This window comes from Taurulus bubalis (assembly GCF_910589615.1).
Source record: "Taurulus bubalis genome assembly, chromosome: 7".
Classification (NCBI taxonomy): Eukaryota; Metazoa; Chordata; class Actinopteri; order Perciformes; family Cottidae; genus Taurulus; species Taurulus bubalis.
The window spans coordinates 19,558,393-19,702,571 of NC_136595.1; the positions used below are offsets into that span (position 1 = coordinate 19,558,393).

A 144,179-nucleotide genomic window follows, 5' to 3' on the forward strand; every position below is an offset into this window, starting at 1 on the left:
AAGCTCTAACCTTCTCTCAGCCGCTGTCAGGACGCCCTTGAGCAAGGCACTTACATTGATCTGATCTTCACAGCAGCAGCAAGAGGTCAAAAGCAAAAAGCAGGAAAAGAATATGAATAACAAAAAACAAACGCAAAGCTAAATGTGTATAAGTGACGGAAGCAGTATTCAGAGTTTTAAAATAACTAATTTGCAGGATATTGTAAGGATGTGCGTCAGAAACAATTTATATACAAATGCATCTGTGATAGGTGACATATTTGTGACACAAGAAAGGCTTTATGGGTAAGCAGCATTTTAATGCTGTAGTTTGTCTCGACTATTTTATACAGGTTATGTAGTTTTATGTAAAACAATAGATCTTATTTATTAGGTAATCTTATACATAACATTGAATGTTTGTGGAATATATAATATAACCAGTAGCTATCAAACTAATGTAGTGGATTAAAAGTATAAAGTAGCATAAAATGGAAATACTAACGTACCTCAAAGTCGTACACAGGACTTTCAACGTACAACTTTTTTTACTTACAACGAAGTGATAATTAGTCTTATGGTCGTATATCTGGAATGTGAAAGCATTTTCTGGCGGCCCGCCTCCATAGTTAAAAAGCACAAGACGACACATATTCTCCAATAATTTTATTCATAATTTTAATATAAACAGTTAATTGTTGAATAATTTACACACAGCAAGATTTTTATTTTCATATCATTGCAACGTTTTCTGTACATGTCACTACTTGGCTCTCCTTTGAAAACATAGAAAAAATAAATTGTCAAGCGTTCATTTAGTCATGGCACATTTTTGATCCTGTACAATATGCATGTATTTCTGTCTGTGTGCGTGTGTGTGTGTGTGTGTGTGTATGTGTATGCGTGTGTTCAATATGTTGATATCTGTGATACATAAAGATAATGGCACATTTGGATCCAGTGTGAGGGATGAAGCAATCTCTGTGGGTTTGGGTTTTTTTGGACTGTACATACACACATATTCCTGCTGTCTGCATACGCACCGATGTCTCAACATAACGTATACACAACATATCCCAAAATTAATACATCAGCATATTCATCGGCAATAAATGACATTGATAAAGAGGTATCCTGCAAGACTACACACAGCAGTCTGGGGACCACCTATGTGCACTGAGGAGAGAAAGACTTGAAGGACACAGAGGAGAGGAGCGGGAGGAGCAGCGATCAAAGACAAAGAAAGACGTGGTAAAGACTTCAACAGAGGACAACACGGACAGAAATCCATTGATTCAAACAACGCACAGCACAGGAAACAGGATAGAGATAAATATAAGGTATTGGTGTATAAACTGGAGCAGACCACTGGACCGACAGATGACTCTTAAAAAGAAGAAGCTGCTTTTCCTCAGATTTGTCACCACAGCGGTAACGCCCCCCACTGTCGACCATTACACAACAGCGGATCTCTCCCTGATCAATAACACAAATATGAACAGTTCATTACAACGCTACTGTCAGACAGTACTTAATGCATTCATAGCTGAAGGTGCTTTACCCTTTATGCTGAGCCTCTTTAAAAGGGAAAGTTGGATATTTTGGTTCCCTTACTGCCAGAGAGCCAGATTCTCTTACGTCCGTCCCTCACAAAGAGGCCACCGCTAGTTAGCTGGTTAGCTTAGCATAGCACAGAGGGGATCAGCTAGTCTGACTCTGGTTAATTCATTCATTAATGCATTATGTGTTAATTCGGAAAAGGAATAAAGTTTAAAATTGTCATTTTCAAGGTGGTTTACGATTCAAGGAATAATTCCTTTGTCAGGAAATTCACTAAATTGACGTTTTTATGCTTCAGTGTTTGTACAGTGTTTGGATCTTGTTACTGTTGGACTAATTTCATATTTCCCAAAATGTCAAAGTATTTCTTTAATACCTCCAGCTTTACAGTCTAAACTTAACGATGTATGCATGTTGAACGATCAGTTTTCATTTTTTTTCCTCCTTTTCTCTTATATAGCTTATTCAGGATTGTATCACTCATTTTTCCTCTTCTTCAAAAGGATGTGCAGTGGTCTTTTCCAGTTTTTCACATACAAAAAAAACAAAAAACCAACACATTAGCAAACTAAACACACATTTTGTCAGAAACAATTTCATACAACAACATCTGTGATAGGTGACATATTTGTGACACAAGAAAGGCTTTATGGGTGACATGCTACGGTGGCTGGGTGGGGTGGTTGAAATGCATGACAACATTCAGAACATGCATCGGATTAAGAGCGGGGTTCATCGCCAAACGTCTGAGGCCACGTACTGTTTATGTCTGTTACACAGGGGAAAGCCCTCAGACTGGAGTTGTGCTGCTCCCGTTAAATACATCAGCAGACTTGACTCTGCTGTTCTGTGTAGTGGGTTTGTGTCATGAAAAGAAAAAGAAAAATCTTTTTAAATTTAGAAAAAAAGTTATATACACATTGATAACCATGTTAAATTCATAATGTACAAGAGTAGTAAAAGTTTACAGTCAGAAAAAGTAATTGTATTTGCCCTCCATACTTTGGCTAAAAAAAAATAGAAATCAACATCTCTAAAATGTAATACTTTTTTCTTTTTCTTTAAAACAAAACAATAATACATACAATGCTTTGTTCTCACCCTGCGCTGTGTTACTAGCATGCTCTGTCAAACCGCTTTTTGGGTCACCAGAGTTCAACAAAACAAACCTAAACTTCCCTAAAAATAAAGTACTTTTGTCTTTAGGGGGGCCAAGGGGATTTGCTGCTTTTTACATTTGGGAGCTTATTAATCTGTTCGTTTTAAAAACATTTTTTATTGTGGAACAACAAATTGCATTTAAAAAGGAAATCTCCAAATTGTAACGCAATCACTTGTTGCTAATCATTGGTTTTTGCATGTTGTTTGGGGCCGTGCTGTCAAAACAGACTGATGACAAGAAGCAAAATCCTTAAAGAATCGTCTATATCCGATAACTTGATCCTTTTCTATGCATAAAGCATAAAATCCAAATTACAGCATTTTCCCACAATGTTTTTTCATTTCATGTTTGGGGTGGAAAATCCTCTTTAGTGATATCGGTGGAGATGTTTCTGCTCTGAGGGGAGTGGAAGGGTCAGGTGGGCCGTTAGTCTGAGCAAGGCACTATGGGTCGGGGCCCTATTTGCTTTGCCAGCCCTGACCTGCAATGTTCCCATCCAACCGCTAGAGGGCAGTCCAAACCACATCCCATCAGAGAGAGAGCGAGAGGATTCCTAACTATCTGCAAACGGGGCAGAAGGTTTTCAGATTCATGAAAAGGGTGTTTGGGTTTTTGTTGTTGAAAACTTGTCCTTGGAGTTATCACCTCCATTTTGATTTTTGCAAGGATGTTGTGAACTTGCGCTTCAGAGTAGATAAAAGGTAGGTCGCTCGCTCTTCTTCCTCCTCGTCCTCCTTATCCTCCAACCACAAAGCATCAGGCCGCCTCCCTGAGACGAAAAGTTACAATCTAGATTTCATGTCTGTTAATAGTTCTTATGGCACACAGGATTGTCCCAGTCCAGCTCTTTTTCCTTTGCAGTGGGGGTGGGGGTGTGGGGGGGGGGGCTCGTTAAAATCTTTTAACCAGCTCAGACATCAGTGTCCCGATCAGCCAAAACAGACCCAATCCATGGCATTGACAGGAAATAAAGGTTATCTCTTGATATTCACAGTAGAAAAAATATACATACAAAACAAAAATCAGCACAGAGAAACAGACAGATAAACCGACCACGACTGGAGGAGATGTGTGATTTGAATGTGAACCGTTTTGACCACAAAGAGTCAGATCGACAGACTGAGGAAGAAGAGTAGGGCTTCATACCAGGCAACAAGGCAGACAAGATGTGACCTTAAAAAAGCATGAGGGTCCAGGGCTGAGCTTGGGTGATCACAGATATGCATTCAGAGCCTAGAGATTCAGGTTAATGTCACATCCCAAGAAACCAGTACAGCCACTACTACATACAGTCCAGAGGATTGGTGAATACGGAAAAGGCAAATATACACAATAAAGCTACACGGCTTCTTCCAGTGCCCAGGTAAGCCTCTTCTGAGTAACCTTATAAACTGTAGCAACAGTGAAAATGACTGTCCATTAAGCCAATTAACTGCCTTATGTTCCACATATAGTAAGTGCTTGGGGTGAAAAATGATAAGAAAAGTATAAAGGATAATAGTTGTATATCATCTTACTCTAAACTCCAAAATCAAGACATTTAAAAACAGAGAAGGGCCAAAACATCCCAACAATATCCACATACTGCAGGGGTCAGTGACGGCTTCCCCCGGCACACAAGAAGAGAAAAATGAGAAAACAAGGAGGGAGAGGACTTTAATACACCACAAGGGAAAGGAATTCATCTGCAGTGTTGGTAATGTACGATAAAGTCATATTATTTGAAATGATTGGATATTGAGAGACTGACGGGGATGATTTAGGCTCTTTAGACCGATTCCTCCATATGCACTGAGGTAGACTCTGGCCAAACACAAAAAGACGACGACAATTACTTACTAACTAACTAACTAGCTAACTAGCTAACAAGCACTCCTGCTGCTCACCATCAGCTACACCACCTGTACAATAACAAACTAGGTTTTTACGTCGCTCTACTCTTAAACATCGTAAAAATGCTCGACTAAAAAGCTAACTGTGTTCTTCTTATACAATGACAATGATCATAATAAAATAAATATCTGGTATTTCAAAGATATGGGCATCATCTTAATTAAAAATTGCATATGCATGTGAACACTACCACAAGATAAGCAACCTAGGTCAAGGTGGAGATGAGAGCCATGTCTCATTTCGATAGTACATACTAATTAACTGGATTTTTGAGTATGCAGTGTATACAAATATGTAATAACTGCAAACAAATATAAGAATTTAGTATTAGTATGTTGTGTGGAATTGCGACACAGCTGAGGTCCACCATTTTTCTGTCATGTACGCAAAACTGACGGGCATCAGATTTTTTTTTATATATCTTTTTTCTGCTTTTATTTCCAAACTATGTCACAAATTATTTACAAAGTACAAAAGCCCAAGACTGTAACTCCTCAGAATAATTAGCTAAAATCTACATCATAACCTCGGGCGCCTACGAGTGCACAACAGCACAGACTCTGGCCGATCCACAGTGTCACCGCTAAAGCACTCGGTGAACATTAATGTTCAGACCGTACGCTGGCAACAAGCTAAAACGAATAATACAAAATTTAAAAATAAAACTGCCCCAAAGACTTCTACTTCTCTTCCAGCAAAGAACAACGTTGTAGCTCTACGAACACAAATGTAAATGCAGCTTTGATTTCTCTGCCTCTCCTGCCTCATGAGAAGTAATGCAGCGAGAGCACAGAGGCCAGTGTATGTATGCGCGTGTGAGTGTGTGTGTGTGTGTGTGTGTGTGTGTGTGTGTGTGTGTGTGTGTGTGTGTGTGTGTGTGTGTGTGTGTGTGTGTGTGTGTGTCACTAGCCGATATAACTAGCCTGGACGTGGCTCTGGGTTTGAGAAGGCACTGGTAAAATAATGAGGCAGCGTCTCTGCTTTCTCTGACTCTGATTCTGTGGGTTCTCCTTGTTGACGGAAAGCTGCCAACACTTTGGCTATACTATAAGTGCTGAATGCTGTTCGGTTAGATTGGCAAACACACTGGTCATGTCCAGAAAAAAATAAAATAAAGTCTGCTTACTATCGCCTCCCAAATCATGGACTGCTGTGGTTATAAAGAGCGAGAGAGGAGCGATCATGGAGGATCTGCTGCGAAACGCTGACGGCCTTTGGGCTCCCAAATAAAAGGTCATAGTGAATTAATATTATTAATGAGGGATCAGCAACTAATATTTTCTGCAGCTCTGAGTAAAGGTACGGTTGACAGGAATGTTTTGGATTCCAGGCAGGCAGGAGGGACAAACTTCATCTAGTCGATTATTAAGAAGGAAAAACAAAGTCTTTCATGTGTGTGCTCTGAATCTGATGTGGTGACGGTATCGGCTTTGCCAACAGACGGGCAAAGCCGGGGGAGGGGGCACAACCAGGGAACGAGCAGTTCCAACTAAATCCTGGAATGTCAGACCTGAGTGAAATAGCTGCTGCACATCGTGTCCTGACGGCCCAACTGCATGTGATAGCAGAGAGAATAATAGGATTAACAATCACTCACACACTCCCTCCCTCTCTCTCTCGATAGAGAGACTGCCCCTCTCCACTACCTGCTGTGGACTCTGAACACAGTTGGAACTTTCCGTATTTCTCTCCAGCCCGTCGACCACAAAACGTGGAAATTTCCAATAGCCTGATTTTGAGCAGTGAGTTCAGCAGCCAATGGGAAGCCTCAGGAAGACTGAGGAGGGAGCGCGTGCAGGAGGTGCGTGTGGTGCAGAGCAAAACCGAACCACAACGAGAGGGGAATATAATGTGTGAATTTAATAGAGCCTTCCATCTAACACTGAGGTCCTGAACTGAACCCGATCTCAGGTGAGATGTGAAGGGAAAGCTACTGCTCTCCGATTTGAATAATGAGGGTGTTTAATGCTGGTCATCGAACAGACAGAAAGATTTAAAAAACTGAAGGGACTCATCGTTTTCACTTCACCTGCGTTTGGCTGAGAGCGGTTGTTAATTCCTCATCCTGCCCCTGATCCAAGCAGCACCCACACTCGTTCATTGAAAAGCCATCACTGTTACGCCAACACAAGAAAGTACAATCACCAGGCAAAGGACTAGCTCTTCACACTCTCTCACCTCACTGACAGTTAACGACGACCTGGACAACCAGCACAATAACGTGAGAGACGTAATGAACCTGTGATAACAAACACATAAAGACCTCAGCTCCAGCGTGATCTGACCAGAGAGACACAGCAGACACAGAGACAAACAAACATCAGGTGCACTTCCACCTAGAAAGACCTTAAACCCCTTTTATAAAGCTTTTTTTGGTTATTTCGTATTTTTTCCATTGCTGTAGTAAAGTTTCCTCCTCAGCTCTTAGAGGGAACAAGGTTTTAAAAAAAACCAAAATGATCTGACGATATTTCGTGGGCTTTCTCCTTTCCCATCCACGCAAACAGAGAGTAATCAAGAGGGACTGGAGGCCTAAGACACAGAGAGCACTGATGGTAGATTAGTGTGATTTCTTGGGCTATAAAAATAAGAAAAGAAAAAAACCCAGAAAGAAAAAACCTGGCAAAACAAAATACTAGCAAAGCTTCTGATGAAAATATTACAAATATGAACTATTTACAAAAACATCAATATGCCATATATTATATATGAAATACTGGTACACAAATACCAATATTCCATATATACTATATATATTATATATATTTATATATTTATATACCCACTAAAATATATCAAAGCAGCAGCTATTGGTCAGTCTGAGGAACTCTTTTGTCAAATTCTTAACTTTAAATATCCTTCAGCCATATAGTGAGGACACAGAAATAAAAACTGAGAAAGAGAAGAGGAAAAGAGAAGAGAAAACAACAATAAAAGCAAATAAATTAAAACTATTCACCAAACACCCGATGAATCTGTGTGTAGTTTGGAATTCTGCAGAACCAAGAAAATAACAAATAAAATAAGAAAACATTCCTCTAGGAATAGATGTTTGTTCTAGAATCAAGTCTTTGAAAGTCATCCCACTGTTCCAAACTGATTAAGTCATTGTTCAAAGGGAAATTAGTATAAGCGCTGATAGACACTTCTCTTTGTTTATAGGCCACATACAAAAAGGCCACTATCTGAGTAAAAAGATTTCACTTAGAGAAAAAACAAAACAAAAAACAAAGCACAGAAATGTGGAAATGCAGATTGGTAGGGAGAAAGGGAGGAACCAGTCTGGAGGAGGTTGAGCATAAGCAGCCTTCTTGGTTGTCTAAGGTTTGTCGTGTTCACAGTTTTGTTTTTTCTCTGTTTCCATCACAAGGAGTCCTGGAAACGTGGCAATAGTGAAAAACAATAGATAGGTAATATGGTAATAGAAAGTCCAATGTGTTGCTGAGGAAGTTAAAAAAGAGTTACACCATGTTTGCATTCCTTGCCTGCCTGTGTGCGGCAGCCATGAGGAAGAAAATAAAAAGTCCTGAGATCTGTTTCTTTTTTTGAAGGGCTTCTCCAAGAATACGAAAAATCATTAAAAAATGATGAGAGGAACATGAAAGATACAGAAAAAAATGGACTGGAAGAGAAAGATGATGAGGGGAAGGTTAAACAAGGTCTTTTAGGAAACAGGAAATGTTAGGAAGGGCTGGATCTGGGTAACGATAAGATTCGGCCGTTTTTCTTGCCACCGTTCATGTGTGTGTAGGGGACGTGCTCCTCATAGTTCCCCCTGAGGGCCACCGAGGGCCCGCTGTCTCTGCCTAAATTATCCTCTCTCTGAGAGTATGAAGACGGGTCCAGTGGGATGCTCTCCATGTTGTCCAGGTCCAGGTCATAGTCCTCTGTCTCGGGCACTTTGTTCTCATCGCTGTAGAAGAAGGAACACTCGTGGAAAGACGGGTGCAGTTCCTCCCGCAGCATCTCGATGATCTCTTGGAACAACGGCCGCATCTTGGGGTTGTACTGCCAACACATCTGCATTAGGCTGTGCCTGGAAGAGGGAGATAAAGGAATACAACATTTTAACGCTTTTCTCATACCCCAGGGCTATATTACACCAAATCTAATTCATTCAATTAAGCACTCAACTCCCTGGGCACACTCAAAACAGAAGTACTGTATCGGAGAAAAAATGTGTACCTTTTGATTTTGAACATTGGGGTATAAAGACGTTTGGGATATTGTTGTGTTTGTACAAGTTCAAACCCAGATTAAGGCACAGTCTTCCATGCAGTAGGAAACTACTCCAGATTTACAATTTTACACAATATTTTGGTGTACTGATGCAATTTTACATCTTCAAAGTGTGTTAAAACATGTGTAGGGATCCTCCATCTGAGATAGTGTGTCACATTATCCAGACAAGATATAGTTAAAGGATCAAGACAGCGAAGGTGTGTCTGTATTTACTCACATCCTCTCGGGGCAGTTGTCCGGCCGGTCCAGGAATCCTCCGTCCATGACGAACTTTAGAACCTGTTCGTTGGATAAACCTTGGTACGGCTGCTCTGCTAGCGTATTGATTTCCCACAGCACAACGCCAAATGACCTGCAGACACACAAACAACCACATGTGATCAAAAGGCACCAGCAAAGAAATCAGGATTGCAAAGACAGCACAGCGACTGCAGAACTGTGACTTACCAACAGTCAGAGTGGGCAGTGAAGACTCCGTCCTTCAGAGACTCTGGAGCCATCCACCTGACAGGAAGCAGGCCCTTACCTCCCTTACGGTAGTAGTCGGTCTCATAGATGTCTCGGGTCATACCAAAGTCTACGAGAGAGAGAGAGAGAGAGAGAGAGAGAGAGAGAGAGACAGAGAGAGAGATTTGTGACTCAAATCAACCACAACACACAACTAATCGAGATGAACTGCAATTGCAATATGAACGACAGGGAAAACTAAACAAACACAAGAAAAGTACCTCCAATCTTGACGGTGAAGTCTTCCGCCACCATGCAGTTTCTGGCTGCCAGGTCTCTGTGGACAAACTTCTTGGCGTTGAGGTAGGCCATGCCATCCGCAATTTCTGCAGCCATCTGGATCATCTCCTTCAGCGTAGGTGGTGAGCGGCCTGTGGGGTTGTGCTACAAAAACACACAAAAACAAAGTCAGTCAGTGATGTGTTTGAATATGAGAATTAAGCATCCTTCAGTTGCATCGATCTCCACCTGAAGAGATGGGATTACTGTGTTGCATACCTCAGAGTCCGGCCTGAGACCACGCAGGTAGCTCTTCAGGTCCCCGTGGGTCATCAGCTCCATCACGACCAGGGTCGGCTGACCTTTGGACACCACACCTAACAAACGTACCTACACAGGGAGAAATAAAGAAAACAATATTTACCCTTTCTTAGACTGACTAGGGACACGAATAAACACTTAATATCAACCAGTCCACCTCATCTCTTTTTGAGAGGTAAAGGTATTATATATATATATTGAACCCATCAAAATCCAAAGAGTTTTGTTCATCCAGATATGAAGAGCTACATCTGAAAATGACAATTCCCACACTTAAAACGTAAAAACGACGTAAAAACCCTCAAACTATACTATAGGTACAAGTTTGTATTTGAGCATTTCAGTACTTCACTTCAGTGTGGGTAAGCTGTCCTCAATTATTTTAAACATTCCTGCTGTTAACCCGGCAGACAAGATTAATACATGTATAAGATGTTATAATGCTATAATGCCAACTCGCTCTTCGCCTGTGGGTAAAAAATAAAAAATGGCCCCCATACATCCCAACATGATTTTTTTACAGCTGACAGCACAACATATGGCAATTTAATTGGTGCTTAGGAGGCTATTAAATGAAAATATATTGGTAGGCACAATTGCTTACCAAGTGTGAACAGTCAAACTGTGTGTCAATATGGCAGCACCAACACAACAAGCGAGTCATGATAGTATGAGTCATACATGTTCACGCTGGTTCCAACCACAGGATGGAAAGCTGTAATATACTGTCATTCACAAGCGTATGCATAGCCGCTCCAGTGTGCCCATTGGTCAGTGATTAGACGGTGAGAGGAACAGTTTGAAAAGCACTCTGAAGTGTCGTACCACGTGGTGGCAGTTGAAAGCCTTCATGACGGAGGCTTCGTTGAGGAACTCGATCCTCTCGCGCAGGCTGGCCGATTCATTGACCGTCTTGACGGCTACTTGTGTGTCCGGGTCTCCTTTGATGATGTCCTTGGCGATTCCCTCGTACACCATGCCGAAGGAACCCTGACCCAGCTCTCTGAGCACCGTGATCTTGTCCCGGGGCACCTCCCACTCGTCGGGAACATACACTACACAAAACAAGACACACATCGCCGTTTAGATGAGGTAACCATTCACAAATCATCATGTTGTGTTCTTTTGAAGACAGGAAAAAGCAAAACATGTTGTTCTTCACAATCTTAGCAGTTGTGGAATGCTATTCTTACCATCGTTGGTGCTGATGTACTCTGGGTTTGAGGAGGCGATAAGAGGTCCTGTCGGGCCTTCTGTTTGCCTGTAACACGACAACAGAAAGCATCTGAGACGCTGAAAACTGTGATACAACGTAAACTTCCTCCAGTATGTTCGGCCCTTCTTGCAGAATCTGTCTAGTGTATCTGTTGTGTCACGTACTCCTGATGGCTACTGGGCTCAAGCTATTCAAGTTGAACACCCTCTTCAAGTCTCACTCTAGGTTTAAAACCGGAATAAGCACCATTCCTTTTTTGATGTCATAAAGTCTGTCGTAGTCTGCTTAGTTTATATATCCAGCAGGTAGGTTCATCCAGACAGGCAGCATGCCAGTCAAAGATCTTACCTCTTTTTGAGGACCACAAAGACTCCACCTCCCACGAACAGCAGCAGGATGAAGCAGATAACTGGACCCATCACAATCCAAATTAAACCTTGATCCGCTGTAATAAACACAGACGTCATTGGTCAGTTTACTGGGAAGAGTATGAAAGACAGATCTGTATTATAGATTATGAATGTGTGGAACAGATGGTATAGGCATTGGTTATTAAATATCTTATGATATTTTTAAACAATTATATATACAGTTTATGAACTTCAAGATTCGTGTGAATGCATGACATGCGAGTTGAGTTAAATCAGACATATAGCTTCCGGTCTTACAATTGGGCATGAAGAAGTGAGTGGTTTCTGTAAAAGAACCATTTCCTGCCAAGGAAGTGGCTCGGACCCTCACGCTGTAGTTTCCAGGATGCACAAGCGAAAGCTTTGTGCCACCTGACTTGAGGTAGGCCGGTCGTGACACACAAGCTGTGTGAACCTGGGGGAAAAAAATTGAAAAAAACACTTCAGCCCGAGATATCACATGCAATAATGACAGGGAGCACAGATTGTTCTAAAGATTTACCCAAATCCCAAACTATTTTCTATCAAAGAAAGAAAACTGCGAAGTATGACGTATGTAAAGAGATAAGTTCTAGATGGAGTCTTGCCTTTAGTTAACACTGAAAGAGATTAACTTTGATTCAACGTAATAATGAGTGATTTTAGATTTGGTGTCCTGACTCGAGACAACACGAGGAGTCTGGGTCCACCACATGCACTCACTCTGGGGAGGATGTCACCCATAGCGCATTTGTCTGTGTAAAAAGTGGAAACACCGTGGACCCAATTAACTTCAATAAAAATGCAGAAACACACATAAATGAGACGTCTGTGCATCTGCTGTCCTGGTGCATGCTGGGAGGTATCCCTACATGCCGACCAAAGGACGATATAGCATTAATACATAATAACTATTCATCTTAGGTTGACACCAATAATAATCTTTAATAATGCTACTCCACCACTTGATCAATTTAATTTAATCCAAAGAAGAAGTAACACTTAAAATTAAGAATATTCACAATTTTTAGCCTGTAGGACAGTCAATACAACCAGTTAAACCAGTCGGTCTGAGGCCTGCATAAAAACCATGGGTTTCGTCTTGCCGTATGCCACCACGATGCAATAAACCAAATAATTAATTTGGACCTCTGACAGCCTGATCAGTTTGTCTCAGCTGCTCAGTATGTTTGTGAGTGAGTGGTGTGTTTGCAGTGCAGTGCAGGAGATGTTGTCTGAGATGCCAGTCCATCCCTGCCACTGCATTGGAGTCTTCCTTCCTGCCTCTGTCACTATGGTAACAGAGCTGCTACTGGCTCCTAGGGTCAGGCAGTGCCGCAATGAATAGCAATGAGAGATGAATTCTCACATTTACAGCAAGTAAACAACAACAACAACAACAACCCACACTGGAACAGAAACACACTGGCAGAGACGAGCACAAACGCACAGGTATACCAATACGCAAACACACACACACACACACACACACACACACACACACACACACACACACACACACACACAGTGGGAGCATGAGGAGTTTGTCAACAAATATATCTTTTCAGAGTCTACCTAGATAACTCCTGGTTCTCTCTGCATTTTCATTCATGTTTTCTTTACACCAGCCTCTTGCCTCCTGACCCTGCTTTCCCACTCTCTCAAAAGGTCGGAGGTGGTTGGTACTGACCTCTGAGTCTCCGACCTTCCTGTAGAACACCTCATACAGGATGATGAGGCCGTTAGGGGAGCGAGGGGAGTTCCATTTGATCAACACATGAGGAGGCTCGCCTGCCACTATCTCATGGGTCACAGGGCCCGGGATGTCGTCTGCTTTCTCTGTAGGTACCGGACATTAAAAGACAGGCACTGAGCATGTGTATAAAGCACTACAATTTCACATTGTTCTAGTTGGCAACTTTTGTCCCAGATTGCCTCCAGAACATTTATTTTCGGTGCACATGTCACATGCATGCATATTTAAACAGTTTTGAGTTTATTCTGATCACCTGCAGCCCTTTCTGTGCGTCATACAAAGGTAAATGTGTAAGGTCATGTCAGGGTGTGTGTTCTTGTAAATCTGTTAAAAGCACATATACTCTGTTGCCAAAATGACCATACAGTTGAATCAACTCCTCTCTAAAGACTTTTAACAAAAGGTAATTTTGACCTTGATTAAGTTCAGATTTCCTGTGTGAGATGTGTACTGGTTCTTACCCTCTGGCATAGTTCGAGCACTGACATAAGTAGCCATGCTGCAGCGTTTGATGTCTGTCGCATGGTTGCAGGCCATGATCTCGATCTTATAACTGGTAAAGTGGTGCAGGTTGGAGATGACTGTCGACTCCTTTAAGGAAAACTTTAGCTCCACCTGAGCACAAATGACAAGAGAGATGTTATTAGTGTCAGTGTTTTCATGGAGAATAGCATCTTCCTGTGCCATTCTGAGGCTGAACAAAACAAAAACATTTTCTTTTGCTTTCTCTCCGGTAGTGACAAAAACATAAATATGTCATATGCTTTCAATGATTCAGTAAAGTACATTAAAGGCTCACAAAGTAAAATGAATAGAATAGGAATTTTGTTTTCACTTTTCAACATGTAAAGGGGATCAGTATTGATTTTCTTAGTGTACATGTGCGTCTTTAAACTGGAAATCTGGGATGGGGAACAGAACAACGATCAGCACATACATTGGCAGGAGAACGACAAATCTGTATGGTATAAACATCTAAACTGTGTGAGACCTTGGATGCCTCCTCGTCCTCGTCCTCGTCCTCAGGGGTGGGTGTGGTGGAGCCGAAAGCCAGACTTGGGGCTGCGGTGAGGAAGAAAGAGGGCAGGGTGGCGTTGGCAACTCCCACTGAGCGCCGGCGACGAGATGGCCTGGACAAACAGAGCAACAGGTAAAGTTATATAAAATGCTTCTGAAAACCTGAAGGAAGCAGTGCTATGTTCTAGAGCCTCTACACAAAGTCCTCTCACATGAATGGCTGCCAGAAAAGTCAGAAGCATTTCATGTGAGTTAGTTCCTGGCAGATGGAGCAGTAGTGTGCAGGCGGCCAGTGATGACCTCTGCCCACACTAACCTTTACAATGAGTAGCAAGTTTGACTGCATGACATTTATCCACAAATACCATGTAATGCCCTGCTGAAAAGGCTACCAACCCTCACCACTGAGTGGTGCCAATGAGCAGGTCCACGTTACTCTCCCTGGTCCGTGTGTAGGCTCATCACAAAGGCCATGAACCTAAACCAACTAAGACACATACCTGCAGTGCACCTCTGTGTGAGGACAGGTAGAATCAATGTCAAATGATGAGAAGACAAACTTCCTTTTCATCCAAAATCACCACCATTAAGTGTCCTTGAGTAGCACACTTCCCCCCAAGCTGCTGTGGTGAAGCCTCTATCCTTCACTGTACAGGGAAGCGTAGTTAATGCTGAACCGACACGTGCTCACGTAGAAGAAAAACATTGAGCTTCCTGCATCCATTTGCGTGATGGAAAAAGAGAGCACGAGGAGTTCTTTGTGTACTACGGCGTATGGAGCTGACCTTGGCCGATTCAACAGCATGGGTTCAAAATCCAGCTGAGGTGTGTGTGTGAGTTTGAGTGTTTGTGTGCGTTCAAATGGCGGTCTGCATGACTGAGCCCCTGACTGGCATGAATGATAATGGGCACAGTAATTACAGCGGAGGGAGAGACTTTGTGTGTGTGTGTGAGTGTGTGTGTGTGTGTGTGTGTGTGTGTGTGTGTCAGGGGAGAGGGTAGGGGCACCGCGGCCTAGACAATCAACACCTCCCACCCTGAGCCCCCCACTGTAGTGCCCAGTACAAAAACAAGGGTCTACATAAACCACACACACACACACACACACACACACACACACACACACACACACACACACACACACACACACACACACACACACACACACACACACACACACACACGAATGGACAAGACAGAGTTGGCACAGAGCTGTTTTGAGACGCACATCATGGTGGCTGGCACAAAAGAGGAGTGATTTAGTCTGGCTGGAGAGAGGGGCTCCAAACAGCAACTAACAAAGCCAGAAGCTCCTGTGGTGCTACATTTGGTATGATGCTAAATGTACAGAATGTACAGAATGTTTAATGGATGCCAGCTTTGTAAACAAGCATAGAGTTGTGCGTGACTTTGGTGTGACAAGAAAGCTGCTTCAGCGTAAATTTGGCCTAATTATTGATCGCTTACTCCAACCCGTTTCAGTCTGTATTGAAACATTAATCAAGTTAAGATACATTTTTGGTGCTAGCGTGGATTAGCACAACTTTCTGAGTCTTGTCGCAGCAATGCTCGGAAATAAAACATTTAAAAAATGAAGCTGCTAAGATTTGTTGGTCATGAATTTTAACAATACAATCCGGGGTGCGGACCTGCTCTCGAAGACTTCATTGTGGAGGTAGTTCTCGAAGGTCTTGCGATACTCGATCTCCTCCTGCTCCTTCTTTAGCTGGTTGTCAGTCTTTGGGCAGGCGCAGCACCTTCCCCCTGAGGTTGGCTCGTCTGTGTGGTTCCACTTCTGCTCATCTTCACTGTCCAGGTGGGTCGGGGTACGAGACGGCAGCTTCATTCCTAGGCAGGAGATACAGGCGTTAGGGAAAGCCAGGCAAACACATGTCAAGTGACAGCAGTGGATTTGTCACTTGGGCAGATTTGAATGGATCAACCTGCAGATCCTGACCTTGTAGGCAGTAGTCAAACTTGTAGAGGTCGCTGTCCTCAGCCTGCTTGCGACAGATGACGCGGTAGTGGGTGATGTTGCCATTAGGACTGGTGGGAGGCTTCCACTTCAGGATGATCTGAGAGGATGAGTTGGAGGAGGAGATGGGGTCCAGAGGCACAGAGGGTTCTGAGGGGGATGGAGGAAGACAACAGTTAGGACTGTACTGCTGAGGTATGACCGCAGGCAGATCGACTTTGGTCCTTTGTGAAAGAAATGCATTCAGTCGTTCATTTATGGAGAAACTTCCGCGTTCGCCAATTTTATCGTTGTTTGGAATTGTACAATGGTACAAGTGCAATTTAAGAGTGATCCAGACCTGTTGTAAGAGTCATGTTCAATTAGTCCAAGCTCAAGTTTTTCCCTAATGGATTGTATATGTTATTACTTTGAAGCCGTTTGGAGTTTGACAACCCTGTATAAATTACACTACATAATTACGTTGACATTACCTTGTTTGACTCTGCAATTCAAATTATAGGCTAATATAATTCCAAATGTATTCATATAGCCTAAGATACTGTAACCCCACAACTAAAACAGATGCAATTGTATAACATTACAATAGCAATATGAACATCTACAGCTGCAAAAGGAATTACATTATTTGTCCCCTTCTCTTTGCAGTGTGTGGCGAGACGTTTTTCAAATTGAACAGTTTCTTCTTTATTTCAGTGACAGTACAACTCTTAGGTGACATGTCATTAATTTCTTGGCTTGAGCAGGGTCCTGAATTTCAATGCAGATACTGTTAAAATAATAGACTTTCCTTCATGTATCTCTGAAAGCAAGTCTTCAATGTAGGACACATGGGGTTGTAGGATGTGTAGCCTTGAAGTATCATCGGGGTGTTAATTATGCTGATTTACAATTCTCATGAACGTATGCTAAATCATGCACAGGTTGCATTCATCACGTTGACACAGTTATCTGAAGTTATGAGTGTTGAATGCTGAATCTAACCGTACAGGGAAAAATAATTGAAAACCAAGATAAGAAAACATAATTGTGTTCAGGTGAGACAAAATGTAAACCTAACTGTGTTTGTTTACAAGAAAACAACTCCACAGAGTACTTTTAACACAAGACCAGAAATTGTGAGTTTATTTATCATCTTAATTGGGAAGTCAGATATTTTCTGAACATTAGAACATTTCTTTTCTGTGAACATTTCCATCAAATCCAACACCCAAGTACAAAGTTACTAAAAACACATTTTCCTAAACCTAACCAAATTTATGTGCCTGTGTTTTTAAGTGGCGTGACTCACTGGTGGCATTGGTGCGGATGTAGATGATCTCGCTCTTGGCTCCATGAACTTTGTGCTCGTCAGATGCAGATAGTTGGGTTTTGACCATAATGGCGTACTGGGTCCAGGGCTTCAACGGTCGGATCAGGTGCCCCGGATCTTCCGCCTTCTTGGTGTCCGTGGAACGGTGTGGAGGATCGACATCAGCAATCGCCCAGCTGTTAGAGCCACATGCGTCCTGTCCATCAAACTCTGTCACATTCCTGTATGGCCTGGAGCAGATGGAAAGACAGAGATCAGCGAATATGGATCAACAGCTTCAAACCAACAGTGAGAAGTATCGATGGAGCGCATTTGGCAAGTTAAGGCAATACATTTTTTATAAAACGGGCACATTTTAATACAGCTAATATGGGGAGCCAAACAATTCAGTGCTTTAAAGACTATAACTAGCATTTTGACTGATTCTGTATTTTACTGGCAGATATTGAAGTGATTTAATTACTGGAGTAATGTGTAAGGTTGAGTCACGCTGACTGCAGCAATCTGAACTAGCTTGAGTCTTCCTAATGTTTGTTCGAGTAGCAAAGAGAGTCAAATTGAGATTAAAATTATATATGTTTAAATATATTTTCATGTGAGCCGAAGCCATACTGGTTAAGTTTCTGACAAATAATTATGTGTTCTCTGAACTCCAGAGACAGTGATTCTAGGTGTGAATATAGTTCCTGACACTTTTGAAAATACTAGTAACTCAGTCTCGTCTTGAATCAGCTGTAACAGAGTTTATGACATTCAGTAGTTGATATTGATGCAGTTTACAAGCTTGCTTATAGGACTACGACCATCAGCTGTGTGTCTTCTGCATGTGACTGATATGTTTGTACAAACTAAAACGCAAAGATCCAAGAATTGAAACCCTAGTTTCAGCTAAGCTACAGAAAAACATAGGATGTCCTATCATTAATGTCGGAGGAAAGCCATTTAAAACAGGACCCTTTGGACCAACTGAATCTTGTTTCTGGATTTAAATAACATTGACAGTATCAAAGGCAGCAGCGAGATGTGACATGGAATGGGAAAATCCAGGGGTTTTGTCAGATACTTACGCTTCTTTGTAGAGAACCATAAAGCCCAGCAAGTCTCTGAAGTCTAAAGGCCAAAATGGCTCCCACTTCAACATAATCATATTTGATGTGGTCTTGATCACGGTGAACTTCAGCGGCTCGGTGTCACCTAAGGGATGGAACAGACAATGCTCAGCACATGCCTTTGGTAAAAGAGCAAACGAACAGTAGAACGTAAAACACCCCACTGCTTCTGCTTGAGGTATAGACAATCGCGCCTTTATGGTTAGAAGCAAAGACATAAACAGCATTGCACAACATAAAGATTAGACCTGCAAAATGCATGTTGAGTATGGATGTGTTTTTCCTGCAGGAAGGATGTCTATACAGTATTATATTTCATCCAACACTTGGTTATTATGATTTGTTCAAGCTGCTCTGCAGTTCATCCACTGACGACACTATGCATGGGGAGTATGTTACAGTGAAATAGTATAATTCAATACATCAGCAAATAGATGAGTGACATGCTCTCAGCCTAAAGACCCTAAAAGGAGCAATCTTGAGGTAGTGAAAATAAAGTATTAAGAAAATCGTTTTCTATTAGATTTAAATTGTCTTTTAATTTACGTTGATAATGCGAGCACAAATAAATCCGGAGCAGATTAAGAGCATTAAAACAAATGTTATCAGTCAGGTGGTGAACATCAGATGACAATCTCAAGTCTGACGTTCTGGTTATCTTACAGGAGGCTTGGTCCCCGTTGTTGCGTACAGCGATGTCATTCTTTTGGTTGCGCTCCTTGGTTCCAGTCACCTCCTCCATCTTCCTGATTTCAGACATGCAAAGCTTGGAGTTGTAGTGGAAGAACGTACGACCACGATGGATAGTCAGGTTGTGCTTTTTCCAATCCCACAGCTCACGCAGGTTCTGGTTGTCCAGCGCATAGAAGGCAAAGACACTAAGAGAGACAGAGGGAAGACAGATGAAGAAATTAAACACTATGATTATCTGAGAGGAGAGGAGAGGAGATGAAAGGAGAGGAGAGGAGACTTACTCTCCCTCAAGATTTTCCCCCCTAATAATCTGTAGTTTGCGGAGGAAGGACAAGGAGACCAGGGCGTAGGCTCTGCGAACAGTCAAGAAGCCTGTGATTTCCTCAAGCTGGCCCAAACTAGCCTCCAGTTCAGCTGCAATGTTATCTGCAAGGAGATGGACATTTGGTCATACTAGTAGGTGATTGCAGAAAACATACAGATGGTCATACAGTCAGACAAACACCACATTTGAATTCTACAGGTGGATATGTATGGTTAGAAGTCCGGATAAAGAGAGCAACATTGACTGAGAAACCTGAGCGATGGAGGGGGGAGGACACAGACAGTGTGAGAACCAGAGCCTCTCCTGGAAGCCCAGCACATGGTGCGGTGAAGTAGTACTCACTTCCTCCTCGAATCTTGATGATCATGCTGCCGTGCAGAACAGTGCAGCCTCTCAAAGCCTGGGCTGAAGTTACTGAGTCAATCGTCTTATTTCCCATGCACAGTTTAGGACACAGTCCTGCACATGGCGAACAGGTCAACCTACAGAGAGAGAGAGAAAAGAAAACTTGGATATCAATGCAGTAAATACTCGCCGATATGCTGGGCAGAGAGCCTTATTGAAGCAGATCAAAACAGACAATCAAGAACATTATTGGCATTTAAACAAAATGGGATTATTGTCTCCAAAGCCACACAACTACAGAGGTTGCAATGTTTCTGTGTGCGGATATCAGAAGTGGAATGACGCATCATTGAATGGTATGAGGCAGGAATGCTCCGTGACGTACTGGTGTGTGATGTGAACTGGGACCGGAGATGACATGGCATTTACAAACAACAAGGGTGAATCTGTTCAGTGAAATTAAACTGACATACATTTATTCTAGTTCCTACAATCTATTCTGAATTTGATATGCAGGCAGCCATCTGGCTTCATGTGCAAGTTTGTGTTCCGCTTATTCTTTTTTTAAATCTCTCGATCCTAATGTCCTCTTACTTCCATATGAAGCTAATGTAACAAATATGCTCATTAAAAGCACATTCTTTATTTGACTTCACTAAATATCAATAATTCTGAACCTAAGTTTTCTCAAACTCATCATCTCAAATGAGAGATAATCAAACAGAGACCTTGCAATTCAATGAATGAGATGATGTATTCAGAGGTGAATCTGTATAATTCTCTCAATTAATTTGATAAGCCTCATAATGAATCCATAGGCTTTTAGCAGTGGAATTAGATTACGCAATCTCTCATCCACATCTGAGCCTCCTTCATTTTTATTAGCACTGGGGGATACAGGAAAGAGCTTTATCATCCTCTGCTTCAATTGCTTCTGCCACACATACAACACACACAAAGGCACAATCATAAACAACAAAATCAACATGACTGAAACACCAGCTGCAGCTCCCAACAGGCATTCCCCTCTCTCAGCTCTCTGAGTGTCGTTCTCTGCCTGCAAACATGTGCTTGTGCACGTAAGAGACACACACACACACACACACACACACACACACACACACACACACACACACACACACACACACACACAGCAATGAGGCCTTGACGGTGCTGCCTTTCAGCAAATTCATTCACAAAAGGCAGGCCTTGTCTAGTGAGCCGGGTACACTCCACACGGAGAGAAGGGATCCGATGCTTCATTCACAAATGAACACTTTTTTTTCTGCAGCTCTCTCGAAAAGAACATAATCTCTCTCTTTAATTCCACTTTCAGCCTTGACACCCCTAACCACAAAGGTCGGCCTTAGACGTAAACTAAAACGCTGCTTTTTGGTTGGTCTCCTCCAAAGACCTTAATATATCGCTCCAAACATCACTGAATGATAGCTTCCCCCGCCCAATGGATTTTTAAGGTTGATGTGCAACAGAAACAACAAACGTGGGTCAAAATGATCTGTTTTCTTGAAAAATACCTCTACAAATCAGCGGAGGGGTGGAGGTGACACCAGGTCACTAGGATGGATTTTGAAGCCGTTCAATCAGGGTTTCAAAACTCCAAGTAGAGGAGACAATGACATCAAACAGCAGCCTTAACAGGCACCTTTTCAAAGCAGCCCCTGTGCCCGGGGAACAGCTAACAAAGGATGCTGTTGTTCGCTGCGGGGACCATGCAAACTCTGCATGCACTGCCATTTGTAAGCTCACCCTGAGTTAATTCTATGTTTATGCAACTCTTATTATAATCCCTCTTTCCAGGAAGCACACACACACACACACACACACACACACACACACACACACACACACACACACACACACACACACACACACACACACACACACACACACACCTTTTAGAGTGCTATACAAATAAAATGTATTATTATTCCCTATGGTGACATGAAACACTGAGTCCCAGGGGCGTGGTTTTGGTCCTTGTCTGGCTTTTCCTATCCACACATAGCCGAATGACCCATTACACACCTGCCTTCTCCTAACTTCCATTTTATCAAGCTCTTAATAATAATAATAATAAGTCAATCAGAGGCCAAATAATTGTTTCCCCTTTAAGACTTCTGGGTGAGTGGAAAAACACTGTAATGATCTCTCAAAACAACAGTGAGGGGAAAAAAAGATAATTTGTGTCTCATCATTTCGCCCACATAGAAAATCGTATATTCAAATTCTCAAAAGTAATGCTCTAGTTGCAGTGTAGAAAGAAAGAATGTTTTGGGCCGCTGTACTGAAAAACACAGACACACAGGCAGACAGGCTGGGTCCGATGGCAGCTCTTAAAGAGACAGTGTTTATCTGTCCGGCTGAACTCCATGACTCGGGCTCCAGGGTCTGCTAGAACCATCTGCAACAGAGGCCGCAGCTGACGCTCGGGTTTGGTTTTGGGCCGAGGCCTAGCGGAACCAGACCAAGTGCACGCGCATGCACACACACACACACACACACACACACACACACACACACACACACACACACACACACACACACACACACACACACACACACACACACACACTCCAGGAAAGATGAGCAAACTCTATTCAGTAGATTTTATGGACGACTGGAGAGACAGACAGCCACAAGATTCAAAGAGGTGCTTTCAGTTCAAATTCAGTTTAAAAAACTAAAAAAACATTCATTTAAAATATATTTTTAATTTACTGGACAAAATCATAGTGTTCGTCAACTAAGAATGTATTTGGTTGAGGAAAGCCCTAATGCATAATAAACATCCAGATATACATTACAGACACTTAAATGTGCATTATACTATTGACAGGCAGCAAAGGGCAGGTAGTATTTTACCATTTATTGGCATTACGGAAAAATCCTGACGGCAACCTCCGTGTCAGTCCTCATAGTGTGTGTGTGTGTGTGTGTGTGTGTGTGTGTGTGTGTGTGTGTGTGTGTGTGTGTGTGTGTGTGTGTGTCTGTCTGGGTGTAGCTTCTGCCAGGATAAGCCGCTGTGATGATGACGCTTGTTCTTGCTATAACCAAACCATAGCAGCAAAACAGACACACAGAGGCCCCCTGATGTCGCAACTGCGTCAGAATGCCAATGAAAAGAAATAGTTTTGTTTATCACGTAATGTTTGCACACACACATTACGTGATGCACACAAACAAACACACACAGAGGATGCCATTCTGCCTTAGGGTGTATGACTGAGACTTAAAGCAATGTTCTTTTCTGTCTAAGCACCTGATAATCCCTTTGGGCTGGCAACGTGCAAGGGAAAGTCAATCTCTCTCTTACACACAAGATACATTTTGGAAAAAGGCAAATGTTCTTCCCATTTCCGCTGGGTTTAATAAAGCTCTGTGTACATGTGCACGTGTGTGTTATTTACCTAATAAATATATCTCCCTCTATATATAAACCTCTCTCCATCTGGATGCAGTGGACATTTCCCCCAGTCTGCACCTGGAAAAAGTAACCCGGCCAAACGCTTTACTAGGAACGAGCTAATGTAGTCACAAACACGCTCGGCACACACAAACTGCATGTACGCTCATGCGCATACACATGTATAGGCAAAAAAAATTGCATATCCACAGATACACCAGAAACACCATCAATCATCCAGCCACCTACGGCTTCAAGCGATGCAGAACACAACCTTCTCTTATTAGAACCACCTCAGAGAAATACACCTCTCAGTGCTTCTTTTTCACCCAATCTCCAACTTACTTTCTTCTCCACACTCCATTAATGTGTCACTCTATCGGTCTTCACACCAACAGAAAAGTGGTCTTGTACTCAGTAAAGTCTTTTGTCACCGCTTAAATAGTCCACCACTTCTTGGTATGCGACTTGGCATATGATTTTTTTGTAACTCCTGTGAGAGCTGTTTTGTCAGAATTGCCTCGGCAAAAACCAACACGTTTCTGCTGAAAAAAGGTTTTATCCTCAATGCACACATCGGTGTATGTGTTTTGAAAGCATGAAAACAGGAGCGGTCTCAAAACACATACTTGGCCTCAAAACAAATACGTGTCCTCCTCGTTTAGCAACAGCGACGGGCGCTAAATGAGGAAGCCAGTGATGCTCCTCGACCCCCGTTTACTTCAAGTAAGAATGCTAAATAAGGTCGTGCCCTTGCTTGTTGCACACGCAGACAAGGCTGTGAGCTAAACAGGACCAGATGAGGTCCAGACAGTTTTTTTTTTTTACATTGCTTTTACATTCACGGCACCAGGCTGACACTTTTATCCATTGGGAATTCATAATAAGATAAGAGGTTGAGTGTGCTTAAAGATAACAGGGATTTGAACCGCTGATCTTTCACCTCAGTACTTTTAACCGTAACCGTTTTAACAGTAAACACTGAGCTATACTACTACTACTACTACTATTACTACTACTACTACTACTACTACTACTACTACTACTACTACTACTGCGACTACTACTACAACTACAGACCTGTATGCCCAGCTATGAATGTCAGTGTGCATACTTGTTACCGTAACTGGGTTTAAACACCAAGTCCTGACTATCAACCAGCGATCATTATTATTTGCTATTATTTCACATGAAATAATCTCATGTGAATCACTCAACCATACTAAGTAAACAGGTCCCAGACAGACTGTAAAGTTGAGCTCGGGTTTTGAACACTGAATAATCCCTTCAATAGGAAAATAATTGGCTATTAGGTGCATAAAGACCTGGGCACATTATTTCACCCCAGTGCACTGTTTCCAAAATAATCAGCACTTCAGCATGATTAGAAACGTCGCTCCAAGCTGCTAAAATAAATAAATATATATATATTTGTGTATGCAACACAACCCAGATTTAGTAAATCAAGTTGATGGATTTATTCTGCATATGAAAGGTGCAAAAAAAACAAGATATGCGTTGTGGACAACTATTTGTTCTTTTATGTCAGCTTGGGAAAGATTTGACTTGATGCAGCTGTGTAATCATTGAGAACAGAATGTGATGGAGGCTGTGAAAACACTATGGACTCATTTACAGCAATTGAGATTAGAGGACTTATTTGCATTGTACGTTCTGTAGTCTCATGCATATATAGCAACTTTGTATTTCATGCAACTGATTAACTTATCAAACCAACTTTAACTGACCATCAGCCATCAGCTTTTGTTTTGTCATATGGTGTCCGCATTATGAGAATGTGGTCTTTTTCACTGACACTGCACTTGCTCGTAAATCATCAACCTGCATGCTTAAACAGCTAAACAACCCTGTTTACGTTTAATAACGAGACAAACAGAGTTGCAGGCGATGTTTTGCACATCTACAATGTCTCGACGTAATTTGTCTTCAGCAGACCAGCTGCTTTTTCCACAGGGGAGACTTTCCATAGTGGAAAAATACTCCAGCCCTTTCTGTTTAATCAACTTCCAAACACAATTATCTCTTGTGTGCAAAGGTTATTGAGTGTGTTGAGTGACCACAACCCACTGTCAAGAGGGATGATTTGTTGTAGGTTGACAGTTACATCTCCAATCGTGTAATGATGGCCACCATCAATAACACAGCAGTGTTTATGGTGGCATTAAAGGTGTGTGTTTGTGTGTGTGTGTGTGTGTGTGTGTGTGTGTGTGTGTGTGTGTGTGTGTGTGTGTGTGTGTGTGTGTGTGTGTGTGTGTGTGTGTGTGTGTGTGCGCGCTAGACGTACATAGTGGAGTTGATAGTGGTGTATCCAGAGGGACACTCTGGAATACAGGCCCCATTGTGGATGACATATTCGTGGCAGCCCAGCTCTCGGTCCTGGATCACCTTCTTCGTCTGCTTACACTGGTTGTGGAGCTCCTGGATTTAAAAACAACAAAAACACAAATGCTTACACCCACGTATGTAGTTTACTGGGTTCACATTTGAGCTAAACATTATACGAGTTAACCTAAAGAAGTTTAGTTGTTACCAACCTGGCAAAAGGAGAAGCTGACACAGCGCCAGCCTCTGAAGACATAGTATCCGGGAGGACACTTTTCCAAACAGGTGTTCTCATGCTGGAGGTTCCTGCAGGCCACACAGCTACTTGCATTACCTGGCCCAGCACAGCCGCCCAGGCACTGGTCATGGCAGCACTGGCCCTGGAGGCTACACGCACTATGCTTACAGTTGTCCAAGCACACTGAGGAAAAGCAGAAGGAGAGGAGAAAAAGTAAGGAGGTGGTTAACATAAGGTATGGTACACATGGACTCAGTTATTTTGTCCCCAATTAGTATCACCATGAAGATTGTGTTTGTAACCACGAGTGAGAGAGCAGTGTGACTAAGCCAAAGTTCACAAATACACATAAATACCCTGCAGAAGCAAAGAAAAATGAAAACAAAATACCAAAATAAAAAAAGCACGGACTCGCATGAAGGCATGGATATGTCTCTGTCTAACGTTCTAACAGCTCACAAAACGTTCAAACAAGAAGGGGCGGAGAAACCCTGTGGTCAAAATGGTCACCAAGTGGTGGTTTGCTCTGATCTGTGAGCAGCGAAGGAACCGCATGCATGTTTGCTGTGGAAGTACACACACATGAACGTGGCTCCAGGAACTATAAACAGGTGTTCCCAGCGAGGCCTTGTGGTTCCTTGTTGCCTTTTTAATGTTGTTGCTGCGGCTGCTCAAAGAGAAAACTGGAACATTTGACCCTCGCAGAGAAAGAAATCGAACAAAATTCACAAAACACATAGCACAGAATTATCCGTGATTTCCTCGCTGGGTGAATGGTTGCTGACCTTGATGTTTACGTCACTAAACTTGAGACAAACAAATAGCCCAAATTAACCCCCACAGTAATGCAACGCATCTATCCAGCCGCAGCTATTGAATTAGGTTAGCAATGCTGTATCAACAAGTTGAATAAAGGCTACAATTGCATGACCTCCATTTTGTATTCTGTGGCTATGCTTTACTAAAAACATGTAGTTCGAAACCTTTCCACTCAATTTGCACAAAAGCGAACTATTAGAAAAACGCTATTTAGCATTCAAGAACACAATCAGACAAACTCCGTTACTGCATGCAGACATGTAATTGGACAATTACGGATTGCAACCCTAGCATCCATGAAGAGCTAGTGTCCACAATTCACGCCTAATGACCAAACGCAATAGTCTGCCGCACCGTGGAAACAACCTTAATTGCTATTAGGTTTAACATTATAGGTCATTGGCTCATGTCAGGTTTCATTTGACCTACTGAGAAACAGCATTTGGTGAAAGAGCTTAAGTGTCAATTGTGATTGGATTAGCAGTAAGGTTTGACCTGTTCCCTGTAATGATCTAATAAACTAGCTGTTATTGCCTCATCTGATGGCCAGTAAAGATTCATTACATCTCACCTTATACCAGCCACGGGGGCCAAGAGGATAGGAAATCACCATAATAAATGGGTTAGTTAATGTCAGCTTTGATATCATGTGTTAACTGACCCAGAGAGCAGAAGGGCAAGATGCAGATCGAGGTCAAATAAAAGGCAACAAACACTAATACGATTATTTAACCCTACTTTTTAATTAGGAAAATATATACCGCATCAAGAAAAGGAAGATTCTGTATTCGGGAGTATTTTGATTAACTTTTAATAATCAAGTTATTCTTATTATAAACAAGCCTAAAATAAAAAAGATGGACTTTTGTCTTGGTTCCATGGCAGCTACTAAATTGGGAAAACATTTTATAGAGAAGTGCATCAAACTTAAAAGTGAAAAGGGTGCACTGTATGCCAGCCTTCGTGGGATGCTATCTCAGTGAGCTCTCACTGCCAAGGATACAGCCAGAAACCCCCCCCCCCTGCACAGGAGGGCTGCCCATTGTGCTGCCTGAGTAAAAGCAGAGAGGACAGACGGGGTTGTGGCAGGGGGAGCTGAGGGGTGGGATATTGAGGTTAAAGAAAAGAACAATGACGAAAGGGACAGAGGGTCGAAACCGCGAAAAAGGGGGAATGACTAATGTAGAAAAAACAATTTTCAACCTTCCGGGCTGGTTCATGCCGGGGTCGCTCCACTGCATTTTCTTTACTGCGAGGTAGTAAACCCAACACTGCACACAGTCGTCTCTGACCCACAGAGAAAAATGCACAGCTCTTCTCCAGCCCTCCCCCTCCGGTCTGTCTGCTGTGTGTGTGTACATGCTGTGACCACGGCATCACATAACAGGAGGAGGGAGGGCTGAGACTGCTCGCAGATCCAGCTCCAGCCGAAGAATCCATGCCTGAGTGCCGCTCCAACCCCAGATCCACCCTCAGCTTCAGCCAATGTGTTTGCTGACTGGGGGAGGCAGCCATTCAATGGCCTTCCATGTTGGGGAGGAGAGAGACGCCCAGGGTTAACCCTGGCCTTGCTGGGGCAGACAGGGGGCAGACGCAGCCAAGTAGCCAGCATGCCAGGTTAGACTGCTGCTTTGGGTGAATTACAACGAGCTTAAGACTGGAGCTGGGCCGAAACAGAGATAGATAATTCCACTCATTATAGCGTCATGAAGAACAGTTGTTTACATCCCCCTGTTATAATAATAGACGCGTATGATGCACTACCGTGGTATTTTATTTTTTAATCTTTTTTGTTGTTATTATTTTGTATTAATCCAAGGTATATTTACCCTTTTTCTCTCATGTATATATCTGATCCCAGCACAGCCGTCTCAGTGGGGAGTACTATAGAGGCATAACACCACTACTGCAGCAGCATTATTCTCCATTCTGCTCACGCTAGCGCCGGGATACACAAGCTAGCTGCTATACCAAACATGCTCCAGTCAGCTCACTCATTCATTCATTCATCCATCCCCTCTTCCTCCTCCTCCTCCTCCCTATCCCTTCTATCTGCCACCGCCTCACCCTGCACCACTATCTATCTATCTATCTATCTATCTGCCTGCCTGCCTTTCTAGGCCACTCAACCCCTCCCACTTTCATTCATACAACGCCTTGTTTTGTTTTCATGCTGGCTGGATGGGGGGGATGGATGAAGGAGGCATGGATGGAGGGATGATTTCCCTCGTGCATCAACAACAAGAGGAGGAGGAGGAGGAGGCAGCATCCTGGAGAGCTAATCTCTCATTAAGCCGAATACACACACAGGCAAACCTCACTGTGTCATTCAATAATTTGCTTGCCGCTTCCTTACACACAAACACACACATAGTTCCAGTAAGGGTTTTAAAAGGCAAAGGTGTGTTGTGTTTACCTTTCATTTGGCTGTGGCAGTAAAGAGCCCTGGCTGTACAGTCCCCAGGGAAAGAACATGGGAAAAGCTGGCAGCCAATCGCATGCAGCCACACACAGCAACACTTCCTGCTCTTAACACATAAAACCTCCCCTTTAATTAGCAGTGTTGTCTATAGGCGATGTGCTGGGAACAATAACAAACACGTTTTTACCCCAGAGCCATTTACTTAGGAGAACACACACGCACACACACACGCACACACACACACACACACACACACACACACACACACACACACACACACACACACACACACACACACACACACACACACACACACACACACACGCGCGCACACACGCACGCACGCTGGATTCACGTTTACTATATTTGGCCACGGTGGGAGTCCTAAGCTTCAAAAGCTCAGCTATAAATGCTGAGTGATCTGATGTAAGACAGTCGCCCTGAGAGAGTCGAGGAGAGAGACGGGAGGAGGAGAAAGAGTGTAAACAAAAACACACTGATTGCCGGGAGGGAGAGAGTGATACTGTCATAAGAAGCGTCAATAGCAAGCGCACTAATAGACAAATACGAATCCGCTACGGCAAAGGTCTGTTTCTGTTCACAGTTATGGCCAAAAGGAGAGTAACAGGGGAGGGAGAGCAGAGGGGAATACGATAAACTGATGAGCAGGGCGACTGACGATATTGCTTTGTGAAAAACAATGACATGCAAAATCATCGTCCAAAAAAAAAAGAAGCTGAACTGAGAATGGCAAATGGATATAAATATGTATGGCCTCGAGACGTTTATGTTGAAATAGCCATGAAATGGCCACAAAATGGCCTAACTGTAGAGGTAACCTCTATTCTACACAAGGGCATGCTGAGATAAATACATTGTAGAGCAACGGTTTGTTTATCTTTTACATTCAAAGATATATAAAAAAATAAAAAAGAGAGAGAGAGAGAGAGAGAGAGAGAGAGAGAGAGAGAGAGAGAGAGAGAGAGAGGACTACTGCATTCAATGTTTAGAGAGAGGTACACACCTGAAAGATCCGATAATGTTTTCAAAGAGATGAAAATTCTTATATTTGAAGTTTCTATGTGGAACGGTGTTGTGTATAGGTACATGCCAAAAAACAAGGAAAAAGAAAAATAACACCAGAATGATTTGTCATTTTCATGTGTTTTTGGAGAGATACTTTTTTTTTCATTTATATTATGCACTTCTGAATATGCGCAAAAAGGATGAATGGAAAAGTAAACAGGCATACCCGTCCTTTTCCGCTGTAACAGCCACTCCCTCTCAGGGTTATTGACACACAGATAAAGAGCCGCCATTATGCAAGCTACTTACCAAACACAGGGAACTGAGAGGTGTCTATGTGGTTGCTCAAGTGTACTTGTGAAAGTGAAGATGTTTCACTCTGGTTGCAATGCTGTGTTGGGCAATGGGCAGTTGATCTGGACAGACACACAAAGCATGCACGTGCAGTATGTGCAGTGGGCTGGAAATGACCAAATTTAAGGAATTCTTGTTTATGTTGTGTGTGTGTGTAGTCAAACCAGACGTCAGCTATTGGATTATTATTGGATGTCGAACATATCTAGTCACGCTTTAAAGCTTGAAGTTAGGATTGCGTGAATGGAAGAGTTCACCGTGATTCACCGTGAAGACCCATTGATCAGCAGCTCATTGCTATGCCTCAACATTCAGGACCATTGACCATTTATGGTAGAATGTGGGCGTGTAGAGGGCGGGACTTTGCTGTGTACATGTACAGGTTGATTTGGGATTAGTCAAAGGAAATTGCGCACTGGCAGGCGTACACAAGGTTGTATAAATCAAATTGTTTTGGCGTACCTGCATTTCCTCCTTTGAACGTATATGCAAACATTTATCGTGCACCCTCCTGTATAATGAATGAGACCTCCGGGCCATTTTTCGAATTGAGAAGTGTCGATACTACTTGGTAGTGGCTTATTTGTTCGATTTCTCTTTTCTTTTCTTTTTTTCAAAAGGTAATCGAGTACCGATACCTAGCCCTACTCATCACTCAGTAATGAGATTGGGTGGTTTACCTTGCCTAGACACTGGGTCACAGCCACTACACTGTATATTGCAGGTGGCAACACCGACATGAAGGCCATTTTATGTGTGTGTGTGTGTGTGTGTGTCCTATTCACTAAATGACCCAGACTAAATTGGGTTACTAAAGGTTGGAACTGGCTGAAAAAGAACAGGGCTCGTCACACACACACACACACACACACACACACACACACACACACACACACACACACACACACACACACACACACACACACACACACACACACAATTTACAAAAATGTGAAAAACAACAAAAATGAAATAGTGCGAATAATCTTGCCGATTTCTGTTTTGTTTACAGGTTTTATGAGTTACCAATTACATTAGAATTCAGCAAGATATCGAAGAACAGTTTTTTTTACTCTGTCACACATGCACACAATCACTCCCCTTCTACATATCTGCATACCTGCCTCAACATGTCGAGTTGTTCACATACATAAACCACTCGCTCTATATCCGCATATCAAAGAAAGATGGCCTGTTAATGCTGGTAACAAGGCTCTTAAATGTACACCGTCTAAAACGAAATCCAATAACATCTTCTTCATTCCTGCCAACAGTCATTAAAATGACAAGACTTCAGCACTTTGCCACTAAAAAAGCTTGATCAAATCAATTAGAGGTTTCTTGCTTTGCTCAAGGACAATCCAACAGTATTTGCTGAGAGAGCAGAAACTTGCCGACGTAACTGCCGCAAGATCCATACATCTGATCACAAACAACCTTCCCTGATCTCCAGCCTGCTGCAAACCTGTTAAGTCAAAATCGGTATGTACAAGAGCAATAAAACGTATTTTATGTTATGTGACATCTAATACGTGTTTTTCACAGCTGCCCTAGCAACAAATACTTAAGGTCGGGTCGGCGGGCGAGCATGAACTGACACACACACACAGACACACACACACACACACACACACACACACACACACACACACACACACACACACACACACACACACACAAACGCACGCAGACATGCAGACCAACAAAGTGAAAGAGTGAATCTGGCTGAATGAGCATGGTTTTGCTTCCTGCTTTGTCTGTCTGCTCATTGATTTCCTCGTATGTGTCTTCCTGTGCGCTGGCCAGCCCTGCTGCCCCATCTTGTTACCATGGAGATGAGTCCAGACAGAGACTGTCTGCAGTAATTAGCTGCATGCTCCCAACAGGCGTTTTCTTAGATTCCCCTCTAGTCATCATTTGTGTCTTGTCTTTTCATCGTAAAGCTACACACTCCCTCTGTCCCTTTAAGGTTTGCACTCTTCTCTCCCCCTCTCTCTCGTCTCCTCCTCTTGACCCTTCTCTGCCAGTTCCCTTTCTCCACCTGTCCCGCCCAGCCATGGTGTCTAGCCCCCAGGTGACAAATTTGCTCCTCCAAAAAGCCACAGCCACTAGATCTCATTACAGACGCTCGAGATGGAGCTACAATCAATACGTCCCACTGACGACGGCCCTCTTCGCCACTCCCTTATTCTTCTCTCCTCCAACAGATCAGTCGTAACTACCCTCCGCACTCACCCTCCCTCATCCCTCCTTCTCTCCCCTCCCAGTGCCACATCTTTAATTTTGTCACACTGCCACCAGCTGCAGCATTTGCTGCCGGCTGCATTTTTTTTCTGACATCTAGATGCAAACATGAAAAACACACACACAAACAAAGACAAGCTGGGACCACACACACACACATATATATATAAACATGCAATTCTCTCACACACACACACACACACACACACACACACACACACACACACACACACACACACACACACACACACACACACACACACACACGGTTTTGCTGACCAGACAGTTTGGTGACAGTGGGAAGGTGATGGAGAGATGCAGCGGATGTGAATATCCATCTAGAGAGCAAGACACCTGCATCACCGGCCTCATGATTTTCCTTCACATCACCACGAGTGAGAATCACTCATATACGCATGCATGCATGCACGCACACACGACAGCAGAGGCAGGAATCTCTTCATCACATTACTCCAGTCAGCCAGTGTACAAAAGGCTGGTACCAGTCTGCTGTCAGATCCAGTGGTCACTCTTTCTGGTCTTCTGTGAAGACTCTGAGAGCCTGTGATTCATTGACGAGCCCGTGGCGTCCATTGAGAGACATGCATCAAACAATGTGGACGAGATTGGGAGGCAATCAGAGTCAAACATTTCAGAGCGGTTCCAGGTTGACTCGTATGGTGTTTGATGGGGAATTGTGATTTATGCTCACTAGCTGCGGCCTTTTGACCAAAAAGTATAGTAAGTCATATTAGAACCAGTAAATCCACTGGAAAGTCCACATTCACCTTACACTAAGACTGGTTCAAGAAAATACTACTCATCATCCAGACTGGTAGACGAAAAAGTCTGGCTACTCAAAACTGTTCTACAGTTCCAACTCTTACCATGTCAGAGGGAATTTAATGACTGAAATAAACAACACTAAACACTATTTTCTATTCTAGCTCTACACAAAAAAACGAAACAAAAAGATCTGCAGACAGTGATTACAAATCTTTAACTGAACACTCCTAAGTGCAGTTAGATAAATACTCCTTCATCTGGGTAATTTAATCAGTGGCGCTGAGTGGCAGCCCAGTCATGACTAAGGTGTTTTTAAGCCTTCCCTTTCTGCCTCAATGGCCCATTATCTCCTCATATTAGCCACAGAAAGAGAGATGGAGAGAAAGGTAAATCTCTCTCTCTCTCTGTCTGTCCTCAGTTGACACAGGAAAAATGTGTATCAAAAGGCTGATTGTCAGATTCTCTCTCTTTCTACTCACCTATCACCTCTTCCCTACCTCTGGTTCTTTCTCTCTCTCCTGACTTTCTTGTGTTTCAGGGGCCTTGAGTTCAGCTCGCCCTTTTGGTTTTTGCATTTTTGGTGCTTGCCCGTGACCAGGATTCCATAATTAGTCAATAACCAATTAGTCCACTAATAGAACATGAACTGGCAACTATTTTTATTTTATTTTTCATTGAAAAACACACCAAAACATGGTTGTGAACAATGTTGCTCTTCTTTGTTTTGTATGATGGTTAGCTGAATATATTTCAACTGAAGGGCATTTTTCAATATATGTTGGCATTTTATAGACCATTAAATAATCAAGGAAGCTAATCAGCAGATAATTTAAGCATACATTATAGATAACACGTTTGGGATGCTTTCACTGCACTTGTGTAACTTCCATAAAGATAGAAGAGGCTAACAATACAGATGCACAGGGACAGATAGAGACGTAGCAACAAGCATACGGGCAAAAGACAAACTTGCATGCACAGACAGAAGAAACAAATCCCGTACAGGTAAACACAAACAGAGTCTCTCAGAAATAAAAAAATCTGGAGAAACGAGGAGATGAACGAACACAAACAAAGACGCAGACACAAGTAAAGTTTATATCTTCGGCACAAACAGACACACAAGTGACATGCTCCTGTGTTTCTGCCGGCCAGCTGCACTGAGGCACAGTGTGGGGGCTTGGGCGGGATGGCTGCAGTGCAGATGCTAGCTGCCCTATTTCATATTCACAGCATCGCACGAAGCAGAGCTACAGAACGCAGGCGAGCACACACAAGCACACATACGCATGCATTCATGCACAAGGAGCAGAGCAACTGATGGTTAGAGAAAGGAACAAACACCTCACACTATAACATTACTGCATGTGTCAATTCTGAAGTCTCAGAAGATGATATATCCTTCAAATGTTGATGATATATCCTTCAAACGTTGATGATATATCCTTCAAACGTTGATGATATATGCTTCAAACGTTGGAACATTATAAAAAGGCACAAATACATTTTTTACAGAAAATAAAATAAAATCAGAGACATTACTTTTGTTCTGAGTCACTGAGTTAAGAAAACAAGGCTTTTTCACAGTATTAAGTGCCCTCACTGCTCTTAGTATCAGACAAATCTGAGCACCTCATCCCGCCAGTCTCCTCCCTCCATTCATTTGTATCCCACAAGGCCTCAGGAAGACTATTTATTCTGGGACAAGGAGGGAAACTCTCCATCATTACTGGGAGGAACAGGCTTGTCACAAGGGGTCACATACACACATTCCCTCATCTTATGTCAAAAACATAGCAAAAATACTGCACACAGGTCACGTACCGCACACACGTGAAGTTCTAGTATCTTTCTTTTGTTCATAGCAACCCTCCCTTCATGACCCCTGACCCAAGACCCGAGACATGGGAACACCATTACAGTTGCCGGCCCTGACTCGTACTGTATTCAATGATTATTATGTGCTTGAAATATTCACATGTATGGAATACATTTCAATAAAGTGTCTTATATATCGTCTTACTAAGACTGTCTCTCCTTTCTTACTTCCATTCTTTTTTTTTTTTTTTTTTTTTTTTACAATGCAGCAAAACAAACATGTCTGCTCCTTCAAGCTGATTAAATGAGACACTGCCAAATGTTTGCAAATCGATGAAACACAGATCTGGTTGAAACAATTATGTCCTTAAAAATATTGGATATTGACAAAAATGGTTGAATTGTCCAACACATTAGGGCCAGTGGTCATGAAAATCGAAAAACATGGTGGTCATAATGTCCTTGCCCACAAATAGTGATGGAACTGTGGTCACCAATGCACAGTCATCCCTCATAGCCTCACTTCAAGTTGCTGAAGCCTCAGTTTGACCTCAATGAGACTCATCTTTCCATCAGCAGAGTGAGAGGCCAAGGAAAACAGCCGAGAAGACCGACCAGGGGTCTCCTGGGCCGGTGTGCAGGGACAGATTATGGAGCGTGTTAGTCATAAGAACAACAGTGTGAACTCAAATTCAGGCTCAAATGCGTCATAGGAATCTTGGGAAAATTGGGAGATCTCCTGCTTCTGTTTGCTCAAATTTACGGTCATCCATCTGTCTGAACACCTCCCCCTGTTCCTTTTGACCCCGACAAGAAATCTTATGTGAAGTGTGTGGGAAATATGAAGACTGGAACCAATATTGGGTTCTGCTGGTTTCAGGGAGAACAGGTCTACACTTCTTGGGATCAAGAAAAACAGTAAAGATATGCAATACAAAAATGTCCAAATCACTGTCACTTTGTTTTGAAGGTAACAAAAACACCATCCTATTTTATTGGTATTTGTGAACAACAGACCTAGAAACCAGGTGGTTAACCAGAACAAATCTGTAACTTCTAAAATAAACTGTTAAGGCTTCACAGCCAACATGATATGATATGGATCACTTAGGAGCTGGAGACGAAAGCAGCGGACAGATATGGACGTTTTCAGGTCGTTTCTATTTTAGATCAAATTCTAATCAAAACTCATTCGTCAGGTGCTGACATGATTCAATCAATCATCCTGACACCTTGCGTCAACAATAGGACGAATTTCTGGTGCGTGCGTGTGCAAGTGTGTGTGTGTGTGTGAGATTGGGTACTTAAAAAGAAGGACTACTATAATGTTCCACTACATATGAATAGGAAGTGAGACTCCCAAAACTCCCCCCCAAAAATTACTTTATAAAAAATCAAATTAAAACATTGCCTTCCTGTCTCGATTAGCAGAAATAGGAGGCATACTATATGGTTTACACGGCCAGTCTCTGTGCTCCTCACTAGACAGGATTGATATGTTTGCTGCTGCTAGTTAGGGTGATGGCTTGCTGTCTGCCTGCCAGTCCACCCATCAGACGTGCCCCTGTTGTAATGCTAATGCAGCGCGTGCCACTCTAAAACCTCCCCTAATTAAAATCCTAGTTCCAATAACCGCCAGTCTAAATAGAATTCCCATAAGCACACAATATTAACTGCCGAGGCAGAGAATGAAGCGAGATTACGTGCGTGTGTCCCTGTGTGTGCATGTGCGTGCCAATGACAAGCATTACATATGATTGCATGGGTGTAGACTATTTCACGCCACAACAAAAAAAACACAAAAATCTAGCATACAAGCAGATTTCACGCCTCCATGTAGTAGCATCTACAGTGAGCTGGACGGGCCATAAACAGATGCTTCCACCACCCTATTTGAGCTGACCTGCCCTCAGCCAATAAAAGGAGGGAGGAATGGAGGCTAGGGCCGATGCAGCATGTGAAAACAGAGCATGGTACGCAACCGAATGCATTGATACAGACGCACAATTGAAGTGAGCGGTGGATGGAGGAAGGGGGCCAGGCAGGAGGACGAAGCTCAAGGGTATAAGGGAAGGAGCTGCCAGGGAGAGCCAGATAAAAGCCTTGTAGCGAGGGACGGCACATTAAGGACAGAGACGGGGAGGAGGATGCATACATGGGACCACCACGAGGGAAATGATTAGCAAAGAACCACACAAGCAAACGGCATGGATTTAAAGGTCCGGGGTAAAGAGCTCTCCGTTTCGGTCCTCCTATCCCTCACTCACTCGGTCTGATCAGTTGGCTTTGACAAACACCCCTCCCCCAGGCTTGTTTTTCTCTCCTGGTACAGGAATTCGCGGGGCGTCACCTCAAAAACAAGATTAAACCCTGGACACGTCCGTTACCTAAGGAGGGCCATCAGGGATAGGAGTTATATTCAGTGATGGTTCACATTTCTAAAATGTTTCTATCGCATGATTTATATTCCTTAATGTTATATTAATTTATATTTTAAAAGCTGCTTTTAAGTATGATTATTTTTAAGATCTTATGTATCATCTTGACTTAAAAAAGTACAACTGAAAACGGTGAAACTTAACATTTTGAATGTGACAATAATTTAGTAGAAGACAATGGAGTAAAAGTGTTGCTGGGTCTTTGTGGAAATCACAAACAGGTGCTCTTTCTGTGCTTCATTAATCTTATAAAGGGATCACTGCATTGGCTGGAATATGGTCTCGACATTGTATAAATTGCACGTCTCTTTAAAAAAGGCGCAAAATAAAAAGCCTTTATTCTACATGGCCAAATATATTTAAAGTGGTTGACGCCTTGCGACCGACATAGGTCTTCATCATGGAGCAACTCCTTTAATACGAAGGGGGTGGGTCTGGGAATTTGACTGGATAGAAATTCAAACAAGTTTACGAAGTGACTTTATGTTATCAAGTTTATGTTCATGTTTATTAAACCTTTAGGAAGCCACAGAAAAGGGCAAGTGAGCGACTTGAATGGAACCGCTGCTCCATTCTGATGCGTGTAGTTCAAATTTGATAGTACCATGAAAAGCAAATAAACAAACAAAAGAAGAAAAAAAACAATACGCTGTAGGTTCCACTATCTGCAACAAGTTTGGAAGTGCTCTTACCTATGTTTGATACCCACTTACACCCATTACGTCTCTGGCTACGGGCACTGCAGTGGAGGAGGTGCCTTTTATTCTGAAACCATTCATACTATTAAGGCTGCAGCTCAGGCATAATGTGAACATTCGAGGCAGAACAGAGAGAAGCTGGGTCCTCAGCCAGCCTCAGCTACATGCCAAGCTCAGGCACACGGCGTCCCTTTAGGGGCCTGACTGAAGAAGAAAAAAACAACTGAAGGATTTGCACAGCGGGATGACTGCTGGAGAGGAAGGGTCCAACCAAAAAGGAGTACCCGCTTGTATCATGTGGCCATATGCGTGTGAGTGTGTGCACATACATAATACATGTACACTAGAGTATAGGACAAAGAGTAAGGAACACAACACATACATTAGGAAGGAGAAAGGGGTGCCAAGGGACTAAAGAGGCCCCTGCTTATCCTTGGGGGTGCAGGTGTTGTCAACAGAGGTCCCTCTAGCAGGCAGGAGGCCTGAGTGAGTGGGTGGGTGGCACACAAAGAGAAAAGCCTTCCACTGAAACACAGCAGCCAGGGGGAAACAGAGACACGAGGACACTACCTGGGCCTCACAGAGAGCTTTGACTCTGTTGCTGCGAATAAAACAGGAATAAACAACAAAGACAACTTGAACAAAATCACTTTTTTCAAAGAAATTCCCCATTGCAATTTCAATATCTTGATGTTCTGTCTCTGTAACAAACACTGACCGGTGTGCTTACCAAAGCTACATTCAAAATGACATTAAAAAAGAAAAAACAACCCAGGAGAAAGCGGTGTTTACCGGCGGCGTGAATGGGTCGATGGAGAACATCGGGCTGAGATCCCCCACCCCGCTCGCACAGTGTCATGTATCCCCAAAGGTGCTGTGGGCAAAGCCTTCGGCTTTAGTGCAGACCATCTACTTTTTTTAATTCAGAGATCCCTTAAAGGTGCCTCTCAGCGGCTCCTAGCTCATTTTGACAATGACAAACAACAAGTTACCCTTAATCTGTTTCCCTTTGTTTTAGCAAAGAGAACATTGATGTGGAACATCATACACATGAAGGTTATTGACATTTAACAGGGCACATGTGCTCACTAAGGATGGGAAACATGTCATCACTTCCATTGTTTTTAAACCTGCCGGAATCACTCAATAACAAACAAAGGCCAAACAAACTGCTGAATGAGTTTTTAGTTTAGTTTCTATGGTCAGCTTCTAAACATGATATTTGCTTCAACACCACTGCATAACAGATGTAATTCTCTGCCACAGAACATTGAACAGGCAGAGTCACACAGCTGTGTGTCTGTGTGTCTTTTTAATACGATTTAAAAGAGTAGAATGAGGGCTAAATTAAATCAGTGCAGAGGGGAGAGCCTGGGCAGTCAAGGGAACAGCGGTTAACAGGAGATGGTAAACAGGTATTGGTGATTGATGCTATCAGCAGCTGTAGCCAGCGTTCACTGAAAGACCTGTTGACTGTGTGTGTGTGTGTGTGTGTGTGTGTGTGTGTGTGTGTGTGTGTGTGTGTGTGTGTGTGTGTGTGTGTGTGTGTGTCAAATATTACGACACACAAAAGGAGGAAATCAAGCTACTACTTTTTACTGGAGATGTATAAATAATGTACCAACTTTACCTATGTTAACATATTTTGTTTTGATCAAACTCTTAACCGTAATTAATTGATATTTGATTATCCTTTCCCTCATAATTTTAGTTTATGAATTCAACTATAAAAGTTTGAATTAACGAAGCAAATAAATGTAAGCATATTTGGAAAGCTCATACGCTCATCCGATCAGCTATAGCACGGGTTCAGAGCGCCATACATCATCACGGCTATTTTCCTGCAGTCCAGAAAAGTACTATTGGCACATTTATCTCTGTCAGCAGTACACATGAGACGAAGAGACTGGAGCATCTGTCTCTATCTACACATACACATACTGTCCACAGTATGGAGTTATGGAGCGCCAGACAGTCCCTCCTACAGACATACGCCCCGTCAAACAGAACTGGGGGCCGGGTTTGTCATCCAAGCTGTTCTCTGCATCCATCCCTCCATCACTGCTAACCAACCCTCAGAGGGGTCACACACACACACACACACACACACACACACACACACACACACACACACAAGGGCAATCATGGACACACATACACATACACACACACAGCAGAGTGCTGACTTTGAACTGCATTAACAGAACCATTAAAGACAGGCCGTGTTGTTTAAAAGTGTACTGCTGGACACTCGGGCTTCGGTTCAATCCTCCACTTCCACACAATTACTGATCAATTAATTTACACATCGATCCATTAAACTCTATGGTCATTGACTCTGCCTAGATGAGGGTGTAAAGATGTAAACACCTTTCAATATAAACCTCTGAAATGACCAATCACATGATCGAAAAAATAAATTATGATGAGCCTCATAAACGTGTGGTATTGGATCCATTTGGATTAGCTTTGTGTGGCAATTTGGTGTAGATAGCAATTTCTAAATGTATCCAATTGTGTTTTTTGTCTTCCTGTTTCTTTGTTTGTTTGTTCAAAGTGATGTTGAACCTTTCTAGTGATTCAACAGATCCCATTATAAAGAGATGTAATTATAATATGTGCACAGTTTTAACTGGAACCAACAACAAATATCTAAAAGTAAATGTGTTTTTCCACTAATAGGAGCCACACCCAGTTCCTTCCTTGGTGTTCCCATTCCTGCACTGGGAGGAACTGAGGGATAAACACACAAACACACTAAATAGGCCCCAACTCTGGCCTGCCTCCATGCACACACATACACAAACAGATATTCACCTCTGCTCCCAGACCCCCTTCTACCCACAAGCCCTTGCGACCAATTAGTTTAGTGGAATTGGCCAGAGGGACACCACTCTGGCTGGATCGGTCGAGGCAAGCGGCAGGAAGAGAGATGGTGGGCGATAAGGGGGACATACACCAGCATTCCTCCTGGGGGCTTACATTTTATCTGGGTGACAAGCAAAGTCATTTGTTTTCACGTGTGTCCGAAACCTCAGTTCCCCACTCAATCTTTTAATTCCATCCATCCATCCATCCATTTTCAACCGCTTATCCGGGGTCGGGTCGCGGTGGCAGCAGGTTCAGCAGGCCGACCCAGGCTTCTCTCTCACCCGCAACACTTTCCAGCTCATTCTGGGGGATCCCGAGGCGTTCCAAGGCCAGCCGGGAGATATAATCCCTCCAGCGTGTCCTTGGTCTTCTACCAGTTGGGGGGCGTCCAGGAGGCATCCTGACTAGATGCCCGAACCACCTCAGCTGACTCCTTTTGAAATGAAGGAGCAGCGGCTCGACTCCAAGCTCCCTCCTGATGTCCGAGCTCCTTACCTATCTCTAAGGCTGAACCCGGCCACCCTACGGAGGAAGCTCCTTCCGGCCGCTTGTATCCGAGATCTCGTTCTTTCGGTCACGACCCAGAGTTCGTGACCATAGGTGAGGGTTGGAACGTAGACCGACCAGTAAATGGAGAGCTTTGCCTTCCGGCTCAGCTCCCTCTTCACCAAGACAGACCGGTACAGCCCCTGTTTTACAGCTGCAGCCGCACCGATCCGCCTGTCGATCTCCCGCTCCACCTTACCCTCACTCGTGAACAAGACCCCGAAATACTTGAACTCCTTCGCTTGGGGTAGGCAGTTTGTCCCCACCTGGAGGGAGCAATCCACCGGTTTCCGGCAGAGCACCATGGCCTCAGATTTGGAGGTGCTAACTCTCATCCCTGCCGCTTCACACTCGGCTGCAAAACGCCCCAGTGAATGCTGGAGGTCACGGTCCGAGGAGGCAAACAGGACCACATCATCCGCGAACAGCAGAGAGGCGATCCCGAGACTCCCGAACCGGATCCTCTCAGCCCCTTGGCTGCGCCTAGATATCCTGTCCATGAAAGTCACGAACAGGACCGGTGATAAAGGGCAGCCCTGGCGGAGGCCAACACCCACCGGGAACGTGTCTGACTTATTACCGAGGATACGAACACAGCTCCTACTGCAGGCGTACAGAGACCGGATGGCCCGCGCCAAAGGGTCCGGCACCCCATACTCCCGCAGCACCCCCCACAAAAACCCCCGAGGTACCCGGTCGAAAGCCTTCTCCAGGTCTACAAAGCACATGTAGACTGGTTGGGCGAACTCCCAGGACCCCTGCAGTAGTCTTGCAAGGGTAAAGAGCTGGTCCACTGTTCCACGGCCGGGACGGAATCCGTGCTGCTCGTCTTGAATCTGAGGTTCGACAATCGGTTGTAGCCTCCTTTCCAGCACCCTGGCATAAGCTTTTCCCGGGAGGCTGAGCAGTGTGATACCACGATACTTCGAGCACACTCTCCGGTCCCCCTTCTTAAAGATGGGAACCACCACCCCGGTCTGCCAGTCCATGGGCACCGTTCCCGACCCCCATGCGACACTGCAAAGGCAGTGTCGCATGGGGGTCACTGCAAAGGCAATCTTTTAATTCCACCGTATACAAAAAGCTAAATCAACTGAAAAAAGAAGAAGAATTCACTTGGGTGTGTTTGTCCCCTTAGTTTTTTTTATTTGAGAAGAGGCAGCTCCAGAATGGTCGTTTGTGTACTGGGTCAGTTAGCTAGATGGACTGGTGTTGCCGGTCAGATGTTGGTACAGTACAGCACACACAGGCAAACTAAAAGAGGAAGACCGGCAGCACATGACGGCAACATTCCTCATGGGAGAAAAAATAAGTAACTCATTCCACTTCATCTCTGTCAAGATACCAATGGCAGGAGGAGTAGTCAGATGATATATGGGGAGACAGAGTTGCGCACACAAGCGCAGGTGCACCACAGTTCATCCAAAACACCAGCAAAACATAGCTGCGACTCATCTGTGTCATGTGTTTGTGAGCGTGTGTGAAACAGACAGCAGAGTGCAGTATGTCTGGCTGACAGATGGCGAGCAGAGCACCAGAGCAGAACCTTATTTAGCTGCAACAAAGCCATCACAAGGCCCAGAGCAGCAGACACTGGAGAGAGGAGGCGGCAGCCGAGGCATGCTAAATATTAGCCGGGCCGGACGTCATCCTGCCCGGTGATACACACAAACACATGCGTCGTAAGAGACTGGCGCACTAGCTCATAGTCTAAATTAAGGACAAGCTATGGGTGTTACTCCGTGTCATCTTCAATATACTTGTATTAGGAGGCGCACGTAATAGAAGCGGACATTTGGATTGGAGTGCAGTTTCTTCGTATTGGCTGAGTTCCATATGAAGCACCAAAACTATTATAAAATGAGGTGGCATTAGGGCTGCAACTAATGATTATTTTAATAATCAATTAATCGATTGATTATTTTTTTCGATTAATCGATTAATCGATGAATCAGATAAAAAAAAACAAATAAACATTCATTTCCAACCCTTTATTCAAAAACAGAACTGACAGTGCAAAACATCTTCAGAAAGTGCACAAACAGGTTGCTCCTTGAACATCCCTGAGCTGTTAATTAAAAAGACTAACACAAAAAACATACACATGTATGCTTTACATTTGTCAAATGTGAGCCCTTCTTACTGTAATTAATCTCCTTGGAGCAGGGGCTGCATTTAGCATACCCTGCTTTATCAATATGTATGAAATACTGGGACAGTGGGAAGCTGTACTGCTCCTTTCACGTCTGTTTTGACCTGAAGCCCTGCATCAAGCTGCGCTACATATAGAGCTTAAACTATTTAATTCACATCATCTTATCAATATCTGGGCCTCTTATGACCACGACATCACATTGTTGGCTAAGCCCAACTACGTGATTTGATTCATTCTACTTTGAGTAAAAAGAGCTGCAGCTATGACCATGAAGCAAATCTTGTATGACTGACTATTGATTTTCCATATTTACCATTTAAGACTACATTTTTACTTATTAAAAATGGCAGCACATATATGCCATGATAAAACACATTGGACTGTCATTATGTGAATGATTAGATGATTCAAGCATCTGCTCAGTCAGACTTTATTAAAAATACGTTTTTAAAAATTAAAGTATAGTTTTTTTGTGAGTCTCTCGTTGCTCAGCAAAAAACATGATCCATATATATGCCTACTAAGAATCATCTTTGCATTGTTCATGATTTCTCTCCTTTACATAAAAATGCTAAATATTCCCTAGTCCTGGTTTCTAAGTTCTGAGTATTTGTTGCATTTATTTTTCTTATGCGATAAAACTGAATATCTTTGGAGTTTGGACAGATGAAACTAAACACTTTGAAAAAGTCACATTGGGCAATATTATTTTATAAAATTGTATGGATCAAACTATCAGTTGATTTATGAGGAAAGAAATTTGGAGATTAATCAAAAAGGTCGCTGCCAGACTTTGAGCTGGTGTCTCCGTTTCCAAGCGACACGCCCTTCATTTACACACAAAAACAAAGAAGACACAAACGCAGCAGCTTGCAATAACACACGCGTCTCTGCAGCCAAAACTGTGCAGGAGGGAAAACAGAGAGGAAGAATTATAGTCACTAAGCAGTCACAAATTACACATGAAAATTGTGCCTTATACAAACAAAAAGCTGAAATTCACACCTTTGCCAAAAAAGCACAAGAACTTTGTCACAACCAATCACACGGGGAGCAACTCCAACCTGCACCAATCGCAAGCACACACACTGCCGGGGCGGCCATCTTTAGTAACAGGAGCCAGGGCTGACAAGTTGGGTCTATCATTTTGAGGCCCAGAAATTCCTGCATGTCTGCATGCCACAGTGAAAGGGGAAGTAAGAGGGAGGGGGGGTGGAAGAGAGAGAGAGAGAACAAAGTTGAGGAACAGAGGGACAGAAAGGAAAAAGGGAGGAGGAAGTGCAGTGGGAGAATCTGTCACATAAGGTGGAGCAACAGGGATGAGAATTGGAGGGAGAAAAAGGAAAAAGACTGGGAAAGACCATTTATTCTCCCTTTCATCACCCCGTTTTGGCGGCGTCTGATGCTTTTTGCAGGTTTTTCTACACATGATCAGACGACTAGACATCCCGACCACGTTGGTAAAATTATTAACTGCATTCCCTCCTCATGAGGGCAGCTGTACTAGCCAAATGCAGCGAGGAGAGGAAGAGAGATGGTGCAGAGATGCATACTATGAGCATAAATGCAGTCTCCACCTGTGCTACAATGTTGTAATACCGTTCAATAAAGATGCTCTACTGCGAGAGAGATAGCAGCAGCCATTTTTACTGCAGTCCTATAACTCTGTCACCACTCGGTTATCATCATGGGATGCATTTAGGCGAGGAGAGAAAGATTATAATAGCATTTTATATCTGTCTTGCAAATATATATGACCACTCAGGCCATCAGGAGGAAAGTGGAGATGACAGAGGCTGCCAAGAGACTTATAGGCCTGAATGTTGTTACAGCATCACTTTTATACTCCAGGACCGTTCAGGCATTATCGGGACGGACCAGTGGCCTCTAATAAACAAATGCTTCATGACACCATTTCCTGACTGGGATGAGATATTTTATTTCTTTATGAGATATCCTACTTCAACATCTAATGCCAATGCTCACTCCAGCTGGGGGGGGGGACGCAAAAGAGACGCAATATTTACACTCATCAAAACCTCATTACAGACTATTGACTTAAAGGACGCTTTAAGTCAGAGCTGGCAGATAGTTGAATCAGATATGAAATTATGCTTTTGTGTCTAGATGTTAGCAGTAGAGCAGGTTATGAAGAGGAGGAAAAATAAACGTGCATCTCACTGTGTGCCCCTGCTGCTAGGCAAAAACACTATGAACACACACACCTGTCCATGTTCCACATTGACACTTCCCATCCTCCTGGAATGTGTGTGTGTGTGTGTGTGTGTGTGTGTGTGTGTGTGTGTGTGTGTGTGTGTGTGTGTGTGTGTGTGTGTGTGTGTGTGTGTGTGTGTGTGTGTGTGTGTGTGTGTGTGTGTGTGTGTGTGTGTGTCCTGTCAAACCCTATAGTTATGGCTTACAAATGGCCCACTGGCCCTGACTCCCCCCATCATCCTCTACTTGCTCATCTCTGACCTGGGTGGGTCAACTCAGGGTCACATTCTCCCAATAATACGCCACTGCGTCTGTCCACCACCTCCGCCCACAGAGCCCCCGAGCTCAGCGTCACAAGTATTGCCTTAAATAGACAGAGTTTCTCTGGACTGCACCATTAAAGCCAGCACAGGGGTGGTGGTCCCCCTCAAAGCCCATTTAAGAATTATGCTCCGTTCCCAAACACTTAACACAGTCTGGGTAGGGCCCGATTCCCTGGTGGGTGCTGTGTATTTTCTTCTTCCTTTTTGCTAAGAAACCTGTTAAGGTTCAAGGAAAAGAGACATTTATTGGAAGCCAAGGACATGACATCCAGCTAAGTGAGCTGGGTCTGGACAGAACTACGTGGAAATAGTTGGGTTTGGAAGCAGCATCAAGGATGGGAATGTCATATGAGGATTAATTAGTTCAATACAGGAAGAAAAAAAAAAGAGTTTAAAAACACAAAGCTGATTTCCAGCTCTTTCCTTTAGTACACGCATGTTTTTTAGATGTATGTACAAATGTTTTGACTTGCTGGCTCAAACTAGGTTTGTACACATGGTGGAAACCAAAATAAATAATAAATGGGAAAGCATACAAATAATTTCCATGTGTTAGGTGTCAGATAAGCATGAACTCCACATCCCGCACACAACCAAAATGCATTTCCAACCAGTGTTCTCTGCTTTCCCAAGGAGGTGATGTAAAATTCTGGAAAATGTCAAATGTTCAAACATCTCTCCCAACCCTGTCAGCTGAGCCGGCGTACCACCTCAAAGCCACCCATGAAATTCCAAGTATTTGATGGCGCATAAGCATCACATATTCCAAATACAGCACATACTAGTAGTTGTGGTTAAAGGCTAAGCTGTGCCTCTACATTCTGAAACCATGTGTGCATGAACATACACAGCGCTTCCTTGCTCCAATGAAGCAGCTATACATTGAGATAATGGTGTACAGGTAAAGACTGTACGTGCTTTGACTGAGTTACAAAACATCTGTTAACTCTGGGCCGATTATGTGTTTATAGAGGGACTGTTATAATAAACACAATATCAAACGCTTTTCATTGGATTATTTCCTTTGAAAATCGCTTTTGGCAACTGTCAAAATGTTTATTTTAGTCATCAAAATTTCTTGAAAGCATGTGTTTTCTCAAATAAGGGCAGTGAAACTACCACAATATGCTGTATATAATATAATACTGTGCGTGTGCGTCCACATATGACTTCAGTGAGTTTGATGACCGTGGCAGCGATACATTATTGACTCTATTATGGGTTTGGTCACCACAAAGGAGGAGGTGGGGGACAATTTTCATCCACTTGTTGTAATAATGAAACAAAATGTTCCTTGTGTGCACCGTCCATTTTGATACAAATTCATGATGAAAGTAGTATAACATTTATCAAAGAGAAGAAGACTTTGTGGTGAAGATTTGAATAAGCTGTTTCACAGTAATATGAATAACCATATTCGAGGCGAAGTTGAACAAAACCCAATTATGGCACCTTCAAAATCGTCTGTGCGCGCGCGTGCGTGCGTGCGTGCGTGTGTGTTGATGTCATCTGATCTGGCCCAAACACCTGAAAACAATCCCCTTCCCTCGACCAGAGGGCGGCTAGTGTTCTTTTCCTCCCTCACACACAAACACTTCATGCAATCCTTACAGCTCGCCTCTCGTCTCGGCAAGCTGTCTTCTAATTTCTGACAAACTGATTTACAACCTGGGGTTTGCGTTTGCTGGAGGCTTGCGAAGCGATTAATGAAATAAACATTTGCAGCAGTGTCAGAGCTTAGCATTTCTGTTAAGGGTTTGCAGATCAGGAGAGCTGTGATCCATTGATTTAACTTTCCTTTCCTTTCATTTTCCCTCCCATGTAAATAAAACCCAGTTGTACAGCTCGGCAGTAGGAAGCGTTTTGGACAAAGGCAGGAAGTAATGAGGAAGTCCTTTCAGACAGCTCTGGCTGTAACAACCGCTTGCCTGTCAACAGGCCTTCCTCCACGGTTCACACACATCAAACCACTCGTGCACAGAAGGAGTCAAACCATTACCGTGATTAGGAAAGTATGTCAGCCTCTTTCTTAACATCCCCTTTTCCTATCTGAACATGAGTAGCGTGAACTCTTAAGAAATGCAAAAGAAATATTAGTACTATGAGACAAGGAATGACGCTCTCCTTCTTGATACTTAAAACCAAACAAAAAAAAACAGTGCAGCAACACTAGCCGCACATCTTGTTCCAGCATGTTGGTATCCTCAGAAACCCCCATCCCCTCTACACTTATAGGCTACTTGCATTTAGCCAATCCCCTGTTAGAATACTGGGCAGCAGTGTCAGCGTGCTCCACTTAGCCTAGTGTGTCTGTTTGTGCTCCACTTGGCCCTGTGTGCAAGTGTGCAATTTCTTGTATGTGTCTATCTGAAAGTGTACCGTTACAATTCTGTACACGCATGTGTACTTTGTGTACGTGTGTGTGCGGAGCAGGATGTGGGAGTGCCCGTCCATTGATGAGCTGGAGGAGAGAGGAGAGACTTTTCCAGATCCCCTGGGGCACTCGGCTAGCACTGCCTGCCTGCTACTGCACTCACTGCACAAATGGAGCGGGGAGAGGGAAATGCACGCACACATGCACGTACACAACTGATGCCAGCTTATCAAAGTTAATTTGGATTTGTTAACAAGGATGCAAGCTGCCAGGAAGGAAAACACAAGAGCACAATTACTAAATCTCCCTCTCCATCTGTCTGTTTCTCTCCTTCCTTCCCTCTTCTCCTCCCCTCTCTTTCAGTTTGTGTCTCTCCCCCTCACTCCTTGTCCCTTATAAGACACCAATGGTAATTCAAACTCCAGTGAGAGTGAGAGTGTGTGTGTGTGTGTGTGTGTGTGTGTGTTGATCTGAGGCAAGCCACCACGGAGAAGCTATCACAAATGGACAGCATCAAAGAGGAGCTTGTCTGTGTCTATAGCAATAAATGAGAGAGAGATGAGAGCAGATGTTCGCATCTCTCTTCTGTGTGTAAGAGTTTATTACTATCAGTACCACATCACTTGTAATTCACTTTACTCAGGACTTGGAACAAAGAAGGATATTGGAAACAATTCAAACACCATCATTCAAGTGTTTGCTCTCTACTTTTTCCTGAAATGTTTTCCTTTTTTTCTCTTCTGAAATCAAGAATTTTGAATAACTGGATTAAAGAAATGGATGATAAAAGCCAGACAATCATTTTGGCTCTTATAACATAGCCCCAACCCTAATGCTGCCAGACTCTCTCAGGTCCTACACCTCACTATATGTTCCTGAAAAGGCACATGATATAGGAATATATAGTATGAACACTTCTTTATGTGCAGCCGGTTCAAGTTTTTTATTTGGTTTTCCTCTTTAACTGTAAAACAAGCTTCCACTTCCAGGCAGCAGAGTTAACTCCAGTGAGGGAGAAGACAGCAAAGACAGCATTTCTAACTTGGTCGCGTCTCACTGGAAAAGCATCCGTGTCAAAGTTCACACGGCCTCAGGGCTCCAGGATGCGATTATTTGCTTGTCTTTTATGAAAATGTTAGATATTCAAATGTGTTATATGCTCGAAAGGAATTACTGTACGTGTTTTAACTATGTCTTCGTAGCATAGCCCTCGTAACTGTTAAGAGAGTTAGTGCGTTTGTGCCAGTGTGATTTGGCGTGTGGCAGGAAAACAAGCCTTCACCTCCAGATGGAGGCGCATGAGTCGAGAGCAGCGGCTCAATACATTCACACGGTTGTTGCTTCACGCATCAAATTTAATGAAGCGTTTGAATGATGTGCACAAAGCCAATTCAAACTCTTGTGACAGTTTTTGCATACACATGTGGACGTTTATAGTTTACAATATGTACACTGTATTTATGATCCGAATATTATTATGACAGGCCAGTACTATCTGCTCTATCTTATGGCCGCAGGTAGTACCGGTTGGGTGTTATCAGCCCTTTTATAATTATGGCTGGATTTTAAAACTAAATGTTGTCTAAATGTATTTCTCAAAGTCATTTCTCATAATGAAAAACATTATTGTTTTGGAATCGGTACCAAAACTCAGGTATTCTCAGCATTTGTATCAAATGATGTCAAGTGATACAGAGTCCTGCTCAACAAAGACACAAAGATCAAAATACAATGAAGTTATTCAAAAGTAAAGTAATCTCTAATGTCCCTCTAAAGTAATGCTAATTTAGTAATGCGTCATCTTTGATTGTAAATGAGCCCTAACGTGTTACAGTCCGTAACATCGACTCACACAAACCTGCAGGAATCATGCCGTGTTTCTTCACCATTAAGACACAGGGACGGTCTGTTCCTTTATGTGCGTGTGTCACTGAGCACTAAATGTCTAATTAAGAACAGCAACTTCGGGAAAACTATTTCATTTACTTTTTATTAGAAATAAGTGCAGAAACTGATCAAGGAAAAGAAGAGGAGATCGAATGAGAAGTGAGTGGAAGCAGCCTGAGCGGAGACACTTTTACGTCCCAATTAAGAGGCGGGGCTAAGTGTTTTTGTTTGGCCCGCGGCACACTTTATTTAGCGCCTCCATTCTTAATACTGTCCTTCTTTTTCTCTGTGTGTTTTGTTTAGTGTGTGTCTGTACCTGGGAGCCACACTTGAAACTTGACTCGTTTGTTTTGCTCTGTATATTTTGCTTTGCCCGGCCCCTTCTCTTCCCCTCCTCTTCCTCATCTTATCCACATCGACGGTCCAGTTTCTTTTGCCAGCACGAGAAATAAAACTGATGACAATTTACGTTACCACAGCAATCGTGAACACCAGCAGAGTATCATGTTAGGATTAACAGTATAGTGATGCCGTTTAATATCAAAATATATGAATATAAAAAGGAATAGGTGTTTTTCTTGGCTGGGTCCTTTGAGATTTTTAAGTCTTTAAAATATTTGTTTTTTGACAGACTTTGTTCCCAGTCTGAGGACATGTTTTTGGAATTGTCATGTAGATCTGTTGCCGGGACACAAATAAACCTACACACGACAGGAACAAAGACAACCACTCGATTTGACTGCTTCAGCGTCCAATAGCTCTCTAAAGATAAATGTGGGCGAATATCGTTTTTTTGACAGACAAAAAAAAACCTATTATTTAATAATCTTTGGTAAAAATACAAAGTCTTCTGAACATGCGTTCAACCTGCTTTTGTTATGCTATTATAAACTGCCGGCACAGGTTTATCACCTCACAGATTACGACTGTAGTTCCATGGAAATGAAGTTCCAGTAACTGAGAATTACATACAGAACTGTAAACACCATAAAGTTTTGTTTTCAATTCTCCTCACGCTCTCTTGCTCAACCTCTCTACTGTAGTCTCGGCCTCCCTCCTTGCTTGTCAAAAAAGCTTGGAAGTTAGTTTAGTTGAATCTCTTTTAAACGTCCATGTGACAAAATGTCACATGTAGCAATCACTCTTCTCTACCGGGGGTGGGAATTACCCCCGGTAGAGAAGCCTGATTGTAGCTGGGCAGTCCGACCCGAGTGCAACTCTGGTCAGAAGGAAGGTCACAGAGTCACGCCGAATGACGCACGCTGACCCATTTAGATCGACCACCAGTGCAGGTTCAACCTGTTTGACTGGTCTGAAAGTGGTGCGTGTAACGGAGAGAGGGCATTTCCCCTTCGATGGCTTTTGACACTGGAAGGTGAAGCCGTCTTTGCGTGTGCCTGGAAACAATCGCCGCAAACAACAAAGCACGTAGCCGCAGTGAACTTTGACCTGAAAAGCGTTCTCTTCTCCTGCGTGTTTTCGTGTGCGTCAGTTGTGCAAGCACAGTGCTGGCTGGTGTCTGGGAGGCTGAACACCGTGTGCCAGGCCTCGGCAACAGACAGAGTCTTATCTAAACAGGAGATCGACTGTTTGCTCTCATTCCCTCTTTCTCTCATCGGTGACTATTACCTTTACTTCCTTTCTTTATGTACTTTCTCTCCCCCTCTACCTCTCATTTGTTAATCTAGTCCTCGGTCTTGTGCGCTTGCAATCTGCCTTTGTATTTGTCTACTATGCTTCCGCCTCTCTTCTGTAAATATACGTTCAGTCTAATTCTCTTTTCTTAACCAACTCGCATTGAAAATATTTGTAATTTTAACACCATTTAAAAAAAACATTTTAACACTACATTAAAATGCCAACATTTTCAATATCAAAGAATGACAGCACCAACATTAATTTGGGTCATTTTACTCATCCCGGATGCATCATGTGCATACATGTGGGTGCAGAAGTTGTATAGCACATGTCTACACATCCTGCCTGTCTCATTTGAAGCAGATGCCAGTCATCCATGCACATCACTGATCTCAGACCTGACAACCTTCCCTTCTCTTACGGAAGTGTTCTTTTCCTTGCCAATCTGGTATTTCTACTCCAAAAGCAAACATGTTATGTATAAATAAGAAATAATTCTCGGGTCAGCTGCAGAAAGGCGCGTGTGCGACTGGTAAGAATTCACCGCTCAGACACATTTCCACAGATCCAGTCAATAGAAATGTCCACAAACTATCCTGTGATTGAAGGGTTTCAATATAATGATGCTTTTTGGAAGGCGTGATGCCCTGCTCTACAACAAGACAGCCTGAATAAAACAGACTACCATCGCTGATCGAAATGCACTCTACTGTTTTCCACAGGAAAAACAAGAAACCGCCAACATTCAATCAGGCAACAAAGCCACAGTGACTGGTGACAGCTTGTAAAAGCTGTGGAAATTACAGCCTGAATGCACTTGACAAAACCCACTACTGGGCTGACCTCGACATCCAAGCAGCTACCTGCACAATGTTGTAAATATACAGGAGGCACATGCACATAAAATACATGTGTGCGTCAGATAAACACACATACAAGACAGAGAAAATAGCACTGGGCCATGAATGTCAGATCTCAGACACTCTCCAGGCTGTTTATATTGCCAACAAGTTACTTAAGGGCCCTGCACAGTTAAACATGACTTGTCTTGGTTCACACACTCACACACACACACAGGTTTTCCTGCTTGTAAGGAGCATGTGTAGGATCAGAGGAATGCAGGCTCACCCTTGGCTCTTACCTAAGGCAACTGGAACCCTGTAAAAACACAACAAAAACAACCCCACAGTTTCCACTCACACATTAACTGCTCCTCCAGCCTGCACACACACACAGACACAGACACACACACACACACACACACACACACACACATGCATGTGTGCATCTAAGTTTGTAAACTGTGAGTTTTCATTGACAGAAGCTCTAATTAAAGATCCTACAGCTTCCTCATGCCACCACCCAGCGCGTAATTCATTGTATGTCACTGCACAAGCAGGCAGACTACACACACCTCTTTCTTTATGGCAGTAAGCGTATTAAACTGTTTCTAAACTCACTGCTAATGAAACTGTAACACTGTTAAGTGCTAATACACTAGTTGTACTTTTACATTATTCTAAAGTAGAACAACACTAATTTGAGACAAGCATTTAAAGTTGCGGCTGGAGGCCAAAAGGTGTGTGGAACTGTGGCTCTCACCTGAAGTGGGGACACACACTCAAGCACGCACATATGAAACTCACAGTTTGCATACTGTTCACATATCTGTACGCTCACATTGCCCCGCCGCAGGGGCAAACAGCCGTTGCGTCATGTTCTAGAAATGGCACCGTCTTTGAAACACAGCTCTTAACTAAACTGGAGCCGGTCACATGACGCAGAGCACAGCGTCATACCGGCTCCCCCGGCCTATCCAACGCAGAGGAGACATGAACGCACATGCACAACAGGTTGTTTGCCGTACGTAGCACCCACTTCTGTTATTCAATCCACAGTCTTCTTTTTTTAATGGTTTAAAAGAGTCTGTGAAATCCAGTTCAGTAGTTCAGTTATCAAACATCTCAGAATAACACTCACTTAACATAGAAGCAAAAACTAATCTTTGAGGAGAATTTATCACGTTGACTGGAGCAGAGAGCGACTACGTGGTGTAACCTCCTATCAAATGTTCAAATCAAAGGCAAATAATGGGCTAAAATTACCACCACTTCTGAATGAAACATATCGCCTCAGCTAAAGCATAACTCATGATGACCAACGATGTTTTTGTACATTCACCTCTGTCTGCGCTGCAATCATCTCAAATCTACTTGAAGCTCTCTTGAATTTATGTATTTTTCATTCATGAAAGAAGTTTTGATGGTAGTTTATATTCTAAAGTTTGCAAGCAGAAGTAAAAGTGGGGGATTTCAACTTTTAGCTTTCCCTTCGGTCCAAAACATTTTCTTTGATAAATACAGGCCCAGGCCTTCACAAACAACAACGGCTTTTTTCATTTTGTATCAATTGTATCAAATTTTCCAACACCTGGAGTCCGAGACGACACAATCCTACATGTCATTGCTCCTCCTCTGTAATGCTAAACATGGTAAATGGACTGTACTTGTCACACTGAGCCACAGTCGCCCACTGGTTGTTACAACCTCGCCGTTTGGACCTACTGAATGCTGTACAGCTTGTTGAAGTCAAAACTCTAAGGCGATGTGTGTGTGTATGTGTAGAGATAGAGACACAAAGAGAGACATAACCTGTATTACTTTTCCAACAGTGAGACCTGGCAGAAAATCGAGGAGCCAACATTACATGCCGGCTGCAACTGGCGATGTTAAAGTATAAACACGGCCGAGGTCATTATGCTTTTGAATGCTGGCCTTTCTGTCAGACACAGAGACAGCAGAGAAAAAAACAACACAAGCTATAATCGCCTTCGAAAAATAATAATCATTCTCTCTGTGTGTCTCACAATAGAAGCCTTTCTCTGTGTTTGTGGTAGGAGAGGAAAGGCCGACTGACCGACTGGCCGACCGACTGGCAGCTGGCTGCAGCACCGAGCAAACCCGCAGCTCTCGTCTATCAAAAGGAGAGAAAATCTGTACAATTCTTAACAAACAAGTGTACGCTGCTGTTTATTCCTGTCCATCAGCTCTCTCGCTCTCGCCCGCTTTCTTTACGCCGCAATGCCTACCTTTGAGCTAGCAGTTCCCCGACTCAACAATGCAGTTGAGTCATTCCACACATCAAGCAGATCCCGAGCCTATAATTACAGAACACTTGCCCACAACGCTCCAGTCATTGAATGCTAATCAGAGAGAGTCCACGACCCCTGGCTGCTGATATTAGGAGCAACCCTCCGCATCATAGAAATCATTACATAAACCATTTGCAATAAAAACATCAGTCGTCTCAATTGATTTCTGGGAGGAAAAAATCTCCAGTGCGTATTATCATTATGTGTCTCAATGGACCACTTTACAATGAGCAGCGTGATGGATTCTGGAAAGGTGCTACACTATCAAGTCTGCACAAACCAGTCCGTCAATATGGAGATTTTTCCCACTGCTTCCGACATAAACGTTTTTTGTTTTTTTTCCATCTATTTGGTGATTATCCGGCTGGTTTAAACACCTGACATAACAATGCCATGGAGTCGTAGTAGTTAGCTGTGGGCAAATTTGCCTCAGAGGGCTTTACAATCTGTACACATACGACATCTCTGTCCCAGGACCTCACATCGGATCTATGGATGTACAGACAACCGTCACTGGGTTGTGTACTGAAGAAAACGTAAAAACATGAGGATTCCCAGGCAAGTACTGGAGTTATAAGGAGCATCTTTTTACTATGACTTCTAGATGAAGATTTTTGGACATCAGCGATAATGATATCCTCGTTAAGTGTGAGTCACACTGAATGCAGATATACAGTATGAGGGAAGAAAAAACACGAAAGCGCTCCACTGTTAAAAGTACATTAAGGTACATGTACACTTACTTCTCTGGCAGTGGTTCTGCGACCAGCATCGTCCCCTGAAGTGTCCGTTGATGGTGTTCTGTGAGCAAATGGTCTGACCTTGGGCCGTGCCGGGACACACATCTCCACATTCTCTTTCATTCTTATTGGCCACGATGAAGTTGTCCTCCACCGAGTCCAGGATCTTGGACCAGTCCAGGGTGGCCAAGTAGCACAGGTCTGGATTCTTCTCAATCCTCACAGCGCCCCGGGTGATATTCATGAGGCTGTGGAGGCCCACCTCCTTCAGCTGCAGCATCTCGTAAATCACAAGAGCGTAGTTGAAGAAGAGGTTGTTTCCACGGATCACCGTCAGGTTGGGGAAGATCTCGCTGAGGATCTCCAGGCCGTAGACCCGGAACAGCAGCACATAGTCGGTCACCACTCGCAGCTTTGGGTAGCTGAGGCCCCGGAAGTCCTCAGTCTTGGTCTTAAACATTAGCAGAATCTTCAGGTGGCCCTCGATGATGGTACAGTTCTCCAACGACTGGAGGTTGGTCACATTGTTCCGGATGTCCTTACTCTGGCAGACTAAAAGGATTAAGAGGGAGGGAAAGGTGAGAAACAATTATTAGCTATAAAACTCAGTCTTTGAAATAATTCATTGTTAATATCTACTATGCCTCTCAATATGTATTAGTTGTTATTAGGAACACCTCCCAAGAACTAATGCAATGTAATACAACAGCCATGAAGCCCTTCATGAAACTAAATAAGGGCCAGGTTTTAGTAAAAGTGTTTTAGAGAAGAATACATTCAACTTTGTGATGCATTTTCAACTCAATTGTTTAGTAAATCAAATGTTAGAGAATAGTGAAAATGTCCAACACAATTTCCTAAAGCTCAGATGTGTGAAATAGTGGAAATGGGTGGTTATTTTCCTATTGATTGACCGATTAATTAATCGACTTATTATTCAACATTATATAAATAAGAGCACATCACAGGATACATGTAGAGACATGTCGTTGACTTACAGTAACAAGCCAAACCATAGACTGTATATATAGATCTTTATATGAAGGCAGGAGTGGTCTTCGATTTGCCCACGGTATCAAAACAACCGGATATGAACATCAATCTTTCTTTTCCCATTAAAGCCATGAAACCACGAGTGATCTGCATTAAGTAGAGCAGAGCCATTCATGAAGCAGGCTCACTGAAGCCCCCTCTCCAATCTGCCTGGCCGCAAGCGCTCTCCTCCCACTCCCCCACCCCCCTTTCTTTCTTTCTCACACACACACACACACACACACACACACACACACACACACACACACACACACACACACACACACACACCTGATTGGCTCCAGCATTATTTCTCCAGAGAGGAAATTACTGTATGGCACTGTCTGATCTGAATGGAGCAGACATGAAGGGGTTAACAGAAATGAAGCCTGGAAGCTAAATGCTTATCCATGCTCATTCATACTCTTTAGCTGCTGAACACTGGCACACACACACACACACACAAGCCCCACATTTGGTCCAGCAAATGCATGTACACACACTTATTTACTCGTGGGCACACACACACACACACACACACACACACACACACACACACACACACACACACACACACACACACACACACACACACAGAGAGTTACTTAAAGAGATGTACAGAAAGAAAAGGCATGCTGTTGTTGCTTGCTACAAATAATAAGATGTATGTATTCCTCTGAAGTTATAGACAATCTCTAAAGTGGGAGTCAAGAATACCTCATAGTTTAAATGGGTATTACAGTAAAAACATTATTTCTGTTTAAAACCCATTTTATGGTTCTATTAAAAACAGGATTACAGACGGAGCGTTGTAGGATCTGATGTCAACGCTGTGCGACCATTTTTCTCCAAACAAACGTCCGAAACAAAAAACGCCATAATGGTCTTACAGGTGTGAATGTCCGTGACCAAAGCAAGTGTCCGTTCATGTGACCAGACTTGCTGTTTAAAGTGGACGCGTTGTGATTGACAGCTTGATGCTCGGATGATGTTGAAACAAGTTGTTTGAAGTGAGTGGGACATTTGCGTAAATTCAGCGTTGTCAACAGACCCATTTTCACTCAGGGAACACACTCATTACCCACAATGGTAGTAGGAAGACATGACTTAAGCATGCATGTACCGTATCAACCATACTACCAGCCATTACGGCCCAGAACAGATGGTTATGGTCAATAACCAACATGCGAAAAAATTAGATTTAAATGCAATCTGTTACTGAAACGTTAAATGTGTTTCCACCACGTGTAACAAACAGACTTCTCTCTACTTCTCTCATTTATTTGACTACAATTTCAATACTGAGAGCAGGAAAATACTGGCTTGTAGGAAAATAAGCATGTTCAACAGAAAACCCGGTTTGATTTGTAAAAACCAAAACATTGAAAAGGTGCCTGAGCTTTATCACAGAAGCGATCGAATGGTCTCCATTTAGTCTGCTGCTTTCAAATCAATGATGCAGACACACACACACCTACTGATCTCACACAGTGAGCGTCTTCCATGCATCTTGGTGGTGTGAAACCCCATCTGCTCGCCACCTTTTTGTTATGTCCCCCATGTATTATGCCCAATCCTTCGCTACCACTTTGCACACACACACACACACACACACATATAAAATAATCAATGCCACTACAGCATCTTGAAATAGAAAAAAGTCCAAAGTGATTGCAGTGGACTACTTGGTTCCATTGAGTTGTTATTGACTGTCCTCATTTCCCAGGTGTAAGCTACCTATTAACTTCTCATTCTGTTAAAGGTTAGCGAGACAAACATGTCCAAGTACAAACTCTGACCAGCAGCACATCAATGGAGTTTGAGGGACTTCTTATAAAGGGATAGGAGCCAATAAAGGCTGTAATCACTACACTGCCAAATAAAACCGTGTTGTTTGCCTCAACTGCATGTTGGCAGTCGGGCTGAGTTAAGCAGGCGTGGACTGTGTCAGAGTGTAAAAAGTTAAACTAACGGTCAGTTAGGTGTTTTGTGAAGCGTCAACTGGAAGCCACTAGTGTGTTCCCTAGGGGGGGAAAGGCTGGATCAGAAAAAAATGACTAATTTAAATATCCACGCAAAGTATCAATGTTTTAAATTACTTAAAACTTGAGTGTGTGAAAATTAGTTTCTGTCTTTTCCTGTGAATGTGTCTGAAACAGTAAAATAGAAACAGCTTCTCGGTGGACTACTACGTTTCATCCCAAAAACACTTTAAACTGTTATGTTAGCAGCAGTGCACACAAACTTCACCAAGATTTTCTAAACTAAAAAAGGAAAGTGTATCAGAATATTGACAAAGAGGGTGAAATTGTCCCAAATACATCAGATAGAAGTGATCCAGGATCAGTGCCCCAGATTGCATGAAAACGTCCCCAAAACCACGTCGTTCACCGAGTACAAAAATGACTTGTATCGACTGAAAACAGTTGTTTGGATGTTTTGAGCACTCAAATGTACCCACATGGTTGTGGACGTGGCCGATGCCAGCTCAACTTTGCACATTTCCGACTGCGGCCAGCATTACCAGCAGCCAAAAACAACTCATAAAATAAGACAATAAATCAATTAGGGCTGTTAAGAATCTCATCAGATAAGCCAAGAGTTTGAAACAACAGCTACTCATTCACACAATCGAGCAACGTTGCACTGACCGCACCCTCTTTATTAGACACATACTGTATCAGAAACCAAAACACAAAAAGCCACTTCTTCCTCCAGTGTGTGTCAGTTGGTGTTATTCCCAGTGATAAGAGCAACCTTACACCTCTCTGCCCCTCCTGCCTTATCTCCGGGACACATCAAACAGGCCTCCAGGCCACCCACTCGCTGTCAGCCTGCAGAACCAACCGGATACCTTATTGTGCAACACGGCAGCATAACAAACTAGATTACGCAACACCAACAGGGCCAGGGTGCAACTCACCTCTGCCCACAATGATCTTCAAGAAAACACCAAGAGGACACAAACATGACCTTTTCATATCACAGGATTTTTACCTCTGCACGGAAGAAATGTGTTACTGGAAAGGAGGTCTTTCCCTCATACAGCGTGCTTACGGGCTCGCACACACAGTATGTCACGTCCCCTGTTGGAGAAGCTTTATTGACACAAAGAAATGTTAGTGGACCATGAGGGGAAGCTGTACGTGGTGCTGCTGGGAGCTCCCTCCGCAAAATGGAGTCTTGTTTTCGACTGACAGAAGTGAGGGGGGGGGGGGGGGGGGGGGGGGGTTTGCGTGTGTGTGTGTGGTGTGTGTGTGGTGTGTGTGTGTGTGTGTGTGTGGGGGGGGGGGGGGGTCATCGGGGGCAGATGGGGAAAAGTGGAGGAGAAGGAGAGGGAGGAAGGGTTGTTGTGTAGTCTGGGATTGGCTTGCGGGAGCCACTGTGTCTTTAAAATAATGAGCTATCTCCTCCCTCTCTCCTCCCAGGTTTAGGAGCAGGGGGACACAGGAGAAGCAAAGAGCGCGAATAGGGAGATTGAGTCAGAGGGAAAAGGGGTCGTGGGCAAAAATAAATGTGGGGGGGAGGAGGGGTTAAGGGAGGGCAGAGAAGTTATGGGAGGGGCGTGAGCGGGGTGAAAGTGTAACCTGAGCCCAGGCAGGAACGCAGGGTGACGTAAGGGACCTACAGGACGGTTGGTGATCACATGCATGAATGGAGGGCCGCTATGGACCACTGTTACATGACAAGCGACACACCCACACCTACACACACACACACACACACACACACACACACACACACACACACACACACACACACACACACACACACACACACACACACACACACACACACACACACACACACACACACCCTGAGAGAGGAGAGTTTGCTACCTAATGGCCATAATAACAACAATGTTCACCTCCAGCACCCACTCAACACACACTGAACTGACTGAACTGACTGCCTGCGTCTATGGAGGAGGAACATGAGGCAGAGAAACATCTAGGAAGAGGGAGACACCTGCAGCACAATTTTTCATATTTTGTCATCTGAAGAATGAAATTGTAAAACAAAAGGCTTTGACACAAAGACTATTGTGTGAGCTGCTGTTTGAAATTGCATTTTGACATAAACAGAGCTTCATATAAAAAATACAAAAAAATAGTGCACATTGTGTGGGCGGGGGTCTTGGTGGACAATGACTGTGACCCCTGTGAAGCCCACCCTCCCACCGAGGACCACCCATAAGCAGACAGCCTGGTGCTCTCACTGGCTGTACAGGAGCTCTTAATTACAATAACAACCCAATCAGACACTAATGAGCCCGGGGGAGGGGGGGAGAGGGGGCGAGGCCTGTATCGAAGCAGAGAATGGAATAACAGAGCACAGACTGGAACGTACTGTACTATACTGCAGATCTCTATAGGAGAAATGTGGGCCATCCACCCGCCTTCCCTGTCTGTTTGACACTTAATTTGGCAGCAGGAATGAGAAGAGGAGGAGGAGGAGGTGGTATAGTGGGGTGTCAGACAAACAGAAACAGCGGAGGAAAAAAGTTGGGACATGGAGTGAGGTGAATGAGTTTAAGTCCTCAATAGATTTAGGAAAGAAAAAAATCCTTTTTAAAATGTTACGTGAACATTTTGAGGAACTGCATATTCAGAAATGTCCCTTCCCTCGATAAACACGTCGAAAAAAGATACCGTCTAGACATTTGTTCCTCCATGCTGCTTGAATAATTACTCTTCACACATTCGCACTGGAACAGTGACTGAATAAATTGCCCAAACTGTTCTAGTGAAGCCTGTAGCTTCTGTTGCTCACACAAGTAATGCCTACATGTTATTTTAATATGATGTGACCATTTAAACACCATTATCAATGCTGGTTCATCCTCCATGCACAGACAATAGAGCATAATGCAACACGCCAGGGCGGGATGGGGCTTAACAATACTGAGGGAAAAAACAACATGGTAATTGATATTACTGCCAGGTTTTCCCCCCACTGACAATTCTTGTTTTAGTATTTCATCATTTTCGAACATTAAAAGTTAGATTCTACATAAGACCCTCAGTCAGCTGAGAGAATGACTGAGGGTCAGAATGGCTGATGTCCATGAAAATGCACTTTTGGTCATGAAAATAATTTTGACGAGTTAGGGCTAACTGTTTAGCCCTAAAACTAAACTTCAGCAGTATTGTTGCCACAACTTGTGTAGTCCTGATGCTGTGATGGTCACTGACTACGATGTTGTGGCATAAGCTCCTTCTTCACAAGCTACCTATTAAGAACAATAATAGTATGTGTGAAAACGCCCATCAAATACTGAGTGTTTAGATTATGTATGATCTATTCAGCCCTTCTGCTTTCTGCGACGTGTCATTTGAAGATCTCAAAATATTCTAGTACTTGGCAGGTTATGGCAACAGGGCAGATTTGGATTAAAAATGCCATTCTGGAAAACAGATGACCAGCCACAGTGTGAAGAAGCTGTGTGGTGGCAACTGAGAAAAGCATGATGGTGATGATTTAGATTTTACTACAAAGCAAATCAGGGCTCTGTGGAATGGAAGACTGTGTGCTTGCAACATTGTGATCATCCGTGTAACGTCTCTCCTTTTACTTCCTTTTCCTTGCGGATATCGCTTTATAGGAATATCAGTCAGGGCGGCTTGAAATCTTAAGCAGTCTATTGGCTGTTTGTGTTAGTTTTTTCCCAATTTGCACCAATTCTTAGTCAATCTAAAGACATTTGCTAAACGACAGTATACGTTGGCAAATTTCACTTTAGCTCCCAGACATTTTAGCACGTCGTCATCCGTCTCCGTCACATCTTACTCCCTCTCGCTTGTCAAATATGAAGCCGAATTAGCTCACAGAATAAGCTCTTCATAATTACAGCTCAAGAATTACTTGAGCATGACCGGTGCAACTGAGGTCATACCGATGTGAGGACCATCTCTGACAGAAACTGCCATCTCCACTATTCAGTGAGCACCCACAGCTGCAGCCTCCGTTATAGTGTAGCTACAATTTCAGACAGATTCTTCTCTTATTTTTAGAGTTGCGCTCCCTGCAGAGAATTTAATATGCATCAACTAACCGTAGCTGGCTGGCTGGCAGTGAGAAAGTGGATCACACTGGCAGTTTTAGAAGGTGAGAGTGGAGCCCTATGTGGCCCGGGTCTCTGCCTTTCACTGTAGCAGAGGGCAGCCTCCCGTTAGCTTAGCGTGAAACCGGACCCGTCCGGCATGAAATCAGGTGGCAGCTAACTCTGGACTGTGAGAAGTTTCCTCTCGCTGTCAGGTTATAGATGCGCGTTGCCCCTGATGAGGTGATCTGCTGATTATAGATTTGTCAACTGATCAGTTGCTGAACAAACCCCAGGAGAGAGAATATGCGGCCGCGGTGCCAAGTGGACTGCCAGTGGAAAAATGCATTTGTTTGTTGATATAGCTGTGGAAAGTCCTGAGAAGTAAAGCCAGCTCCCTGTTCGCCCACTGCCAAGCTGTGGCTTTTACAGTGAAAAATGAGGCTAAGAAATTGCATGAGAGGCATTTTGATTAACATGTACCAACTTGTACCTCCAAAACAAAGAGAGTTGAGGACCAAAATAACAGAACGGGAGCCAAAGACAGAGAGGGGTGGCAGTTTTTGAAGAGTGGAAATAATCTCCGCGTGCCATTAAATTAAACCACACGGAGAAATGTTTTTAAGACGACGTCTTCTGTTAACAACAAGAAGGGACACGACAAGCGAGGGTAGCGAACACGCGCACCGTGACCGACCTGTACTTCCACATTTGAGGGCATCAGATAAAGGTGGGGGGGGCATGGGAAGGGAGAAGGAGGGGGGGGGGGGGAGAGAGAGAGAGAGAGAGAGTGTGGGTTGGAGCACCTGTTCCTCTATTGCCTCAGCTTCCCATTGAGGAGCATGGCAAGGGGAGCTGGCCTAGCCTATTTATACACAACGCTGGGTCCCGTTACAGCTGTGGCACAGGGCCAGGCTGTGGCAGATTGGAGCGGGTAGAAAAGAGCAACATGCAGGCCCTGCGCTGTCAGATGGCTGGCCAAGAAAAGAGAGGCCTAAATCAGATCACACCGGTGACTTTGGCTCACCTCCTTCCATCTACCTTCCGGCACTGGCAAAGGAGAGAGAAAGGGAGGGACGGAGGGGGAAGGATAGGTGCAGATAGAGGGAGACAAAGAGACCTGAATATAAACGGAGACAAAGAATGAGGAAGAGAAAAAGAAGTGCGGGAGGTCATTTGTTTTTGTTTTTAAACAGTGACTCACTGTTTTCTACTTCCGCCGAGCTCGGTTTGACCTTGGACTCAAAGAGAGAGGAGAGGATACGATGTAGGAGCAAAGTGGAGGAAAAGGAGGCAAAAGAAACCAGAGCAGAATGTGTGTGTACAGCCCTGTCTTCTTAGAGTGACAGAGTACCTGCTGGGAACCGATCCCTCGAGTCCATGTCCACCAACCCAAACACTAAATATCCACTGCATGCACACGCGTAGTCTGACAGACAAACACGTCTCACGTCCATCTTACGAGATGACTGACAGTCTACAGTCTTTTCAGTCGTCACATTCACACTCGAAAGCAGATCAAGGGGTTCAAATGTGGGCTTAAATTTGCACAAAACAGTTCAAATAAAGCCTGTCGATATACCTCCAGCATACTGTTGCACCGCTGCTCTGACTCCATACTCAAAACCAGCAAACAAAAGGCCAAGAATTTAAAACCCTCAGCCCCGATGGCGAGCAGATAAGATGTTCATTGTCTTTGGATCTGAGGCTTTTCCTTATTGCCCAGTTACTCATTCCATTTCCCTCTCTCTCTCTCTCTCTCCCTCTCCCTCTCCCTCTCTCCCTCTCTCCCTCTCTCCCTCTCTCCCTCTCTTCCTCTCTCCCTCTCCCTCTGCAGCGCAGACCTTTTTGCAGACCTTTCTGAAAAGAAAAGTCACATGAAAGAATTTAAAACGGTGACCGCTGATGCAAACTGCATCTGCAAGTACATGGAACCCAACATGTTTGCTATGACAGACACACATTATCGCACAGATCTAATCAAATCAGTCTTAATGCTCAATTCCATGACCGATTATAAACGACGCGTTCCCCGTTTAGAAAATAGTTGGCCAGCTGGCAATACACAAAACAAGAAAAGAAAAATCTGAAGAATTCTGGCCACGCCTGACAAAACAGCAAAACCAGGTGGTGCTCCAAACAAATAAAAAGCATGTTGGAGGGGGAGCATTCCTGACATACTCAAAGCGTTTGGAAACAGACAGAGGACTCTGAAACAAGAGCAGGTAATCAAATGCAGGCCGGACTGTGCCGAAGATATAGTGCAAGACAGACAGACAACACACACACACACACTGAGAGAGAGCGAGTGAGTAATACAAGAAACATCTGATGTTCCTTTTCATCTTCCCACGTTAGCGAGTGGCGCGCAAGAGCAGCTGAGCAGCGTCTTGGTGTGGTGAGCCTCGGCCTGAGAGGGAGGCAGCCGGGGCTCGGTTCCTCTGCTTGACTTGCAGCCGCACGGCAGCAGCTGCAGAGCCCGGCCCCACCAACACTCTGACCCACAAACCATATCTACACATGAGGCTGGACGAGCTACGCCTGCCTGGTGGCCGTGCCAGATCGGCTTCTTCAATCCCATATGGCTTTCGTTCTTCCTCAAAATCAGCCCGTCTGCCTGCGCTAGTCCTCTACGTTTGAGCAATGGCTGTGAAGCTACATTTCCAAATACTATCCTGCTTCCTACGGTACTGTAGTGTGTGCTTTAGCCACTCGGCAATCAAGAGGAAGAGAGGATTCAGACAACAAAGGGAGAGTACGAGAGCGGTGATGGGACAGCTACCCAAGCTGTAGTGCAACATGCTAACTCTTTCTTTTGACAGAGTAGTTTTTACCTCCAGCTAAAACAGTTTAAAGGTTTAGTGAAGGTATTCCCTGTGTGGTGAATGGACGAGTGAGCTCATCCCAAGCGTGGCAAATCCTATTGATTTGGATTGCTGCAAGGCTGCCAACTCTGAGCTGCAGCGGAATCCAAAATTTGATGCAAACGATGAAAAACACCCAGAGAGGAGGAAATAATTGGACTCTAACTGCCTTGAAATGAGACTGCAAGTGTGTGTGTGTGTGTGTGTGTGTGTGTGTGTGTGTGTGTGTGTGTGTGTGTGTGTGTGTGTGTGTGTGTGTGTGCCAGATACTAAAGAAGAGAGGAGATAAGTTAACAAGCACAGGAAAAAAGAAAGAAAGAAAGAAAGAAAGAAAGAAAAAGAGGCAGAACTTGAGCGATGGAGAAGGCAAAGAGGTACAGGGGCAAACAGAGAGACGGGGGGAGTTGACAAACTAAAAGAAAAGAGGGAGAAGCAGAAGGGACGCTGGAGGGATGGAAAGCAGAGGGGTCAGGTCAGTTTAATGGCCCGTTTGTCTGCACTGTTAGACCACCAGCTCTCAGTGGCTGTTGCAGGAAAACCACACACACACACACACACGCTTCCTTTTTTTCCATATCTCTCCCTACCTTTACTTTGCTCAGGCCTGTAACCCACAGCATTGGGATTGTCTCCTTAAATTTTAAGTCAAACTGTCTTTTTGTCCGTTTCTGCATAAATATCTGCTCTGTAAAGCACTTGATCTCCTTTGAAAAAAGAAATCAAACGAGAGAAATATTGCAATATTTTTGTTTTAAAATGACTCCGCATAGGTTGGCATTAATAAGATATCCATCTCCGTAGATGATATGATTTTGAATCAATAAAATGAGTTATACATTTTTTGCAGTAATTTGTTTTCAGATCTTCCACTTCTTACAGACTCGTCATCATTACCCATGACGCAGCAAAGTTCTGTCAATATGTTATCCATGAACATTTAGCTGTAGGATTGCAATTGTGAGTAAATATCCTCTCCGCCGGCTGTTTGTTTTTCCCCTTTGCAGAATTCCCAAAGACTTTAGATCACTGCCCTTCTCTGTTAGTGGTCAAGTACAGGATATCCATGAGCATGCTAGGTATGGCATGGATGGAATACTGACGTCATGTTAACGCACAAAAGGCCCCCCAAGTCAACAAATCACTCCCTGTTACCTCGCCTCTGACAAACAAGTCCCTGGAGGGGAGGGCCTGTGGCCACAGCGGTATTGTAAAATGACTTCCATTTATTATGCTGTCATTTAACAGCAAGGCATGATTCAATATGGGCCCTCTTTAACTGTAAGTGAATTAGGCATGCTTGATGCAGGCTCATAAACTAGGAACAAGCTCTTCATCTCTCAGTCCCTTTTCACTCCGTCTTGGCAGGAGTCCCTCCGGTGTTTTCTCCCAGACGGAGGCTACGGTATCAGCGTTGCCACGCTGGGACACTCCTTCCACTCCAGTCTGGCATTAAGTGTCAATTCTCCTCACTTTCTTCAAGAGCAAGACGCTTAATGGCTGGTTAAACATTGTTAAAGCAGTAAAAGGCACGTGGTGGACACACACACACACACACACACACACACACACACACACAAGCATGTGTCAACAACAGTCCAACTAGGTCTGACCTGAATGCTTCAAAGATTCATGTTTTGCCATAACTGATGCTTACATCTCTACTCAAATGCTTTGTCCTTTTTCCCCAGTACATATACACACACACACACTCATTCAGAGGAATGATAGACATCAAACCCCTGCTTCCACTCAAAAGAAAACTTGTAAAGTGTGTTTAAGATCTCTGTTTAAGAGCTTTGCATTTGGAGTCCTAAAGGCATCTATATTTCAGTGACGATGTTGAGTTTTTTGTAGAATATTGTTTTGTTCAATATGGTTTCAACCTGCAAGTGAACTCACCTGTACTGTATTCTGATATGCAGTTTGGGGGAATTCTAGTTTGCTTCTATGAGAATCAGTTTTGATGACCCCGCTCTAGGACTTTTTGATTCCCAAAACTGTAAATTGCGTTGCAGCAGTTTGAGAAAAACGCCGTTAATTTCTGTTAACCGAGCTATTAAAATCAGTTTGTGAATTGTGAAGAGGTTGACTGTCCCACTATAAAGTAGCTCAATTGACTTGAACTAAATGCTTTACAGTTTGCACAAAAAGTGAGCTGGAGAGATGTAGTCTGGCTTGTAGCGGGCTGTTAGTGGGTTTGTTATTACATGTATCACTGCCAAAGAAAGCTACTGTTCAATAGATAAATCTCCCGAAAGCAGAAACAAACCAGCTAATAAAAATCAATTAACAGTTAATAAAAAACTCCTAATAAAAATCATACAGGCATACATTCTGTAATTAAATGATTACATTTACTGCTTGGCCAGTGGTTTTGTGAGGCATGGCCAGATTCTCGCCCATCTGGTTTCATGACTACGGTGGGTGAAATGGTGCGGAGATGGACAGAGCTGTACGGTGGGCACGTAAAGGAATCAAGAAAAGAGGTGCTTTGTGTGCCCTCCTTCTGTTCTGCAGGTGGTTTCCATCTCCCTCTACATCTGCCGTAGCGTTGATGAAATGCATTGATAACTGTGTTTACGGTACAGGAGCGTAAGGAGCATAAGGAGCATAAGGAGCGTAAGCAACGCTACACTTTGCCCGTCTTGAGCGGGACTTCTGCGGATGTCGGTGATCGGTGAGCACTGATGATGCAAAACTGAGAAACGAATCACAAGTGGCCTTATGGATCGATTAAAAAGCACTTTGTTGTTGCAGTGAGTCTGGGAGGCTAGTAAGACTGAACTCGCATCAGTTATTGACAGACTGAGATTCAGTGAGTTACGCCCACATAGTACAGGACACAAACTGATTGGCCGGCGGCACAGACATGTTCACAGGTGTAGGAGACACGATCAAGATAAATGATGTTTGTTAACAGTGGACTATAATCCACTGGCAATATATTTTTTTTAAAAGTAAAACATAGAAGCACCTCAATAGTATGCCACTATAGTCTAAGACAACTGTGCCTAAAATAATGATCCTACTTTCTGTCATCAAACATTAAAAATGCATAAATGGAGTTAAATGAGAGTTAAATGCAGTGAATCTAGAAGTGTATTTATACAGGGGAGGAGGGGGAGCACTGCACTACCAGCACATCTAGTGCAGTCACCATAGTAACCCATCTCAGGCTAGTTCATCAGGACAAAAACAGAGCCCCCCACCCACCCAACCGTACACACACACCTCCACTGAACACATTACACATACAAACAGGAGTGCTCGTAAAAGGACACGCAGACGTCGCTAACACAACATGATCAGAACGCTCAATATGACTGGGTGTTCACAATGTGCAGGTGTACATGCTAAGCATCACTTAGACCCAGCTGGAGCGAGCATGCCTAATAAGAGAGGAGAAAGCTAAAAAACTAAAAAAGGGTGGGAGAAAGAGGTGTCAAATGGATTGTGTTCACACCTTTAAGAGGTTTGAAAGAGGAGGCTTTCCCACCCCATACAGAGCAGGATTAGCAGGTGTGTGTGTGTGTGTGTGTGTGTGTGTGTGTGTGTGTGTGTGTGTGTGTGTGTGTGTGTGCATGCGTGCGTGTTTGGAAAACAGGTCTGCAGGCTGTGCGCATCTGCAGTGTGAAAGAAAAACAAATCAGTGGATGAGAGAGTGAACCCTCTTACCCCTGAACGTAAAAGCAAAGGAAGGGAAGGAGGGAGGAATGGAGAGTGAGAGATGGATATGGTCGGCGATGGCGCTCCAGCATAAAGAGGGAGAGAGAGAGATACACAGCTGAGAGAAAAGGCCTGGACACAGGAAGAAGAAGAAGTATCGAATATATATATATATATATATATATATATATCTATATCGAGTATAGAAGAAGAGTATTTGTGGTTCAAATAACAATTTGTTTCACTAATAAAGTCTGTTACATTTTTCTTATCCAGAATGTAAAAAAACTCTCTTCAGAATAATCAATGTTCAAATTTAAATCACTGACAGAACTAAGGCTGGCACAGTTGGTACACATCAGCTATATAGTATATAAATCATTAAAAAAATGTAAGTCGTAGCTTAGCAGTTGCTGAAAAACTCAAGGGGTGTTTAAAATATAAAAAACAACTTTACATTCAGACTTATAGAGATTTAACTCTCGGTTACATCGTTTCCCTGTTACGCTGTAAACAGGAAGCCGTTTCTTCACATTTCCTTTCGTCAGTGAGGTCAGAGAGTCAGAAACAACTAGAAGATCAGTGTCCGACAGACAGAGACGGACACGTTAACTGCTGCGACTGTTGCCCTCAAATTACAGGATGGTTTTGTGAACTGTAACCACCCGAAGCCCAGATACAGATTCCGATGTGACACAAGCATTCAGCCTTCCTTCTACCAATGTAGATAAATCTGGAAACACCGTTTTAAATGTCCAAAGTTTTCTTCACAATTGCTGACATAAATAGTCTGCCATCCACTGAACTGCCAAAACAAAAGAAAAACATTTCTATCTCTTGTTCTGGGCCGGCGCCGGCCAACTGAGCCAGCAGTTTTATATAATATTTACCAGACACATTTACCCCGTTTTTGAACAGTTATTTAGCAAACAACGAACTGTACACGGAGTCATTTTGGTGCATGTAAATTAAATGTAATAATAATCAAAGTAATAATAAAGCCTAGATCCCATGACAACAAATACTCACAATCACAATCAAATCAAGATACAATCAACCTCATCGGCTTCGGACGGCACCTATTGGATGGTCAAAAAGCCATGATGAAGACAAAAGGATGGACTTTCAGGTTCCCTCACATTGGGACGTGGACGTGACGCCGGCCAGTGTCCGGTTCTGCCTGCAAAAGGCCGTCCGGAAGATCCCTTTGCTGATCCTCTCATTGCAGCGCCAGCTCAACTTGGATTTTACTGTGTGGAGTCACCAACAGTTAAAATAGGGCCGATCCAAACAGCAACAAGGACGATCAAATCAGATTGTTGCGGCATGGCGTAACGTTGCTCTGTGTGTTTGTGACCCCCCCCCCCCTCAACCACATTTCTGTGCAGTGAGAAGATGTTTACAAAAACAGCCACAGTTCTCTGTCTAAGAATGAGTCAGGGAGAAGGGCATCAGCTAAGCTACGCATTGAAACAAGAAGAAATGCAGCCCAGACTAATGCACATAGTCCTACCTCACATACTGTGATATGGATATGACAAAAGCCTTTGATCACTGTTTTGTTAAAGACACTGAGTAGCTTGAATCAATTCATTTTCTATATTTGTTTGTAGTCAGATATGAGGTAATATGTGGCTAAAAGAACTGATCACTCAGGACCAGATATAATCATCCAGCCTTCAGCATGCCTTGGCTGGTATATTTATCTTTTAGTTAGCTGGCTGTTCAAAGCTTGTTAAGAACACTGTACGTTAATAATTATTTTCTATACTTTCCAAAAGCTGAATTCGAAACAATCCTTTCAGACTTTTCAAATCGATTATAAAATGAAAATAATGTCGACTTCGCTCTGGAGCGTCCACCGAAAGCCGACCAAACTGAACACACAAGAGTGTATTCACATGTCGGCTGATGAAACTTGTGGGGATGAAAAGGTCAGGTTGCGCGTTTCATCCTCCAATTGTGTTGTTGGGAAAAAAAAAAACAGCAAGGGAAACACTTGCACACAAATGCAAGCTAAATGTAAAACAATTAAAAAGCACATTGGCAAGTTAGAAGAAGGTGTGAGGGATACATGGAAAGATAAGAGCAGAGGAGGAAGCACTTAGGAAAGGCACCCCAACAGTTAATTTCCTTTAGCAGTACATATTGCCTTCCTGGCCGACACCCAAAACGCAGCACACAGCTGGACCCCCATTGTCTGCAGGCTCTGTGAACATGGACTAGCCAAACGTACAACGGCAATCTGCGTTCAGCGCTACAGATGCATTGTGAAAGCGACCTTGTAGCCCATTAAGGCCGCTCTGACAGCGAGGCGTGAGAACAATATGCAACAATACAGCAATAGTAAATGACTTTGGGACTAATTTTGAATGTACACTGTACGTGTGAAATGATGTGTACAAACATAAAAAAAAATATGGATTCAATGCTATGTTAACACATTCTAATTAGCGACAGGTGTGTTTATGTCTTGATTTTTCTTAAACCGACAACAAGTTGTATTGTGCCAAACGCTCAACGTCGGCAGTAAACATTATTATGCTTTGTGTAATTATCTGTCGTTAAGATTGTTCTGGAAGAAAATCTAATAGTCTAAATGTTGGCCCACGGCCAAAGAAAATTATTGTTTCTGATTTATCATCAGGACAAATTAAGCATAGTCCCGGTCCATAATTTATCCACTAGAGATAATCTGATCAACAGTTTAAAAAAAGTCAAATTGGTACCTAATTTGACAATCAATTAAACCTTCATTGTTATTTGATGGTTTCAGCTTCTGAAATGTGAGGGTTTGCTGGTCTTGTGTTATAGTAAACAGAACCTTTGGGTTTTGGACAGTCGATTTGGACAAAACAAACAATTTGACGACATTTGTCATCAGAGAGCGCCGTCAAGTTTAGTTTCCAGCTGTAAAAGAGCTAATAAATAACAGAGCTAACAGCTAATGTTAACAGAAGTCGCATTGAGTTACATTATGATGACTTCAATCAGTAAAAATGGGTATTGGGGCGATTGTAAATTATAGCGTTATCATGATATGTTGAAATGTAATCTGGCAACGCAGTTTGTGGCGAGAAATTTAAATAAATACACTTGATGTTTTCACAGCAATATAAAATAAACATCAGCGAGTTCTATAAGCAGCTAATAATACATAAGTAAATCTACTAATGCCAGGATCTTTTAAATCAAGAAAATATGTTAATAAAGAGTGTGTTTTTTTATGAAAATAGCCACTACAACTGGCAATAACAACTGGGTACTGTGTAGAGGAAGCTATGGTGTAATTCAAAAACTGGAATTCCGTGTGATGTTTTTTGTGCAAAATACGTCGTACATCGAATGACATCCAATCTAGAATGTAATTCCTTCATTTAGCACAGATTTCTAAAGTAGCAGATAACATTTCTGAGTGGCAGACGAAAACATATTTGCCTGATACAGTGGTATGCAGTGAAAAAAGTTAATTTCAGACTCCGCTATATACCATTATCTGTCATCTGATCTGAACTCCTAAATATCAATGCAAACGCAGGTGTCAAGCAATAAAGACCAAAACTAACTTTACCGGAGGTTAAATTGACTTCTGGAACTGGAATCATTATAATAATAATACAGACTCCCTTTTTCTCTGTGCTCACTGGCCATTGTATCAGCACAATAAAGCCTGCTGAGGTCTCCTTAAATAAAGTACTGGATTCAGTAGAGGGACGGTGACTCTGCTTTAAATTGTGACATTCTTTTTCTCAAACATTAACGCTTGCTAATTTCGTTACAACACAACATCATGCAATTTGTCCATTTGATGAATGGGATGTGTTGTGGGTCAAGGGGGCCACTCGGGGCTCAGGGGCCAGTGCTAACATGCAGCTCACTCTTGAGCCCGACGCTCTGGTACACACTGTTCTCATGCATGACCACCTCCTCCGGACACACACAAACACACACACTCACAGAAAGCATGCACAGTCCGGAAGTGGGCAGGTCAGGAGCTGAGAGATGAGATCCTACAGACAGCACAGAGTGGCTGGGGTGCATACAGATATGTACACACACACACACACACACACACACACACGGACACAGACACAGACACACACACACACACACACACGGACACAGGCACCTACATGGTGGGCCACTTCAAACACATTCCACAGCATGCACAGCATTGTCGGAAAATGCCACTGTGCACTCCAGTGGAGAGAGCCTGAGAATCCAAATGGGCTACAGACAAACTCACGGGGGAATCTGCACTCGTCCTAAGTTTAAAATCAACATGTTACTCCACCAGCATAGTTGGGAAAACAACCATTCAACTGTAGTTCCTGAATAAATGAGACCGCTTTAGTCGTTTAATTCACATCGTCAGGGTGGGAGATTCTTTAGGCTTTTTCAGTCTGTGTGACTTACTTCGTTTCGGAAGCATACCGACTGGAAAGCATACATAACAACACACATGCACACTACCCTTTTCCAACAGAGCTGTGCTTACAAGCCTGAGAGGAACAAGAAGGGGGCAAGGCTCCCAGTTGCACAACATGTTTTTCGCGAGTTCGACCAGGAGACGGCTACTTACTTAAGAAAACTGTTGATAACTGTGACAAACTGAAGTAACTAACAATAGCATTTATAAAAACACGCTTTATTACTTTCTGTGGAGAGCCTTTAGTAGGTCACAGCCACAGCGTGGTTTATATATCAATATGGCTTTCTCTTTCCCATGACTGAGGTGGAGATGTCAGGCAGCGCGTGCATTCAGAATTAAACATTTTAAGTATTTTTGGCGTAAACATCTCAAGAATGCTAAATATGGTCACTTCCCAGAGAATTGAGTAAATCAGGAAACAGAAACAGCCAATAACATAGACCCCACTCCCAGAGAGAGAGAGAGAGAAGAAAAAGAGAAGAAAGAGGAGGAAGGAGGGGTACCAGCAGCCCTGACTCATAAGACCCCCTTTCAGGGGCCTCTGTTCTGTCTGCATACATGGCCTGTGTAGAGGAGTCAGAACATTTCCTTTGAACCTGGCCGCTGGGAGCAATTTTTAAGTAATACAACTCAAAATTTGAACAGCTTAAACCTTTAAATAACAAACAAATTGAATACAAGATACAGAAAACACTGGTTTATTAACGGTTTCATTAGGCTGACTTGTTCCCTAATTTTAGACTGGTGTAATAGCTCCCTTGCTCTACCATGTGCACTAGGTCTGTGTACTGAAACACTTTGTGGACTTGTGCAACACATCATCTAAAAAACACTGAACACAAATCTCAAAAGTACAAATGTAGGTGAAAGGTTAAACCACTAATAAACCCAGTGTTATTTCATTAATTTCAGTGAACTTGTATTGCAGCTACTCTTTATTTACAATTAATGTTTTCAATTGAAGCCGAGTTAACACTAAGTTACCACATGGTCAAATTAACTGTATCTCATAACATTCGCTCCCACTGTCAATACCTTATAACAATATAACAGATTGACCCATACAATTTGGTTAATTATTATAGTATTTCTAAAATTTGGGTCAATCTGACATTGCGAACTTAAAAGTGTAATATCATATTTATCCCGTGAGATAAGAATAAGATTGTGGGTGATATGTTTATACCCGTAAAAAGATAAACTGATTAAAGTGCATTTCCTTCATTATATGAATGCTTTAATACAACAGCAGCCAACAATAAACACACCTATTCAAAACAAAAACAAAAATGTACAAATCATCCCTCCACTAATGTTATTATGACGATCTTATTAGGTTGTTTACAGCGGGAATATTATCTCCAGCTCTCTGGTAAAGCAGAGCAACTGTTCATATTACTCGCTCCGATCTAAACCCTAATTCATTGATAACAATAACAAATAAACACCACCGCAGGAAAGAAACCCTCCGACGAAGAAGACGCCCAATATACTATGGTGCGATCTGCTCCAGAGCAATGTAGGCTAATCCAGCACCTATAAAGAGACTTCTTAGCGTCGGCGGCTAATTTGTTTACGTTCAGGCTGCAGTAGCCGTGTGTGTGTGTGTGTGTGTGTGTGTGTGTGTGTGTGTGTGTGTGTGTGTGTGTGTGTGTGTGTGTGTGTGTGGTGTGCGCGCGCGTTGTTTTTGATGCGTGTCTGTCGCCATAAGAGGCCTAGCTGCGCTCACAGGGCCAATCCTGCTACTCCCAGTTTAGACTCGCTGCAGCAGACCACACTCGTCCAGTTACAGAGACTAATCTGGCCCTGGGGCTGGCGCATCCGACACAGGCCGCTGAAATGTGTACCTTTAAGAGACGGCGCGAGGGGGGCGGGGATATTAATCAATAATGTTACGCAGAAATATAAATTATTATCGCGCAGCTATAAGCGTTCGCGACAACCGAAATTACTAGCTCCCCTTAATTAGACCCGATGTGGAACTTTTACGCATGCGCCAGATTGAAGGCAAGAGCCTCGTGACTAAAATCGCATTCGTAATTGATGAATAAGGAAGAATAATAGTACAATATTCGGGGCAACATTAGCCACATACTATTCCACAGGAGACTTAAAACCGTGTCGGTGATAAGACAAACTTACTTCAATGTTCAAACAGTATTGTTATTGTAAATACAGTGTGTTTGGTATGTTTGTTATCTTTTTTCATCCTTAAAATTGTAGTTTATCCTCATATAGCAATAATCATAAACTAATTTAGATTCTACACATGTAAGATCCCCAGGTATCACTTTGAGTAACAACTCAAACACATGTGTTTATATCGAATAAACAAGGAAACAGTAGAACATGTGTCATGACAGACATATAGCCACATTACTGGGAAACGTTTTAAAAGTCAATACTTACTTTCTCCGTTTGTTAGTCCACACTGGCATATAATGCAGGTGCCGATGATAAAAAACACAATTTGTGCTCGCAGCTGTAGCGTCCAGCGTCTCATGTTGACTTGAAGATAAGTTGAGCTCACCTCTTCAAGCTTCTTAAAAAAAAGAAAAGTTGGAATATCAAAAGTACTTAACAAATTCCTAAAAAAAATTAAGGTCCAATTGATTCAACGTGCCCCCCCGTGAACCGGGGGGAGCGATACATTTATGATGATTCTCTTCCCAGCCAAGTTTGTGATGTCGGCTGCGCGAGCCTTGGAAAAAACGCAGACCACTAAATAACGTGATCTTGGATTCTGACAACACATGTGCGAGTAAAAATCGTCATTTTCCATAAGTGGAGGCGACAGTCCACGTTCATGTGTTTAATGTCGGTGCTCCACTTATTCAAGAGAGAAATAACTATTAGTATTTATATCCCACGCGCAATGGGGGCTAGTTTGGAGGTCCCCGAAGGAGAACCAATGGCCCCGGGCTCATTCTCAGTAATGCGCTGCTCCAATGAGGGAAGACCCACTTAAAAAAAAAAAAATTGGTAGGAAATATGTTCCTTATGCACAGCGTTCACAACAGCCTCCTCTTCGGCTCCTCCAGCAGAAACGAGCCCAAGTTATGGATCTCGCCAAAGGTACGGGAGCTGGCAGGCTCTTTGCGCGTTCCTCCTTTGAAGTCCACAGGTCTTTATGTCACCCCCTGTTTGCTTGTCTTCTCAGGGAGCTCGCCCTTTTAAGACAGATGGGAGCACATCCCAGGAAACTCCTCCGAGCAGAGAGCTACGTGCAGGAAAAACGTGCAGCGATACACAGCTTTCCCCACGACGACCTTCCTCTGAACTCCGTCACCTCCGTTGACCACCACGCCGCAAAACGACGGCGCGCCCGTAAAACGCCAAAAACGGGAGGAAGAAAACAAAGAAGGGAAACTTGGGGGAGGTAAACGTTACTTATTTCCCATCTCCTGCGAAGGGGCAGGACGAACCCGACCAAAACGGCTCCGTTTAACCTGCACGTTGCTGTGAAGTGAAGGAACTCTCCACCACGCCGCCCGTTTCTTTTTCTCGGATTATCGTGAGCTGAAGGGGGGGAAACACACAGCTAACGTGAGCTAGCTAATCCAAAACAAACGAGCCTTCGGTGTCGGCGATAGAGTTAAAGAAATACAAATAAAAAAACACACACACACACGCGCGCATTGACAAAGTCGGTATCCCTCGTCCCGGGTAGTGAAAAAAACGACGAGGTAAACAAACGTAAAAAAGACTTAAAAAAAAAAAAGACGAGCCAAGTGTTAAAAACTTGGATTCCCGTTCCGTTTAGCGGTTGCTCTCCCTCAGGTTCCCCCTCTTTCCGTCTCTCTTTCTGCGAGTCTCTCCACCAGTAAACAAGTCCTGCCAGTCACCTCAGCTGGGCCACACATGGTCTGCGGGAAAACCCGGAGCGGACTCTCCACGGCAGCCAAACCCGCCAGGGACCGGATCCGGACTGTCTGAGCCGGCGCTGCCTTTAGCGTCAAAACACCGGCGCTCTTTGTCAGAGGCGGGGGAGACACATCAACGTCTTGTTAAAAACGGGAATAGAGTAGAATAAGATTGAATGAAAATAAATGCGTCGAGCAGAAGATCTCCTTATATCACGCATGTGTGTTCAGATGGAAAATCACCTGCTAAATTGTCTCGTTATTGCTCACCACACAGTTATAGATAAAGGGAAGTTTCAAATTTTTTTTCTGCTGTTTGTTGCATATTCTAACAGAAAACACAAAAGTCCTGCTGTAATTAACATTTTAAGGCTGCAGGCCAACACATATTAGGATTAATCTCCTGATAATTTTCTCAATTAATTGTTTTGTCTACAAAATGTCACGAAATTCCCTGTATGATTTCCGAAAAACCAACAGTCCAGAACCCGAGGATTGTGAGTTTACTATCATATATATATATATATATATATATATATATATATATATAGTATGACAAAGAAAAGCAGATAATCCTCACATTTGAGAAACTGAAATTCAAGATTGATTGCTATCATATCTTGAAAAATTAGAAAATAGTTGCAATTTCCTTAATTGATCGACTAATCTTCTCAGCTCTAACCAGTTTTCATATTTTTTATTCTGTTTGGCTCTTGTCACTTATTGTTTTGATTATGATTGTGTATTTGGTTGAGAAATCACTATATAAACAGTCTTTATCGCGTTATTTCTCTACCAAATACAAAATGTACTTATATTTATTATCATTTGAAGAATCGCCTTGATTTAAGTTCAGCATTTTCAAAATGACTGAACAAGACTTTCATTTATTTGTAAACATATCTTAAGCATCTTTATGCATCAATGTATTGATTGCTTATCGCCCAATATAAGTGTCAATACTAATATAGTTCATATATATATATATACAGATATTGGCAAAGAAATTTGATGTTGTTTTTTTTAAACAATTATTTTCAGATGAATTTCAAGCAGCATAGAAGCAGAGAGCCTTGTGGCCAAAACAACTTGGCTCTGTGTCATGGAGCAGCGTAAACAACGGTGCACACCGCCTTGGCCCTGCAACCAGGAAGTGAAATACCCGCCTGCAGTAAGGAAGGATCACACGCTTCCCTCATATTTGCATAGTAATTATCCGTATATTAAAACCTGTTCTATTGATAGAATTTAACAACACACAATACCTGGGAAAGTCTTGCCTACTAGCACCTTCAGGATGGCTGAATCCATTCTCACCTTAACGTAGGACCAATAGAAGATAATAGAATAGAATATAGTAGAAGATTTGCCTCTTGTTGATCACATAGAGGTGCGGTTTGTATGCTTGGATGGATACATACTGGTCTACTCCGCTAAGAGCTTGTTGAGCAGGCTTGTTAATCTGAGGAATGTTGTTACCCAGTGAACGGAGTAAATGAGGTCTTAGTGAGATTATATGTCACAAGTCTGAAGGACTAAGGGTTGTGGAATCTAGTCAAAACAGATCTCTTTGTGGTAGTCACGCTGTCTGACGCCAACTGAAAGGCACACACATGTAGTCTCTCTCCTCATATTCTCTAAACACACACTTGTCCCACTTCCTCTCAGGTGCTGTGCATTACACCACTTCCTTTCCTTTTTTTCCGTGGGAGTCGAGGAAGTCAAGTGAATGGCTTTTTATCCCACTAACCTAACTGGAGTGCTGCTTTGAGTCTACACATGCAGCACTTGTGCGGCACACAGCCGTTGTACTACGACTTCATTTCAGTAGGTGGCACTAAAAATAACTCCAGCCAATTCACTTCCTCCAAACGCCAAACCGGGACAAAGGGATGCAACGTCGTGAATAAATAGGATTAAATTCGACCAGAGAAAAGTGCAGGGAGATTTGGGCGATGTCAAATAAACATAATGTGGACCTGTTCGCATGTATATACAGTTCTCTGCGGTAGAGATTCATCGCTTCATATAATGACTGCAAATTAATCATTTTAAACTGAGCATGAGTGGTCATTCCTGAACATCTTTTTCTTTCCCACTAGTTCTGTAACTCACAAAGGCAGTATTCTCCACTGGGAACGTGGATATTGAAAGGCCGCAGTGCCTGTCATGAACATGTTGACACATCTCTTTTTATCACAAGCTGTGGGGCAGATTTGGGACGTTTCCACCTGGTATCTAGAAGTTGATTCAAACCGGAGGATGTGCAGATATGTGACCGACGCAAACATGGGTGACAGTTGAAGAAAAAGCTGCAGGGTCAGCACTCATTACTTCAGTGAAAGCTGTTCCTCAAACTCTCGATGTCCCAAAGTACATCTTTTTGTCTTCTGGCAAAAACAGCACACGTTTATAACATTGTCAGCAGTGGCACAACAAAATATATGCATTTCCTTTCACCAAGCTCATCTTTTGTTTCTTCAGGTACACCAAGGTATTGAACATATATATAAGAATCAAGTCAAAGTAATAACTAATAGAAACATCCTAAAGCAGGTGAGGAAGTCTGTCAGGTACCTCTATAAATTACAGACATGAAAAACAAGAACTAATGAGGGGACATAAAAACCTAATGAATGCAGATGCTCCCATACAGGGAACAATGAGATGCTCTGATCCGCTTTTTCTTCCCTGTTACCTATTACAATACCTCTACTCAACAAATGATGCCTTGATTTAGCATCAGCCTCATCAAGCAAGCAGCAGTCAGGTGACATACAACAGCTCCATGGAGAGAAGCAGCAATTATTAGTACAGTCGGATTCCACACACCCAAATTAATGAGTTACAAATGCACACATTTGCATTTCCCCCTCCTGCCTTGCAACATAAACTCCAACAGTAACTCCGACTACATATTCTGTCTGTTTTTCACACACGCATGCACAGATCTAAAGGGCAAAACAAACTCCCGCTCATTCTCTCTGCAGTCGCCTGTGTTGCAGCCTGTAATGGAGGGATTAATACATTTGAATGGAGAGTCTCTTTCCTTTGTTGGCATGGAAGGCTCAGTAATTAGCTGCCTGGGGAGCCAGGAAGCAGGAACCTCCGTTCATCCTGTGTGTGTGTGTGTGTGTGTGTGTGTGTGTGTGTGTGTGTGTGTGTGTGTGTGTGTGTGTGTGTGTATGCGTGAGGGCATCTGTGGGTGTTTATGAGTGTGAGATGTCCACCAAGGAGAGGGTCATGAGCTTAAACAGACAAAATGTTCCTGGATTATCCTCTTCAAACGGCTCCCCGTGTCAGTGATTTACACTTTAAGCACTTGCTGTTCCTGCACCACAGTCCCTGCAGCTAGGACAAACAGACAAACAACAGTGCCTCTCTCTCTGTCGGATTCCCTCGTTGTCTCTCAATTGCACCATGCAGTCACACGTGCTGTAGGTTGTCATTAAAGCAAGAGGGTCCACACGTATTGCTCTCATGTGGAGGAAATTCACATCACTCCTCTGCAAAAAAAGGGAAATTACAGGAACACACACAACAGTATACGCTGCATACACATTAACTATAGCAAAAGGAAGTTATGTTATATCTGCAGATATCTACATTGAATCAATGAATTCCCTTTTTAACTTTCAGAAGTGAGTCTCAGATGCTAAAAGCATCCTACTGTAGCAGGACTGTGATGTGGAACATGATCTGCTCTTCTTCCTGTACAGGTGCAGCATGTTTGGGGGGGTGTGTGACAGGCAATCTTTTTCAGATTGTTAGCTAAACTGAGCTGTTTAATTTGATAAACAGTTTACCTGCAAAGCGCCACTGTGAGCACGTCGTTAGCTTTTAGCTCGCCTCAAAGAGCTGCTAGCATAGCTGTAGAGTCTTAGTCCTGTTTAAAGTTACTTATCTGTGTGATGCATCTTTGTACTACTGCTTCAGTTTACTTTCGTGGGATCTATTCAGTTTAGTTTATCTTACCTTGTGTACATATAGTATATATATTCTATCAATGTATTTTTTTTCCTATGTATATCAAGCATCTTGGACAACAACATTTCCTTGAGGATGAATAACTGGTCCTAGTTTGTGAATGGGATGGGGTGGAGCTGGATGGAGTGAACTTGTGATTCAGGGGATTCGGGTGACGTGAAGGAGCAGCAGACTCTGATAGGAACAGTGAGGAAGATGAAGGAAGCTGCTGACTATAATGTCAGACTAAGCCATTGATGAGGAAGACTAAAGCTTATGGAAAGAACACCGCGGCCGGCTCAACACTACGATTATGTGCCCTATGATGCGTTCAGTGATCCGATAAATCTCCCACACAGACCACACAACTCATGTTGATAATCCCTGTTGATAACGGCTGCTTTTCAGGTTGCCGGATTGATCCACGAAGTCTGTCTGTCTCTATTAGTCTCTCTCAGTTTGATCAATCACCTCTGCCATTAATGAAAATGAAGCCAAGGGTACACTGTGCCATCTATAAAGCAGCTTGATATGCATTATGGGGGATTTATGAATCACAGAGTGCATACTGTATGTCAATCAGCCTTTCAGAGTCTCTTCCTGTACACAGTCATGCGTCCACATGTTGTAAGATATTTAAAGCACTGTATCTGCTTTTCCCAGTCTCCTTTGTAATTTATGCTCCTCAAGGCGTACGATTCATTGATTTATTACCATATGAAGAGCTAATACATTCTATGTAATCCAGGAGTTATATTATGCTTATAGGGGAGATACAAAAAATATTGTCTCCTGGAAAGCCTCTCATTTGATAAGATGCTGTAAAAATATTACAAATTCACTATTTACTCACTTTTATAAAGACCATGTATATGTGCCAGCAGCAGCTAGTGTCTACAACTAAACCATCATGTTCATCCTCGTCAGAACGCCACACAATCAAGAACGTGAAAACCCCAAAAAAAGACAAGAAAAGAAAACCAACATCAACCATTCGTACATACATCTGTAAACTTGTCTGATACTTCTTTTTAAATTGTCTGATATTTTCACTTTGTTTAATTTCTGTCCTCGTCCCATTATACAAAATGCTGCTTATAGTAAGAGGCGGTTATGTACAGTACATTTCTCTGTCTGTCTGTTTTGAAATGAAGTACTCACAGCAAACGTGACAATGGCCACTATTTCAACGCATACTCTTGTTCCTGACACCTACTTCCTATGGTTCTATATGTCACGCTCACCAAATTCATTCTCCAGCCACTTTGAAGATAAAGTGAGACATATAGCAGTTTATTTTCGAAAGGAAAGGTTTGACTTCCTCTTTCAGACAGCTTTATCTGTGTCCCAATGTCCTGAACTAGAGGACCCTTCAGTAAACCCGGCCTCCGCCCCTGTTACTCACCGATCCATCATGTGTGCTGTGTGTCCTTTTGAGTTCACCACTGGTCTTTGTGTGAGACACTTAACCCTGGGTCACACACACACACACACATCCCAGAGAGCCTTGTTTTCCCACACATGGACAACGACACACTTATCTATAAACAGATTAGAACGTCAAGGTCACCTCTGCTGCCCACTCCTCTCTCTCTCCGTGCACAAACTCTCATCACCTTCTCTTTTTCTTCACACTATCAACTCTGAATTCAACTTCTCCCCTTTTCTTTTTCCTGCCCTCTGTGTCTTCTCCTCATTTTCTCCTCCTCCTCCTCCTCCTTATCCTCCTCCTCCTCCTCTGCTTCCGTCCTCCTTTGCTCCCTCTATTTGTTCTGTTTCTCACACTGATGGGCGGTTCGGGGGGCCATGAGGCCATGTGCAGGGCTAAAGGATTAGCTTTATCATTGATAAGGAACTGGGGTGGAGCGTTGCATGGCGAGCTTGAACCTGAATGCCCTTCCTGAGAGGATGTGTCAGTGACAGCTTTATCCACATATAGCAACACACCCAGAGAGAGAGAGAGAGAGGCACAGTAAATACATAGGACAGTCAAGGTCAGGTCAATGTCACAGCTCCCCGAGCGGCAAGGGCTCAGAGGGCAGGCTTTAATGAACATCAGACATTTGCGCGATATAGCTCGACAGAAGAGGAGTCAATGAGTGAGTTGAGGGTCATGCCTGTATTAACAGTAATAACAGCAGATCGATATGTTTTGTTGTAGATGTTGGGCTTGTAGTTTGTTATGGGGTCTGTAGTGTTTCCTGTGCTTGTATAGTAAATCACAAAGTGGTCAATTTGTCTTAGAATATGGAAAGTAAACAAACTCTCAATACACAGAAATTGCATTGTATTACAGAAGCAAGTGGAACAGAGATCAGATTTGACCTTTTTTCACTTGTTTTATTAAAAATAACTTATGGAGTCTAATAATTGACCAAATCATTTGTTTTTTCAACTAATGATTCGATGGATGTAATTGGCTGTAGATGCAGTCATTCTGTAAAATGTGTAATTTATAGTTTTCGATTGTCAACCCCGTTCTTGAACTGCATGTGAAAACACCCACAGGGTGACTTGTGAGTGCAGATCAGAGCAGGGATCAAAATTCCTAGGATTCCAGTGACACAGGGACCCGACAATGACCCTCTGTGTCCTCCATGAATGGATATGTGCACTGCTCTCAGCATTTAAATATTCATCAATGCACTCTGAATCCATGAATGATAAGGAAAGAGCAAGAACATGTTGAAAATGTGTGGATTAAACCTGGTCACTTATCAAATTTCAAACATGCAATTGAAATGTGTTTGCTCTCAACAACAACCTATAAGTAGTGTATAGCAGAAATGTATCATAAAGGGGGGGAAGTGAATACAAAATGGAGTTCACCTTACAAAAATAAACCAGAGAGGCTGCACACAGATCGACTGAGACCAAATAAGAGAAAGGGGAAACACCTAATTACTTCCTGAGAGCGAGGCATGGTTGAGGAACAAATGCAGCAGCATTATATCAGTGTTTAGAGAGGAAACACGCCACCCATCCTGGACGTTAAACACACTACATCCAAGGTGAGAACTACTTCTTGTGAGAGGACCAAAGACAGACAGCAGCGTTCATGACACCATCAGTGGCAGGGGAGCAAGAGACTAACTGCTACTCGTAGATATAACATAGCTCCACGTCTGCAAAGCGGTCCACCTCCCCCCTTGTGAATCGTCTCTTCCCCAGAGAAAATTTAGTAGCAACATGGCTGCCAAACAAACTGCCCGAATCCTTGATTAGTTTCCTCTTCCGTCGGCCTTTTACTATTGTTATTGACCCTGTGGAGAGAAGCCTAAGCACTGCCCCCGAGTTCTTGTCAGTTGTTTGACAGAGAGGTTAGAGTGTGTGTTTGTGTGTGGCCTGTTCTTTTCCATCCCGGAGGAGCAGACGCGGGGAAGCCATCAAGGCTTTAACGATTCCTTCTTCCCAAGTCCTATTTCCAGCCCCAGCCCGGGGGCATGCTCCTTCAACATCCTGAGACTCAGGCCTGACTGACCACAGCGCTGCTCTGTGACCCCTGGGGGCCAGTGCTCTGCATGCTGAGAATGGGAGGAGCCAGGGCGGGGGGGCCCGTGATGTGTTTTGAAACTTCCCAGTGTGACAATAATAAAAACAGTGTTTGTTTATGTTCTCACAAGGAGAGGGATGAGGAAGTTGGGGATCAGAGTAGTAGGATGGGTGTAAAAGTTCAGCGAGGGGTCTGGGAGTCAAAAAACAAACTGTCGCTTTAGTCTTACGCAAGCTGGAATTATTGTAATGTAGTGGCATTTACTTGACAGAGTGCAAGTGTTTGTGAGTGTGTGTGTGTGTGTGTGTGTGTGTGTGTGTGTGTGTGTGTGTGTGTGTGTGTGTGTGTGAAGATTGCATGCCTGAAAGAGGCCGGCTGTGTGAGAGTACAGTGTGTCTAGTCACTATAAATAACCCACAGTTTGAAAACATGTGGAATAAATAGCCCAAATTAGGACATAATTTGAGAGTGTGTGCAAAAATAACCAATTCCATCAAGCATGCAGGCTGAGATTAGACAGGGGATGATTGGGAACATGATGCAACTGTATCAGCAGGACATGTCCCTGCATTTATTTAATAAAGTGTACTTAGTTTAAGTAAAGTTTAGGTGGACACTGTTCTTTTTCCTGTGACAGATTCATTGTCACAAAACAAAACAAAGTTTGGTTTCTTTTATTTATTTATAAATGTTTTGAGTCAAAATATTATAAATACTGGGGACAAAACTCCCACTTTTCATCAAACAGTCACGCTTTGCTTTGAAACTGTTTACATCAAACAAGCCTTCTTATTCCAACTTATTCTAACGCTTTGTCAGACTCCTTGGCGTCACTTTTCTAACGCACTGGGTAACCCTGCGCGCGGTCGCAGCAAACCACGGGTTAACGCTGTGAATTCAAACAGAAACATCAGGTTTGAAATAAGTAGGTAAACTAAGTAAAACGTGAACAACATAACGGTAGAACAGAAGACATCTCACAAACGTCACTAACGTAACATTCAAATTGACTCAGCAATACTTTGGGAAACAAACACTGATCTCCTGGTCTCCACCTCCATCCCGTCTCCAGCATCTTCATCCCACCTTATCACTCCAGATGTGTCTACATTGTAGTTATCTTAAAGCCTGGTGCGTTCCCAAAGGGAGGCTTGTGCATCTGGTATCAAACACCGACGGGCGTGACAAAGTGTCGGTCTTTGACGCCCTGGGAACGAGAACGAGCTGGCAAACAAGATTAAGAGTCTTCAGACCTGCTGGCAGCTCATTGAGGCTTTAACATCAGTGTTTAACAGGAAGTATATTTACACACAAACACAAAGAACAGCGGAGGTTGATGGGAAGGTCAATAGTGTTGCAGGTGTTTGGTCATAAACCAGCACATTGGATCGTTTTGGACCGTCCGACTGACGTTTTATTTGGTGACTAAAAGCCTTCTGGAAGAGAGTTTTGTAGATGTAACAGAGATGAAGCTGTTTGGCCACAATGACAGGAGGTATGTTTGGAGGAGGAAGGGTGAGGCGTTGCATCTGTGAAGCATGGTGGTGGTGGGGGAGTCAGGCTCTGTGGCTGTTTTGCATCACCAGTGGAGTTGGTGCATTAATGAAGAAGAAAGATGAATTCTGAGTTCTACAGGACAAAATCAAACCTTCAGATAGACAGTTACATCTGAGATGCTATTGGATGGTTTAGAGATGTCTAAATCAAGTTAAAATCAAGCTTTTGGTACGGTCTTCCCAAAGTCCTGACCTCAATCCCACTGAAAATATGTGGACTGCCCTAAGAAGTTGAGTCCATACAAGAAAACCAATCAACAGAAGAATTTAGCCAGAAGCTTGTTCGTGAAAAGTGATAACGGACATGCAATCAAACACTAGCTGTGATATTGTTATACTTGTAATTAATAATTATAATCAGAATCAGAACCGTTTATTGCCAGGTATTAGTCATGGCGGATGGTTCATAGCATTAGACAATAAATCCCAATACTCTCACAACACACATGTCCCTTACAAGTATATTTCATTTTTGACTTTACTTTTCAACTCTCTTCAATCTTTGGTCTTCCGTCACGTTCCGCCATGTGTATTTCTGATTTGTTTTGAGTGGATCGGCTGATAAGGATTTGAACAATCCTGAATCCTGCTCATACAACAGGAGGGTCGGGCTCTAACCCGTCAACGTCAATCACTGAACTGATGTTGAACATTGCACGCCACAGCATAAAAAGCAAAGGAAAATGTAAAAGATGTTCTCACTTTCCCTTAGCAACAGCACAGTTAGTCGATCATCCCACTGACTTGCAGCCGCCATGGAGAGGGTTTAACCAAAAGACCTCTGAGCTACTAAATAAAAACCCTCCAACGCCAAGCTTAAGCATTACAACTGCAGGTCGAGGTTTCTCACAACCTTCTGCCTGGTGCTGTGATGTTTAATTCAGCAGTAACCAATCTCTCCATTCTCGTAGCTCGTGCTGCATTGTGCGAGGCATCGAGGCAGAGAGGGGGATACAGGGGAGAGGGGGAAGAAGGATTGGGTAATCAGGTAAAACTGGGAAAGAAGCTGAGCGATACAGGTAAATAACAGACGAGAGATGCAACGTCAGCATCCATTACAGCAGCAGTGGTCGAGGCCAGCGTGACATTTACTGAGGAGTGCAATATTCACACCAGCCTGTGCACAAAATTACAAAAGACAGAAAAGCAACTGAACCTGCTGAGGACACCATGCAGGCCAGCCGAGGACCTGATCATATTAGTGCGCTCAGTGCAAAGGAAAGGTTTGTCTTAGGGGGGTGTTCATCATCAGCAGGGATGAAAGAAGTTTGCCAATTAGTTTCTAAAGTAAAAGTAACAATGCAACAATTTAAAAATAATGCATTCATATCTTACTTTAGTAAAAGTACAGAAGTATTATGCGTCAAATTATAGTAGAGTATTAAAAAAAGTATACTGTTATATTGTTATCATTCTGGATTATTGTTATTGGTGTATTATTGTAAAAGGAGCATTTCATTGTTGTAGTTGGAACAGATTTTAACTACATGATTTACTACTGGGTATTTTAATCTTTTTAAGTAAATTTATTTTTAATAAAAGCTGTAAAAAAACCTGTATGATTATTGTAGTGGAGTAAAAAGTCAAATATTTTCCTCTGAAATATACAAGTATAAAGTAACTCAAAATTGTACTTTAGTACTTGAGTAAAATCTGAAGTAAAAACAGAAGATTAACTGATATCTTACTGTACATTTAAATTATTGTTCCTCCTATGTGGAGATATGTTTCTTGACTATGAAATATATTCTTCACTCAGTCCTCTTACATTTTATTTATGCTGTAGAGATGCACCGATACTAATATTACTCGATCGGGAATTGGTGGCAATATGCCGATCTGGTATCGTATACATTATTTAAATAAATAACAATTCGGTACATTTATATCTCTGTCTTTATTTGCTATATTTAGTTTTAGACGAGTGAGGAGGTTCATTCATTTATGAATGGCTTTGTATTGAACTGAAACACAGTGCTGCGGGCACAGTGCTGAGCCTGCTGCACAAAAACCATCCCCTTCATATTCCAACTCATCAAATTGTGTCTCACTGGTTTCCAGGAGCCTATAGCTCTTTCGCGAGACCTATTCTATAGCTGAAGATGCTCACTATTGTATGCATCCTCTTTCCCGTCTCCCCCGCTTATTTAACAAGGGGGGAGGAACAGAGAGAGAGAAAATAATAAATAGTTGCGTATAAAGAGCTGAAATTAGCCTGACAAACAAGCAGCTTCACTATTGATCTGGATTGGTTGGAATATGATGGATTTGAGAGGAGAGCACTGTCTACTCCACTTTTACTCATGTGAAGGCAGGATTAGTGCACTCACAAAACAGGGGAGAAAACATGATCGAACACAATATGTTATATTTACGAAGTAAAACTCTTTGTAACACAGTAAGAATCTCTGGTATTGAAATCATAAGATTCGCTGTTTGGGCTGCATTTTCTCAGAGGCTACACCGAGAACGCAACATGTTGCAGGAGACCTTGGAGAAGATTTTTTCGCCAAAATGTGGCACTTTTGTATTTGTAATTAATGAAGATCCATCTGGTTGGCCTTGACATACCAACTGAGTGGACAAAACATGAGATGAATGATGGTGAAACTACCCTTGAAAGAAACCTTGGTCTCAAACATCCTAACAAATAACAGCTAAGCCAAGGATTCAGGCCTTTTATCAACACAGTATTTTACACACACACACTCACACACACACACACACGCACGCACGCACGCACGCATCATTGTATTATGTCCATATTAAACTCAGAAGCAGTTGCATTTGTTTTGGTTACATTCTGAGGTTTCGGTGTTTTGTTCGTTTGCATAAAAACACATACAGGTTTAGTGGGAAACGAGAGAGAAACCTGGCAGATGAAAGCAAAAACAGAAAGATTTTAGACACACACTCGTGCATACACACCCCTGATCTGCTACCCTGAGGAGCCTCCCTTGTTCCAGGAGGGGCCTTGCACCTGCTGTGGCAGCTCGGGGCCTCCTGGGGGAGAGAACATTGAGGAGGCTCAGGAGATGTGTGCCTGGTTCCAACATATCACTGTTATTGAACAGCACATTATTCCTGGGATGAACCCCGACCCACCCCTCGTCCCCAAGGACACATCCCTGTCTTGGCTCCAGCACCGGGCAGAGCCCGAAGCCTCAACTGCTCCCACTCCATGTCTACCACAGCACCTTTACGGCCTTGACAGTTTTTACCCTCAAGGCCTCCTCCCTGTCTGAGCAGCGCTTCCCAGCCCGAGACTCTACTCTGAAAAAAACAAGCGCTGTATCCAAGTAACCTGCGACTTCTTTCCTCATGTCCCAATTCTAGTTTTAAACGCCAGACATAGTTGGACATTTTAGGAAAGAACGTTACTGGCTTTCTGCCCGAGAGTTGGATGAGAGGATCAATATCATTCTTAATTCAATGAGAAGCTACAGCCAGCAGACATTAGCCTAGCTTAGCATGAAGACGGGGAATATGAGAAAACAGCCCTCCAGGCTCTGTCTGAGATATTTGCATCACAAGTTCCTTTAGACCGGTGACGTCTTCAAAAGCAAATTCTAACATGTGCCACAGACTGTGTGGCAATAATGCTTGATAAATAAACTTAAATTGTTCAACGATTATCAAAATAATTCCTGATTATAGTTATCTTTATTCTATTAGTATTATTATTGCATATATCTTTTAACCCTGTTTTTATATCTTATCTTATTTTCTGTGTAAATGGCTGCTGCGCGACACGAAATTTCCCCTTGGGGATTAATAAAGTATATATTCATTCATTGATTCATTTCATTCATTCAGCTCTAAAAACGTAAAAAGTGTAAAATAAAGATTATGTGCCGGACTATTTCTTGGTCTGGACTATTTCTCTGCTGCTTGCAAAAAACGTGAAATGATAAATTGACAAATAATTGACATTAAAGCTGACTTTGATTTTGACTTTTGGCTTTAACACATTAGTTTTAGTACAGACTAAACAAACAAGTTGAAATGTGTTGGGTGGATCTCGTTGCTTTTGAACAGAGCCAGGCTAGCTTTCCCCCTTGTCTCCGCTCTCCATGCTAAGTTAAATAAACTTGCTCCAGTTCCAGGTATTAAACTCTCGGCAAGAGAGCATATAAGCATTTCCCCTAAAATGTAACTATTCCTTTATGCTCAAGCAAGAGGCGGACAAGCTTTTCTTCTCAGTATCAAGCCACAAAGCCTCCTGTAGTACCAGCAGCAGCCGGGCTCTCCAGTCCTGCCCCGCTGGGAGATCCTGAATCCCGGAAAGGTGAATAAGCAAAGAACCAAGAAATTAAACCTCTCAGCAGCAGCGCTAGCTGGGCTCTATACATCAAAGAGCCGAGCAGAATCCAGCAGGGAGATTGTTTCTCTCACTGTGGACTCTTTCAGCACCACGCGGCCTGACAAATAGGCTGGAAGGTTCAGTGCATTAACCCACATGTTGACACTAGGCTGCGAGTGATAGAGCAATAGGGGGCTGCAGAGGATGACATACAGGTCTTTGGGGTGCAGTAAACACACATGCACGCACAGGCGCGCACACACACACACACACACACACACACACACACACACACACACACACACACACACACACACACACACTGTTATGGCTGCTTGGTTTATCTGTGATGTGCTTCCTGGTGGATTTTCTCTGAAATCAACCTGGACCCTCAGCTGTCACAGACAGAGCAGGAGACGTGAAAGTGGTCCTCCTCGGTGCTTCAGCTACTTAAACGCTCTGTGTCAGAGAGCTGCCACAACACTGCTGCACATGTGACTGAGTGTGAGCGAGCAGGCTTTGAGATGTGCTCCCACTAGCCGGAGGAAGAGCCAGAAACACAACACAACCACACAAACAGAGATACAGAAACAGTCTCTCACACACAGGGGGAGGCGGGTCCTGGTGAGGGAAACAGTAACGGAAAAAATGAAAACAAAATGGGACTTCCACAGCACCTGTGTAGACAAGAGAGATTAAGAGATTGAGGCCGACACCGGTGCAACTGTGTTTAGAAGACACAGACTTCAGGGGATACACGTTTTAATGTTTCAATATGAGTTTACCGATGCAGTTGTGCCTTGTAAACTCTAGCACTGCTCTGTGAATAAAGGTTAACTGCACTGGAGGTGGTTTGATTTGCTGACAGCATTTAACACTTTTGTGGGGGATAGAACAGTAAAAATGTGACTTATTTCCATTCTTGTCCCTGGTGTTTCAACTCCACTAACCTTTAGCTAGATGTATGCACAATTTCCATGTCTGACCTAAGAAATACTGGAAATTATTAACTAAAAACTGGAAGATTGAACCATAAAAGCAGTTTGTCAATAAAAGGAAATCAAGGGAGTTTATTGACTCATGGAGATTTAACTGTTCTCAGCAATTCCAAACCACTCCTATGTGACTGAGAGTGAAGACGGAGGCAGATCAGTTCTGTTTTCCATGAATCGGGGTATGTGTGTGCGCGAGATAGTGAGTCACAGTATAAGCTTAATAAGTGCAGCCTTTTACGCTCCCATTAGGTCATTAACATTAGAGCACATTCTAAACTTTGGCAAGGAGAACAAAATTTAAATGCCTTATTTACCCTTGTGCTCCCTGAAGGAACTACATAGAAAAAAAGAGAATGAAAGGAAAATCTCCTTCATCTCTGTAGGCAACCCAAATCCTCACTGTAGCTGCAGCCAAAAACTAAATTAAAAAGACTGGAGTGTTGGTGTTTAACAGCCGCAGCGCTGTGCTGAGAGGGGATAGAAGTTCTCTCATGCTGAACAATTTCTCTGCTCTCTGCCGTTTGGAAGGATCTAACCAATTTAAAACACACACACACACACACACACACACACACACACACACACACACACACACACACACACACACACGCAGCTTAAATAGCAGTGGTACGACATCAAATTACATTCCTTGTTTCCTACTCCGAAATGATGATTTTATTTTTTTATATTTAATCAATTTGTTAATGTCACAGCAGTTTTTTGGATCCCAGGTTGACAAAAATCTCTTTGTCCACTGCTGTTTTTCCGTTACACAAAAGGTGTTCTTATCTATAGCTTGTAACTTACTGATCTATAAAGCAGTGGAAATTATTCCTTCACAATTAATAACCAGTGTAGGAAGATACCTTGAGATCTTTTGCTTAAAGTTAAAATGACTAATGCCCTGCAATCATCATTTTGCCTAAGTACGGCAGAATGATCCTGTCAGGGAATTATGCAATATAATTAAATTATGATTATTATTGATGAATTAGTAGTGTAGCTAGTTTGAACTTTGTTGGTTATTTTGGCTACTTAAATCTACAGCAATGCATCAAATTCTACAAGATAATCATATATTTCCATACAGAATCTTAATTGTCAAAGTCACAAGTAGCTATTTGGAAACACTCAAGAAAAATACTACTGGTTGCAACTTATAACCCCTTCATAAAGGCTCTTATTTCCCAATGGCACTGAATTGATTCAGCTCAATTTACAAGTGCAGAGAGTCAAGTATTTTCAGGGTGTCCCTGTGGGAAAGAGTGCAGGAAGGAACTTATTTAGGTTCCCGGGGTCAGAGGTTAAAAGTGCCATTAATGGGCTCCACAGGAGGCATTTGCTGAATATAGGAACTCGTACTTAACACGTCCCAGACTCTGGAGTCTGTGTAGGAAACTGAGACAAAACAGTCTGTTTCAGCTAATGGGACACTAGAACCACAATGAACATGAGAAACCACACCGCTGATGAAGTCATGCAGCCTCGGAGAGCCAATCACACAGCCAGAGCATTAGCAAAGGCCTGAGAATGGAGGCGCAAACAGCTGTGATTTAACTGAGGGATGATGATCCTCTGCAGTGACACAACCTCATTTGGTCTCCTGGTGGCCTGCATACCTCAGCTTCCAGCAGGCAAAATACCCCCCAGGGATCCTAAAATACACGGCAGGCTAGGCCTCGGCCCAGCCAGCCAGCCGTGAGGAGGGGCAGCAGCCGGGGAGAGAGAGGAAAGAGAGGAAGGGCCAGGGGCAGAGCTGCAAGCCTGGACAAGCTAGTCAGCTCCGCAGTCCTCAGACGACAGTCAGACTGACAACACAGCAGGAATGTTCACCTCCTACAAGCTTTTTCAGTGTGTCTGTCCGCATGAAAAATCACAGTTCCCAAGCACTGATCCCAAATGTCAACAGGCTACATCAAGTTTCAAAGGCTTACAAAGGCGCAGACTCGCCAGAAGTCACATTAGGTCACTGTGCGTTTTTTGTTTTTTTTAGCCATACTTCCTCAGATCACTTCTAAATGAGTAGTGGAGATAATTTAGGATCCTTGTTCAGGCCATGAGGGTCATGGAGGCCATTTGACTGTTCGTATGTGAAGGATGTGACCGCCACTCTCTGGCCACATGGAGTCACTGCATCAGGCATTTTCAACAGAGGGCGCAATTTGGTATTTTTATGAGGAAAAGACACTGCTCCCACTACACGCAATCGGTATGCAAAAGCTATGAATGGAAACGGTCCTAATTTAGAGTCTTTATACTTTCGAGGAATTCAGTTCTTGTGAATGTATGCACTATTAAAACAGCCACTCTGAATGCACACGGTTACAGAAATTTTAATGAGAACAAAATCTTACTTCTTCAACATCAGCAGTCATCATCAACACAACACACATCATTTTTGGAATGAACCACAAACACATACAGACTCATTAACAACAATCAGGACTGAGGAAATCAGACATAATGAGGACTAACATCAAACAAAAGCTCTGAACCTCTTCAAGATGAATGTCTCCAAAACTTAACGTAGAAGGTGAAAAATGAAATGGCTGCTTGGAATCTGCTTTGCAATTTGTATTAATATTACATTTTAGTAAAACGGTTTAACGCCCTTATTTAGCATTCATAAGCACTATATAAACATTTAATGAATGGATCATGACACTATATTGCACTAAAAACAGATAACGAAAAATATTGTAAATATAATAATAATAATAATAACACGTCTTCATGGAAGTTAGAATTGTTGACAAACACGTACAAATGTCCTCATAGCAACAGCATAGTGTTATAAAATATTTTTTTAACATTTATATTGTGCTTATGAATGCCAAATAGAGGCAGTTGAAGTCACGTTTTAGCACACATAAGTAATAAGTCAAAATGTTTACATATTCAATTAACTCAAAGTATAACTAATAGTGTTGAAACCGTGGCTAACATACATTAGATGCCGGACGGTTTATGAACTCTTTAAGATGTATGCATGGCGAAAAGAATGTTCTATAAAAGATGATCTAGGCCGCACTCAGTGAGAAAGTACTTACATGTATTGAATGACTAGTTGCCTCCCTGATGAGGGGTTTAAAACTATTAAGGCTCAGCCCCTGCTGTCTGGCTATTAAGACTTATGTTGCTGCTCGCAAAAACCCTCTAACAAGAAGCTCTGCACCTCAATTCATTTAAAAAAAAAAAAAAAAAAAAAAAAGTATACAGAGGCTTCAAACCCCATTTTCAACACCCGTCAGCTCTTTTAGCGGAAGAATTTCTGTCTCAAAAGTGCAAATGTTTCAATTGTTTTGGTTCTGACCACTACTGATCTGCATCTCACACACACAGACAAGCTGTGCAGATCTATGAGGCCTATGTAGTTACTTCTCTGTAAACACAGGAGGACGTAGCGCTAAGAGTTCGAGATTGTAGACGATCATCATCGAAGTCTGGGGAAGATTCTGATGAAGAGGATCATGCTGATGAAGCTGAAGGAGACCAGGATGAGCATCAGCCACAGCAACCAGTTGACGGACTTCTTGGTGTGCTGCTCTAGTCTCTCCGACTCGGTCTTCAGCTTCTCGAAGTTCATGTCTGCCTGACGCATGGACTGGCTCAGAGTCTGGGAGGGAAAGGAACATACAGATAAATGTGGAGCACTCGCACCTACAACTCAGCTTTTGTAGTCAGACACTTTTAGACTGTTTTTTTAATGGGAACAGAAGCAGAAAATTATACATAATAAACTCCCAAAATATATCTACTGCATGTCAAACATCATATTCTACAGAAAATGTAAAATCTTACAAATTAAAACAGAGATGAAAATGTAACATTACTTAGTTAATTAAAGTTCATCATTGTGCTCATTTTATCTTACAATAGTTATTTTTAATAAAATCTACAACAGCTATTCCCCATTCAGTCACATGCCTGTCTCATCTTTCCTAATCGAAGAGCTTTGCCTATTGGTGAGCGTGATGGGTAAATATGGGCGTGGTTTCCACTTATCAAACATTCTGACTTGACGAAGATCCACGTAGGATCAAAACATAGTAATTAATATTTTTTTTGTGGCAAGGAGTTGTGTGCACGTGTTACCCTTTTCCGTAGTGATGCTGTTCTGAGAGACTTGCAGTTATTTGATGTGTGCATAATTAATCTTCTTCAATAACTACCATTTTTCTTATTTCTCACACTCAGTCAGCCAGTCAAATAAATGTAGAACAAGTGTATCAGCACCGGTTCCTCACTGGCTAACGGTGACCACTGGCTCATCACACAGTAGCCATTAGTTAAATATTAAGACTATTCCCATAAACAACTGTAATCTATCCATGTCTATGATTTTAAATTAAATTAAATGTCAGCGAAAACAGACAGGCTGACGTATTACTGTATTAAAGCGTTTGCTCAGTAATTATGTTGGCTGGTGAAACGTTTGCATGTAAATAGTTTACATCTTAGTAACCCTGATGGTGGTAAATACAGTCTGGTGAACCAGTTACCTGGTTGTCCTGTTTGATGATGTTCTGTGCTGCCAGAGTGTTGTTCTTCAAGTTTCGGGCCAGGTTGAGCATGTCGTCGGCCAGTTTCTCCTGTAGGTTGTGGTGGTGGTGCAGGACGGCCTCCAGCTCTGCAGCAGACTGACGCTCATCCAGAGGAAGACCTCTGCACAAGACAACATTTAGATTTCACTGTAGGCACAGTCGCAAATAAATGCGATACAACTTCCAAAGTTGCCATCTTGTAAAAGCATTAAGCACTGAGGAGTGATTTACAATTAACATATCTGGAATATGCCACAACTTTTCAGAAGCTACCATTGTTTGTTACAGTCTTATGTGAATAAATAAATACAGTAAAATTGACGTTAGATCTTTAAGACAAGAAATTATATGTGCATCTTTACCTTCGGTTTCGCAAGTCTGTTTCTGATGTGCCTGTAGAAAGGAAAGAAGAACGTCATCTTTCTAGAATATCACACTCAAATCAGATGACTGGCATGTTTAAATATAGAAGTATAATTTTTCATTCAAGATACTGTTGAAGCTGGAAAAATATTTATTACCTTTGCCTGACAGTCCCTGTCATGACACAAAAGAAAAACAATGTATTAATTTGATGGAATGGAGCCTTTAATATTTGTTTTCCCACTCAGTTTTTCTCACTCAGTTTTTCTACCAAACCTTTAAGTATTTCATTTGAAGGCTAAAATACATTTAAAATGTCCAACTTTTAAAATGGTAAACATATTGTAAATTGAGTACTAGATGAAGGTGGAATCAGTGGTGAGCAAAACAATGCGGATGCCATCCATCAGCTGTTATTTCCACAGTGTGTAAATCTCCGAAGTGAACCATTATATCTTGAGTCTACATTTTAACCTACCATGCCGAGCAGCTCGTCCCTCATCTCTCCTGTACACCGAGCCTTCGTCTGCATGTGGACAGTCTTCGAGACAGGCATCCTCTCATTGGCTATTGTGGGTGTTCGCCCAGGGGCGAGGAACTGATTAGCCAAAGCCTTTTCCGTTGGTGAAGACTGTGAACGAGAACATTAGAGAAGTGAGATCAGAAAAAAAGTCTCAGCAAGAAATGTCCGTTTCATATTTTTTCAAGTTTGTGAGATATATAGTTCATATAACAAATAATTAAATACGGAGAATGTTTTAAACACTGCTATAAATATCCAAGTGTCAAAAACACATTCAATTTATAATATGGAAAATGGCAATCATTTTGAAAATGCAAACAGAAAATGTTGGAACATTTTCTGTTTGTAAAATGCTGTTTGTAATATATTGTCACTGACCAGTTTCTCTGCATCAAGAAGCCCTTTCAGAAAATCTACTTTTCTTGAATATTCAGTCAGTATTTCTGCTGTTGGTTTGCTGAAAAAAATAAGTAGTTTTTGACACGTGTTACACATTAGCAATAATAAAAACAACATTAAGATACACGAGCGAGATGGTACCTCAGGCTTTTCCTCAGAGCCACCAGCATCTCCTCCAGGGCTCCAACATACTAGAGCACAGAAAAGACAAAAGAAGTGATTGCATATACATTAGGTGACATCTCTTTGTATGATTATATAGTTTAAAACAGACATGAACTTTGATGCCAGGGCCGTCAGTAGGGACACTAAGCCGAAACCATACAGTACAATACAAAAGCCCTACAATAAATCCGACCTTAATAAAAGATGATATGTCCAGTTGTTTTTGGAACTGTTTTAGACAGGGGTTGATTCAACTGTATGTTCATTACGGAGGCTGTAGATTTCAAGATTCATTTAGTCAACTCTTAGTGATATAAATAGTGTGGACAAAGGAAAAACCTCTTGTAAATCAATACAGTTCAACCGCATCACAAACTGCACCTCCAAACCGTTAATGTAAAGTTGAAACAACACCTTGCTGTCACAGTTTCCATTAACCTTCATAAAAGGATAATTCGTTGCAGGACTGTGGACCTCATTCGTGTTAACTAACCTAAGTGTGCCAAGTAAACTGGAAACTTAAAACCTGAATATGAAGTAGCGGGTGAAGCGCTGTGTGATATTAACGCGACTGTTAGCTGTCATTAATACATTAAGCTAACATAGCAACTGAAATACCACAGCGACGTTAGTTAACAACCTGTCAACTGCAACACGAGCTAAATGTTTAATGTGTGTAACGTGTGTCGTAGAGGCGAACGCCACAGAAAGCTGCCGTCCAACACAACCCTGTCAGTGGGCTCAGTGACGACGTGGCTAACAGCCTCGCCGCTGCAGCGCACAACAACAACAGTCATGCTAACTAACGTCCACGCGAGCCGTTGAAGGTCAGAGGTGACCGACACAGGGACTCGAGTGTTGACGTTGTCTTACCTTTTCTAACCTCCATTCGGTTTCTCCTCTTTTCTCAGAAGCTATAGATTCACAGCGGGACAATAATCTGATAAAATTTATTTCCAATCTCGAAGCCATGTTTGAAGCTGACGCACCGTCGCAGCATTACGACGTCACCAGTTCATTGTGGACGCGGGCGGAGCGTCGCGGTGAAGCGTCCAACGGATGCGGTCCACGGTCCAACCAGCAATATTCACAAAATATGAATTGTATTCATATGTAACGCTAGTCCAACAGGTGGATCCTGCGTTTTAAGCGTTGATAGGATGACATTTTTGAGCCACCAAACATTTTAAGGTGAAGATTTAAGTCAATAAAAACTAAAAGAAATGACAAATACATAGTTTCTGCTCATGTTGCCTGTATCGTTCATCTTTTATACAAATAATTTGGGTAGACTTGATATGTCTCCAATTTGTTTATATATATACATATATATATATGGATAATTTAACCATTATCTATTTCTGATGATTAATATTACCCTCTTTATGGATGAATATAGCAATTGGAGAATTGTAAGCCCTCCTTTTGTTTGGTTTATAATTATTTCACTTACTCAGTTTTTCTCATCTCTTAAAAATGTACTCAGAATATTGATTTATCCCCATTATTTTTTAAATGCCCTATGCTCTTTTTTATTCTGATGACTTTATATATAATTGTATATAAATCCCCATTCTTCCTAATATTTATTTTCTGCAAGATATTGTTTGTTCTTAAAAATGTGTTCAATAAAATAAAATAAAAAATCATCTGATCGAGAAAAGAAATTTCTCAAATACCAGTTTACTGTAACGAATAAGAAAAGCGCCCGAGAGATTTATGCCACTCATGTTTTGTGCCCAGAGCAGATGTATTTTTTAAACTTCTGCCACCAAGATGAGGGAGAACATAAATAATATGGGATAACTGTGAAATAATGTATGCTAAAAAAGTCCATTTGCAAGCTTAGAGCATTTAACCACACATCACTAACAGTAATAAAAAACTAAATTTAATTTTTTTCGTTTTGAAAACAGACTGTAATGCTTAATGGTTGACCTGCGGTTCCTCTTTTATTCTCCTTTAGCGACTTGTATTAAGTGACATCAGGGTCTGAGCTCTCTTATATACTGCAAACTTTAGACCCTATCAGGTAGGTCATGCATTTATTCATGTCATTTGCATGTATTAAGAACTAATATAATTACTACCAACAGTCAAATCAAAATTATAATCCAATAATAAAATTCAACTAAATATATACAAAAATGAAAATATATATTCGCTTGAGTTATTATTTGCTGTTAATCCTGAAGGGCTCTGGTGTCTTGTGTGCTTAAAAAAATGTCTTCCCATTTTAAAGGCGCATTTATTTCCTCTTGTGGATGAAAAGCAACATGTAGACACTTTTCTTTGCTTCGTCCATTTCTCCATCAGGCCATAGGAAATTCCAAAACATTTTCAAGTTAGTACAAAGTTTCAAACGGCTATGGATTGTCTTGTAGAAGGTAATCTGCCAAAGACAATGTAGTGACTCATGCAGAAAATAAAACATCTTTAAACTTCTTTAACTGTCCTGTTAAAACACAGCTCTCTCCTTACCTTTGAGACGACTTCTGATTTATCAAGTTACCGCTGCAGATTCCCTGGGAACAGTTGAAGTTAAACTGGTGTGGCTGTTTAAATGTTAAGTCCAACCTAATATAACAGAAACTCTTCTTTTTTTTTCTCCTTCTTCTTCAAATACAATATTGCTACATAAATTGTAACATTAGGAAACATTTGACCTCAGACTGAATGTGCAATTGAAAGGATGAAGCTCTTCAAGACAGTAAAGACTTTCATCCTGAACATCAGCTCCATCACTAAGAAGGTTCAGCAGAGGATGTTCTTCCTGAGGTAGCTGAAGAAATTCAACCTGCCAAAGACAATGATGGTGTACTTCGACACTGCCATCGTTGAGTCCATCCTCTGCTCCTCCATCACCGTCTGGCATGCTGCAGCCACTGCCAAGGACAAAGGCAGGCTGCAGCACATCATTCACTCTGCCGAGAGGCTGCAATCTGCCGTCCCTCCAGGACCTGTTTGCTTCCAGGACCCTGAAGCGGGCAAGAAAGATTATAGCCGACCCCTCACACCCTGGACACAACCTGTTCGTATGCCTTTCATCTGGCAGGAGGCTGCGGTCCCTCCATACCTCACATTTAAATACACTTTCCACCATTACACTTACGTTTCACCTTAAAGTACTGTTGTCTGTTTGTCTCTGCACTTTATTTTAATTTTATAAATGAAATTGTAAATAGGCTCACATTTCTTGCACTCTATTGTTTAATGTTATGCACCATCTGCCATGACAAGTTCCTTGTATGTGCAAACCTACATGGCAATAAATGGTTCTGATTTTGAGCTTATTTCTTTTGATTCAACATAGCTGTTTAACATTTTCAATAGCACCATTTGTGTTTCTACAATCTTTAAATAATTTTCTGTTTGACAGAGCAAAGCATCCAACTCCCCCCTTCATTCAGAGATGGAGCTGTTTGAAGAAAAAACCCTGCTCTTAAGCCTAACAGATTAAAGAACATTAATTCATTTCTAATTCATTTGTGAATTGGTTACCGACTACATTCTTGTTTTTCTTCAAAATATACTAGTGTTCACAGGAAAAGTGTGCGTCTGTCGACCCTTGATGGAAGAGACTAATTCATGGAGAGTTCATTAACACACAGCAGCAGATGTAACAAGCATCACGTTCTGTATTGTCATGTTAATACTAATAATCATTACAGCTCACGTCATTCAGTCCCAACCACACACTCTCTGTTACACATAACACATCAGGACATCTTCCTCATAATCCAGACAAACTAACAAACATCATTCAACAGCAGTCAGAGAGGAACATTAGTATTAGGCTTCAAACAAAGTTGGCCAAAGTTGTGCTTCAGCATAAGCTTCTCCTTATGGGACTGTTTACTTTGAATGGCAGGTTCGATCCAGCTGAGTGAAGCCAAGTTCATTTTAGAAAAAGGGGGAAAGGTGAGTTCAAAGACTTGGAGCGTTAAAGATATTGTGGCACGGCTTGTTGCATCATGGCTGGTTTTGTGTTGTTGTGGTTTCAAAAAGAATAAAAGTGGCGTGTGCTGCTCCCATTTCCCTTTGCTATGTGAGACAATGACTTCTTATCTGGGGTTTGTTGTCCTGTAGATGGAAAGAGAATGTTGACCAACGCAACTGTTTTGAGGAGGCACCAATATAACAATCCCAATGTGCATGTTACGGTCCTTTTTCAAACATGTCTCGTGTCGGTTCAGTACAATAACCAAAAAGGAAGTCAGAAAAAGAACCCTCTCTTCGTAAAACCCTCCCCCCCGTTGTGAGCACTGTCTGTAACATGACATGAGAAAAGAGTTTCTTTGTCAACTTACTGTACAATACCAAGGCACTAGCTAACATATGTGAGCATGTTTTGCCCATTAAGAGAATGAAGAAATGAAAAGTGCGAATGGAACCTGCAATATCTCCTTGAATTAGCACAAATATGTAAAAAAAATCAACAGGAGAAAGAAAACTAAATTGCTGGTCCATCATTATGAGGCTACAGAAAACACAGCCTTTGTCCCAACTCAACAGTAACCACAATATATTAAAATGATAGAAAAGGTGCTTGGCAACATCTTGTCCAGTTATTTTTTACTATCATTGCAGACAAGACTTCAGACACATTTGCAGTTCCTTGATTAGTTCCCACTGACGACAGCAACTGGAACATCCTCGATTTTGTGTCACTCAGATCCTCTGCACGTCTCATTTCATTTCATCATGTTCCTCTACTGTGATTCTGGATTATTATCCTCTCCTGGCTCTCAACAATCCATCATTGTCATCTGTGGCTTGTTGAAGGTTGTTGCCTCCAATCCTCTTCACTTGTTTATCTTTTATGTTCTGCCCTGGTCAGATGTCATCGTCTATAAAAGGTATGTCCGGGTCAGAAAAACGTCTCTGGCCCTTCGTGGCTTGAGTGTCGGAGGGTTGGTGTTGAGGAGAGGGTTTCACCATGGAGGAGGAGGAAGTGGAGGGAGGGCAGGAGGAGAAATGCAACAACAGGTCACACTCAGGGCTGTCGATGTAGAGGGACTGGGTGCTGTCTTTACGGCGGCCTGGGTGCTCTCTTCTCCTGACCAGGTACTTTAATGCGCGATTTTCAGGAGGGGTATAATTCTGAGTTGGTTTTGAGGCAGCAGTCTGGGCGAGGACGCCGTGCGGGAGCTTAACTGTTCCTGGGATGATGGGGTTGCGGCGTTGCAGCAGATTCCTGAAGAACACTGTGGAGGAGTCAGAGGCTGAAGAAACGCAGCTGGACACAGAGGACGTGGAGCTAGCAGGGGTGAGGCTGAGCAGAGAGACGTGTCCACCGGGGACTTTAGGTCTCTGGGCTAGGTCTGGTGGTTTGGGTGGACAAACTGGCCTGTATCTCTTCAGCTGGGGGCCACCTCGTCCTGGCAAAGAGAGGGAGAGGGAGGGAGAGAGAGAGAGAGAGAGAGAGAGAGAGAGAGAGAGAGAGAGAGAGAGAGAGAGAGAGAGAGAGAGAGAAAAAGTTGAGAAAGATAAACACTTTTTCCTAATATCACACAATACTCCTGAGAGGGTGAAGAGCAATGGAAGAGCATGCAACCATGTTATCTACCAAAAATGATGTTTGGGGAGGCACAAATAAGCAAACATCTACTTGGACACGTTGTGTCGAATGTTCAATTGATTAATTTGGGTAAAGTTTGAGCATGCTTCTGTGCCACACATGCATAAGCATGCATACATGGGTGTGCAGATGTTTGCACACACAAACACACACACAAAAACACACAAACACGGTTGCTGTTCCTCCAACCTGCTTGGTTACAGAGCAGACGTCACCGCCCCATCACCATCACTGGTCCAGACCTGCGCCACAAAAAATAGGTCTGGTCTGGTCAGAAACCCACATGTGAGTGAGTGAAACAGGTAGAAGGGAGGACAGGCCAGACTGTAAATACTGACCTTCAGGTTCTGAGCCGTGAACAAAAGAGCGCTGCTGCTCGTCCAAGAGGCTCTCGGAGCTTAGCGAGGCCTCGGAGTCAAAGTTCTCCTGGTCTGAACCAGGCTGCTCCATCTCTGGCAGTCTGCAGGCCAGATCCTCTCTGCGGAGAAAGCGATGACAAGGACATCAGAGAGATGAGAGAATGGAGAAGGACACTACACCATGCTGAACAAAGAAACAACACAGAAAGAGTCCTTACTTCTCCTGTTTGATGGACTTGATGCGTTCCACCAGGTTCTTCTCAGCCTCTGTGTCCAAGTTCAAAGGCTCGTTCTCAGGGACCACGCTGAGATCAGAACTCACTTTCTCATGCACCTGCAGCACACAGAACATGACATGCTGATACTTCAACCAACTCAACATTGTCCATTATGTAATTATCATATCAATTGAATAATTCATATAATAATTACACAATACATATAAATGGCCACAAAGTACACATAACTTTTGACCCAAATCTGAAACTTTGTTAGTGAGGAAAAGAGAAGAGGGCGGATTAATCAGCATACAACTCCTGCAGCATATCTGTGAAACACAATCACTAAAAGGCTGTGATACAATAGAAGCCAGTAAACACCCTTTCAAAACAGAGACGTTTACATACAGGATGCAAACAATTTGTTTGGGCTATGCTAAAAGTTAAAGACACATCTTCACAATACAGAAACCACTCCACAACAAATATAACATGACTATCAGAATGTTATAGTCTTAAAATAAAAAATGAGAATAGCACAAAGAAAAAAATGCATTCTGCATGAACCATCAAGCTTTGCAAGTCCCAATGTTGCCAGGCAATTGTCTTCCAATAGGACAAAAAAAATATATATATATTATCGCGAAACCAACCCAGAACCATCTTGTCCTCATGAAGAGGACAAGAATAACAAACAGCAACATGCAAACTACTACCAGTTAGTAAGGAAGAATAAAAACAGAAAGAAGTTAAATAAAAACAGCCAGAGCATCACCCACATCTAACATGCCATGCACAGGTGCCTTCTACATGGCACACTACTACACACTACAACTGCTAGGTCTACTGTACTAGGAGAGCTCGATGATACATACCACCACTCCTTTGTAAGGAGCTGAGAACCTGAGAGGTAAATGCCAGTAGTGCTAAAGAGAGACAAGGAACATTGGCCATGTTACCCATGTGATGCCTTGTCATCCAGGCACGAGCCTGAGCAACAATCTAAAACTGCATGTTGTTACCATGAACATATTCATGGTGGTCAATATTGAGAAACAACGCTAAATCAAACAAAGGTGATCCAGAGCGACACAGGGTTTGTTCCTCACCGTGTTCTGTCTCTTGAGTTTGAGCTGGTTAACTGCTAGAGCCTCCGCAAACTCCAGCTGCTCGATCTCTTCCATCTTCTCATTGTAGCGTCTGATCTGCTCGTTGATGATCATCTCTATGCACCTACAGGGGGGAAGGAACGGGATTTCAGACGGCATTTGTGTGGATTTACAGCTGTTAACTTATTAACAATGCACGACAGAGCGAAGGATTAATAAAATGTGGAAAGGGGAAAAACACAGATTGTTATTTTTCTTACGTGGTGGTCTTTGCAACATCCTTCATGCTAAGCAGCGGGTCAGCACTGTCTGGGCAGCGCAGGATACATGGGGCAAAAACTATGGCCAATGAGTTCGAAGACATGCGGTTGTGAGCCTCCTCTTTACACACCCTGCAACAGAATTCATTAGGTATGAGCATTTCGTCCCGTTGCACATACATTCTGTATAATAAGTGGTAACTTAACTGAGGTAAAGTGAATATGTTTGTAATGAGTAACAACGAAAAGAAAATGTATTGAAGCCATTATGTCATGTTCACAGTTAAATACACATGACCACCATGAGAGAAATCCTACCTGACGAGGTGGAAGACGAGTCTCTCCAATGTGTTGAAGTTTGCCATAGGAAGCTCTTCCAGCCCTTTGTATACAGCATGAAGCTGCTCCTGCTTCTCTGGCAGTTCTAGAGGAAAAAACATATCATGAATCAAACCCCATAATTTACCATTAACACTCATAGCCCTCAGTATATTTTGGAAAATGCCTCAATTCAGTTTAAATCATGACCGTAAATGTTTTCCAACTTACATACTTAAATCTTAGTTTCACGTAATTATTAGCCAGTCACATTGCAACACTGTCAATAAACAACTTAAACAGTCTACAACCCAGCAGCAAATAAGAAAAACGCCCAGTACACAGTTGGTCTATTAGAAAATGCTGCCCCCTTGTGGGGAATGTCCTCCTTACCAACTGAATGCAGGAAGTCACTGTAATGAGTGAAGGTCATGAGTGGATCCGGAAGCTCCCTCAACCACTGTTTCACCAGGCCCGTCACTGTGTGGATGGGATAGTCTTCGAGGCAGACCAGATGGGGGTCTAAACACATTACCAACGTAACAACAGAAAAATCAATACAGGAGCCATGACAAATGCTTTATCAGTTAGCTATAAATGTCAAATAGAAGGAGTCTAACCAGTCTCTAATCGCTGGTGCAGCTCTTTCATGCGATTGGCAGAGCCAGACTTGCGGTAGATGCCCTCAGTGTAGAGGCCGTGCATCTCCACGTGCTCCAGCATCGTCTCCAGCACCATGGGTACGGGGTTCTTATCGCTGACCAGGTGACACACACGCACACCGAAGTGCAAACCGCCAGACTCCTCGTCACTCTGTGGATTCAGACAGACAGCAACAGACGGTAAAATGTCTACTTGTCCAGTCCACTCGCCACAATCCATCTACAACATCCACGGAAATCACACACTCTTTATTATAGTAAAGGGCACAATCACATGTTTAATTATGACCAAGAGAAAGGAAGCTGATGAGACCCTTGAAATGTTTCAGACTTTGAGAAAATATGCTTGAGCCCAGTGGAACAGAGACAATTTTAAATTAGGACAATGATAAAGTCATTGATACAAGTCCCAGCCTTACTCCCAACCCTTATATATTATAAGCACATCATTAATCCAGATCTATAATTTCTAGAAATAATGACTTACCTTTTTGACACAGAAGGTGGAGCAGTCAGTGACTATTTTGCTGAGGCATTTCTTATGACACACCATTTTACAATCTGTAAGACAAGATTCAAGAATAAATAAATAAATACACACACACACACACACACACACACACACAAACAATGCTGCAAGACTTATTCTTAATATTAAAACACAAAATAAGATTGTTAACTCACAGCTGCACATGTAGGCCTTCTCCATGCCCCAGATGTAAGAACTACACTGGTCACATGACTGCATAATGTTGACCTGATAGTTGACGAAAACATGATCCAGGGGGCTCTCCATCTAACAAGACATACAGTCACTCAATTAGAAATCATTATTGAATAAATTAAAATAGATAAAAAATTAGGTGAAATGGAACTTTTAACTGCATACTTACACTTTTATCTTTTTTCCTCCTCTTCTTCCTCGCTTTAGCAGGCTGCAAAACACACACAGAGAGCAAAATCATGAATACATTACTTTTTCACATTTGGACTAATTAGAGGGAATGATAATTAATTTTTGTGTTTTCACCTTTGCAGGCTCAGCCTCCTCTTTCTTCATCTCTCCTCTGATGAAGCCATCCAGAACCGATTGGAAGAGATTGACCACAAGCTGGACTTCTCCTTTCTGCTGGTCGCCCGCCAGGTGGATCACTTTGTTCTGGTAGCCCGTCATCAGACCTTTGTAGCCAATGATGGGTTTCTGGTAAAGTACAGGGGACAGGAGACAAAATGAGGAAGAGGGGAGGACGGTGCAGAAGAACTCTATCAGTACGTATTATGTGGGTGTTATGCGCCTGCAGACAAACTCACTGGGAGAGAATACATGGCTTTGATAGTATCTCTGAACTGCCTGGTGGCTGTGACAAAGATTTCCTCTGTGGCCGACAGTGACTTCCCCCTGGAGCGCAAATCATTCACCTACGAGGGAACACAAACAAAAAAGGGTTTTACGGATAAATAAGTAATACAAGTAGGTAATAAAATGGCCTCTTACATTAAGTGAACATCCTCTTGATTTTCACTCACCTGGTTGCCCAGAAACTCATCAAGGTGCCGCAGCTCGTTGGCGTTGGTAATTTCCCGATCCAGCGAGGCGTTCCACTGCTCAGAGACCCGTGTGGCACGACTGATCTTTATGGTGGGGTTACGGCCTAAACCTTTACCAGCACGGCCCCCTTGTGGCTGGGTAAGGGGCCGAGAGAGATGTCCAGAAGTTGGGGCTGAAAGGAAGGGATTATACTTATCATAACAATGTAATGTCTATTGCAGGGAGGCAAAGGTGAATGAATAATACGTATTCAAACTCAGCTCAAACCTCTAATGCAAAATGTAAAGTACGTACTAGTACCACGGCGGAAACTAAACCCAAAATAAAGTTATTCTGTTTGCACTGAGTGTAATCCTGCACGGGTCAGTATTATCTCAGAAAGCAAGCACAGGATAAGCTAAGGCCTGAGAAAATTAGTGATAATACACCTGCGTTTTCTTTCCATTTCTCACTCCACGAGGTGAGATGAAAGTGGGCCCAGTAGTCCAGCATTTTGTGCAGGGCGATAAAATTGCTAAATTTGGTCTCAAAACAACTCAAAATAATAGCAAAATTACTCTCCTATGTACCAGCTTTGGGAAAGTGGCACCCAAAAAAACAATGAACTTAAAAAGGAATTAGGTCCATATCCCTGCTCTAGTAAATCCTATAATTCTTTCTTTTAATTACCTTCCCCTGCTGTTGGCCTCTCATTGAGAATCTGAGCAAGTGTCAACTCTCCGTTGTCGGGAGTCTGGGCCTCCTTATGTGGACGTTTTTTCAAAATCTTGCTGAAGAAACCACCTGACCTGCGGGACACAGAAAAAGAGGAAGCTCTAAAAAAAAATATTCACAAATATTGTTCAGCAAAACTGAACTAAAGTGACTAATAGCAATAGACTGATATTCATGCGGGATAAAGGCAAGAGATTCCAGAGTATGGATTCAGAATGTCAGAACTCCCAAGTCATTCATTTCTATCAGCAGACATAAATTGTATTACTCTGTAACTGCCTAGAAGATGTCCAGTTTTTTAAATTACCATCAAAACGGAGTTACGGAGTTATCTTGAAAGAGTCTTTTTTTAAGTGCCACATGTTCACAGTCTGCTCCAGCACTGTCACCATAGCAGCAACATAAATTAAAAACAAAGCAGTCAACCCAATGCCTCCGACTGATAAAACTCTGGCTCTATGACTGAGCCGAGTGCTCATTTCTGGCAAATAAAGCCATTCAGAGTAAATTAAATTAACAGGTATTTCTGGCTTTGAATGTGCCACAACCACAGAACGAGCTGGGGATGCTTGGATTACACAAATCAGAGTTTTCCCAGGAACAATCTGACCCAAGCAGACATTGCAATAGGTTGAGATTGAACAGAGGATGATTTCCTGTTCAGCTTTCATTTTAATTTCTTTGTCTCTGCATTGAAGCACTAGAGATTCCATCTTTACTGATACTATAAACAAAGTTGCCTATTGGACACATTGTCCTATGCTTTGCACATCTCAATCACTTCCTTTTCAAAGAAACTTTAGTTTTTTTTCCACATTTAATAGCGACCCTGCTGCATCCCATTACCCGACCACTCGTGTATATGTCAGTCCAGTGCAGTTCAGTACCTGTCTGGTGTGGATGGGATGGAGGGTGCCGAGTCTTGGTGACCAGAACCATCTTGGTGTTTCCTTCTGAAGGAGCTTCCCTTTGAGCCATCGGCATGACAATCTGAGGGGGAAATCATCTGCAGAACAGAAAACTATTTACAAGTGATGAAAAGTATGCAGCATAACTGGAACGTAAATGGTCAATGATCAAAAGTTTATATTTTAATTTTTCAGGTGAACATTTCAAATACCTCTCTGGTTGAAAAAGCCCCGGCCCCTTCAAATCCTGGAGACAAACTGTCAATTGATGAGAAGGCTGCTTCACTCCTGCAGAAGAAAAATGAAATGAATATATACATTTCTGTTACAACAATTTAGATGTTCCCTCACCACATAAACATTATGCTGGAGAAGATAAACCTTCCTTTCTTTTCTTATTAAAAAAGGTATACTATCGAAAATAATATTTTGAGAATATAACCAGAACGGAAGACATACAGGGGTGGCTTTTTCTTCCTTTCCTCCCTGTGAGGTGGAGGAGGGCTGGCGTTGTCAGAGTATTCTCCATTATTACTCCTCCTCCCCTTCCACTTCTCCGGCTTCTCCTTAATGGCCCCAGTACGGCGTTGCAGGTTTGTTGCGCCGCCACCATCACCTAAACCGTTTCTGTCAGGCAAATAGTCAGTGGTGTGCAAGGGTAACGAAGTGGGACGAACGGGACCGGCAGAAGGAGGAGACGGTTTTGCCTCCTTCTTCACGACTTTGTCTTCTTTCATTTTCCAAGCCACAAAGGTGTACTGGTCCAGCTCCTTGCTGTCCGCCCGCTCTTTTAGCTTCGAGGGCTCCTGGCTTTTGCTCTTGGGTGGGGACGTTTGATCCTTGCTGCTTGCTGAGGTGGAGGAAGAGGAGGCGGCTCGCTCAGTCTCTCTCTGGTTGTGCTCCAGCCCTCTTCGTCTCCGCTGCTCTCTCTTCTCCTGGCTTCTGGATGACTGGCCCCTGCTAATAGCTGGAGCTCGTACTCTCGTTTCATTGGAAGATGCAGAGGTGTTGCTGGGAGCCTCACCTGGAAATGTGGGTGTAAGTGCGTTGAAGGTGTCCCCACCAAAGGGCAGTTTGGAATCTGACTGTTCTAAATCATCATTATCTTCTTTCTCGTCCAGTTGAGTTCCAGCCTCAGCCAGGGTACCGTTGGTCTCTGAATCCAATTCCTCATCTTCCTCATCCAGCTCTTCATCCTTGCCCTGTTCCTCCTCTGTATACGAGATTGTATTAGCCTCCCTGTTCTCCTCTCCTCTTTCCTCCTCTGCCTCCTGGCTGGGTAGGATGTCATCCAGCATCTCCTCTGTGACCAGCTCAATATCCGGATCCTCTCTTGTTTGAGGCTCACTCTTGTTCCGTTCGTCCTGTTCTTTCCTGGCGGCCTCTTCTTCCTCTGCTCTTATTCTCGCTTCCTCCTCCTTTCTCCTTGCTGCTGCTTCTTCCTCCATCCTCCTCCTTTCTTCCTCCTCTGCTCTTCTCCTTGCCTCCTCCTCTTCTTCCATCTTCCTTCTTTCCTCTTCTTCTGCCCTCTTCAGAGCTTCTTTTTCCTCCTCCTTTCTCTGTACATCCTCACGCATGGAGTGGCACCTGTAATACAGAGAACGTCAATGTGTCTACAAAAAATCTACAAAAAACACTTTTATAGCATCGCCTGTCCATCTGTGGTCCAGTGGACTTTTGAACGGGTACCTTCTGCGTGCCGAGTGTCCTCTGACAAGGGCTTGTATTTTGGTAGCGCCTTGTCTTTGGCGATGGTACTCTGATCTTTGTCTGTGCCCTCTCCACACAGACTGGATCAGAGAGGCTGCTTGTCGCCTGCGCTCCTCTTCGCAGTACCTGCGCCATGAACGCTAAGCAGGACAGAGAACAGGACAGGATCAGTGTCATTTGTCTCTCAAATATCAAAACGGGAACAACATACAAAATGAATAAACTGACAAATCTGTGTTTACCTGAATAAAGATGGCTGCTTGTCTCATGTCCATAAACTCTTTCCTTTGCAGGAGACCTCTGAACCAGCGCTGGAGGAAGATGATCTTATGCATTACATCCTTGTGGAGCGTGTCCTGCAGCTGCTGTCGCTCCAGCTCCTTTAGGAACACCTGAATAGAGAGAACAAACCAGAATGTACATGCACAGAAGGGAACAGGTGCAAACACAGACAAAACGGGGGTTTTTAAAGTGTACTGAAAGAATAAAACTCGGAAGCAATGATGAGAGTTTAGTGGTGTACCTTAGTTTTGCCTATCTGGTAGGTGGTGGGGTCCAAGCCCATCTTCTTCTCAAGCAACGCTGAGATGTCCTCTTTAGAGGCAGCTGCATTCTTTGGCAGCAAAACTCTGAACTGCTCTATGAACTCCTGCAGGGACAAGACAACAAGGATATTACAATTAAGAAATAAATAGACTTGTGGTTCAAACCCTAGAGGAGGAACTTTACTGTACCTGGAATGTGTACTTGGCTCCGTAGCCTGACCTCCTAATGCGAACCGTTTCCAGCATTCCTGTGTATCGCAGCTGCTGAACCACCAAGGCCTCGTCCAGATACATCTCCTTCTGCTCATATGCAAGGACACAATAGCTTACTATTTAGCTATCCATAATTACCAATGAAACAACAGTCATAATATCTTTTTGATTTCAGCTTAATTATTCAAAAGAGCAAAGAAGTTAATTTCACATAGGTTTATGAAATGTGATTACACTGTATTTAACAGTTAAGACTCAACATTTCCTCTTATAATGTTTTTATGCTGGAATAAAACGTCAGACCAAGGCTTTGAGCAGAATATATTAAAGCAAAAAACAAATTTCAAATGATTAACATTAACAACATCTTACCTTCTCAGCATTAGAGCGGATGCACCGAATGAAGAAAGGCTCTGCTCTGTTCAGAGTCTCCAAGAGTTTGGTCAGAGAGGTCTGAGGGAAACAAAGAAAGGGGTTTGATGAATGTTCAGGACTGCTGCTGCTGGAGGGTGCATTTGGCTTGTTTCTGTGTGCAACATGCAAACTGTTGTAGGTGATGTTACCTGGAACTGGGCACTGATGCTGGGGGGCTTCTTCTTCTTGTGCAGGTGGAGCAGGGACTTGGTGGTGCGATCATGCAGCGTCAGGCTCACAATGAACTTCAGAGACCGAGAATCCAGCAAACTCTGCATAGCATGAATACAATACATTGATTAACTACTTAAACTCAATCAATATAAATCTAATGCAACGATGGTTAAAACTGCTAAAATCACATTAATCAACGTTAACAGAATAGTCTCCTCATCCGCCCCTAAAATTGGAGTCTTCAGTCATTACAATACTCAGGTTTACCTTGGGGATGACCTGCCTCTGTTTGGTGTTCTTGTTTTTTCTGTGAAAAAGGGAGAAAGAAGATGCAGAGTGATTTGAAGGGACTGGAGCGTTTAAGGCGTGATGATGGAACAAGTAGTATGTGTGTGAAGCTAGAATGTGTGAAGCCGGGTTAGTACGGAAGGCTGACGTCTTCATGCGCAGTCAGTGATGACATCCAGGGTTGCACCTGGAAGATGGGATGGATGATGGGTTGAATGAGTGAGAGGGTGAGGGTGAGAGAGAGGAAGAGGAGGGAGTTTGCTGCAGGAGATGGGATGTAACACCAAACAATCAGCTCAGCAGAGGCTCAACATACACAGACAGACATGCTCTCTTGCTATCATCATCACATAAAAAGGGCCTGAAACTCATGTTCAGGTTAAGACTGCAGAACTTTCTGTAAATTCGAACATGCCGCTCGGACATACTTTCACAAGACGCTCCATTAGACCTCACATGCCAGCACAGTCTTCTGATGATGCTCATGCAGAAATTAACGAAGGTATTCAAGGCATTTCAGCTTCAGCCTTCATGAAAATTAGATGGTGTCTCCGAAAAGAGCTAATAATGTCTACTGATGAAGGAGGAGTGTGTGTGATGTTTGTATTAGATTAGATCACGAAACGTTAATGATCCATTGGGAAAAGTGGCTATAAATGTGACGGCTATAACACTTTAATAAGAGCATGTTCTGCCTGAGCCAAATAGACTGGATTGATCTGGAGAAGAGCCGACGCCAGGTCTGTCTGCAGACTCACTGGAGGACGTGTCGAGGGAAGCGGAGGCGACCCCAGGACTGCAGCAGCTTGCGAGGGTCCTCGCCATCCAACGGCAATTTCTTAATGGAGCTGATGATCTCTGCATGCATGTCTCTGATCACACCACACACACATACGCCCAGTGTAGAGAGGGAATGATAGAGGGAGTACGGGGAGCAGGACAAGGGAGGGGGAAAATATTGGGAAAACCGACAAGAGGAGGAAGGAAAGGAAAAAAACATAAAGTGGGGCATGACAGAACACCACTTTTAGGACACCGTAGACAAAAAACACATTGCCGCAGTTACCAAAGACAAGAGCACACACTGACTGCAGCACAGCCGGTGGTCTGATATCAAGAGGAACGTCATGCTCTGCTCATCCATGACAAATAACCCACAACATGTATTCTCTCACTGTTCATGATTATGTACATGGAAACCACAAGACACTCGAGACCATCCAACCATGCTGCCATATCCCTTTTAAGAACAGAAACAAGACACAATGAGAGTGAGATTGGGGCACGTAGGGGTTGTATTCACACCCTATCCCTGCCACTGTGGTGGTTAACATGCAGAGCTGAGCTGTGATTTGGTATGGTTGGCCGTTTGTTTCCATGCTGGGGTTGTTACTGGCTGTGTGACTGTAAGTTGTTACTGGTGAGACTGTTTGCATCATTGGTCCTTTGGTTGAGGCTGGTGTTACACTGGACACTGGGTCTGGTGAGGTTAATATGGAATCTGTTCTGTGTCCCAGGGCTCAGTCATGCAATACTTGGCTATACTTACCATGAATACAGAGGTCAGGCAGTGAAGGAATGGGCAACATATACAGCAAATGAGTCACAATGAATTTGACCTCCTACACCTCCGTATTTGCAGATCTGGTAGAGGCTGGATGATTTAATAAAAAGGTAGCAATATGCTTGAGAGGTTCAACTCATTCTACTCTGGTAGTATTTTTAGATCTAAAAGCAGGAGTTATAGGGTCACGATTCAGAGGCCCAGACGATCCATTGTTTGGTTCCATTTTGAGAAAGCTCCCCTAAATATTTTAGTCTATTAGACTTGGCCTCTGCATGTGTGTGAATGCTTGTGTGCTTCCTAAGCTCCACAGCCGATGCAAGTAATCCGGGTGGCTAATCAGAGTGGGCCAGTACAAAGACCTTCCTATGCTCTATAGCAAGAATAATAAACGTGAGGAAGGAGCGAGATTATCACAGCTACAGTAAATTATGGGGATTTCAGTGAGGGATGATACAGAATGCAAGGTAAAGGGCAACTTTCCTGTACTATTGTGTTGTATCAGTGTACTGACTTTCATCCTCTGCTTTTGTACTTAGCAAAGGACACATCACAACATTTCACAAGCTGGACAATTTGTGATAAAAACATATTTCATACATTGGTTTAGATTCAATTCTATTAAGTAGCTAAAAACAATTCTGACATTTTTTCAGATGGGAGCAAACTCTGAAAATGGAGCCAACTGGTATATATTACCCAAAACAAAAACACATTTCCTTCCTGCATGGCCTCATTTCTTCATTCCCTTTTCCTGTCCACCAAATGCACTTACTTCTTACTCTCATAGCTAGCAAAGATGTCTTCAAAGGCCTCTAGAGGGCGCTCCTCTGAGTGATCAAAGTAGAAATCGAGCATAGAAGCTCGTCTGTGGAGGGGAGAGGAGAGAACCGCACACAGTGGGGTCACCAAAAGGTGGAGAGGATATGGGTGACTGAGCTGAGGTGAAGGAGGATTCATCTGTCAGGGTGATGTTAAAAAAGACCGTTCCAGAAACTGAACTGAGTTTAAGTGTCTGACATTGTCCTTCCTCATCTCACCCAGTACCCTGAAATAAATGTGGAGGTCGCCAGTTCACCAACCATTTGAATCATTTCCTTCACCTTCAACAAGGAGCATCAAACAGGAAATATGTTGCTGTGTAGTTTACAAGTCCACACGTACTAAAGCAGACAGATTCCTCCGTAGGAAACAGACCTGACAGTTGGAAAACCAGCCCAAACCCAACAAACACCAGACAGGTTTACCAGCTCTATATTCGTTTATGTACATTACTTACTTGTACATTCTGTCTATCGGAGCATTGGATCGCTGAAGCTCTCCTAAAGGAGTTCTGGAGATTGGACGGACAACACCTAAAAACAAAACACAATTTATATGGATTTATTAACAAGTTTAACAATGTATTCATCAAGGATTTCAAATAAAGTTATACATTTTTTGTTGTTTTGGTTTTTGTACAAAAAACAAAAGAACAAAAACTGTATTAACCTTATTTATTCTTGCTAATCCAGATAAAAAGGCTCCTACGTCAATGGGCTACGCCTGAGGACACCAAAAATAGTCTGGAGGCTTGAGAATTACACAGCAAGTATCAAAATCTCCAAAAGCCTCACATTTCTCCATTTCCCTCTATGTGCTGACCTGAGAGGCTAATTACAGAGCAGAGAAACTGCATTACTCAGAAGTTGTGGTACTAGCGGCCTTGTGTTGCACCAGTGGAGAGAAGGCAGCTTGTGTCTGAAACATTTGTAAATGTACTATCAACCTATAAAGAAGCCACTGTACTTTTGTGTTCCCTAAATATTAGTCTTTGTTTTAGCATAACAAGCAGACCTTCTGCTATTACAATAACCTTGGTTTATTTGGTGGAGGTCTGCGATCTCTGAGTGCCCTTCTAGCTTTCAACTACAAACAAAGTAGAAAGAATTATTCCCCCCAGGAAGGCCTGAAACTATCACACCAATAATGTACCGGAGGTTTTGGCGGCCCAGGATCGGCCAGCTTCATTAAAAGCAGCAATGCCTCTGATGGTGGCGCGGAGGATGCCCCATCGAAACATGGCCACTGGGTCCATGCCGATGAGTTGCCGCACATAGGCGCGGTCACTACTCCGTAGCAAAGCCACAATGTCTGGACGCATGTGGTCTGTGTTCTTCTCCCGGAAATCCTGGTGAGGTCAAAACAAGAACATCAAAAAAACGGCACCAAACAAATAGTCTTGGTCACATTTAAGTGTAGCTCGCTATAATTTAAACCCTTTTGCGTGCCTTAAATCGTCCTCCTTACCTTGATTTGATATTTAACTTTCCCAGCAAAGTGCCGAATGACAAAAGCAGGCTCCATGACCGGTGTGGAGACAAAGTAATTGTTCCCCTGGTGTTGTTGCTTGAATTTGGCTAATAATGTCTCATCTGTGGCATGAGGAAAGCTGGAGCACAGGCACAGTGAGAAGAAAAGGGGAATGAAGATTAATAGAAATAGGTGAGGAAAATAAATGGGACAAATAAATATATACAGCCTCAACTGAATTAAACCAAAGTTCATTCCTAAACTCAGACGTGAGACATGATTGAAATGGTGTGACTCGTCTGTTGATGTTCTTACTTGCTCTCCTCATCCAGCAGGTAAAGCAGGCCGGTGGGCTTCTTGCTTATGAGATGGATACAGCCCACATTGTCTGTGTAGTCGATGTTGTGCCAGGTAATTCCCTCTGCCTGGTACTCTTCCTGGTTGAGGAAGAACAGAACATTCTGGTGAATAATCTCATCGATGAAAGTCTCTTTAGGAAGTTTCACAATTTCACTATTAATCTTCTGCCCTGAATCATTTAAACTTTTCAACTCAAACATCCAGAATAAATGTAATTCTTATATGTGTAGGCTAAATATGCAGCAGTATACTGTCTTCCAAATCAACTTTAGCTAAATAACTAAATATTTTGACAATAAATTAAACTTTGTATTCTCGTTGCTCTGAAGGATAAGATAAACTAGGATGAACTAACATCTAACCTTTTCTCCCTTCAGAGAGAAAATGTTTGGATGACTCACCATGGAAGTAGTCATTATTATAAACACAGAGCAGGGAAGAGAATCGTAAGTTTGAAATCGGCTGATGGTGTGTTGTTAGGTGCGTCATGTAGAAAGATTTGAGGGGAGACAAATGAAATTCGACCACTCACCTGCTCAAGGTTGAAGATGTGATGGTTGAAATAATACTGCAGCTGCTCGTTTGCATAGTTGATACAGAACTGCTCAAAGCTGTTGGTCTCAAAGTCCTCAAAACCAAAAATGTCCAGGACACCGATGGACAAACACTGGAAAAGAGGACCAACCGGACACCAGTGAGGAGAAGGAAGGGGAATGCATACCAATGGCAAGCAAACCAAATACAACAATATTTATAGCAATTAATAATGTAGAGCATCTGTTGCATCAAAATGAAGGTATGTAAGCAGAGGAAATCCTTTGTTTGTGTGCGGTTGTGTGTGTGTTCATGTCTTACTGGGACAGATTCCTCCATATCTTTCTTGTTAAGCAGGGCGTGATTGATGCGAAGGACGATCCAGTCAAACAAGGCGCTGTACAGAGATTTAGCCATGGAGTCTCTGGCTGTGATAGCCTGGTGGGAGAAATAGGGGATAGTGAGTATTCTGACAAAAACTTCAATAAACCTAAAAGAACAGCTGCAAAGGCGCCATTTCATCAGTGGTGGTAGAAGTACTGAGATATTTTGAAGTGAAAGTAGCAATACCACAGTGGAGAAATAATCTGTCAAAAGTCTTGCATTCTAAAATTGTATTCAAGTAAAGGTACAAAAGTATTAGCATCAAAATATACTTAAAGTACCAAAAGTAAAAGTATTATTGGACAATATTAGTGATGCATTGCATGTCTATCACTGCATGTCTATCACTTGATGAAACTGAATTGAGTTACTTCATATACTGTCTGGTAGCTTGTGAATATCCCCTAGGAAAATCTTAATTTATATTTCCTACATTTCCTCTGAGATGTAGTGGAAGTACAAGTCTGAAGCAGCAGTAAATAGAAATACGCAGATTAAGTACAAGTACCCCAACTTTGTACCATAGTACTTGAGCGAATGTACTTAGTTACTCCCACCACTGCATTTCATAGTGTGCTTTGAAAAACAGAATATATTACAACAGAAGTCTGACGGAGGTCTTTGTAAATGAGGGCTTAATCAGAAAAGAAAGCAGAGAAAGGGAGAACATTTTAGCACTGACAGGAAGAAGAGATCTACGGTTTGTGTGGTATCAATAAGGAAAGAGACACACAAGGCCACCAATTAGTGTACGGCTGGACACTATTATAGTGATAGCAGGTTGCAGAGATGTCTTTATGGCCGGTACCTACCTCAGAGTGGCTGTAGGGGAGGATCAGCTTGTCGTTGACTGTCACCGTTTTCCTCTTTGTGAGCGCCTCAACCAGCAGCTCCTCTTTAACCTGAGAGGGAACCCATGCAGGTTAATGCCGACAGTCACAGGCAACTGAAGAATGGAGTCCCAAAGAAAAAAAACGCATATATTACCTTCAGCAGGTCAGACAGCGTAGCCAGGACCTCTGGTGGTCCCACATCCAACCCCTCGTCTCGGCCTGTCGACATCCTCCTGTAGGTCACGTTGCCCAGATACAAGATGGCCGAAAGCACCGAAAAGATCCTGCAGCAAAAAGCACCAGTGACAATTTAGTCTTATGACAAATGCAGGAACAGTGCTTCACATGCTGTTCTTTAGTCTAATCATCTATTCATGTTCAATCACTAGTAAACTGAATAGAAGCATTGTATGGGGCTGCATCAGCACACTGTTGTAATAAAACGGCTGCATTAGCCAATTTGATGCAACTATTATTGTGCTGTTGGATCTCTAAAGTCTAAACAGTCTCTTTGTCACGTTACAATCTCTAAAGTCTAAACAGTCTCTTTGTCACGTTACCAAAAATATTAATTACAACAGACGGTCAGACCAAAAAAAACTCTGTTTTCAGGACTTGGTGGAAAAACGCTTCAGGGTGGATTTTCAACACAATCTGTTCAACATGTCTGGAAGAACATCGTGTCTCTTTCCTGCACGACACATAACATATGAACGTGATTCACTTACTGTTTCTTGGTGGCAGGAAGGAAGCCGACCATCTCCATTGCCTGCTGCAGCCTTTCGAAGTCATGTCGCAGGTCTTCCTCATCTTCTATCTTAAAGTTTTGCTACAAGAGAAGACGTACAGTTAGCGGGGTGTATAGAGATGAGCACACAGAATCAGAACCATTTATTGCCATGTATGTTTTCACACACAAGGAATTTGTCTTGGCGGGAGGTGCATAACATGTAACAATAAACATTTAACAACAGCAAGAGCAAGCAAGAGCACAGCATGAAGACAGGTGAAGAAAAGGAGAAGGTTAAGGAGTAAAAACGGGTGTGAGAACAAAGACTCCTTCATTAAGATGCAGTGCACATTTGCACAGTAAGCTGGAAGTGTATACAGCAGCTTATTCAGAAGCTTGACAGTCTCCATGAATACAGTTTCAGCTCCAAGTGAATTACAGTGTTTCCTTCAAGGTCAAATCACCCACAACAACAGGTCATAGAACCCAATCCCAATGTTATTTACAAAGACATGTAATGACAGCCAATGGAGTGTTACAGTGAATGACATTATTTGGTGTTTATATTGAATGTAAAGACAATGCACTGGATGTAATGGGACAGGGGAGCAGTACTGTACCTGCTTGAGGTACAAGTAGTCTTCAGGCGCCAGCAGCTTGAACTCCTTCCTCTCCTCCTCTGAAGCTCCCAACAACAGGTAGTAAAACACGTGGTAGTTCCTGTAAAAACAACACAAATCTTCCTTGAAGCCTGTACTACACACAAACTGTAAGTTATTACTACAATGAAACATTATTTAAACTGCTCTTCAAAAAGGATAAATTAATGATTATATACATCCATCATTTATTTGTTGTATTACCTAGTGAGAAGTTATCAGTGGATATGCACTTTATTATGGGCACAAATAAGGGGGTGATTAACCAAGAGTGAACACATTGTAAAAAGCTAATCGAAAGAGGACAATATCTGGAATGATATCAGTTTTCCACTCATGCTATCAGTGGGCAGGTTGGTGGACAGGACACAACGCTTTGTTGTAAGAGCACACATTTAGTAATGAGTTTCCACACGTATCACTAAGAAACAATTACATTATACAGCGGAGTTGCTACCTGACTAGACAGGCAAGGTGCACTGTCAACAGCAACTGTCGGCTCGGTGATTAACGGTATGCCGTGGGGCTACGGTTACGGCGGCTGGCTTGTCAAGGTAAGGGGACTACATTTTCCAAAACTAGCTGTACCGGCAACGTTAATGTGTAACACGTTTACTGACAACAGCTACAGTAAATGTTTATGCACAAGCCATCAACTGCTGAAGCTGAGCTGCTCTCTAATAGGTTATGGTTTTAAAGACTAACCCCAACGAGTGCTTGTCTGTCTCTGTATGAATCTAAAAAAAGACATGATAAAACATGACTTGTGTAGTGAGAAATAGGCCTTCCTGTGTCAATAACAGTTGAATCAATACCACACCGTGATTAAAGCGTTGCTGTATCTACAGTCAATATGGAAATAGTCTTCTTAAAGTCAAGCTTTTCATTGGTTTTATTGATGTAACAGTTTAACTAGTGTTGATCAAAAATCCGTTAAGTTTCTTCTTTTGACTCATTCATCAGTAATACAAATTACTTCAAAGCAAAGGACAGTAGAGGATTTGCTCACTCCTCTCACACTCTTGACTGTTCCTCAATGACCAAAGCCCAAATATGTGTTTGCATATTACTTACACAAGTAGCAACAGGCATGTGGTCTAGTCGCTAGTGAATGTCACAGTGAGTAACAAAGGCTGGTCTTTGAAGAAAGACTGAGCAACGAGTGAGTGAGGAGAGGAAGGTGATTTTTTTTTTTTCCTTCTCATGTTCATATCTCTGTATGGCACAGCTAATCTTAACTCACACAACCAGAACTCACAGAAGGTCACATCATCAAAATATATCAATATGATTAATCATTGCTACAAAGTGTCAACAAGTGGGTAACATTATTAAGTTCACTATGGACACACAGCTAAGGCAAGTACATTACCAGGAACTTAGGTAGCCACTATCACGGTTTAGAATATCCGAGTGCATGTATGTGGGTGTGTAAGTGTATAGGCAGATGGACATCCAAAGTAAAAGACTGGAGCCTTCAGCTGAACTTCATATCCAACCATCTGAGGCTCCCCATGTTTGTACAGAGGGCCCCATGAAGGTCAGTTGGGGTGAAGGGTCGAGACCCCTCCTGTCCCTCCTCACCTCTCGTTATTCTCTCTGGAGACCAGACGAGACTTCTCCAGGAGATACTTCTCCACCACCGCCCTGCAAGACAGAGAGGATGAGAGGGAGGGGGGAGGAGAAGAGGACAAGAAAAAAGGGGAAGAAGAAAAACAATGAGGATGAATCACTTAACACCAAAGGTCACTCAGCTCTGTCCGTGTGTGTGTGTGTGTGTGTGTGTGTGTGTGTGTGTGTGTGTGTGTGTGTGTGTGTGTGTGTGTGTGTGTGTAGGTCATATGTGAAAGTGGGCTGATAATAAAAAATGAGGGGAGGAGCAGTAAGGGAAGTGAGGACAGATGGTCGGAACAATCAAAGAGTGAACAAAGCATTCAGATACGGTCAGGCAGATTGTAGCACATCACACAGCTACACACACAGACAGCTTTGGCATTAATTCATTTTATTGTACACTATATAGATGGATATGGAGACTGAAAGGCTACTGCGGGGGTAGAGGTATGCTTTCAGAGTCACGAGATATGCACTAAAAGCAGCGGTATTTACGCACCGCATCAGGCCAAGGCCATAAAGTTGTCTAAATCAGATTTTATAAGCAACAGTTGTTTTTTTCTAAAGCCAGGCAAAAACAACAGCGCCGCCAGTCCTCATGGCACACTAAGAATAGAGCTGTGTTGTGAGAAACAGTTGTGTCCATCTGCTAAAACTGCAGCCACAACTATAGAAAGCTCAACCGAGACTAGCTTCATAGATCTACTCCACATATCTGCTAGCTTGACTTCTGTTTTTCCTCAGAATATTCTAAACGGCAACTTCTATGCAAAAAAAAAAAAAAAAATGTTGCTGCGTGATTTGTTGTAGGTGTCATGGTCATGGCCACACGGGCAAACACTATTTGACCTTAACCTACGATGGGAAAATATGATTTTTTACCACCGCAAGTGCAAGATGTATATATGTAAAGAAGCATCAAATGATCTCAACATCTATGAATATATAAAAGAAGTACGGGGCATGTGGGCGTGTGAGCTTCTGAGAAACTGAAGCAGAAGTACTCCAAAACTAGGCATCCGAACTGCTTGGAAATGTGTCCTGTATTTCAAATGTTTCTGTACACGTGGAGGTAATTTGATTCAGTGAACCCGTTCCTCAACCTCAACCCATTCCAGGATACTGTCCAGAAAGTGGAGCCGTTGTACTCGTTGGCTCTCATATCAACATTATGACGTATGCCTGTTACAGTATGTTTGCAAACCAATTTTCAGGGGGTTCTGAACATTAAGGGCTACAGCAGTAGACAATATGTGAATGTGAGAGCTCCCTAAAACAAGGAGCTGACCAAAATACTGAGTATACAGTATATTGGTCAGCATACACCAAAGAGTAGGAGCAGTCTCACATTAAACATTAAAATACATACAGTATATATATATTCATGCTCAGACATCTTTCACTGACACACCGCCTTCCTTTTCTTTTCATTGTTCTGCTCCATCTCGCTGAGAGATTAGCCGGTTAGAGACCCCCAAGGACTCAGAGAGCGACAGACAGACACAGAGAGACAGACAGACACAGAGAGACAGACAGACAGAGAGACAGAGAGAGAGAGAGACAGAGAGAGAGACAGAGAGAGACAGAGAGAGAGAGAGAGACAGAGAGAGAGAGAATAAAAACATCCCGTCTGTCAGTCGGTCGCTCCACTCAGAAAGCAGAGTGTAGCAGAACAGCAGCCTTCTCTTTGTTAATCTCCTCTATTGACTGTCTGAATGGCTGCCACTGGAGATGGAGAGATAGACAGGCAGCCTTTGTTAGGACTAAAGAGCGGCGCTGCGATGTTGCTCCAATACCTTACTGGTGTGAAGCAAAAGGCTACGCCAGCACGTACGGTCATAGTAGACTATGGAAGGTGTTTTAGGTCGACTACATTCATAGTTTTCAGCATTTCCTTGTCAAAGAGGGTTCACTTTGTCTCAAAGAAAAGCACCGGCCAGCTAAAATCAACTCTACTGATTGGATTACAGACCTTTCTGAGGGTAAGCAATTCAATAGAGCATGATGAGACCTGGTGCCATTAGGGGATAATCAGGTTGGGGATGCCCACGCCACAGGCATTCACATGTTTCAAATCAAATCCTATTTCTATTATATAACGCTTGCATACACCCCAGTGTTAGAAATCATATCCCGTTAGCCTTTAGTCAGACTATTGTACCGAATAAACAAATGTACACGACATGCTGTCTTTTTGTTTTAAGTATTACTGTTAATGTATTGTGCAGCTGTTCCCTTCTCTTGATGAGGAAATGAGGAAGTGACACAGCTGACTAGACTTTGATACAGCTCCTGAACAGAGTCTGACTGCTGAGAAAAAGGAAGAACATGCTGGTGGTTGAAAGTGTCAGCGCACACGCACACACACGAAAAAAGAGCGAAGAGGAAGACATCAGCCTATAGAGAGGTAGAAGACCCTAATGCGCAACAGGAAGAGGATACAGAACACATGGTTTGCATGCCCCTGTATGGTGTTGTACTGCAGATTAAGGTAACATGTCTGAGGCCTTGTTGAGAGTGTTTGGTCGCAAAAGAAACACACGCACAAAAATACATGCACACGCTGGTACTCACCCTCTGACTACCCCACTCTCCAGGTAATTCACCTGGATGAATTTACCAAAGCGACTGGAGTTGTTGTTGTGGGCTGTCTTGGCGTTTCCAAAGGCCTGACAGAGACAACAGAAGAAGACAGAAACACAGGGTAAGTTTCAAGGTATGAAGTCTAAAAACAAAAAACATGAACCACTTTGGATGTGTTTCTTTAAACATTTGTCTTCTTACAATTTTGGACCAGAGTTGTGTCCTGGAGACCATATCAGTCTTCACCACTGTCCCCAAACATTATAAAATCTCTTTCTGCTTTCTGACCTCTGTTGAGTTTTTAGACAAAGAACATGGAGGTACCAGCACATGCATCGGCACCCTTACTGAAGTCAACAACGATAACAAAATCGACCATGACAACAAAGAAACTAGATAGTCGGGGGGTTAAAATTTAGTTTTTGAACAGCAGCTGAGATGGCAGACGGGGGTGTGAATGTGTGTGTGCGCGCATGTTGGGGGTCTTAAGAGGGTCCAAGCGTTTGCCCTTGTCCCCTCCTCTCACTCTCTACCCATCCATCTCTTTCTCGTCTTTCCTCAGTCGATAACCTCCCCCCCCCCCCCCCCCCGTGTGTGTGTGTGTGTGGTGTGGTGTGTGTGGTGTGTGGTGTGTGGTGTGTGTGTGTGTGTGTGTGTGTGTGTGTGTGTGAACGAGAGAGAGCGCATAGGTCAGTGATGATAAATGAGGTTGGGACAGCAGTCCTTCTGTATTGCAGTACCAGAGACACAAACAGAGAGGACCTGGGTTTCTCTCCACGCATCAGGCTAATACGAACCCAGCCAGGGGCACACAGAGCCCAGCTACCAGGCCTCACTGAGGGGCCCTGTTTACTGCATTGACACGGTAACAGAATAGCACTCTTTTCATCATGATGCACATGCTCACATGGTGACACACACACACACACACACACACACACACACACACACACACACACACACACACACACACACACACACACACACACACGGGAAGTTGACTCAGTGCATGTTAAATAGGAGCCACATTGTATCTTCCAAAGCAGTTGCAGGGGGAATTTGATACAGTGTTGTTGAGGCCGATTGTACTTGAAGGGCACAAACACACACCGACAGGGTCTGATTGAGATTCCTTTGGATGAACCGTTGGCCTATTTTAATTTCTGCTGCTACAGTAGACCTGGAAAGTATCCTTTCTTTTTTTACTAGAATGTTTTTGTTTTGTTTTTTACTGATAATGCACTCTTGATTTTCTGCGCACTACAATTAGATATAAATTAATTTTGAGACCTGGTTGAAATAGTATGTGGCAAGAGTTGTTGCCTGTTAATGGATGATGCAATAGATCAGTGGATTCTTATCCGTGACTAGAATTCTTTCTTCATTTTTGTATTCATGTGTGTATGTAAACATTAAAAAATATATACATTATAGTAAAATTGGACATTTATTTATTCATTCATTCATTCATTCAGGTGTTGCCGGTGTTTACAGAGTAGTACTATGCCATCACTTCTGTTCCAGGTTTGAGGGTCAGCAAGTGTGTTTTGGCACCGATGCTCCAAAGTGTCTCACTGCTCAATGCTGCCCACTGTGACTGGTACTGTTCTGATCACCCCCCACTCCACAAACTTTGCAGCCAAGAACACTAAAAACCCTGGGAAATATCTGCGAAGCACAGGCCGTTGCACCATGGAGAGAATGCTAAACATGTCACAGCATCATTCATATTCGAACTTGCCCATGAGCGAAGATCTGATTGGCTGGAAGGCTCAGCAGGTATGGGGAAGCGGAAGGCTTTCCAAACCTCGTCCGTGGAAAGGTCTATTCTTACAAATAGAGGTTGCTTTCAAGGAGTAATGGAAGGAAAAAAGGAGAAAGGGAATGGGGGCGGAAAGGAATAAAAGAGAGAGAGAGCGAGAGAGAGATATCTGCATATATGTCTACATATCCAGTGATCATTTCATGGCGTACAAGTCTGTCTTAACCGATTCCTCTCTGTGGTGAGCCGGCTTCTCTGGCAGCCCACTCCCCTGTATATTTCCACTTCAACAGAGCCAGACTTAGCCGAATGAAGTCTCACATCCCCAATTCAAAACACACTCCTACAAAGTGAACTAGGGGAGTGTCTCTAAAACAGTACAGTTTACAAGTTGTTTGTCTCAACAAGCGAGTGAGGCAGAGATGATAAAGCATAAATTACATCCTTATGTTTGGTCTTGTGTAAATCTGCAAACAAATAAAACAAATTTGTGTAAGAAAACGGTCTGAAGTTGTGTACAAGATTAGATGTTTACGGATAAAACTAATTAAATGTGCTGTTAACTCCTGACACAATGCATTACACTCAGTTGCTCCTATAAGTCACTTTGTGTTGATGTGAGAGCCTTAAAGTATTTTTTACATAATTTCAACATGCCTCCAAAACTGAGAGAAGAGAAAAACTCTTTTGTAATCAATACAAACGTACAGTTTGTGCATGGGTACTAGACCGTATTGCTATGACACTGAGGCCCTGCTACATCCTTTAAAGTAAGCTGCTCAAAAGAGCTTCAGTTTAACGTTTCCACAGGCGCTGCCAAAGCCCCGACACCGACACCCCACCACAGCATTCACTCACAAAAGGAGTCTAAATAGTGCAATCGTCACGAAGAGAGTTCCCACATACACCGAGGGCAACGGCAGGCACTCATGCAAACCTTTAGTGGACGTGCTCACTCACTCAGCTGCAGACACTTTACACCCACAAATATATGAATCAAGTTGTTTAAGCCCAATTTAAGTTGATATACTCTTCAGATAACAGGAGATAAACTGGAGAACCAAGCAACAAGGTTATGAACTATATAAATCACTGCTGCAATATTGGGGCCAAACACCAATGTTGATTAGTGGCAAAATAATCACCGTTTGTTGTTCTAAAATGGGGAAAATGCTTTGATAAAATCACATGATGTTGGCAGATAGAATGCAACCACGTCTCTACACAGTTCCTCCTCTATGCTTGGCTATGCTTCAAGCCGCCACTTTATCCCACCAACTACACTTAAAGCCCCGAGCTTAACTCAACTGAGTTGTTAACAAAGAATGGATTCTTTGACGTACAATAACGCTGTCAATAGCGCTCAGAGGGGCTGCTGCTTCGTTTCAATAACGCCGAATGTTCCAGTGAACTGCACGAAGGTTTGAAACAAAGACTATTTCTATACTCTCTGTCTTAAGGGAGCATTACTTCCAGTTCACTAATATTGTCTGGAGATACCGCATGACACTTTCACACGACCAATGATTTGCATATAAGGAACTCAACTGATCAAAGGAAAAAATAATCATTCAAAGAACAAATAAATTACCAAGCATTTTTTGCCAAATATTTACTCGTTCTAGATGTGTGATCCGCTGCTTTTGTCTGTTAATAATGTAAACGCCTCATAAGAAGCACGAATTTCAAAGTACGTTTAGTAAGCAACACGAAACAAAAACAAACAAAAAACAGCTCACCAGAAGGAAGTCCTCTCTACCCAAATATCAGTTTCATAACAAACTTCTTAAATGTCTATATTTTAGGGGCAGAGTCTAACAATACTGATATGGTTATGAGAAAATCTCTTTGTACAGTGCTCATCACAATCCATGTTGAGCTCAGGAGGAAACGGGAGCATACAACATACTTTGTGATTTATTAAACTAGTGCAAGAATTTCAGCCATCTTCTTTTTTAAATATGTGTTTAGTCACAAACCACGCAGGCATTTCAACATCAAGAGTATACATCATGAGCGGTGTCACAACTGATAACCGACTCCACTACTGCATGTCGGTAACATGAACTACGCAGCTGTCCAAGTCAAATTATAACTTTTCTGCAGCATTAAACATTTTAGCTGCAACTCTGTCAAGCCTTTTTTATTTTACGTGTTGAAAATGTGTGGCATTTTAAAGTCTACAGTACAATTAGCTCCATTTGTGACCGTGTCACGTGGTATGTTACACAGCGACTCCGTCACGTAGACTTCTCAGTGCAAACCAAATGACAATTTATTGTGTCTATTGTCCGGTTGCACTTTGCATCTTTAAAAAAAAAGGTATTTATGTGATCTCACAAGTTTTATCCGTCTGGAATGAGAACATCTTTGCTTGGGCAAAACCAACATTTAAATAGAGTTTCATGAAACGTCTAAATGATTGGTCTACCCATTGTATGCATACATAATGCAAGGTAAAGTTATGAAGATGTCTGAGGTAAGAGGTTGGAATAGTTAGAATAAAGCGTTCTAGCACCAGTTTGGCTCCTCTTGTGGTCTGGTGTTTTACCAGATTGGAGTCATTTCAAGCAGCTCCACCCATGTCTAGATGGGTACCACATCAAACCTTAGCTTGTGGTGTGGTCAGAGTACCATGAATAGACCCCGAAGAGGCCTGGGGCATGCTGCTACATGTAAGCTGTATTTGGCCTGTAAGGAACAGCATATTCCACTCTTCAATATGATTCTGAGTGGTATGATTACAGTAAGGCTTTTGTATAGTGTGTGTGTGTGTGTGTGTGTGTGTGTGTGTGTGTGTGTGTGTGTGTGTGTGTGTGTGTGTGTGTGTGTGTGTGTGTGTGTGTGTGTGTGTGTGTGTAATGAATGACATGTGTGCATGACGCAGTGACTCAAACTCAGTAATGCCAGCTTTTCCCAGACTCATACACAATGCCACCCAGCCTGACCAAATATAACAAATGAATAAAGCGGTGCAACCAATATGCAAGAGATAAACAATGGCTCAGCAGACAGAATGGCCAGCTTCTCCTCTGCACTTCCTGACAACAATACAATACTTTGGTATATCCACACCCCTCAAAGACCTAAGCTTACGGCAGAGAGAACTACTGCGGTTACTTCCTGTGTCGTAGCTGCTTCCTGTTAAAAAGGGTTCCGGATGATAGGAACTTCCTGTCTGAAATTGTGAGACAAAGTGGCACGCAGGAGCCTGGGGACTGAGAGGAGTTAAACAGGAATATGCAACAACTAGGAGGCTTTAATTAAAGGGCTTCGTATTATCTCATGCCTGAAGATTTTCTCTTCACATACTAAAGTGTAGCTTTTTCGTCACCTCAGAAATTGGTATCATAGCACACCCGTTTTTTGGGAGATTCAATCTTTGGAAGATCCTGAAGCTTTATTTCAAGCTTTTAGGGGTGGCCGTAGCTCAGGGGGATGAGTGGTCGTCCCGCAACCACAAGGTAGCCGGCTCGATCCCCCGAAACTAATTATTTGACTGACAATATCCTACTTTCTTATAATGCAATTAATGATATGCTGCTCACATTTTAACTCTATTATTAAAGTTACTGTGAGGAACATTTTACTAGTTATGAAATCGTCTCATTTTAATACTGATCTCTATATGACCTACATAAGTAAACGGAACGATCAGCCAAAATATTGGATACTTCTACACAGTTATTCTTAATGCTTCTGCGCACAATTAGACGAAATAATGCAGGTTCACCTGCATCCTCAATGGGAGCAAACTCGAACACCACGCTGCTAAAGGCCCAGGCTACATTGCAAGGCCAGGACTGAGTGGGGAAGACTGTTCGTGGTTTTCTAAAAAGGGACTCTGGCACTCTGAAACACTAACACTTCCGTCCACAGGGACCGCCAAATCAACACAAACAGATAGTTGCTTGTAGTAGTAGTAGCAGCAACAGTTCTAAAGTTGTCAACTTGCCAAATGTTATTTTTAAAAAGCACATGGATTGTGCTCTATAAAAGGAAATATTATAAAACAGTCTTCTGATAAATTCACTTGAACAAGAAAAACTTGATCTGTCCTTCCCTTTGATTAACAAATACCTCTAAACATATTCCCATGCAATGTTCCATCCAACTCTACAACGGAGGAGGGCCGTGAGAAAATAAGAATAAATAGTCTTCAACGCCTGGCAAACGAAAACAGAGAAACCAAAAGAGCCATGCAACAGAGGATCAACCAGTTGGACCAGTTTACAAAAGACAGTCATTCAGCGCTGGTGAGCTGTTCTGCAGGCAGAAGTCTTATTTGTTCAAACTGCAGAAAGAATCAAGGACAATCCTTCGTTTACCTGCATTATGTTCAAGACAAAGGAGGAAAATTCATATAGGATAATACATTACAATGTAGGAATAGGAAAAAAAAAGTTGTACAATGAACTAAAGTAGGAGAGCAGCTTTCCCACATGGTTTCAGGTTGGGGCCATTCCCTCTGCCAGCAACACAGCTCAGTCAGTTCAGCACTATAAACGATGATCTCATCTCCTCAAAATGTGTGACCCGGGCCTGAAGACCTCCACTATAGCAGCTTGAGCTCTCTCTCACACTCACACTCACACTCACACCCCCACCAATAAAACCATATTTTTCAAAGTAGAAATTCCTTCATTTTGTTATACGTACCTATAAATAGCATTCAACGCATATATAGGGCCTGGAATGGAACTTGTCAGGAAGGAACCACAAGAGGTGGACTATTTGTGTGAAGAGAAACTGCAGGGAACATGATTTCAGGAGTTGATATAACTTCTAAAGTGTATTTTATTTATTGCAAGTCATCTAATGAGCATGCTGCTTAAGTTGGTGAATGTCTTCAAAACAGAATATTATCACAGAAACGAACTGGGAGGGTTTCTAAGCAGGTAATAGTATGGAAACCCGTTTAATGCAACTGCCTCTGCTTATGCTTTAACTGTTTTGGGTAAAATGCAAATTTAGTCATTTGCAAAAATACTGCTGTCCTGGTCTACAGACCAGGACAGCGAGGACTGAACCCGTCTCCCTGTCTGTCCCTGCAACCACAGCTCAGGACCAGACTAACACACACTCTGCATTCTGGGAGTAAACAGCAGAGTGGCAGTGTGTCTGCCAAAGGGACCAGATCTCTGCTGATGTAGGGGAAAATCCCCCCCACCCCACACACACATGCAGACTTTTTTCAATCAGCCGCTTGGAACCAAAGACTGACAGGCTGACATACATCAAGGGAATGCTGCACTTATTCAAATGCATCTAAAAGCAGCAGTAGTTCTGTGAGTGAAGGCTGCAGTACCGAGTCAGCGGGTCTGGAGACGACGGTGACAGATGGATACACCGTGCCTGCAAGTTATTGTGGCGGCCCACCATGTGTTCTTTTCTATAGTTTGCGGCCAATTCTATTTAATTTTGTTCTGCTCCATAGTATTGTGTGTTCCATTGAACTTACAAAATCAAGAAGTTTCACTTTTTAGCACTGTTTTGTACTTTGAATAAACTGCATTCCACATACAGCTTTTCTGACTAAAGGTCTATTTTTAGCCACATTATTGCCAATTAAAACTGAAAAATGTAGAGAGGAGATTTACTTCCAGAGAAACGCTGCAAGTAATTAGTTCCCAATACCAAGGAAGACTATTAAACTGAAACCCAGTGCTGGGATTTTTGCTTTTTGTCAACATTGTATTCAGATTATTGTGCAGAGATTTGGCCCGATATATGCAGTCTGATATCTACTCTGCAGCTTCAAGCGGAATTTAATTTAATTGTCTTTCATCACTTGCCCTTCCATACATCCCAAATCACTAACATACATCCAGATAACATCGCGGACAGGAAGCACTCAAACATAATAAGACACCAGGTCACACACTTTTATGCCACACAGTACAACACACACACACACACACACCATCACATGCATGCAGCATTATGATTTATCCAGCAGGGCCGGAACTGCAGGACAGTCCAATGATCCAGAGCTAAACTTCAATTGATGGAGGTCGACATTGCAGAGCAGAATGTGAACACTCAAGACTCTTGTTTATGAGGGAGTATGAGAGTTGGAGTGATGTGGATGCTGAAAATGGCTTCACAATAACAACCCTGCTTGAGGTCTGACCAGAGGTAAATTCTTCCATATGTGAAAGTGGACAAGAATCCATTTCTAATTACAGGAATGAAAAGTAAAACACAATTAAGTCAACTGTGCTCTTTGCAATGCAGCTGAAGGATTAAACTAAAAAAAAAAACAATACAGTGTCATAACTGATCTTTCATGATGCAACCATTTTTTGTTCAACAACATAAACGCAAACAGATGTCTCTTTTGTCAGCAAACACAGGGAGCTGTACTTTGCATTGAGCCCTGGATATTTAACCTTCGGTTGCATAAAGATACACTCAGCAGCAGTGACAATAGCCTTCACTCCCTGGCGGCGCCCCATACAGTATCTGTTTAGAAAATGCAGAATTATTCAAGTTACTCACATCTCACTTGACTGAGAAGACCACTGAAAAAATTGCTGATAAGACAGGTCAAATAAAAAATAAGTTTGTAGTAAATAAGTTTGAAATTTGAAACACATATTGAATGAAAATGTTTAAGAAAGGAAAGATGTGTATTGGTCTGTTTCGTCTGATTAGCACTGCCCTTTGCTGTGCATCAGTGAGGCAATTGCTCACTTAGCGATTACTTCAGAGTCCAGATGATATGAACAGACAGTTGGTCCCTCCAGAAACAGGCCTGAACGCTGTGCACCATTATTAGCAACCAGCTGGCGCTCACATATGATAAAAAAAAAAAAATCATATCATAATTTATCGATAGATATTCTCCCACTAGCTATCAAAATTAGTAGCTTCCATAAAGCTTGGTATGAGTTTGGTTGTAGTTTTGAATCATTCTGTTCAGTCAGCGGTTGCAGAGAGCAAGTCAGTACAAGCGCTTCATTTCTCACAGACCAGAAAGCAGGAAGAAGAGCAGTCACCTGACCGCCAACAATGAAAAATCAGCTTTGGGTCAACAAAAGCTCCAAATGAAAATTATGCTGTTCATACTCTATTAGTCAAAAACAGAACTTGTGATGTTACGCAATCAGTTACCGAAGAGAGCAAGATTGCAAAATTAGGTGGAGATAGAAAACAAACAAGCCGCACTATCTTGACAAGATTCCCACAGCATTTTCAAAAGGCGAGGGGCCACATGACGGGTTAATAAAGCAACTTCCCATCCTCTTTTTCATTTCTTCTTTCTGGCTAGACCATTGTCTTTATGTTAAAGTCTTTGACGCTGCACACAGACTACCATATGTCTTATTATGTCCGCCCATGCAGGAGAGTACAATTGGGTCACAGCCTGAAAATACATTTGCTCGGTACAGCACGGGGACCAGATACCTTCATGGGATGTTTTATCATTCATAACAACTGAACTAGAGATAATTAGTGTCCAATAAAATAATCTAAAAATATAACCCAGTGTATTTTGCACCGTGTGTGTGTGTGTGTGTGTGTGTGTGTGTGTGCTTCAGCATGCCATAGCAACGCGAGTCACCTTTGAGGAAGCTATGTCATAGTTGGATATTATTTAAAGAACAATGCATTTCACACTTGACTGAGGACAGTGCAAAGGTGTGAATTGCTATAACAGATCATTTGAGATATGAAATAATTTCCATGTGACTGATGAGAATTTCCAAAACTTATGGGGATCTGACAGACTCACTTGTTTGAATAACACAATCGACAGTATTTTTCACTCATTTTTTGTTGTGCCCCTGTACAAGACAGACAGGCTTTTATACGATATTATATACAGACTTAATCCCATCTCTCATTTCTTCTCAAGCATAAACCTGCTTTCCCAAGAACAGAGACGGTCACTAAGCTATGTCTAAGATCGACAGTGGGTTACAATAGTTTATCTATTATCTCAATTTCTTTGAGGAATGAAACTCAACATGAGGTGGTGGTCAGCGACAGTGACTAGAGGAGGACACACGGGTCAAAACACTGCCGTCACGTTAACATCTTACCTCCAGAACCGGTCCAGCTCCCAGTATGGTCCTCTCCACTCCGCTGGCATAGCCCTTCTGGCTGAGCGCAGTGAGACAGTGGATCAGAAAGTTGGTACTCTGGGTCTTGCCTGAGCCACTTTCCCCAGAAATGACGATGCACTGGTTGACCCTCTTCCTGAGCATAGCGTAGTAAGCCACATCTGCAATAGCAAAAATATGAGGCTCCAGTTTGCCCAGCTGGTGGTTCTCGTACATCTTGACGTACTTGGGGTTGTAGATGGGCAGGAACTTGAAGGGGTTGATGGCTATGAGGATGCTGCCTGCATAGGTATAGATCTTTTTCTTGTAAAAGCGCGAGCGCAGGTTGTTTAATATGCTGTCCTCATTGAGGACAGGGAGGTTGCAGAGGTCTGCAAAGTCGTCCTGTGGAGGAGGAAGGAAGCCCCTGGCTGCTAGCTGTGCCTCCTGCTCCTTAGTTACAGGTGGGAGGTGGACATAATGAATAGTGCCATCATGGTTCCTCTCCTGGATCAGAGAAAGTAAAAAAAAAAAAAAGAAGAAAAATATTCAGATTTTTCTTTAAACCAGTCAAAATAGTTAAGCAGTCCAAATTGGCATTGAACTAACCAGGGTGATATGATATATGGAAACATTCTGCATGTGGCTAATTTAACTGCATTTTTGTTATATTTTTCCATCATATGTGTGTAACTTGTTATTTGGGTTGACTACTTGTTTTTTGTTCCGACTGAAAATGGCAACAAAGAGGAAGCAAGAGCAGAAGTAGGCAGGATGCAACAGTCAGACCGGGAGAGGACTTTTCCAAGCGGCCCACTGAGTCTGACTGCAGAGTGAACTGTGTGCCGTCAGCTCTACCTGTAGTAAGAAGTAGAAGCCAAGGCTTCGAGGGTGTTGCTCCTGGGCTTTCCGAGGCCACAGCAGAAACCTCTGTGCCGGCAGGTCTCCGGCCTCTAGCACCCACTCCTCCCCGCCACATTCCTTCACCTCTGCCAGCACATACATGCGACCAGGGTCCAGCCCAAGAGCCGCAGCAGCGTCTGAGATCACGGAGGCTGTGGTTGCATCCTTCTGCACTCTGATGAGTAGAAAAAAGTAATGACTAAGTTTGATCAAAGATGGTTTACAGTAGTTCCTCTACTGACATTATTTCAACAACATCATCACAAACTGTTAATGCTACATTTTCTAGTCGCAATGGTGTGGCACACTCACCTAAGGTTGCAGCAGGTGGTGGACTGGGCAGCCAACCGTGGGTAGATCTGGAGCAGGTATGAGCGGCAGTCATGATCGTTAGGGCTAGCTGGCCCGCCTCCCCCCCCTCCTCCACCTGCGTTCGTTGCCATGGTGGCAGCGCCATCTCTGACACTCATCCTGGGCCAGGGGGAGTGGCCTCAGCATGCCGCACCCACTGCTTCCCTCTCACCACACAGCACCTGAAAATGACAGGTTGATTGATCAGTGACAGGCCATTATTTCCACTTCATACATCCACACATGGACAAGACAATGGTGTCTGATCATTTCCCATATTGACACTGGACCATGATAAAACAAGGCCGTCCGAGGCTTCAGCAGAAACCTGTGTAGTCTCACGCCAGCAGTTAGCTATTCTATTCCAATAAACACCAGTAGAAACCGAAAGTGAATTGTTTCCAATATAAAGCACTGCAGCTTTCTAAAAGCCTAAAAATTGCGTAATTGCAGCTCTAAGCAAGCATTTCAAAATAAAGTTGATTTTTAAAGTTGTGAAGCAACAGATCACCTGTAAGGTCTGTGTCCCTTTGTCAAGTTATTTACTTGCCGAAACCTCTTTCTTTTTAATGTAACTAGTTTCCCATTTGTGGTTTTCCTCGCATCTAAAAATACAGTTCAGTCATCAGAGGAAGTCCAACAAAAAAAAAAAAAGCTGAACTTCGATTTATTTTAACAAAATGAAGAGAATAATATTTCTATTGCTCTAAAAAGCACATGAGCCTGGGTATAGGGCTCAGACATGTGCATTAGTGTGGACTGAAATGTAATAACACTGTAGTGCATTATTATCAGAAACATTACCGTAAGTTGCAGCTGTTTCGCAGAAATTGAACCCTTCCGCTCAATGATTGCAACCAAGATACAAAAACAGAAAACACTTAAACCACAAATGTGATGACTGCATGTTATTCACTCTCAGACAAGACACCTACGGTGATGTATGACGTAGAACTTGGTGGCAGGATAACGTGTTACTTTCTACCACAACAATCACAGAGCGCTGAGCAGGCCAGGTTTGTCCAGTCTTTTTATGGATATCACCGATTTCCTGACCGGGGTGAAGCTGCCTTGAAGATGTACCGGGCTCTTTTATGAACTAAACCCCAACAAACTAAGGGGGAAGGACAAACTTCTTACTGATGAACCACATGACTGGTTGCATGCCATTGAACTCACAGGAGTCAATGAGGTCGGGCACCAATTCTTTTTAAACCCTTTCATGTCACTGCAACCCTGTTTAAAGCAAGAGTTTTGGCAACAGAGGGACCAACCGGATTTTAATTCAAACCAATCACCGGATTTCTTGCTGACTGGGCATTAATCAGTAAAATCAGCCGATGTGGTTTTTAGCTGCAATTAAAACTTTCAGCCCTGCTCAACATGTGACTATTTCTACTGGAAGGTATGAGCAGCCATTACCAGTATTAGCAAGGTATAATTACAAAAGCGCAAGTACAAAAGAATAGATTAAATCAAAGCGTTTATACGCTGCTCTGTAAAAGTTGGGTTCACACAGGATGTTGAATCTCTACTGACGTCACAAACATTTTCGCTAAATGGCCTTTTGTTCTCGTTTCAAAGAAAACCACACTTTAAAGACTGATCTATAACTCTTCCAGGGCTACACACACATCACTATCTGCAACATGCACACAGAGGACAGTTGGGTTCATCTATTTACAATCTACTTTACAGTAGTAAGCGTCAGTTCAAAACCATATGGCTAACACTACTCTGTAATTAGCGCTCAAATCATTGTAAATCATACTTCGTACAACTGCAAGTTAACTTGCACCAAATGACTTATGGTGTGTTGCTGTCAGCTTTACATCATAGCTGATCAACAGAACGCCTGGACAACATGACCGAGTCATTTAAAAGTAGTGCTGAGGTAGTTCAGGACTGAGCCAGTGGCTACATTTACATGCACACTAATATTCCACCATTATTCGAAATATGTCAACCAACTATCAACAGGTTGCATAGACGCATGCCCAGAAGAAAAGCCCACATTTCTGGTCAGAAGAAGAAACACACATACTTTTAAACATTATTATTTTAGCCATGTCAACAGCTTAGTAGGAATATTTCCTGTGTCTGAATAAGGGCAAAAAAACAGAATATTTGGTGCATGTAAGTACGTAGTTATTGCAACGTTCATCTGGATCATAGACAATAAACATGACCCATGTTATTAAGACGGTTTGTTCCAAAAAAAATAGTGCGGAAGAGTTACAAATATTTGAGTGTGGATCACAGTCACAGACAGCAGCTGGGTAAAGTTTGGTCTAATGATGGATCGTGTAGCAAGGCTCTGCATCAGTTATGTATTCTGTGTACACTGCAAGTCCCTCTTGGGAAACAGGAACCTGGTTTAAATCACTCTGTGGCAGGCAGACTGCCCTGCTTGGGTAACCTGATCCCAGGTCAAGCCCTGAAAGCACAGAGTCCTACAGTTTATCACTTTTATCATTCAAGCAGAGACAGTTTATTTTCTCAACCTGAAAAATAAGAAATATTATAGTCTGAGATATGCCTAAAAAAGCAGACTGAGGGAAAGGAGGCTCTCACAGACGTTTGCATGAGTTATGAAATAAAGTTCTCCAATCCTCCATTATAAAGGTTTGTTTTCACTGAAAGTGCACGCTAAGAATAGCTCATTTAAATCATGTGCAAAATATCTAGTTTCGTCATGTGGCAAAGATAATGTTTCGTCTTTTCTTCCCCTACTGTATAACAATGGGATCTTTTGTGAAGAAAAGAATAATCACGAACAATCTCATCTGCTTAATAAGAGATTTCAAACCAAACGGTGCTGCTAATAACTTATCCCCAATCACTTAAACTGTATTACACACATCATGTACTGTACATACAGGTTCATACATTAAAGTTGACCTCTGCATTTAACCCATCCTAAGCATTTTAGGAGTAGCGGGCTGCTGTAAAGCTCCAGGGAGCAACTTGGGTTCAGTGTCTTGCTCAAGGACACACAACAGAAGGAGCCGGGGATCGAACCTTGTGGTGAAAGGACGACTCGCTCAACCCACTGAGCCACAGACGCAGATATCGCAACAAAGCCAACTCTGGATCCATTCAGGAGAGAATTAGGGGAAAATAGAGTAGCTTGAGAGTCATGAGCTTGTGCCTTTGCCAGGCTAGCTGACCACAGTCACAAAAACATGCAAGCCTGTAAAATGCAACGGCATGCAAAACTGCAGAGACCACAAAAGACAGCATCATGATTATCTTCGATCACGGGCCCTGTCTGGTTTTAATCTGTTACTTTAACTCCTGAGCTGCTGCCTCAAATAGATTTAAAAGAGCAAATATAAAGTACAGAATATGTGAGGAAGAGGTGAAGCATTTCATCTCAGTTTGTGTGGCTTTTCAGAGAGAGAAAAAAACTGGGGGAAAAGGGGGTAGTGACAGAGAGAAAACTAAACAATTAAATAGAGAGGAAGGCAGAGGGGCAGAGAGAGAGAGGTAAACATCTAAAAGTGAGACAGAAAAGAGAGAGGTCTCGGGGGACAATCAAAGGAGACGCAGGCTTTGAGATAATACAGCTTCCTCCCTGCGGAGGAGATCTTTTGCAAGGATGCCCAGCATTCCTCAGATAAGACCCGGGGTTGTCTGCTTTGCGTGGGCTTAGCCTGGCACTTTAGCTGCTTACTGAGGGCTGATGGGAAGACAGCAGAGCACAAGACTGCAACTGAGGGCAGAGACGGGCTCTTCATCTGCTTACTGTGGGCAGGGCAGGGCATTAACAACTAACAAGCTCCTTAAAACAGACTTAAAAAAAAGAAGGAAATACCACTCATCCTGAGTGAACTCACTTACGTTATCCCTAACTCCTAGTTATCCAGTAAAGGAGAGTAGGCTTTGAGTAAATTAATTTCACTGTGCATTCATCAGGATTTATATTACACAGATAGCTGATTTATCTAATCAACCGAAATAGAACAAATCAGTACAATCAATTTAATAGCTAGTGAAGTAAAACTATCAAATTAGAGCTGGCATGTTTATGTCTGGACTGCTGTGCTGATTTTCAATCCTCTGCCTCATGGGAACTATTAGAGACAGCCGTCTGGCTCTATATTTCACTGAGCTTTGCTGTTGACACTAAAGGTTATGGCCAATTTTAGATGCTATAATTCAGCACAATATTAAAAGAGAGAAATAGTGTACACATGCAGGGGGTTGCATGTATGCAGGTGGAACGCAAAACAGTAGCTGACAAAATGGAAAGAGAAATAAATAAAACATCTTTCTAATGTTCAAGTGACACTGGAGTTGGCAGTAAGAGTGGGAGTTGTTTGACAGTCACTGGCAGGAGTAAAATAAATCAACCAGGTATTACTCACTCTCCCCCTTTCTCCCAACTCCTCCTGTCGTCTTCATTCAACTACAAAGAAAAAGTGAAAAGCTCCATCCATAGAAGAAGAAGAAGGAGGAGGAGCCATAGTAAGGCTAGAGTGCCAATTAGTGAAGAGAGAAAAGAAACGTTTTGCCTTTATATGGCCAGTTTTGTAGTGTTTATGATGTCACTTAGAGATGTGTGAGAGCCTTAAGTGTAATGCTCTTAGTCTGTGCTCACAGACAGTACATTTTCTTCCTAATGGACCTCCCAAGACTGGAACGCGCACACACACACACACACACACATATATATACACATACATATACACACACACATATATATATACAGTATATCTATACATACACACACACATACACACATAGACTGTATAAACAGAGAAGCCAGTCAGTGCTGAGACACCACCAGCTGACTCTGATCTGGCAGGAAGTGAATGACCCGGTGACACACCAATGCCCTTCAGCTGAATACTCTACGTTTCTCTATGTTTGTCTCACTCATTCAGCCTCTCCCTCACTGTATGTCTCACACTCTAATAAACACATGTACACCCCACTACTGGTGATCCAAAAGGAAGCGAGTTATGATGTCAGCAGTGAGTGTGGACCAAAGATATGGTGACTCCCAGTATTTCACTTCAGGATGTCAGACAAGTCTCACTAGTCAGGGCAACAAGTAGCTCCTGTCATGGATGTAACTAGTCACCGAGATGACTGACTGCACCCAGAAGGCAATCTCTAGGATTTTTTTATTTTTTTTTAATGCTTCTGTAGGCTGTTTACATTTCTACCAATATTTATGTACACCATCTTTACATGTGTAGTTGTTTGATTTGGTTTTAAAAATGCAATTTACGGTCTATAATTGTACGATTAATTGGCAAACAGAGAAGAGGTAATACATGAACTGTGATGAATGATATACTACTAATGCGGAGACAATCATAATACTACTACGTACTAGTTTTCTAAATTAAAAACCATAACTTTTGACCATACCTGACTGACCTGACTTTCCCCTCTATACACGCCCCCAAAGGGATCAATCATTATCTTCTCAAGGACATGACACTGTAGACAAGGGCACCAGTAAATTGAGCCACCAACCCAGATGATTAATAGTCAGCCCACTCAAACTGCGCTACAGCTATGAAGGTCAAATTGTCCTGCATGAGGAATCATTCACAGATCAATCAAATTCCATCCCAATTAAATGCAAATATTTTCACCAAAATAAATAAATAATGTGTACTAAAAGAGCCGTAGGATCCCTCCATCATAAAAAAAAAGATTAAGTTTATTAGCAATCCAGAGTTAAACACCAACAGCACGAATAGAAAAAGGCAAGCGAATAAAGAGGTAATACATGAACCAAACGACACAGACTCCATATGGAGTTCAGGGTTCAACAGAGTTTGTGCAGGTATGTAGATTTCCCATAAGAGCTATTTTTTTGTATTATCAACAGCACTTTTAATTTAGTTGGAAATTAATACCATGGCCGAGAGGAAGAAAAGCAACAGGAATCCCTTCAACTTTTGTTCTGGAGGAGTCCCAGCCCTAATGTGTGAACACAAGGCTACATTTCCCGTCATGACTTTTGTAAAGCAGGTATTTCCGTGACCTACCCTGGAAGGATGAGCAAGGTATGTGTAATTGAAGAGATATGTGGAATGTGTTATGTGGAATTGAAGAGAGTGATGATGCAATAACAAGGGATGAGAACCAGAGAAATCACATTTTCACACACAAACGTATGTGTCCGACTGCTTCATAAAGCAACCATGATGTTGGACTGGTAGAGAATGTCCTATATAGCTGGTTCTAAGGCATTTCTTTTTAATTAATTAATTATTCAAATCCACCCACATACGTTTTTTTTTTTTTTTTACCCGAGTCCTTGACTATAAATAAAGCTGCGGGTTTCAAATGTGCTCTATTCGACAACATGTGCTTGTAATGATGAACCCACCGAAAGTTTTGTGGCATCAGGGAGGGTAACAATTTGAACATCTGTGCTCAAGTTAAATGCAAGCATTTTGTTTTACACTGACTTTCAAACATTTCAAAGACACCAAAACCCCTTCCAGAGTACATCTGTGTGCCTGGCTGCAACGCTGTAGACCAAGCTCCTTTGCTCTCCCCAGGGAGAGTGCAGTTGAGGGCCACTGAGGTATCCATCACTGCTACAACTCTCTCTGCATGACCTAATGGAGATGAGAGGGGCTGGCTTTTTGCCAAAGTGGGCTGCATTGTCCTCTGGGCACAATGAGAAGCAGAAGCAGAGGAAGTAAAGATTCACCGTGTGTGTGGGAGAGATAGATCTTAGGGATTCATAAATGCACTCGAGATTTGTGTAATACAGTAAGAGAGAGCTCCTGTTGCTGCAGAGTGGTGGTAAATCAGCCTCACAGTTGAAGAAGTGCAGATGCACCCAAAATGGCTGTGAATGGATCCGAGCCCTCCCACTGGAGCCATGTGGCCTACTCAAAGATGCAGCCTTTTGTTTAAAAAAGGGACCAAAACCTCACTCAGGGAATTAACTCATCCAGCAGACACCAACTGGGCTCAATAAGACAAACACAGATAGAGAGGGAACTATGAAGAGAGAGTGAAGGAAAAGGAAGAAAACGGGCAGCAGATGCTCATCTCCCTCCTACCCCCCCAGTTTTTAAGTCAGCTCCCAGGCTAGCCAGCCATGAACAATAAAACCAGAGCTGAGGAGCATCTGCTGCCTCCGTCTAAAGAAGAGGATAAAGGAGAGAGGAGCCGCAGGGATCCAGTCTTTGACTTGTTGATATTATCCCATTCATTCAATGTCGAGCCCAAGCTCATGGTCAAAATCCTCTTCTCTGCCACAAGTAAGCTAAAAGAAGAGAAAGACATCACAGATGTCGTTCGGTCTTACAGCTAAACTGCACAGTAGCAAGTCTTTGAGAGCGATAGACGCCCCCATTTGAGATCTCATCACAACGACAGCTTGGTTTTTACTAAACTCAAGCTAGTCCGCTGCCTGTCACAATAAATAAATCACCATAACTGCCATGGACAATGCTAATCAATTATAATATGGTCATCTGAGTGCATGCCATTGATCTACCCCTCCCAATATCATGTGTCTGAGTCACGTATTGACAAACTGACGCAGGCTGCTGTTCACTTGACATCGCTCGGAGGAAGGTATGACCCCGCCTCACGCACAGACCATTCAGCGGAGGCTGGCTGTAAACATACTGGACCAGTTAATACAAAACAACTTGAAATCATGGCTGCAATACTCCTGCAAGGCCTTCTCGTGTCAGCCCGCTCTGCTGTTGCTTGAGGCAACCAAACATTAGTTTTAGCCACAGCTTTATGAACTCCAACTTTATGTACACTTCACAGCAGGTGAGTAATCCAAGAGGCTGGGTACAGCCTTACA

The 144,179-nt window shown here is 42.7% G+C and overlaps 3 protein-coding genes across 6 annotated transcripts; all 3 read right to left on the minus strand.

Annotated features, from left to right (window-relative positions):
• Window positions 1-8,275: 8,275 nt before the first annotated feature.
• insrb (insulin receptor b) lies at window positions 8,276-77,069 on the minus strand (the record flags this gene model as incomplete). Its single annotated transcript, XM_079221124.1, has 23 exons — window positions 8,276-8,630; window positions 9,054-9,188; window positions 9,284-9,413; window positions 9,565-9,727; window positions 9,842-9,952; window positions 10,709-10,938; window positions 11,077-11,144; window positions 11,448-11,544; window positions 11,768-11,924; window positions 13,179-13,327; window positions 13,706-13,859; window positions 14,236-14,374; window positions 15,911-16,109; window positions 16,219-16,386; window positions 17,528-17,778; window positions 18,616-18,742; window positions 19,321-19,535; window positions 19,632-19,776; window positions 20,018-20,157; window positions 25,750-25,883; window positions 26,000-26,208; window positions 56,533-57,081; window positions 76,976-77,069. The coding sequence occupies 23 exons, from the start codon at window positions 77,067-77,069 to the stop codon at window positions 8,276-8,278; spliced, it is 4,119 nt and encodes a 1,372-aa protein (XP_079077250.1).
• A 19,030-nt stretch (window positions 77,070-96,099) lies between these two features.
• On the minus strand, window positions 96,100-99,714 carry use1 (unconventional SNARE in the ER 1 homolog; the record flags this gene model as incomplete). Of its 4 annotated transcripts, none has more annotated exons than XM_079220610.1 (8): window positions 96,100-96,358; window positions 97,245-97,407; window positions 97,649-97,670; window positions 97,808-97,823; window positions 98,128-98,280; window positions 98,551-98,629; window positions 98,713-98,762; window positions 99,610-99,708. In XM_079220610.1, the coding sequence occupies 8 exons, from the start codon at window positions 99,706-99,708 to the stop codon at window positions 96,176-96,178; spliced, it is 765 nt and encodes a 254-aa protein (XP_079076736.1). In that variant the 3' UTR covers window positions 96,100-96,175. The 4 variants fall into 4 exon arrangements, with proteins under 4 accessions (XP_079076736.1, XP_079076734.1, XP_079076737.1 ...); XM_079220608.1 differs by having other exon boundaries at window positions 97,649-97,679; XM_079220611.1 differs by lacking the exon at window positions 97,808-97,823 and having other exon boundaries at window positions 97,649-97,679; window positions 98,124-98,280; window positions 99,610-99,714.
• Window positions 99,715-101,791: 2,077 nt separating this feature from the next.
• Window positions 101,792-136,494, minus strand: LOC306739208 (myosin IXB; the record flags this gene model as incomplete). Its single annotated transcript, XM_079221174.1, has 43 exons — window positions 101,792-104,117; window positions 104,656-104,795; window positions 104,895-105,010; window positions 105,770-105,820; window positions 106,004-106,127; window positions 106,264-106,395; window positions 106,582-106,687; window positions 106,975-107,103; window positions 107,202-107,394; window positions 107,731-107,804; window positions 107,928-108,039; window positions 108,137-108,178; window positions 108,274-108,444; window positions 108,555-108,662; window positions 108,771-108,964; window positions 109,462-109,580; window positions 110,394-110,512; window positions 110,627-110,702; window positions 110,874-112,001; window positions 112,104-112,264; window positions 112,367-112,516; window positions 112,648-112,773; window positions 112,859-112,969; window positions 113,255-113,335; window positions 113,446-113,568; window positions 113,738-113,777; window positions 114,517-114,630; window positions 116,098-116,190; window positions 116,602-116,677; window positions 117,297-117,492; window positions 117,612-117,753; window positions 117,930-118,051; window positions 118,507-118,641; window positions 118,830-118,946; window positions 119,705-119,794; window positions 119,880-120,009; window positions 120,454-120,554; window positions 121,076-121,175; window positions 122,699-122,761; window positions 125,303-125,397; window positions 135,122-135,628; window positions 135,980-136,199; window positions 136,337-136,494. The coding sequence occupies 43 exons, from the start codon at window positions 136,492-136,494 to the stop codon at window positions 103,573-103,575; spliced, it is 6,930 nt and encodes a 2,309-aa protein (XP_079077300.1). The 3' UTR covers window positions 101,792-103,572.
• Window positions 136,495-144,179: the final 7,685 nt, after the last annotated feature.